The sequence below is a fragment of the Labeo rohita genome, chromosome 8 (assembly GCF_022985175.1).
Source record: "Labeo rohita strain BAU-BD-2019 chromosome 8, IGBB_LRoh.1.0, whole genome shotgun sequence".
NCBI classification, from domain to species: Eukaryota; Metazoa; Chordata; class Actinopteri; order Cypriniformes; family Cyprinidae; genus Labeo; species Labeo rohita.
In genome coordinates, this window is record NC_066876.1 from 23,357,145 (window position 1) to 23,501,323 (window position 144,179).

The 144,179-nt window shown below is 36.8% G+C and overlaps 2 protein-coding genes across 3 annotated transcripts in view; both read left to right on the plus strand.

Annotated features, from left to right (window-relative positions):
* lpxn (leupaxin) overlaps positions 1-1,243 on the plus strand; it is a 6,882-nt gene extending 5,639 nt beyond the window's left edge. The window contains exon 9 of the mRNA XM_051117224.1: positions 1-1,243. This exon is cut by the window's left edge and continues 854 nt beyond it. The gene's annotated coding sequence lies outside the window, so the exon portion shown is untranslated.
* A 23,253-nt stretch (positions 1,244-24,496) lies between these two features.
* trabd2b (TraB domain containing 2B) lies at positions 24,497-105,451 on the plus strand. Of its 2 annotated transcripts, none has more exons than XM_051117222.1 (7): positions 24,497-24,934; positions 27,787-28,353; positions 79,887-80,033; positions 83,188-83,362; positions 100,180-100,270; positions 104,107-104,355; positions 104,458-105,451. In XM_051117222.1, exons 1-7 carry the CDS (start codon positions 24,824-24,826, stop codon positions 104,681-104,683), a joined length of 1,566 nt encoding a protein of 521 aa, XP_050973179.1. In that variant the 5' UTR covers positions 24,497-24,823; the 3' UTR covers positions 104,684-105,451. The 2 variants fall into 2 exon arrangements, with proteins under 2 accessions (XP_050973179.1, XP_050973178.1); XM_051117221.1 differs by having other exon boundaries at positions 27,784-28,353; positions 104,458-105,450.
* The last annotated feature ends 38,728 nt before the right edge of the window (positions 105,452-144,179 follow it).

Genomic DNA, 144,179 nt, shown 5'->3' on the forward strand with positions numbered 1-144,179 from the left:
GAGAGAGAGAGAGAGATTACCTGAGCCTGTGCTGCAACAGCATTTCTACTAATAGCAAAACTGCAAGTTCATCATCTTCAAGAACATCGCCGTTTTTCGTGAGAAATGACATGCAGCTTTTAAGCTGCTAAACTGTTAATATCGTTAAACAACACGTTTCTGTGCGGCTGTGGGTCTACTAAGTGTGTGCGTTTGTAAGGGAGACTGCGGGAGAAATAGAGTATACTTACCGTACATAATAAAACATAACTTAGTGTCAAGAACATGAAAATAATTAGGCGTTTTTATCCTATTCTTTACTATATTTATTTGCTTGGTCAGTGTCATTGTGGGTTTTGGTTCGTTTGTTGTTGTAGGCTGTAGAGCACCTTTGAAGTAATTGAAATCAGTTGGCGAAGTGATATGGACATGTAATGTGGTCAAAACCTGCCTGGAACTACTTTTCCTGTGTGTTTCCCTGAAATTATTACACACCTTAGAATTATCATCAGCCAATCAGATTTAAGCATTCAACAGTGCCTTAATATCCGGGTTAAGGCTAGAAGGGATACAGCTCTAGCTACTGGGCATGCGCACATCAATCTAACATTATTTTTGTCACACTGTACAACAATAATACTGTTTTTGTATTATAGTAAGGGCTAAGTTTAGGGTTGGGGTAGGTGTAGACATTAAAAAAAAAAACCAATCTAATAGGTAAAACAATTCATTTCATTGTTAGTTTCCCGTCTGAGCTGTATCCCTTCTAGCCACAACCCACTATACACTTTTTCTTAACATGGAAGGCTCGCCCCACTAGAGTGGTGCTTTACATTTCTAATCAAATTAACATTTTCCAAGCCAATAATATAATGTTAAACCTGCGCACATTTTTATATTTAGTTATACTGAAAAGGTTTCAGTTCAGTCGAACTTATTTACACCGTTTTAACATGGATTTCTATGGAGACCCGAACACGAAAGCGGAAGTTAGAATTCTTCATGTCATCGCTCATCGGTTACTCAAGAAAAAGGTGAATAACATAAAATATACCAATTAATATACAAAACATATAAAATGACTTGACCAGGATCAGTTTTGTGATTTTAGAAGTGTTTAAAACTGCATTTTGTTCAATAAAAACAATATTTAGTGAGGGGGGGAGGGCGACTATATATATATATATATATATATATATACTTTTAAGTCACCTTTGGAAATTATCTGAGGCTCCCTAGTGAGCCCGGTCTCTCTGGTTGAGAACCACTGTTTTAGAAAGAAATAGCATGAAAAGAGTGATATATACTATTTTGTTTCAGAATGCAAGTCAAATGCAAGAAAATGTAAACTGCACTCAGAAACAATCTTGAAAATGTATTGTTTACTATATATTTCTTACAAAGTTAACTATAGCAATATGTTAAATGTCATCATTTAATTATATCATTATATATCATATATATATCATTATATCACTGAAGCTGTTTTAATACATGTTGAACAGAACAAAAATGATTGTTAAAGATATTAAATGTTCATAAAATAAAAAGAAAGATTCATTGTCTTTTACTCAAGTAGACTGACAAATTCATTTTAGCTCTCATAGCATAACAAAACAAACATACATCTCTGCAGGCCTTTGGGGAGATTTTTCTTGTAAATGCTATTGATGTGCTGTTATTTCATTAAGGTTTTTAACCAAGACTAAGAAGACTCAAGATCCTAATTAACTTAATACAGTGTTTTCATGGCCTATGCATTACAGTGACATCATGGGGATAGAATAAAAAGGGTTAGAATAACACTGTCATTTTCTTGTTTGAATATATTTGAACTCTGCAGAAGCCTGTTGATTTTGTTGTGGACATGGCAAGATCACATGAGGGAACATCACCATAGGCATTGCTCAAGATCCCTTGATTTGTCAGTTCACTGCACTGTTACTCAAGGTTCAGCCAGGCAGTAACTTAAGGACGTGCCTTCTCATCTTCAAAGAATGCTCTTTGATGGTAAGAGATGACAGCTGTTTTTTGGGAGGATGGGTCAGAGATCAAGATGTTTATCACGCCGTAACAGTCATGAAGTTGCAAGAACCTCCCACAGCGAGTGGACAAACACTCACTCAAAAACTCATACAGTATATGGAAGATTTCAGTGAAGTGGCTTAATCTGGTGTTTGCTTACCATAAATGACACAGTCACAATGCTTTCAGAATGACAATACTATTACACAATAACTGACCTACAAGAAAGCACTCCTTAAAGGGACAGAGAAAAAAAAATGCTGAATAAAATCGTTTTATTTGTTTTCTTTGTGCACAAAAAGTGTTCTCATAGCTCAATTCATAAAAATGAAACAAGATTATTTCAAGATTATGTCCTTACTACCTTTTTGGGCCTTGAACGTTGAATGTCTATGCCTGGTCACAAAGCTCTCAGATTTCATCAAAAACATCTTAATTTGTGTTTCAAAGATGAATGAAGGTCTTACAGGTTTGGATATAAGATTTTTTTTAGGTGAACTATCCCTTTAAATTAATGCCAGGGATCCTCAAATATTACAATCCCCTATGAGATGTGATGTTTTAAATCATATTAATAAGTTGTACAAGTTTGTATAAAGACTTTTAAAGCCAATTTAAAAATGAAATTCATACTATAGCATTTTTTTAAAGGGGTCATCGGATGCTAAGTTTTGCTAAGTCACTTTTACAATGCTATAGTATGATTACGTTGTTTGTGAGGGAATGCGGTTCCCGATCTACATACATCCGTCTATGTTCGCGCAAATCATTCATGATCCAGCTTCACTTACAGCAGAAGTGTGTATAAGGTTTTTTTTTTTTTTAATGAATCTTTGCGATCGCCTTTCCTAATTATGTGCTAGTTAGGGGTTAAAGTAAACAGGCTGGTCTCTCCACAAAGAGAAGAGAGGGGCGGGGCGAGCAGAGCTCATTTGCATTTAAAGCAGCCTCGACCAGAATCGGATGATTTTTGCAGAGCTGATTTTGGCAAGGTAAAAAGGTTGTTGCTTTACACAACCATTGAGAATTTTTAACCAAAGTATATTATAGACTTTTCATTAAGACCCTAAAGAATCATATCAACTTGTGGAAAATGGGCATCCGATGACCCCTTTAAGGATCACAAAACTACTAAATAGATTTTGTTTTTCTGTCAAATTTTGAATGCTGAGGATTTGAAAAAGCTCTGAAGTATCTTCCTCTCATAAAAAAAAATTGGGAAAGAGCGTGAGAGAGACAAAGAGAGAGAGAGAGAAGGAAAGAGGAACACAGTATGCAGTGGTTGGGAAGACATGTGTAAGCGCTGAGTTTATAAATCATGTTGTCATCACTACATTAGAACTCTCTTTTCTGGTTTATGCAGACCGGATTAAAATACGTTGCTGTCACAAAACAACAGAAGCTGCTCTCTTTCATATTGTCTTGCTCCCTCTTCTCTGTTTACTGTCCCTTTGCTCAAATAACTCCTAATGTAGCTCTAATATAGAGCTTCCTGAATGGGGTTTCTGTTTGGAACCACACTGCATACAACCTGAATTTTGCTATCTGGGTCCATGATTCTTTCCATTTGACTCTTGTGGTCCTGTGGTACACAGTTGCTGGGGTGTTCTGGGTGGTTGCTACATTATGTGGTTAATAGAGTGTATTTATTTTTCCTTGTCTGACAGATATATAATCCATCCTCCTGCTCAGAATACTTTCTTTTCAGAGATAAACCTTAAATAGGTTGGAATTTAGTATGACATTATGAGCACATATTGAGAAAGTCAAACTATGGAACCCCTAAAGGGAATAAATACAAGATGGGGAAAAAAGTATGAGATGGGAGGAAAAAAATTAGATAATTATACTGCATGTAAATTCAGACAGTTTTTTGCACTCTTCTCCTTGATTTGTTATAACTTTTGGCAGTCTAAAGTACTCAGAAAGTCCAACTGATTATAACATGACAATAATTGATCATTTTCAGCTGCATTAATCATCAAAAGATGCAAATTTTGTTTGGTTTAGTGGCATTGTTTACATTCAGTGCTGCCAATATGGCCAACTGATGACACGTTGTGAAAACACTCTATGGTTCCCATATTTTATGGACAAAAATGTAATGAAAGTCAATGAAAACCAAAACTGCTTGGTTGCTAGATTTTGGAAGAAAGTATGTCTTGAAAATTTGGAATGACAAGGGAAATTATGACAAAATTTTCATTTTTGGTTAAACTAGCTCTTATACTGCTACAATAAATTCAGTCAAATTCGTCAAAAATCTTTCAATGCAATTCCATAATCTGTTACATTGAAAATAATTGGGTCTCTATACAGATCTTAAGTTCTTTGTGAGTAAGCCATCATATTATTTATTCAAAAAAATTCAAAAACACTGATTTATTCAGGAGTGAAACAAGTGAATTTCTTTATAAGTAAGTCATTGATTTATTCACACAACCTATTTATTTAAAATGTCATTAAGAAAACATCAGTTGTTCCACACAGTTTTACTGCTGCTTTGTTTGGAAATATTTGCATTGACAAAGACAAATTTGATTAAATACCTGCCAATTTTGTATCTAAAATGTAAATTACTCAATATCAAACTCTATTTTGAACTGTTATTTAAAAGCATTAACCATCCAGCTTGCTGCAACAATATGAGAGAATTATTGGGAGCAATGGTGTTTAGCACTCATAAAGCCATAGGGAATGAAACAGGAGCGCTCAGCCTCGTTAAAACGGCAGAAATAAAAGGCCTGTCAATAAGGGTTGGTGTGGCAGGAGTCAGGTGACATTTACAGCTGTAGGGCTGAAGGAGGCCGGTGGGTGAATTGGCCCGTGGATCCTATAGCGAGAGTAAATAGAGGGGAGTTGTTCTGAAACCCTAGCCTCACCTGAACCAGACCTTGGCCTCTCTGTCACCCCTTCAATTCACAAAGCCACGACATGGGTCACAAAGCACCGTAAATACTGCCCAACCTGGCAACCCTGAGACCACACTCCCATAATAAACAATGAAGCCAATAAGTGTCCAGTATGTCACTGCCAGACAAGCCAGTGAGTGTGTAACCCCACGAACAAAACCGCATTCAGCCGTCTCAGAGTCCTTATAAAGGACTGGAAAGATGAATGTGGACCGCTGGATGCCAAAATGATTAACTGTATGCGATACTTAATAAAACCAATGAAGTCAAATGTAACTTAATCTATTTATGGAGCGAACGTGAAATGCGGGAGTGTCAGCAAAGCGGTGTTTTATTGATTGATTTGCCATGTCTTCCATCACCAACATAGAGATGTCGTAACATTTTTTCTGATCCGATCCAGATGGCTGGCAGCGCAAATTTAGATGTTAGTGAGACCAGAAAAAACTGAATTTATAAATATGTGAGGGAGTGATGTAATGCAATTTAAAAAACATTAGGAATTCAGTAGAAAAATGGAACTTAAGGGGTTAGTTTATCCAAAAAATTAAATTAAACCTGTAAGACCTTCATTCATCTTCGGAACACAAATTAAGATATTTTTGATGAAATCCAAGAGCTTTCTCATCCATAGACAGCAACACAACTGACACATTCAAGGCCTAGAAAAGTAGGACATTGTTTAAATAGGCCATGTTACATCAGTGGTTCAACTGTAATTTTACGAAGCTACGAGAATACTTTTTAAGCTCAACGCAAACAAAAATTACAACTTTATTCAACAATTTCTTCTCTTCCGTGTCTGTCTTCAACACACGTTCACGAGAGTACCATGACAATATTTAAGACAAATATTGATTAGCCAGTTATAATTTACATACTGCATACCCAGTGACCAAAGGGATAATAAAGGTCAGAACCGAACTAATTTATCATGTCAGAACTCTTCTCTAGTGATAGTGACCTCTATGGTGCTCTGAGTTTGAATTTCCAAAATGCAGTTTAAATGCAGCTTCCCATCTCATGTTCTCCTTCAACTTCAAAATTGTCCTATATGGCTGTTTTACCTTTTTTTGTTGAGGGTGTTTGACCTTTGCATGTTCACTTTGCAAAGACTGCGTCTGTACTTCTGCAGCGATGTAGGATGATTTTTATTTGATTTTTGAAGTTGCAGGATAAAATACGATTGGAGTTTTTCATCATACCCTAACTGTCTTGAGTCAGAATACACAGAGTTCAGGCAGAGCAAGACGATCGTTAGAGATTAAAAAGTATTTAAATTGTATTTTTTTTTTATGAAAATAACCAATCGTTTTGCTAGATAAGACCCTTCTTCCTCAGCTGGGATCGTTTACAACCGCATTTGGGATCATTTGAAGCCTGCATTTCGGAAGTTCAAACTCGGGGGACCATAGCAGTCCATTATATGGAGAAAAATCCTGAAAAGTTTTCCTCAAAAAACATAATTTGTTTACGACTAAAGAAAGAAAGACATTTTGGATGACATGGGGGTGAGTACATTATCTGTACACTTTTGTTCTGGAAGTGGACTTCTCCTTTAATATGTAATGAAATTTTGTATCTTAAAGGTTAAAGTGAGGTAAAGCTTTACAGTGCACAAAGTTCAAGTCATTGGTCTGTGTACTGAAGGAACTGCCCCCTAAAAAGTGGTTTTTGAATGAAGACAAGAAGTGACAACTTCAACACCTCCTAATTGCGTCCTGGTGACACAGAGCCCATATATTAATTAGACAAGCTCATTCAAAGCCAGAGGAAATGGGCTGCATTCCCTCCACCGTTACCCGTATTTGGTTAGGCCAACAGCCAACCTAGCGCAGGTATCACATCAGATTAATGACTAGCTTCTCTGTACAGAGGACTTCCTGTAGCGCTTAGCTGAGGCTCCCTGTGTCAGGTGACCTTTTTTTTCTCTTTATCATTTGATCTGTGGTTTCACGCTCTCTTTCCTTTAGCTTCTGAGTTTTGGCCTCTAATTCGTTCGCTCGGACTCATAAGGTTTGAAAGAGAAAGCAACAAACAGTTTTGACCCTCTTCTTTTACGTATTTCTTTTCTTCATGAACAACAACAGCCAGTATTGCGAAATAGTGACTCAAACTAATAATAATTGAAAATAATTTCAAACTTTTCATTAATTGGATTGGTCAATGTTGCCAGGGTTCTCAGGAATTTTTTTTACATACTTTACAATTACGATAAGTCTGAAAGATGTCATTGTACATTTGATGCTTTATATTAATATTGGGACAGCCCACCTAAAAACTTAAATTGTGCAAGTCTAAAACTGACTTTTTTTCTTTTGTGCAACACAAAAGAATGTATTTTGAAGGATGTTGGCAACCAAATGGTTTTGGGTCCCACTGACTTTTATAGTAAGGAAAAAAATACTATGGAAGTCAAAGGAGCCAAAAACATTCTTCAAAACATCTTTTGTTTGGGCAGACTATCCCACTAAAGAAATATATGTCTTTATTAATTTTAGGCCCTCTGAAATGCAACTCATGTATGCAGTAACTCACCGACAGAACTCGAAAAGAAAAACAAAAGTCTGCCTTTTAAACAGAAAAGTAACTATGGAGACAGCAGCGAACGGACGCGACCTGGGAGAGCTTCAAATCAACCTCAGACCGCAGTCCTCCCACACACTAAATCCTCCTCTCTCATCTCTCCTCTCATTTCCCTCTCATCTGATCCTCCTCCTCCTCCCCTGAACCTGAAAAGTGCAGCACCAGCTTCTTGAAGGCCTGATTTACTGTCGTTCAGAGGCTGCTGAGGGTGGCCAGCTCCACGCTCTGCTGAGCCCCTGAGAGCTGTGGAAGTGTGAAGGCAGTGACAGAGAGCTCTCTTGGGCGATACTTGCCTAAGTGCTGATGGGAAAACAAATGTTGACATTCGTCATCTACAGGGCCTGATTCCCCAAAGTCTCATGCACTATAAATTTGATGGTTTGTTGGGTAAAATTACAGTCTGCAAATGTAAACTTGCTTCCTACAGTCAAAACTTCTTACAGTCATGCATTTAAACCTAAAATACTTGATATAGCAAGATAAATAGCGTTCAAGCTGAGTTATTCTATTTGGTGTATTAAAAGTATATAATTTAAAAAAACAAATGGATTGAGGGTTTGTGGTGCAAAATCGGATTACATATACATTTTGACAAATTTCACAAGCTTGCGATTCGATTTAATATTGATTATTTTGGATATACAGTTGAGGGCAAACGTTTACATACACCATGCAGAATCTGCAAAATGTTAATTATCGTACCAAAATAAGAAGGATCATACAAAATGCATGTTATTTTTTACTGACCTGAATAAGATATTTCACATAAAAGATGTTTACATATAGTCCACAACAAAAAATAATTGTTACATTTATAAAAAATGACCCAAAAGTTTACATACACTTGATTCTTAGTACTGTGTTGTTACCTGAATGATCCACTGCTGTTTTTTTTTTTTTTTTTTTAATAGTGATAGTTGTTCTTGAGTCCCTTGTTTGTCCTGAATGTCCATCAGGACAACTGAGGGACTTACGTGCAATGCAACTATTACACTATTACAGAAGGAAAAGTGATGCATTAACAGCAAGAGGGTGAAAACTTTCTAAATTTGAAGATCATGATCAATTTAAACTTATTTTGTCTTCTGGGAAACATGTAAGTATCTTCTGTAGCTTCTGAAGTGCAGTACTAAATGAAAAAAAAATAGATTTATGCAAAATAAAAAAATCTTCATTCTGTTCAAAAGTTTACACCCCTGGCTCTTAATGCATCGTTTTTCCTTCTGGGGCATCAGTGAGCATTTGAACATTCTGTAATAGTTGCATATGAGTCTCTCAGTTGTCCTCAGTGTGAAAAGATGGATCTCTAAATCATACAGTCATGATTAGAAACAGTTCAAATACAAAAAAATACTAAAAAAAAAACAAGAATTTGTGGGACCTGAAGAATTTTTCTGAATAACAGTAGGCAGTTTAACTGTTCAGGACAAACAAGGGACTCATGAACAACTATCACTAAACAAAAACAAACAAACAACAACAACAAAAACATAGCTGTGGATCAATCAGGTAACAACACGGTATTAAGAATCAAGTGTATGTAAACTTTTGCAGGGGGTCATTTTCATAAATTCAACTATTATTTTCTCCTGTGGACTATATGAAACATCTTTTATGTGAAATATCTTATTCAGGTAAGTACTAAATAAAAAATAACATGCATTTTGTATGATCCCTCTTATTTTGGCAAAATAATTAACATTTTGTAGTTTCTGCAAGATGTAAACTTTTGACCTCAACTGTGTATCGGGTACAGTACATGCCCAATTTTCTCAGGGCAAAAAAAGCTCTCAACTAATGCTGTAAAATATACATGCGAGTCACTTGGTACTACATTATTACAATACTGAAAATTAAAATTATCTGATTTATACAAACGCTTACATTACACTCTATTTTCACTCCAATTAGTTTTAAATATAAACATTTAAATGGTGTCTGTCATAAAAAAACATAAATCAACCACTGAAGAACAGTAAAAAATTATAATGAATATATTATATGGTGCATATATTTAGCAAAATGCTGCTCTCTAGAGCTCGTTTTTCTAGCTTACTATCGAGTTTATGGTCAGCAAGTATGTTTTTTCTGAGGTAAATGTGACGTTACATGATATATTGTTTACAAGCCGTTTTACTGACGTCTTTCCGCAGTTGAAACACTGACTGAGCGATTACATGAGACAGGATACAGATTTCGGTACGTTGTACTCGTTCTTTTAACATACCTTAGGACGTTAATTCATATTTACTTCATGCTAAAACTGGTATTAAAATGGTGGAGACGATCAGTTCACGTACACAATGCTTCCACTACAGCGGTCACTCCGCCAAAACGGCATTTCTTGGTTTGAATATTGCAATAAAATGGTAAGAAATTTTAAAACTAATACTTTGTTTTATGTCAAAATTACCAAAGCACAAAGCATATTGTGATGTATTAGATGGGAGGTGCGCTGAAATGTTTCATTCAAACAGGCTCGACTAATCGATTCTTGGAATTTAAGAAACAATATTGTTTCGTAAAAATGAGAACCGATTAAAATCACGAAATCAATATATACACACACACATTACATATATATATATATAAAATAATTAACATTTTGTAGTTTCTGCAAGATGTAAACTTTTGACCTCAACTGTGTATAGGGTACAGTACATGCCCAATTTTCTCAGGGCAAAAAAAGCTCTCAACTAATGCTGTAAAATATACATGCGAGTCACTACATTACACTCTATTTTCACTCCAATTAGTTTTTTTAAATATAAACATTTAAATGGTGTCTGTCATAAAAAAACATAAATCAACCACTGAAGAACAGTAAAAAATTATAATGAATATATTATATGGTGCATATCATTTTTCTAGCTTACTATCGAGTTTATGGTCAGCAAATATGTTTTTTTCTTTTTTTTTTTTTTTTCTTTAACCCAGACCTAATGTATACTACTATTTAATAGTCTGGGGTAAGATTTTTTTTTTTTAAGTAAAGAAAGTAATAGCCTACTTTTATTCAGCAAGGATGCATTAAATTGACCAAAAGTGACAGTAATGACATTTATAGTATTACAAAAGAGATGCCCCTTCAAAAAATACCAAATAAAAATAGGTGTATGACTCTCCTACTTGCAGTAGTATTATGTTTCAGCTCAAACTGCATTTTTTGGAGGAACAGTGCCTTCTGCACTATGCAAGAGAGTTCAGACATTATTGAGAGATTTGTCTCTTTGAGGAGTGGTTAACCACATGAGAACTTAGTTGATCAGTCTGTGTGTGTATGTGTGTGTGTGTGTGTGTAGATTTGAAACAAGGGGCTTACTAGATGATAAATCACAGACTCTGTCAGGGGAGACTTAGGCCTGGGGGTCTGTCTGGCCCCTGTCATGGAAAACACTAAGAGTCCCACTCACACACACACAAACACACACACACACACACACACACATACACATATATAAACACCCACACAGACAAGCTTATTAATGTGAATAGCAGAGGAATCTGTGCTAATCTAATATAATTAACCATGTGCAGAATCCCCTGAACAAAGCCCCAGCAGACTCTGAGCACTGATTGAAGGGCAGGTCTGCTCTTTTGCTTTCATAGCTGTTTGGTGATCAGAAAAAAAAAATTGAACAGTACTGGAAAAGAACAGGAACCTCTGTGATTTCTCAGAGTTAGGCCTAATTTATCATTTATATAAACTGCGGGAGTATGCATGGATGGGATCTTTCATCTCTTCACAAGTTTCGCAAGGCAAATTAACTTTAGTGTTTTTTTTTGTCTTTTTTTTTTTTTTGCAAAATATTGATTAAAGTGCTCTGCTTTTTAGCTTTCGGTCCACAAACAAATTATAGTGCTGTTTCAAGTTAACACCACATTTCATACGTGCAAGAATACAGTTTTTCCCACTTTAATTTACAACTTCTAAGGGTCCGTCCTTTGGAAACACTTTTACTTTGCATCAAACATTGGTTTCCTTGTTTTATCAGAGTATCACATTCCATTGTACTGAGCCAGGATAAACAGGAAAGAAGGGATTATTGCAATGTTTCATCTCTTCTTTCTTTCCTCCTTTTGGATGGTATGTGGTGGTCAGGCTATGAAATTGTTTCCACTTAAAAAAAAAAAAAAAAAAAACTCAAGGGGAATTATTTCCCCAATTACCTACACCGTGGCTCATTTACTGTCTGAGTCCTGCATCTTCAAAACAGAAGTTGTGGCTCCAAGCACTATATGACGACTAAACGAGAGGCGAACAAGCTGAAGTAGTTGTCTGGGTATCTGATTAAAAAAATTAACATAATAATTATACACACACATATATACATAAGTATTTATATATTTTAGCAAAGACGACTTTCCTTTTCAGCAGCCATTTATTCATTTATTTTTACAATTAGATAACATGCTAGTAAATATCCTAGTAGCTTGTAGTTTTATGGGTAATATAAAAACATGTAATACGGTTAAATTTACTTGATCCTTTTAAATAACTGACAGAGTTTTGACAGAGTTTAGAAAAACTATTCTTAGAATTCTCGTCATTCTTTTTTTAAAAAAGAAAAATTTACTTCACCAAATGATACATGACGATTTAGGCATGATCTCATTTCTGAATAAGAGAGTCAGATTGCAGTATTGGCATGCTTCTCATCCATCCATGCATCATTTAGACCCGACACATGATGATAAGAGAACATGATGATGTTCTGATCGGCCCTGGCTTGTCCTGATAAGGAAGCTTTGCAAACAGAAACAAATAAAAGTGTTTCATAACATGTCTCCGTGTGTATGGAATCTGTGTTTGACAGTGGAAAAAGAACAAAAAAAAAACAGAAATCGAGGAAATGCATCATGCAGAATGACTGTTTTCTATTATGGCTGAGCATAAGGCACTCATCTCATTTAAATCAAATTGAGGGAAACAGTGCTATCACGTACTGCATCTGAGATATTACGTGACTCAACACCGGCAAATCTGCAACTATCTGAGATTAATTTAAGAGAAATCAGCATCTCATCTCATGATACCACGCAAATCTGGCTGGACCATGAGTGCAGCCATTAATCATGCTGCCTGTCTGCATACGGGCCTTGCTGTGTTTTTAACCCCCTGTTGAGTGGTGTGTGTTTTAGGCAAACAGAGTCCTTCACCTTTGCCCACACGCTTAAAACAAACCCCTACAGGCTTTAGTAGGGGGTCCGGCCCAGTGAAACTAGAAGCTTCAGAAATTCAAACCCTGCAAAAAAACAGGAACACTTTAGCATACTTTCATACTCTCATTATATAAATAACATACTTTAAAAGAACTTACTTATGGGCAAAACTGCAATGTTCTCAAACAAATAACTGCATGTTATTAATATTTAATGAAAATGTATTTATTAAAACGTGCAATTACTCAATTACTCAAAAGTGACGCACTTATACATCCTTTATACATCATTTCATAATTTTTGTCTTTGAAATATCATTCAAGTGCACTGCCAAATGTACTGACATATCATTTATGGTAAACTAAAACGTATGCAATTTAGTGCATTTAATGTAGTCAAATGTAGTCACTTCAAATGTAATACTGAAATACACTGTATTTCTTTAAATGTGCTCTATGTAATTTTTTGACAGTACCAAAGCATAAAAACACCATAATAAATTTAGGAAACATATACTATAAGTTCATATACTTCTGTTCCATTTCTATGAAAAACTGGCTATACAGCCAGTAATTCTACTCTGAAAGTGTGCATTCCGTGACGGAATGTCTGTTTTTGTTTTGGTCTGTGTGATTCTGGCCACTGCCAGCTTAAACAACAGTAGGCCTATTTGGACACCCGGGTTGCCAGTTTGCAGAAAACACAGCATACTGCACACATGTGAGCGAGCAGATAATCTGAGTCAGAGATCGCAGATTCTACCTGATCTAAAAAGCCCCAGCATCAATCTAAAAAGCTCTAAGACCAGAGGCATATTAAAACACAAGGGTAAATCAACTTATCAACTTACAGTGTAAGAGCCTTCCATGGTAAGTTGCGCTAATTCCCATTGCGTGTCCTCAATCTGGCAACCTAAGTGAGTGTCGCATCTGAGAAGAAAATGGGTGGGAAAAACAATATTTTGAATTTGGACTGCAGTACTTATTTCAGCTGCCAGCTGTCAATATTACACTCTAAAAAATGCTGGGCTATTTTTTTTTTTAACCCAAATGCTTTATTCAGCCCATTGAGTCATTTAATTGGGTTGCTTTTAATATTTCTACCTAGGTGCTGGGTTATTTTTTTAACCCAAATGCTGGGTTCAGCCCGTTGGGTCATTTTATTGGGTTATTTTGAATATTTTTTACCCAGGTGCTGGATGGCTTTTCTGTAACTAAGCTGCTGGGTCATTTTTAACGCTGGGTTATTTTTTTCTACCAAACCGCTGAGTTAAGCCTGTCTCTGACGAAACAAGCTGCTAAGTTAAAGTCAGAGCGTGGGCTTTTATAGGAGAGAGTGGTTCTCTCTCGTTTATGGGCAGGTTTTGGAGTCAGTTACAGCATCTTTCAGCTATGAGTGAAACACAAGGCCGCGGTTTGATTTGGTGCACTTCTTCAGCAAAATAAAGGTTTGTATACATTTTATTTCATTTATAAAGTTTTTACTGTGCTGTAAATTGTATTATTTTATAACATAAGGACCAGATGTCAGTCAGCTGTCAGCAGTGGTCACTTCTCATGATGGAAACGCCTTTTGCCTTGCATAAAATAAATGCATTTTATTCGTTATAGTACGAGAGTTTAATTTAATTTGATGTTAATATATGTTCTCTAATGTCAGTACTGTTAGTTTATGGGCAGGTTTTGGAGTCAGTTACAGCATCTTTCAGCTATGACTGAAACACGCTGCGGTTTCATACTTTCCCTGCAAACTGCAGCCCTTTCACTGGCTAAAATTTCAGCATGAGAATTAGCAATATTTCGTAAAAAAGCGGTTGAATACACTAAAATTAAAATGCTACTTTTAAATGTTAAATTTTTATGTCTAATTTATTTATTTTTATTTTTTTTGTCTTAATTTATAACCCAGCAGTGCTGGGTTAGGAACGCGGACCCGAGAGAGAGCACGCACGTCGTGTTCACCGGACGTCACCAGTGCGAGAAGCTGCCATTTTCTCAGCGTCTGCAGATGGAAGCGAGTAAAGGACGATTTTCGGTAAGTAAAGATTAAAAATGTAAAGTCATCATTCATTATATATGTCCGGGAGTATTTTGAGATTTCATGGAACGTGGAAAAAGTCGGAAAAAAGCTTTTATTGGAAAATGTGCTTAGGCGGTTTCGCCTCAGAAATAGTTTCTTCTACTGAACGGAAGAGATACCTTTAATACAATGTCTGTGAGTTTCTTATGTCATATTTACAGAAGATTTAGTTGTTAATAGAGGGTTATTAACAGATTTACATTTTTTTTTCACGATTAAACTGAAAGTAGTATCCTAAAGAAAACGGCATTGTGTAATGAAGAATAGCCTAATTATTTTGAGGCTGATGAAGTTTTAATTGTTAAAAGTAATGTTCATGTGATATTTCAGATTTGTTGAACTTAAAGTCTTCATTGTGCCCGTGCCAGGAGTTAGCGGCACGGAAGACTGCGTGTGAGAGAAGGCGATCGTCTTGGCTTCTTCAGAAAAGTGGGAAAGATGTATAAGGCAAAAGGTCATAATTCCATATTTTTTTGACTATTAGCAAAAGAATGTTTGCTTCTTTGTAGATGTTGAAAGCCAGAGACATAGGAGAGCTTCATTCTTTCAGGATTGTTATTTTTAGAAAATATATGTTTCTGTTGTCTCCTGCCTGTTTACTTAACATTTTGATGCAACAACAGTAGGATGACTCATTCACATTTTAATTCACATTCACACTGATGTCTGTGTTTTTCATTGCAGAACCTAAACCAACTTTGGAGTGAACGACACAGAAGCGACACAGGAGAGCTTCATTCTTTTAAGATTAATGGGAGTTATTTTTTAGAAAATAAATGTTACCGTTGTCTGCTATTGTAGTTTTCTAGAGCGCTGTGGTAGACAAAGACAATAAACAACCACACAATATGGTTGAAATTATAAAACAGTCTAGTTACCTATCCTTACAGAATTGGATGCACCTCTGTTTGAAAATGGTTAAATTTTAACTAAATGTTTTCTTTTTAAAATGTTTTTCTCTTTTAGGCCACTGATGAAGAACAGGTGGTGACTGGGATGACTGCTGGACAAAGAGGAGAAATGATCTTTCCCCCAAACTGATGCAACAGTGGTTTTAAATGAAGAGACCACCCTGGATACTGTAAAATGTTGCACACCTTTTCTGAGCTGACAGGGCTTCTTCATGACTACATCAATTATCTTAAAGAGATAATGAAAACTGGCATGTTGGCATGTGATGCATGTTCTGTATGTGTTCATGGACTATGAAACAAACAGTAAGTGTATAGTCTGTAAAAACAAAATGTCAAATGCTTGTTCTGTGTTTTTTAGTAGAAATGGAGTTCACACTCATTCATACACATGCTCACATTCCTTCACACATTTGCTTGTATTAAATGTTATAATATCAGTGTTAATGTTGTAGTTTATTAGTGTACTGTCATGCCAGAATAAAGAAACCCTGTTAACTAATTGTATAATTATTGTAAAATAGTGTTTTTGTAAAGTAGTTTTATACAATATACAAAGTTTACCGAAAATTTGGTCTTAAATGTTATAATCAGCAACTGTTCAGTGCTTCATTTATAAACTCTGTACTTGCATTTCTGCATTTCTTTTCACATGCATGTTACTTTTGAATGCTTTCTCTTGTAGTTTTTAATAAATATTTATCTTTTGATAGTCATTCTATGTGCGTTAAAGTGATTTTAAAATGAACAAGATTTGTAGATTTAATGCCTATAGCTCAATTTTGGGTTCATTTTAGCCTAGCAGTGTAGTAATTTTAAACCATAAAAAAGCAACCCAGCATGCTGGGTCAAATAATTCAACCCAACTCGCTGGGTCAAAACACCCCAGTGCTGGGCTGCCAAAATAACCCAAATTGGGATGTTTTTAACTCAGCGTTTTTTAGAGTGTAGTCATGAAAGTGACTCTCTTTAAAAACACTTAAATGGCCTTTTATTTCATTAATTTTATTATCTGCATTTTTGTATAGAAGTACACTACTTTTAAGTACACTACTTTCCGTTTCGACTTCGATTGACATGAATTGGAGCCAATTAAGATTAACAATCAGCATCAGGAACCAGAGACGCCGTTTTAAATGATCACGTCATCATCAAAGTTATTTATCAACATGATTTTATTCTGATTGCGATAATGATTTCAACACTACTCTTTGTGCCGGGAAAAGTGAGCTGAATGATTCATTCATGTCTCACACAGAAAATCACATACTTGCATAATTTTTTCCATACAAACTATGCGTGAAACGCGTCTGCACAAACATGTGGCACGTCAGGCCACGGCTGCTGGCAGGACAATAAACAAATCACAAAATGAAAACAGCATAACGCGTGTTTCCTTTTTCCTACGCGGACTGTAGATTACAGCAAAAGCTCAGACACATGCTCAGAATCAGCAGGAGAAGCAGAAAATGAGAGCTGAGCTTTTCCAGGAAGCGCCCACACTCGCTCTCACAATGTTTTTTTCTGGTTATGTGGCATTCGTTGAGAAGAGGGGTTGTAGAATCATTGAAGAAATGGATGGGTGGGATGTTTCCTAGGGTTTATCATGTCTCTGCTGACAGCTACTCTTTGCTTCTGGGTTGAGCCAGGGAGCAACAACTGTTTGTGAGCTGAAATTGAAAACATGCAGCAGAACAAGAAAAGACAGGATCTGATTGTGCTGTTTACTGACAGCACTGGATAAAAACAAACTGTAGAGGAAAGTAGCACGATTGTGGTGTCATGGAGTGCAGAGTCTGTCATGGAAACTAAAAGCAGACATTTTTTAACCTCCTTTTTTCCTCCTGAGAAAATGACTTACACTTACAGTATCCCTAGAGACTTTTAAGTCATTGAATTTGTTTTGGTCTCCCCTTTCAGTCATTTATGTAAGACATAACATGCTGGACAAAATATTTATTTGACTTTTATTTATCCGGTGAAGTAGCCTACTTCATGAAGGACATCATCTAAATGACAAGAAAGTGATGTAGTTTGACAGAACTTGTAATGCACTTCTGCGAGTTTTGAAAAATGGCTTTGCAATTCTGTCCACTTGACAGACCAGGGAAGCAGTCCACATCTCTCTCCCATGGCCCGCTGACCCGCTGTGATTTATCTATGATTTCCAAGACAGAAATAATCAGCACAGCCTCAAATCACAGCATGGACACACACAAACAATTAAAAATTCCAACATGAGAGAGCTAACAATCAGCTATCCATCTATTTTTGCAGGACTTCAGAGATGTCTTCTTATCAACATATCAGGCTATGTCTACATTAATCCGAATACATTTCGTGTTTTCGTTTTAAAACGCTCTCCGTCCACACTAGCGTTTTCAAGCCTTTTCCAAGATTTCTCACCCACACTGAAACGCCGGAAAACTTTACATTTGCTTTACTGCGCATGCGTAAAGCCTCAATAAAGCTCAGTGGGACGATACAGGATTATGTAGAAAAATACGTTACTATTGACTGACGCGTCCATGTCGTACTCACTCATCACTCACTCAGCACGGTTGCGAGTAAATGATGTTCACAAGTCATCTTTGCAGGACTGTGATATGAAGAGCATACAAAGTAACATCTTTAGCAACAGTGTGAAAACGAATAGCACATAACAGGCAAAATAGCGGTATCAACACAGACATCTCGTTTTCAGCATCTGCACTACAACACGAAAACTGCGTTTTCAAATTTATCAACTTTGAAGAGCATTTTGAAAAAGCTCTGTTTTTCTTGACAAAAACGCAGTCTCAGTGTGAACGGAAGGCCACAACGCAGAGAAAAAGGCCTAAAGAGGTTCTTTTGTGAAATATATCAAAAGAGATGTGGAAAAGGACAGATTTTATCCTTTGATACATTTAAGTATTTGAAACGATTCAAAGTAGATGGAACTGAATGCAAAGGGGTTTTTTTTTTTACCCCTTTCACCTTCCTTAATAAACGTACAAAAAAAGTCTGTTTTACATGAATATTTCAAATATTTCTTGTAAAACCAAGCCTGCATTTATTTGATCCAAAAAGTACAGCAAAAACAGTAACATTTTGAAATATTTTCACTATTTAAAATAACTGTTTATTATTTTAATATATTTTAAAATGTAGTTTATTCCTGTAATTTCAAAGCTGAATTTTTAGTCACACAATCCTTCAGAAATCATTGTAACATTCTGATTTGCTGCTCAAAACATTTATTGTTATTATGTTGAAAACAGCTGGGTATAATTTTTTTTTTAGGTTTCTTCTTTCTTTTTCTTCTCAAGTTCAGAAGAGCAGCATTTATCTGAAATACAAATCTTTTGTAACATTATAAATGTCTTTATCATCACTTCTGATCAATATAAAGGATCCTTGCTAAATAAACATATTATTATATTATATTATATGATTTATTTTAAATTATGAAAATGTAAAATTAAATTATTTAAAATGATGAAATGATTATTTTGATTTTGGTATAGTGTATAATGTAACAAAAGCTTTTTATTTCAGACAAATTCTTCCTATTCATCAAAAAAATTACACATCTGTTTTAAATATTGATGATAATAATAATAATAATAATAAATGTTTCTTAGACAGCAAATCAGCATATTAGAATGATTTCTGAAGGATTATGTGACACTGAAGACTGGAGTAATGATGCTGAAAATTTAGGATCGGTCACAGGAATAAATTACATTTTGAAAAATATTCAAATCGAAAGCAGAATTTTAAATAGTAAAAGTATTTCACAATATTACTGCTTTTGCTGTATTTTGGATCAAATAAATGCAGGCTTGGTGATTATTTTTAAAAAATCTAAAAAAAAATCTCACTGTCTAAAAATTTTTGACTGGTAGAGTATGTCAATAATAAAAATAATAATAAATTGTTTATTTTTATTATATGTGTATACATATTTATACATTTTTAAATGCAAATTGATTGCATAAGGTACAAAACTTGATGTCCTGTAAGTAATTGCCTAGTTTAATAATAATAACAGTCATTTTTAAATATTTCAGTATTTAAAAATTGTCCACCGTGAACCACATTCATAAAAAAATTATTAATATATAAATGTATTCATTATTGATTTAAAAAGACTAAGCTTCCTTGTTAACCAAGTACACGTCCACATCCACCCAATGCCAAAACATTTCAAAATCCGACAAGCAATCCAGGTCAAGAAACTAAGATGTTCTTTAAGAATACTGGAAAAACGCTAGATAAACATGGTTAAAATTTCACCACTCATAAAACCCCACACAGTAAGCTGCAGCCAGGAAACAGGCCTCTCTGTATTTTCTTAGGCAGCTCTCTGGCCACCCCCCACCCATTTTTGTCTCAAACACACACACACAAGTATATTTTAAACAGAAGATGATACACTACATCTAACGGTGTGTCAGTACATTGTGATCGGCAAATTTATGACAATAAATGTTTGCCTGCTTTGGTCAGATTAAGTGCTCTTGCAAACCCTATAATTACATGGTCGGAGAAAATGTGATTTACACCGGCTTCGGTATGGAGTACCTCCATCTCTGTGGGAAATTCTGGATCCCTGTTGCCAGTCTGCATTGCGTTAGCATCTCTTGGACAAAGATAAGCCGATTTGCGGTGAATGTGAATGAACTGCTGCCTAACAATGATGCCCTGGTTATTTCCATAATATTATGATTTCTTTTGTTCAAATCCAGACTTCCAGGTCTCACTATATTAAACCACCACAGTCTTTAACCAGTAGTCATTTTTAGAGCTCTTTGTACAGTTGCATCATGAATAGATGCCGTTATTCAGTCTATTCAGACTGTAACATTGAGAGACCCCAGAAACAGATGAAGCCATGGCAGGGGTCCCCCACAGATCATCATGCAATTACACATGTAATCTCTGATCTAAAAAGAAAGCAGTGCTGCATTATGGGAAGCCTTTGTTTGCAAGCTCTTTGATGTAATTGTTCAGTGTCTTCTGAGGTTACGAACACAGAAGTGCGCACAGAAACACGCTTTTTCCACTCTCTCTCCTACATACATACGCTAACAAGCCAGTTAAGCCTTTTCCAAGATCAAACAAACAAAGCTAAACAATTCCATCCACAGTTTTCCGATATTCCCTGGAAGCAGCAACACTTTCAAATTCGATCTGTAAGAAATTCCATCACAGTCTCGCAGAAAGCGAACAACCATCCGTCTGTCGCCTTCCCATCTTATCATCATCTGAATCTCTCCACCTCCCCCCCACCTCTCACTTTCACTCCTTCTCTCCATCTCTCTCATACTGATTCATGAGATAGCCTGACAGTCTTTGTCTGCGTGTGAGCACACGCCAGGAAAGCACCGCACAACAGATGCTTCAAACAGTCGTAAAAAGAGTCGTTCTCCTTTATTGTTTTTGCAGTTTGCTACACTTTGCTGTCAAAACTACACAAGTTCTTCATGTTTTGGCATGAAGATTGTGAAATCTTAAACCCATTTGCATTTTTTTTTTTCCCACCGGCTGGTTTAGTACTAGTTCATGGCCTCACATTTCTTCTACTGACCCTTAAATGACACTTGCAACCCCCTTCTGTGAAGATCTCTTTGCCCCCTACTGTCTTAGGAAATCCAGAGCACCATAAACCACAACAATACCTCAGTATTTACAACAAAGCTATATTATTTTGGGTTTGGGGGGCAATTTACCACTGACTACAGTATTGTATCATGTTCAGATACAGAACAGACAAAGTCTGTCTGTCAGGATGAGCAAACATCTGCACGGTTCGCACTAAATTGTTTAAATTTTCACTTCTTCATATCCCACTCACTGGGAACTTTCCCTTTTGTTTGACTTTGTCTTAGGTTACTGAGAGCCGCACAATGGCTGTTTCACTTTACTCTCAAGACTTCACGCAAATACTAGGAATGGGCAACAGAGGGCGCTGTTTTAAAGATAAACAAGCTAAACTGGCACAGGTATCTTAATGGACAAAGCAGGTAACGCACAAAAAAAGATCAAACTTAGCTAAAATGAACGGAAAAGACCTTCAAATAGAAATGGAGAGATTTTGTCTTGATTCAATCATGAATCATGAGCTCATTCAGGGGGTGAGCTGTGAAATGTCAAAGCGTCAGTTCTCTCAGCCTCAGAAACACAAAAATACTTGAGGAACCTTAAGGTGAAAGACATTACCCACTCCATCACAAAAACAGTTTGACAGCATATGAGAGCATATAGACCGGCCCGTCAGCGTGTTTGTTTGGCTGAACGTCTAATTGAAGGGTTTAGTCTGACGATGAGGTGAATGAATGCAGATGCGACTGGGACACTTCGCCCTTTGAGGAAAAAAAAAAACATGCAAGCATTAGGCTTATGTGTCCCAGGGCATGCATTAAAGAAACAACCAGAACATTAACTTCCAACTGTTTTATTTCCACTATCCGAGTGTACAATATGTGCTGGAGCAGATCCAGGAATATTCCGTAAGGAGCTTCGCGCGCTCACCAGCCAAGAATGTGAAAATCACCCTCAGAACCCGAACTCTTGCAAGGCGTGGTTTCAACAGGTAACTGCATCTGCAGGTGGCCACAGGTGAAACAGAAGACAAGTACGAGGGGAAAAGCCCTCAATGATAACAGAACACACACACAATGAGAGACGGCAGATGTGGGATCTCTGTGAGAGTAACAGCAAAAATCCAGGTCAATGAGCCGTAGAAAAACAATTACACGGGATTATCTATCATTTAGACTGAAAACTGATTCTAGGTGAATCTCTTACTGTAGCTACAACACGCTGGGGAAACTGAGAGGAAGGGCATTTTAGCTAGAGCCGTTCATCTGTAACCAGATATATAATTTAATCGTTCATCAACACTTGTGATTGAAACGTGCTGCTTTAAAATGTACTGATACTGCACATCATCAAGGCCTGGGTGAGCAGGCTCGCACTCACATAAACAAATATAAGTCTGTAATCAGTGTGGTGTAATCACTGAGCCGACAGAAAATATACAGTAGGTAAAAGCAAGTACGCCCGCGTTGGAGCCTCATACAGGACCTGCGGAGAGTCTGGAGAATGAGTGATGGAAACACAAAGGGGCTCTTGTGTCGACCCTTTCTGCTGTCACCAGTGGAGCTCTATATAGCACTCGGTTTGAAGGATCCCTATGATTAATTGCCCACTACTTGACACTGTCACTCGGCCATCCACTCGGACAATAACACGGGTCACGGCACCACCGCGGAAAAACGACAACTGGCTTTCAGCGCCGCCATTCATCCTCCAGTGGTACCGGGCGGAATTACACATCCTTAACGAGGCCTGGAATGAAAAACAAACTTAAAATATATTTTTGCAGGCATTACTTCCTACAATGTTTAGATTCATTAATCATAGCTGCGCCTGCGATCCAGAACACGTCAATGCAAAAATGATTAGAGTCAATGGACACAACGCATTACTGTCAAATAGACGGTGACAGTGATGAATTGAGGATAAACGATACAATATGCCAGAAACTAAACATTTAAGCGTTAAAAGACCCCGATGGCATGCCTTCTATGCAGAATGCAACACATTTTTAAACAACAACAAACGTGTTCATGCCAAGCCTCAGTTTGTGCTGTATCATGGAAAATAATCAAAGGGAAAAAGTTATCTTGTAGGAACTGCTGTTGACTGTCAGATTGTTTTGATTCCTTAAAATAGATCTAAAATGTTTTCCTTTTAATTAGAAGGAGAATGTAGCCTATAGTTATAACTGGAAGTCACCTTAGCAGAAATTTTGTTAGCTTAAATGGATAAAATGGCCATGCAGTTTTACTGTAAAATATAAAAAGTATGAAATAAAATATATTCTACAGTTAAAAACTATGTTTAACAAGATAAGAAAAGTTTAAAAGAAAGGCAGAAATTAAAAAGACGTTCCAAAAAGTCCTTGGATGACACATCACATTGTATTTACCTAAAAACTGTATTTCTTTTTTTTTTTTAAATCAGTTATGTACAGTAGGGTGCTTATGTTACAGGTCATGTTATATACTGGCCTGTTCATTACTGCTATGGTGTTTTGTGTCAATCTCTGCCTATACATTTTTTAATAATTAATTTTTTTGAAAACATTTTTTAGTTGTTGATCATCTGGTTTGATAATTTACAATAGCACCCTCAATATTATGGTGGTTGTTATAAGGCTATAGGCCTATTTTTGCGACAAAGTATCCACTTCATTTTTTCATAAGTGCGGACACGGCCATTTGTACATTGAATGTGTCTGGCTTCCAGTCTCATCTGTGTCTAGTCATTTTTAGCTGCACAAAACAGCTCATTTTGCGGCTTGATATTGCAAACCGGTTTGTCTTGCCATATTATTTTAATGCATTATCCTAAATATGAACACAATGGTTTGTAGTGCAAACAGTTTTACTGTTATTCTTCTCGTTTTTTCCCTACAGCGGCTTATGAACCGGACGTCTCACACATTACAAAAAACAGCTTGCTTTTGCATTGAAAAATAAGATGGATATGTAGTAAGGATGGTAGGCCTTTATAGTACTAAATGATATATTGCTTACCGTAAACAAGTGTGAACACAATACGTTGTAAAGCGAATTTCTGACCAACAGAGCTCTTTAACCGGGTTTTTAATGCAAAGTCTTCATACATCTAATGAAAAGTTATCATCCACCTTAAGTGTATTTTCCAGTGATTAATGTAGATCAATGCTCTGTGCCCTGACCGTCGAAATGTTAAACACTCTCGTCCTCCGAAAGAACCTGCTCTCCCCTCCTCTTCACACGCAGTGGGGGAAACATTCAAGGCGTTTCACGTTCTCCGCGCAGTTAAACTGGAAAGTTGAGGGGAGCAGCGTAGAGTTTGTGCTCTCCACAGCTGGGCAGCTGGAGAGAGTGAGAGAGAGAGCGAAAGAGAGAGAGTGAGAGAGAGACAGGAGACAACGCGAATCCCTTTGAAAGTCTGGGGCAGGAGAATGGCGGAAGGGCAGAATGCTTTCCTTTCGAGACGGCAAATGTGAGCCCACAACCATCACCGGCAGAAAACATTTCATTTGTGCTCTGAAACCAGGAGCAACTTGTAAACAACAGAGGCAACGGAGCTGAGGGAAGCGTGAGGTGTCCTGTGCCCTCTCATCTCGAAATGAACTGTCACTCGGGACTACGATGGTTGGTAACTTTATGCGCTTTCTTTCAAGTGGGCTCACTCCGGGACACGCACCAGAGCACGCGGAAATGTGACAAGCCCGTATCGGTGAGTTTGTCTAGTGCGCACTTTGTGGAGCTGCTGCACGCACCTTTGCAGAAACTCGTAAATGGCTTGTCATCGAGATCTATCGTGCATGATATTATTTTAGGAGATTGATTCGCTGTTTGATCTTCTCCGCTGCTAATGTGGGCTATTTTAAAGAGGTGCTTTTATTACCAACACCTGAAATAATTCAATTCAAAGACTGCGAGTCGAAGTTATAATGTTTGTAACGTTTAATAAAAGTTTAATTCAACGTATAAGTATTTTTATGAAAGGGAAATATTATTCTAAACACAACTGTATCTGGCGGCTAAAACACAGATCCACTTTGCAACAAATTAAATCATCAAATCGCTATTTTAACATAAAACATTAATTACTTTTGCTGTGAGGTGGGTTTTCGTTTATTATTATTTAATTATTCTGCATGATCTTGTTTCTCTTCGTGTTCTGAAATGAATATACATACGAATACAAATTATAATTTAAATGGCAAGAAACAGACATTTTATAGTGACATTATAATTGCTTTGAAACAGCTATTTTAATATAATAATTATATTTGTTGCATTCAAAGTATCAATTGAGCCATAACGGAATATCTATTTTAAAACAATAATTATTTAGTGGCGTCCAGCCAGCCGCGTGTCACTTCTTGTCATGTAATCGCAGAAATCTGGGCCAGAAAAATGAATTTTTGTGCCAAGTGAAATACTGCTAAAGTCTTGCCAGTGCAGTGCCAGTTTATGTGTCAAAGGAAAAAGGGGGAAGCCCCACGGGTGAGTAGACTTCAAATGCATTTATATGGAAAAAATCCACTGACCCCCATAAACTGATCAAGTTTCATTGAGACGAGAGCTGTTAAAGTAGTTATCGAGCATATTTTACTTCATTATGATTTGGCAAGTTTGCAGGGCTCTTTAACGCAATTAATGTCCCGCTTTCATCTGAGCCATACAGTGTGTGGAAGAGAGAATTCATAATCGGTCGAGAAGGAAATAATAAGGAAAGATACATTATATTCCATCAAACAAATGTATTATCGACCATACCAAGTTTTAGAGAGAGTGCTGGTTCTTCACTCATTCAGCACGCTACTGCGTTTGTGCCGTTTGTTTATTTAAAGGAAGAAATGCAACGTCTTTGTTAAATATAAATCGAAAATGAATGCATTATGCACGCAAACGTTCTTCCAGTCTACCTTTTTCTATTTATTTTGCCAATAATGCTTATCATTTCCTGGAGATTTATATCATTAATGGTCTTACTATCCAGGACGTGACTTGTGCATTCTTAATGTAATTCATAATACGCAAGTACTGCGAGGCCTGTTTTTGGTTAAGAAATTACTCCATAAAACAGAGCGAGGGTCTGTGAATGTGACCTGCTCTTACAGAATATATTACTTTAGTATATAAGCTGCTCTCCAGTAAAGCTGGTCAGTGTTTGAGCCATTTCCACAGGTGTTCAAGTACAATATGAAGACATGAGCAGTCGCGAACACATGTGGCTATTTCAAACGTTAAGTCCTAAAAATATGAAGGAATAAATAACTTCGAGAAAGAGAAAAAAAAAAAGCTAGTATTAAAACGTACCAAGTTCTTAGAAATGCAGTCTAATCTTTGTATGTTGCTTTCACATTCCTAAAACACATACCATTTAAAAAAATATTTTAATTTTATGACCCTAAAATTTTAAAAAGTATTAAAACACTTTGTGTACTCAGTTTGTATGTATATACATACATGCATCCTCCCTCTTTTTTCACACAACAACAAAATTCTGCATGTTACACCCTGACAAAAATATTAAAATGACACTAATTCAAAAACAGAACAGTTGTATCCAAGTAATTTCTGTATGAACTGTATTTCTTAATGCAAGCAAGCATATGTGCACCTAGATCACAAAACCAGCCTTAGGTCAATTTTTTTTCAAATTGAGATTTATGCATCATATAAAAGCTGAATATATAGCTTTCAGCTGATGTATGTATATGTTCCGATAGGACAACATTTGGTCGAGATACAACTATTTGAAATCTGGAATCTGAGGGTGCAAAAAATCTGAGGGTGTTCTTAGCTGTTTTGATATGTTTATGGTAGGAAATTTACAAAATATCTTCATGGAACATGATCTTTACTTGATATCCTAATGATTTTTGGCATAAATGAAAAATTGATCATTTTGACCCATACAATGTATTGTTGACTATTGCTACAAATATCACATATGAGGTCACATATGAAGAAAAAAAACAATAAGTATAGTCAAAAATCACTTGCAATTCCTTCTGTTCTCATTAACATCAGCTCTGACTGGTGGTTAATAAACTGTAAACTGCTCTTTCCTGATCTGAGGTGGTTGAACAATTCATTAAATTTAAAGGTTGACCGTTTAAGTGTGAGTTGTTCATTGAAGGTTACATTTTACAAGGGCACAGCTATTGACAGCCTCAGCAACCAGTAAATACTTTAAAGTTTCAGAGGGTGCAGAGCGGTAGAGGTTTGCAGCGCTGCAGAGTGTAAAGGCCCTTTTTACGAGGAGAGGCACACTGTAAACTAAGAACCCCGGTTAAACATTTCCACCACAGATTTAATACGCCAGCTCTATCAGTGCACTGGCATGAACCGAGTCCTCTGTGACACAGCTACTATACGGGGCTTTTTTCCTTCGGTTTGACTTTTAAAAAGGAAAAGTTATGCCTGTGACCCTGTGGAACTCAGTTTGAGATTGTTATATCAATGTCTAATACTAATATTTCTTATCATGTAAGAAATATGTAAGCTTTTTGAAGTCTAATGTTTGACCCTTTGACCCTAAAATCCCCTCTTCCTTTTTTCCTTATCAAGCAGAAAGACATGAACTCCTTCCTATGGACCGTTAAACGGCCTGCTCCTTACCCTCCGTCCTATCTGTTTGGGACAATCCACGTCCCGTACACTCGAGTCTGGGACTACATCCCTGAAAGCTCGAAACGGGCCTTTCAGACCAGCACCAATGTTTTCTTTGAACTGGATCTTACAGATCCTCTAACCATCTCAAAGCTCACGAGCTGCCAGCTTCTCCCCAACGGAGAAAACCTCCAGACGTTACTGCCGCGCGATCTCTACCGCCGACTCAAGCGCCACCTGGACTACGTCAAACACATGATGCCTTTCTGGATGACGGCAGACCAGCGTGGCCGGGGACTTTATGCCGACTACCTCTTTAACGCCATCGCAGGGAACTGGGAACGCAAGAGGCCAGTGTGGGTGATGCTGATGGTGAACTCGCTGACGGAAGCAGATGTGCGGTCGCGGGGAACTCCGGTGCTCGACCTGTTCTTGGCGCAGGAAGCCGAGCGTCTCGGAAAGCAGACAGGTGCCGTGGAGAGGGTGGAGGAACAGTGCCATCCCCTGAATGGACTGAACTTCTCACAGGTCAGTGAGCAGGCAACCAGACAGAGAGTCCTGTGTGTGTGTTTTGGCAAGGGTGCATTGGGGATCCGGTGGTTGAAAAAGGTGTTGTTATGGATTAAGTGATTATGAATATCCACAGACAAACCAGAGCAGGGAGGAAATGAGATAAAAGCCTGACGAAAAGTCTGGAGTTAAATCACAGGGGGAGGGAGAGTAGCTGTCAGGCTGATAGATTGGTGTGGAAATCAATGCTGAATAAAATTTATGAGGTATAGGGGGAGAAAAGAGGATGACTGTCTGCCTGTGGGGTCGCGCTGTCATCTGACACGTCTTGATTATCCTATTGCTGCCTGTCGAATGTAACATTAGAGTGAAAGATGGACAAACTAACCTAATTGCTTGATGATATGCAGGTGGAGGGTATCCAGCTTTTATTTCTGTACAGAAAAAGGAGAGATACGTATAGAGCGGAGGAGTTATATTAAAACAGGCAGGGTGTTTTTGTTCCATGCATACCACACACACACTGTACCCTATTTTATATAGAATTTATATATTACATTTAATGTATACCTTTTAAAAATGATTAACTGTATATATATATGAAGTAATACATTTCATAAATTATATTATTATTATTATAATTAATTGTGCATGTGTCAGAGAGATTTGAAAAAAATCTGACCTAACAATAAATAAATAAATAAATAAATAAATAAATAAATATAGACTATCAGTCAAAAGTTTTTGAACACTATTTTTTTATTTTATTGTTTTTTTAAAGCAGTCTCTTCTGCTCACCAAGCCTGTATTTATTTGATGTACTTCAAAAATAGTAACATATTGAAATATTTTTACTATTTAAAATAACTGTTTTCTATTTGAATATATTTTAAAATGTAATTTATTCCTATGATTTTAAAGCTAAATTTTTAGCATCATTACCGGAGTCACATGATCCTTCAGAAATCATTCTAATATTCTGATTTGCTGCTCAAAAAACATTTATTACCATTACGCTGAAAACATCTGAGTAGAATGTTTTTTTAAGTTTTTTTAGATGAATAGAAAGTTCAGAAGAACAGCATTTATCTGAAATAGAAATCTTTTGTAACATTATAAATTTCTTTATCATCACTTTTGATCAATTTAAAGCATCCTTGCTAAATAAAAAAAATAATTTCTATAATTTTTTAAATGTAAAAAATTATCCTGACTCCAAGCTATTGAATGGTACAGTATAGTGTATAATGTTACAAAAGCTTTTTATTTCAGATAAATGCTGATCTTTGGATCTTTATATTCATCAAAGAATCCTGAAATATAGACTGTTTTAAATATTGATAATAATAATAATAATAATAAAAATGTTTCTTGAACAGCAAATCAGCATATTAGAATGATTTCTGAAGGATCATGTGACACTGAAGACTGAAGTAATGATGCTGAAAATTTAGCTTTGATCACAGGAATAAATTACATTTTAAAATATACTGAAATAGAGAGCAGTCATTTTAAATAGTAAAAATATTTCACAAAAATTGCTCCTTGTTGGATTGCTGGTTGGAACAAATAAATGCATGCCTGGTGAGCAGAAGAGACTTCTTTAAAAAAACATTAAAAATCTTACTGTTCAAAAACTTTTGACTGGTAGCGAATATATATAATACTAAAAACTACAAAAACTACCTATATATTGTATTACACACACACACACACACACACACACAATACACATTAAAAAATACAGTAAAAAAGCATTTCTTTCAAACATTCAAATTTTCTTTTGATGTTTGGTGCTAACTGAAGTCCCACAAGACCTCAATTCAACCTCAATACACTGCTGACCACCACAAAACCTGCATCGGTGGCAGCAACACAGACATGAATGCTCACACTGCAACTGAATCTGTGAGCCGGGGCCCCTGTGTGACAGGCAACAGGGCTCCTGTGCTAATTTGAGAGGGTACAGGGGCAACGTAGCCTCTCCACTTTCATCAGCACCTCCTAACTATGCTGTCAAAAAAGAACATGCCTGCAGGGCCCGCCAGCCAGCGCACCCCGTGTAAGGAATCGTGGGAAATGTGGACCCCGGCGCAGGGTGACAGCTCTCTCATCTTTATCCTGGGAGAGAGAGGTCAAAATACCACTCTCATTCCCAGGCTGACAAAGTCAAAATATCTTCTTTTTTTAAACTTTCAGACAGAATTGGTTTTAGATAGAATTACAGTTTGGATATTTATTGCATTAAATATTTCTTTGAGAGTGAGTTTATTTTTCACTGAACTGTGTTCGTACGCTAAATGTCACTAGAAAGGGCAAAGCAGATGGAGTCAGGCACTGCAATATGAACTGTTACAAAGTACTCTTAATGATTCTAGAAGTCTCTGCTTTAGATTCTGGCGAAGGCTCAGCCAGCGATCCATTTTAATCACAGGGCTAATCAGCAAGCTTTTGAACATCTGAATTTCCTACAGCTTTCCACCCAAAAATAGTCCCAGAAGAAGTAAAGAGCATGAAATGAAAATGACAGGCAAATGATTATGCTGTATTAGAATCTGAGGGATAATTTAAGCGCCGTGCTCGCCTGGAACGTTCAGGCAGGAGTGAGGTCAGACGGCAAGATCATGCGTGGAGGCAAGAAGGAAGGAGTTGGATGATGTGTAGGCTGCGGTGTCGCTGCGAGGCTTAATCTGAAACATGAGCTGCGGGATTGTGGGAGATCAGAGTTGGGAACGCTTCCAAATGCCGCTAGCGGTGTATTAATCGTTCCCAATAAAAGTAACTGCCTACGATATCCTCAAACCTGCAGCGCTCTCTTTCTCGGGCTTTCGCGGCGTGAGTCATCAATTGTTGCTGGCATCTCCAGCCTTTACCCTGGCCTCTACCTTGGGTTAAAGCAGTTAGCCTGACCTTTTCCTCTCTGTTCGCTGGGAAACGTCGCCAAGAGCTCAGGAAGTGCTTTGAGCTCCGAAGGTGCTACAGAAAAACAGGTCCCCATCTCAGTGCTGATGTGGTTCCTTGGGGGATAATGGGGTGTGATGCCTGGAGGATAGAGCGGTTTGCCTGGCCTGGCACACATCCACGTCTGGCTCTCGGATGGAGTGCAGGGGGAGGTTGAAGAGCACTGGGGAGGGTTTGGCTTTCTCCTTTCAAGCAGGAGTGGTGAGTTTTAAAGGCCGCATGCAGCGCATGGTTCATCTCTTGCTCTGTGAACGTGGATGAACATAGACAGCTTGGTATGGCAGGAAGCAATGCACGCTTGCTTAAAACTTAAAGCATGCAGAATGCATCAAGCAATAGTACCGGGTATCTGTAGGAACGGAGCTCAAGCTGTTTATCTCTCCCATAATGCGTTGGTGGACTGAATACCTCATGCCTATGCTAAAGCAATGTATGCATGCACTTATTTGTTCATCCCGGTGTCTCATTGTAGCTATATAATATATGTACCACCCTCCTCTGGGCTGAGGTCAAAGGTCGCGGTCTTGCTGACGATGTAGACAACCTCACAGATACTAGAGTCTCTGTGTGATACTGGCTAGCAAAGAAGGAAAGTCACAAGGCTATTTTAGGATCTGTGTATGGAGTGAAAACCCCACTGCAAACTAGGACTAACAGAATAAAGTTGTTGGAACTCACACTTTAGCAGAAGCCACATCTGTTTTCAGCTGTGAAGAAGTGCTGAAGTGTTGATGGACCTTGGAGGGATAGAGTCTGTTATAATGGGATTAACAGAAATATATAGGTCAAATACAGCAGAAATATTTGTACACTCACTGTGAAGTTGTCATGAGCTTTTTGCCCTATTATTATACAGCAATTAGTTCCAATCCACTAATTTGTTTGTATCACTCGGCTTCTGTGTTTGCTACAGAGAATTCGAATTGTAGTAACTACAGTCTTTTTGTTGGCGGAGGAAAAATAAACCATACTGTATAGACAGGCATATTGTGAATGAAATGCCAGTTACTTATATAATTTGTTAACAGCTTGTTCATAAGTTTGGGGTCACTAAGATTTTTTATTGAGCAAGCTGTAGAGGGAAGCCTGTTTACGCAAATAAATAAAAAAAAGGGTAATTGTGACTTTTTATCTCGTAATTCAGATTTTTTTTTTCAGAATTGTGTCATACAAACTTGCAATTTAGACTTTTTTTCTTAGAACTTTGTGACACAAACTCGCAATTCTGACTTTTTTCTCAGAATTGTGTGATATAAACCCACAATTCTGGCTTTTTTTTCTCAGAATTATGTGATACAAACTTGTAGTTCTGAATCTTTTTCTCAGAATTGCTTGATACAAACTTGCAATTTTTACTTTTTTTCTCAGAACTGCGTGATACAAACTCGTAATTCTGGCTTTTTTTTTTTTCAAAATTGTGTGATACAAACTCAGTTTTGGCCTTTTTTCTTAGAATTGCATGATACAAACTCATAATTTTGGCCTTTTTTCTCAGAATTGCATGATACAAACTTGTAATTCTGGCTTTTTTTTTTCAAAACTGCATGATACAAACTTAATTTTGGCCTTTTTTTTTCAGAATTGCATGATACAAACTCATAATTTTGGCCTTTTTTCTCAGAATAGAGTGATACAAACTCACAATTCTGACTTTTTTTCTCAGAATTGCATGATACAAACTCTCAATTCTTGCTTTTATTCTCAGAATTGGATGATAAAAACTTGCAATTCTGATTTTTTTCTTGCAAATTTGAGTTTATATCCTGCAACTCTGATTTTATAGCTCACAATTGCAAGTTTATATCATGCAATTCTGAAAAGAAAGTCAAAATTGAAAGTTTATATCGCGCAATTCCGACTTTATAATTCACAATTGTGATTTTATATCACACAATTCTGAGAAAAAGTCGGAATTACTTTTTTTTTATTCAGCGACTGAAACAGGCTTCAATAACAAGGACATATTAAGTTGATTAAAAGTGACAGTGAGCACATTTACAATGTTAATAATTTCAAATAAATGAATTCTTTTGAACCGTCTATTCAAAGAATTCTGGAAAAAAAATCATGATTTCCACAAAAAAATTCAGCAACACTAGTTTCAACATTAGTCACTTCAATAATATGAAATCTTTCTTAAGCACCAAATCAGCATAATATAATATTTCACAATATTACTGTTTTTTTCTGCATTTTTAACACATGAACTCAGCCTTGGTGAGCATGAGAGACTTCTTTCAAACTAGCAACAAACGAAGAACATCACAAGCAAACGGCCTAATCACAGCCATTCTTGCCTGTATGCTCATTGCCTAATTAGAAATGTTATTAGGAATGATACCACGGTGGAAAACGTGTGGATAATTTACATCATAAATTTTGCAAATGTCTCAGCTGGCTTGTGTTCAAAAGTTCATCATCAGCATTCTGCTACAAATATTTACCAAACACTCCATGCTGTAACTATCTGATGGACCTCAGATAAATAATGCATATTTAAATGATAGAATTAAGGAGAATCTGACTTCTGCCGCATTTAAATATTTACATTCCAGGTCTCATGTGTAAGAACTGGGCGCTATGATCTGCTGGCACGAGCAACGGCGTGATGGAAAAAGCAGTCACCTTTCTGCTCCTGCTGGATAACCTCCTAGCCCAAAATATTCTCCTTACCTCTCTCTGTCTCAGTTTTTGCTGGCTTTTTGCACACCTCTGTGACACTCTACCTGCAGAGTGGAATATGAGTGTCAGCATGGAATTAGAATGACTGGAGAGTTAGAATAATACGGGAATGAGAACACACGAGCTCCAGTCTGGTGGAAGCAAAGATGTTATCATCAAATTCTTTCCTCATTGTTTCAAGATGGTATTGGAGCTTGGTGTTTTCGCGCGGCTGATTGGATGATGTTTTAAGCATGTCTTTAAATATTACCCAAGATTCTGGCACTCTCCATTTCATAAATGTTTCTGACTCAGGAACGACCTCGGTTTGTATATCCACGACTTCATTTTCTCAATTACCCATCATGCTGTTAAAGAAATGCAATTTTTATTTGGAGGATGTCCACTTGGGGACTTAAGCCTTCAATGATATCAAGAGCAAATGTGCGTAAAAGTGGCACCGGAGCCAAATCAGGCGATCTTGCGGGGCCCGTGAGCATACACGCGGCAGTCAAACCGCTGGCCTAATTACTTAATTGGCCTTTCTAATGACTAAATTGCCCCCTGCTGTCCAGAACCACTTAGACAATTATGTATTGGCCTGAAAAGGAGGCTTGCTCTGGAATTCACTGAAGTGGAAAAGCCAAGCCATGGATACCGTGAATGTTTACTTTCATCAAATGGGAGGTAGTTACCTACATCAAAGTGCCATCTTACCCAGAGCGTGGCACACACACAGTGCTCTGCAGGACCGGCTCTCGGTCTGTGCTGAGGGTGCGGCCTTCCTCGCAGAGGAAATTGTCCATGCAGTACACACTGGGTTTGTGCCCCACAAACATCCTGTTTCTGTGGCTTTCTGTCTAGTTTAAAATAGAAGTAGATACAGTTAATATGTGTAATTAATTTTGACTCAGCAGTCGGTAAAAATGTTTTTTGAAAGAAGACTCTTATGCTCACTCAAGGCACATACACAGTAAAAATTGTGAAATATTATTGCAATTTAAAATAAGCATTTTTTTAGTTTAATATATTTAAAAATGTAATTTATTCCTGCGATGGCAAAGCTGAATTTTCAGCAGACAATACTTGTGTCTTCAGTCATGTGATGCTTCAGAAATCATTGTAATATGCTGATTTGGTGCATAAGAAACATCTCTTATTAACAACATTGAAGACGGTTAATTTTTTTTTAGGATTCTTTGATTATTAATTAATTTAATACATCCTTGCTGAATAAAAGTATTAAAAAAATAATCTAACTGACCCAAACTTGTACATAATTCATATATAAATGAATAAAAATATCTATATTATTCATATCTGAAGTCTGGCAGTGATTGTCTTAAAATTTATTTTGAAAAGGGAATGGATTTGTAACAAAACTGGCAGTGCTTTAAAGGAATAGTTCACCCAAAAATGAAAATTCTGACTTTAATAACTCATCTTCATTTCGTTCCAAACCCATAAGACCTTCATTCATCTTTGGAACACAAATGAACATATTTGTGATGAAATCTGAGAGCTTTCTGACCCTGCATAGACAGCAATGCAACTAAAACTTTTTATGGCCCAGAAAGGTAGTATGCGCCATGGTACTTTTGTGAATGCATGTCGAAGTGAGGAAATTGTTGAATAAAGTTGTTATTTTTGTTTTCTTTGTGCACAAAACATTCTCGTAGCTTCATAAAAATGAAGGTTGAACCACTGATGTCACATTGATTATTTTATTGATGTCCTTACTACCTTTCTGGGCCTTTAACGTTGTAGTTGCATTGCTGTCTATGCAGGGTTAGAAAGCTCTCAGATTTCATCAAATGTTTTCATGTTTTAATTTGTGTTCCGAAGATGAATGAAGGTCTTAACGATTTGGAATGACATGAGGGTGAGAAATTAATGACACATTAATGAACAGTGATGAATGTAGAGTTTTAGCATCTTGCTGACAGTTGGTATTAGGACTTTAGCTCGTTAAAATATAGCTTACGGTCCATGTGCTAAAGACCTTTAATGAATGGCCACTAAAAATCAAGTAGTGAGTTAATCTAAATCACATTACTCAACTAACCCAATCCTAACCGTGTTCTAATTTATATACACTTAAGCTTTGGTTGACAGAGTTAGATGAACATGCTCCTCTCAAACGTTTATTTAAAGCACTATATAAATGTCTCTTAACGTACAGAAATTGAGGGTTATTTTGAACTTGCAAGTTGCTGTTAACAGTGAGTTGTCCCTGGTGCTTCCTATTGTTAGGGATTCATGAAACATCTCAATGACTGATGGAATGGCCTGTCTTGCTAAGTCTGTTGTGCTACGGTATTCCAGCCGTAATGAATTCTGCACATTGGGGATAGATCGTGCTCGAGCAGCAGAACTATGAGCTCCCAGCAGCTGGGAATGCACAAGACAGAGTGCTATTCCACACAGCTGGGATCCCAGGGCCAAAATCCACCTTTCTTTTCCTTTCGCTTCATCTTTTTCACTGCATTCCTTCTTTCAGAATGGAACAGTCATTTCATCTTTGCTTTAATGGCCTCACGTCACGCGAGAGGTCGCCCACCGGCTGTCATACCTATCAGTAGGAACAAGGTCTATTTTACAGAAAACACACAATGCAAGCAATGGGTGTAACAGAGTCGAATCAGATAATGCACTACAAACAATCTTCAAATAGTCAACAGATAAAGAGGTTTTAGAGTGTTCCTCATAGGAAAGATTCTGAGGCAACTGACCACAAACATGGCACGCTTTCAAAAATATGAGACTTTCCAGCATTGCTTGTGTTAAAGAGACAGTTCACCCAAAAATGAAGATTCTGTCATTAATTACTCTCATGTCGTTCCAAACCCGTAAGACCTTTGTTCATCTTAAGAACACAAATGAAGACATTTTGATGAAATCCGAGAGCTTTCTGACCCTGCACAGACAGCAACTCAACTGAAATGTTGTAAGGACATAGTTAAGATAGTTCTTGTGACATCAGTGGTTCAACCGTAATTTTATGAAGCTACAAAAATACTTTTTGTGTGCAAAAAAAAAAAAAAAAAAAAAGACTTTATTCAACAATTTCTTCTCTTCCGTGTCAGTCTTTGACACGCGGTCACAAGAGTACTATGCTTGTGGTGCTGCTGACGCAGGAACTGGCGTTCTGACGTAAACCTCTATATTTTGTAGTTCATCATCTGTATATTCTGGTTCAAATAAGTAAGTCTGGGCAAAAAACTGCAAGTCATCCTCTCTGAAATCTTCAGACATGTTCAACAAAGTGCAGCCTCTTCTACGTCAGAAGGCCGGTGTGTTGTGGTATTCTTGTGAGGTTGTAGCGGAGACTGACATGGAAGAAAAGTTGTTGAATAAGTAGTGAAGTTTTTATTTTTGTTTTCTCTGAGCAGAAAAAGTTAATTTGTGTTCTGAAGATGATTGAAGTAGGGGTTGACCGATATGTGTTTTTCAGGGCCGATGCCGATACCGATTATTACGGATCAAGCAGTCCGATAACCGATATGTCTGGTCTAAAAAAGAAAATTAATGTCAAAATTAAGAATAACAAACAGCTTTGACAAAAACTCTCTTTAAATGCTTTTAAATTATTTTATCAGCAAATCGGTTTTGAAAATGATTTTGAAAAAAGCTTAATATCTGTGCCGATAATCGGCCATGCTGATAATCAGTCGACCTCGATGCCGGACTAACTAAATGTAGTGAATATGCGTCTGAAATTAGCATAATTCAATACTATAATTATAATCGGTACAGATGCTGATACCGATTATTACAGATCAAGTACACTAAAAACCATTATTTGAACCAATATATATATATATATCTGGTGTAAAAATTAAAATTAATGTCGAAATTAAGAATAACAAGAACTTTGACAAAAACTTTCTTTAAATGCTTTTAAATTATTTTATCTGCAAATTTTGAAAATGGCAGATACCGATAACCATAAAAATGCTTAATATTGGCCAGGCCAATAATTGGTTGACCCATAGAATGAATGTCTTACAGGTTTGGAATGACATGAGGGTAAGTAATTAATGAAATAATTTTCATTTTTGGGTGAACTATCCCTTTAATGGAACAAAGAACAGAGATTTTGGGCTCAGTTTTTTTTCCTTTAAGAAATTAATATTTGTATTCAGAAAGAAAAATTATTGTGATCAATGTGATAAGAAATGTTTCTTACGCACAAAATCAGCATATTAAGAAGTTCTGATTTCTGAAGGATCACGTGACACAGAAACTAGAGTAATGGCTGCTGAAAATTCAGATCACATTTTAAAATATATCACAATAGAATTTAATAAAATTGTTATAATATTTTACAATATTACTGCTTTTCTGTATTTTAATCAACCTTGCTGATTGCCATAAGAAGAAAAAAAAAACCCTATCCTTCCCAAAACTTTCAAATGGTAGTGTGTGTGTATGTATGTCTATGCAGTATATGTCTATATTTGAAGAGTTCAGATGCAAAAGCCTCTTAATCCATCTGACGTATTTCTTTAAAATGAGCATTTCTTTCTGGCTACTTTGTATAGGTTTCTATGTAAGTACTGGTACTTCTGATTGGGCTGAGGGTGAAATTTAACGAGTTTGAAGTAAAAGTATTTGATGTGTCAGAAGCATTCACTCAGTATCATTATCTTATTTTTGACCAAGATGGCTTTTAGCTGGTTTTGCATCTGAACTCTTCATTTATTTTACGTAATTTAACTAAGGATACACAAGCAGGGAAAGCAGAGTGCCAACATCATATCTTAACAAATTTCAACCTCTTTCAATCTCCGCTGATAAAATCAAGCCTTGCTTTACATTATTCCCTACTGAACACTTAGTCTCAGAAATCTGGAGCATTACAGAAGTTAAATGCATTGCAAATACTGTTTCATGATAATCCAGAAACCCTCAATGCTAGGTTACAGTGGATCCAGGGGTCTTTTTCTTCATCCTATCAGGTCCACAGCACACATGGGCAGCCTCTCGGTGACCTCTGCTCTAATACGATCCATACTCTCCCTAAACACTCCTGTGGGTCCTGCCCGCACATGTCCACACAAACCCCACGAGATGCGTAAAGATGGGAATATGGCTACTTTTGTGACCCCTGGACAAGCAGGCACGTGCACGAGAGTAAGAATCACTACCCTAATCGCAACATTCACGATCCTAATGGACAGTTTTGCACCATAAAGCTTCAGTCAGGCTTCTATTGTTTGAACAGATGCTGCTATCCACAGACTAAAACGCACCTCTCTTCATCTTTTATCATTTCTACCTCCGCCCCAGACAAAGTTTTCATAGCTCGCCCCCGCTGGGTTAGGACTGATGTGAAAAACGCCCGCTGGATCGCTTGAAATGCGGCTCCTCTTGTAAAGTTTTACAGGCGTGCACATAAATCCTCGGATTCCCTGTCAACCTCTACGCTTCAAAACCAGTTTCCTTTCACTTTGTCACTGTAACCTCTGTGGTCTCGGAGTCCGAACAACCCCTGATCATCAGCGCCTGAGGGATAAAGACAAGCTTCAGTGATATTAACAAGGTCTCATACTCAGTTACACAGTTATTGCCATTCTGCTCTGAGAAAGGCATCATGGGAAAGATTGTACATTTCGCCATCCATTTTTTTAATGAGAACAGAATGAGATCAGACAATTTCAGTCCCACTTTATCAATAAATGAGCGATGTAAAACAGTGCTCACTGTTCGTGGCTGTTAGAGAGTGGATTATATAGCAACATGTGGAACCAAGTACATCTAGAGCACTTGTTTATGGAATTTGGAGGGCTCTTTTTCCCAGTTCGTCTAAGACGACAGCAGATAGGTCCAGATTAGCACACGATTAGGTTTCTGCACTGCGCTAATACTGGTTTAGTGCCAGTGACATCACAGGCGAGACGGTGACACGTATCTATTACTAACAGTTCATCACCAAGTCTTGTTTTATCCTTGCTCGTTTATTAAATATTCTTGACCCATCTCTGCTCTCACTCCCAACCCTTCACAGCCTTTATTCAATGTCTTTAATGCTCTTTACATAGCATAAAAATGATAGTTTACCAAAAAAAGAAAAAGAGAGAATTCTGTCTTTTTTTACGTGTAGTTTTAAACCATACGATTGACTGTCTGCGTGGAACATAGAAGCAGTTATCAAGCAGAATGTACTCTTTTCCCTATGATGAAAATGAGCACAATAAATAATTTATTAAAAATGTCAATAAATGCTAACACTAAAATACAAAATGAAATGGGACAATTAACAAAAATGACATTAAAATAAATTTTTTGGACATTGATGTATTTATTAGTTGAAGTATCATTTACAGTTGAAGTCAAAAGTTTACATACACCTTGCAGAATCTGCAAAATGTTAATTATTTTACCAAAATAAGAGGGATCATATAAAATGCATGTTATTTTTTTTATTTAGAATTGTCCTGAATAAGATATTTCACAAGGTCCAAATGCTCACTGATGCTCCAGAAGAAAACACAATGCATTAAGATAAGAAGGTCAGGGTAAATTTAACTTATTTTGTCTTCTGGGAAACATACAAACATCTTCTGAAGCTTCTGAAGGGCAGTACTAAATAAAATAAAATAAATGAATTAATTAAAAAAAAAAAAAAAAAAAAAAAAAAAAGATTTTTAGGCAAAATAAGAGAAATGTACACATCTTCATTCTGTTCAAAAGTTTACACCCCTGGGTCTTAATGCATAATTTTTCCTTCTGGAGCATCAGTGAAAGTTTGAACCTTCTGTAATAGTTGCATATGAGTCCCTCAGTTGTCCTTAATGTGAAAAGATGGATCTCAAAATCATACAGTCATTGTTGGAAAGGGTTTAAATACACAAAAATGCAGAGAAACCAAAGAGTTTGTGGGACCTAAAGGATTTTTCTGAAGAACAGCGGGCAGTTGAACTGTTCAGGACAAACAAGGGACTCGTGAACAACTATCACTAAACAAAAAAACACAGCTGTGGATTATTCGGGTAAAAACACAGTATTAAGAATAAACTTTTGAACGGTCATTTTTATAAATTCAACTACTAGTGTCTCTTGTGGACTATACGTCAATGTCTATTATGTGAAATATCTTATTCAGGTCAGTACTAAATAAAAAATAACATGCATTTTATACAACCCCTCTTATTTTGATAAAATAATTAACATTTTGCAGATTCTGCAAGGTGTATGTAAATTTTTGACTTCCAATTTCACTGTGTGTACAAAAGGTTTTGACATACTTCTAAAATTGTAGAATGACAGTAATATGAGTTTAGAATGACATGAGGGTAAATAAATGGTAGCAGAATTTTCATTTTTGGGTAAACTCACCCCTTAATGTTTAGTTCTGTCTTTGGTTGATAAATTTCCTTTGCTTACATTCCATACAGTGCACAAAACCATCCAACCTTCAGGCTGTCCCTGAGTTAAATACTTCTACCCCCCTGTTTTTATAATATTTTTTTTCCAGAAACCATATACTGTTGATTCACCCTGCAGAGAGATTCTGGTTAGCCACTCAGCACTGCATTGTTGTAGAGTTGGGACATGGTGTTGTCTGCTACCCCGGTTGTCTGCTGGTTGAACTTTCAACATTTGGATGTTCTTGTTTTACGTATGTAAAAACAGATTGATTGAAAGAGGAGATCTTTTGCCTTTTTCCCTATTTGTGGCCAAGAAAAAAGATGTTTTGGCATATCGTTCCTCTCATCTGCCCTGTTTTTCCTGCGCCTCAGATCTCGCTCAATTTCACCTGCCATTTAATGTTCCGATTCCTGTTCTCCACCTCTCTCCTTTCTCAGCTTTCCCCCCGCACCCACTGGAACAGCTTATATGTAATATCAAACATATGGCAACGTTTATAGAAGGCAAATGAGTTGAGAAATCAAATTTGCTTAACGATTCCAGCTCTGGTTCCTCAGGAACCGGTTACCATGGGAGATGATGATGGGCATCTGAAATTACACCCTCCAGACAGAAAGACAGGAAGAGAGAAGGAAACAAACGAGAGAAATTTCAGGTTTTCAGGTTCAAAGTAGGAGAGAGCACACGTCTGAAAGTTTTTTTTTGGCCTGATGTGCTCTGTAACCATTAACTAAGGCGAAACCAGAGCTGAACAAACCAGTGGTTATTCTTAACTAAAATTATTTAAAAATGCCTGATTGAAATAAAATAATTAGATGAAAAACATATTAGAAATGTTACATTGGCACCTATACTAACTCAAGTAAATTTAAGCTTTAAAGGGATAGTTCACCCAAAAATGAAAATTCTGTCATTAATTTCTCACCCTTATGTCGTTCTAAACCCATAAGACTTTTGTTCATCTTCAGAAACAAATTAAGGTATTTTCGACAAAATCTGAAAGCTTTCTGAGCCTGCATAGACAGCGATGCAACTACCACATTCAAGGCCCAGAAAGGTAGTAAGAACATCATTAAAATAGTCCATGTGACATCAGTGGTTCAACCATAATGTTATAAAGCTACAAGAATACTTTTTGCACACAAAGAGAACAAAAATAATGACTTTATACGACAATTACTTCTGTTCCGTGTCAGTCTTGATGCACGTTCACAAGAGTACTACAACACAATGAAGAGAAGAAACTGTTAAAAAATATATATATATATTTTTAATATTTTTGTTTTCTTTGTACTCAAAAAGTATAGACCAATTTGGTGTTTGCAAACAGTGATGACGTTTTTGTGGGCGGAGCTTATCTGATGGCAAAAAAATGACAGCTTTCAAGTAGCAGTCCATGGAAGCCATGGAATAAAAGAATAAATTTGAGTTTATATTTTAAAATTCTGACTTTATTCTCACAATTATGAGTTTATACCTCAATTCTGATAAGAAAAATCAACTCATCTTTCCCATTCTTGAGTTTATATTCCACACTTCTGGGTTTTTTTCCCCTCAGAATTGACAAACTTGCTATTGTTGAATTAAATTGAATTACAGAGTCAGAACTATGAGATATAAACTTGCATTTGTGGAGGAAAAAAGTCAGAATTGTTAGATAAAATAGGTAAACGTGTACATACACTGCCCTCCAAAAGTTTGGAAATGCCCTAGAAAAGTGGGGTTTTGGACAATATTGGCATGAACCCTTTTTAATTTGTGATAATTTTGCACTGATAAGGGACAACACAAACTACGAAAACATATTTTATTACATAAACAGTTTATAGAGAAAACTTTTCGATTCATCAAAATATCCAGCATTAGCAGCTATTCCAGCTCTGCATAATCTGGACCTAAATTCATTGTATTCTAAACTTAATTGGCAATCAATTGTTGAAGCTATTAAGGTGTGTTGACCCAAAAATCTTTTAAAAACCTGGGCTAAGTTTAAACAGTAACCAGGCATCACAGCTGGCAAAAGGGCATGTCTGACTTTGACATGTATATATTGCCATTATTATGTAATTAAAATGAAAATTATTATTGCTGGTCTTCAATGATAATGTCAAGTTGCTTTAATGTATTTGCACCAAAAAAGATAAGCATTTATGCTGATATTGTCCAAAACCATACCTTGCCAGGGGTGTTTCCAAACTTTTGGAGGGCAGTGTATGTTAGATGTTATAGGTTTAAAAAGTATTTCATGCTGTAACTTTAACATAATGTCTCCTATGAACTGCATATGTAAATACTGTGTAAACAAATTGTTTAAATCGAATTATTCTGCTTTAAATGTAGAATGATCATAGCAGGTTTCATTCATAATGTCTGGGTGTAGCTTCTAATGGTGTTTTTGACAACAACATTCTATAAACATGATTTGCATTCCAATTCTGACATTCAAAGGCACAACAAAGCACTCGGATTTAATCAAAAATATCTTATTTTGTGTTCTGAAGATGAACAAAGGTCTTACAGGTTTGGAATGACATGAGGGTGAGTAATTAATGACAGAATTTTCATTTTTGGGTGAACTATCCCTTTAAAACTAAAACTGAAATAAAAAATTAAAGCTAAAAATATATAGAAAAAATATAAATAAAAAAAAACAAAAACAAAAAAATTATGACCAAACAAAATAAAAACAAAAAATCACAAAATAAAAGTAAACTCAATATTTAAAAAATACTGTAATAGTGCAGAAATAATACTAAAACAGCACTGGTAGAAACAGATGAGTGAGCAGCTGTAGAAAGAAAGAAAGAAAGAAAGAAAGATAAAACTCATTAGAAGCCTCAGAGGAAAAGCTCCTAATACGCCATCATTTTATAAATACAGTTTAATTGTGTTTATAACTTTTAAATGGGCATATGACACAACATAAGCAATGGACAAAAATGAGGAAAAACAAAGAATGGGAAAACCAGGATATAATACGGTACCATCTCACATTCTTTCAGCTGCAAGCTTGACACAGAGAAAGCGAGAGAGAGGCGGGGGTTTGGGTGGGAGTGAACACGCAGGCCTATTCAGATAGCATAGTTTGGCTTGGCAGCGAAAAGCCTGTGTGTAAGCAGTCTGGGTAATTGGTTTCTGATGCCCCTGTCAGTTTTCAGCCAGACCACCTGCCCAAGGGAGGAGGTAGAGAGAGAGAAAAAGAGACTTGCAATACAGCATCTCTATCCCACCCATCAAGCTCTTAACCCTCCCTGACTTTCCAAAATGCCCCCAATTGAGCCCTCATCGCAACACTGGATCATTCACGGGACCCATGTACAGTGTATTGGATTTTGATGACGGTCAGATGGGAGTCACAGCTACGGCGAGGCTCAGTCGTCCCCTTGAGCAGGGTGCCAGCGGATATGTGCACCACAAGGCAACTTTACAGAACCTCTAATGTGAAAAATATGGCTTTAGGCACTCGAACGTGCCAGAGAGCGCTTTTCCGTGGCTAGCCGTGATATTCGATCGACATGCATTAGCAAATCCTTTAGTTTTCAAGCGTATAAATCACGCTTCGCTGTTCCGCTCTCGCAGGTAACAGCCATTTCTAAATGTTTTACTCAAAAAAAGATGCTTGTGGGACTTTATCTGTGGCAAAGGAGCTTAAAGTGCCGGTCCAGAGAGACCGATTGCTGTTGGCGTGCCAAAAGCTAAGGGAGATGGAGAAAATAGATGAGCGAGAGACAGATTGTGTGTATATCGGACACCTTCCAGACGAAGCTCAGCTATTATGGCGGCCAAGTCAAGCACATGGCTGCGGTGTGAATGGCTTTTTAATGCCTGCTAACAGGAGTGGTATTTAGCACGGTGGCGAACTGGAGATGGGAAGAGAGTGTCGACAGAGGGGACGGGTCTTTCCAACCATCCCTGACTGAGCCGAACGCGTCAGCTTTCCTTGGTGTCCACTAATCCTGAACCTTACTGCCATTTATGCTTGCTGGATTCGGTTAGATCTACACGTAAAGGCGGCCAAAAATGACTTGAAAGGCTCAAAAAACATCTTGGAGTGGTTCAATTAACGGTATAATGTGTTTTTGCTGGAATAATGCGGAGTGGAATTAGCTGAGCGTTTAAAAACACGGGTGTGGAGATGTATTAGACATTGTTGTGATTCCAGGGAGTCTGTTATTACAACGCCACGTTTGGCCCACCAGCTGAAGCAGTTACGAATTTTATGGCTCTTCAGTCCAAGATTTACATATTTCAGCACCTTTGACTCCAGCCCTGAGATGACCTCAGTGTCTCTATAACTTTGAAAGGCAGTTATACCACTCAGCACACACAAATGTTTACTGTGTTTGTATATCTTGGTGTCAGCTGGTCTGTATACAGCTACGACCTGTAGCTAAAGCTGTAAATTACCCAACAAATTCCTAAAAACAGGTCAGAGGAGGGTGAAGCAGGTCACTTTAGAGAAGATGCAGTATAAGACTATATATACACTTCGGAGAGGAGATGTTAAAGAATGTGCTAAGCTCAAGCTCTTTCAACAGCATATGTGTCTTGCTGTCCATAAGAGAAAATAATTTGGACTTGTCTCTCATTTTAGTGATGCTCTCACAATGGAAGTCTAAAATGCAAGGCTTTGCGCCATGATAAATGTTAAAAATACACTATTTCAAAAGTAGAGCCAGAAGACAAACATTATATGTGTCAATGTTTAAAATTAATACCTTAAAGAGATAGTTCACCCAAAATTCTGTCATATTTACTCATTCCAAACCTGTATGCATTTCTTTCCCCAAACAGTATTGGTTCCCATTGATTTCCATTGTATTCTTGTGAAAATATCTTTTTAAAGTTTAAATGTCATACAGGTTTGGAATGACATTTGGATTAGTAAATGATAGAATTTTGTTGCCACAGTGAGTTGATTCTTCTAATGACATTTTTTCACCAACGAAAACGAGACAATAACGAAACAAAAACTTGTTTTGAATGCAGTGTTAATTTTGACAGCAAATTATGATTTAATCTTTGTCATAGTTTTTTGATCAAAATGCCATTTAGTTTTAGTCATATTTTATTAATCTGAATTGTTTTAGTCAACTAAATATCATAACATTTAAGTTAACTAAATCTACAGTAGATTCAGTTGGCTAAAATCTAATGGGTTTAGTTACAGTGTAATGCATTTATTAAGCATTTCTCTCAAATTACCAGACTCATTGTATCAGGATACACAGATTTAACTGCTGTGACATGCAATAAGCCTTTATATTAAAATGAAATAAAACCACTTATAAAGAAAAAAGAACATGGTCTTCTTTTCAATGAAATACCAATGGTTATATAGGCTAATTATGCATTTTTTATAACAAACTGTTTACCATTCTTCATTCTTTCAAGCAGACATATTTATTTATGTAAATAAATTTAGATTAATCTTTATTAGGGCTACTAAAGTGATTCAGTCAAGAGTGATTTTCTGTCTTTCTTTTGTTGCTTGATTAACATCAATGCCACAGACCATAGCAACTAAATTAGGCTGCTGTCCCTTTAAAACCAGATACACGGATGCAATGTACTAAACACGTCCGATATTCTCCCTACTGTTTACGTTCACATAAGACGTAACCAAGTGTTTACGTGAACAAAACAGACAGTTCACCATCATTTTGTATGCATTTATCCCTTAATGAGATGCGAAAGAGTACTCGTGTGCTGTTTGAGAGACGCTGCTTCAGAAAACTAGACCGAACTGAGTTCTTTTTTTGCGTCTTCAAATTGATCCATATATCTCTTACTCCCAGATATGATGTTTTTGAACATTTTATGAGACGTGCAGCAAATGTATGCTAGCTTATGTCCCGCTTGATAGATCAATAGGCTATGAAACAGTTCAAATGTATGCATCTAACCTCCTAACCACATCCAGATCGTCCCTCCCTAACATTTTCACCTCGTTTTCTCGTTTCGTTATCGTCTCGTTTTTGTCTGTTAAAAAACGTTTTATGACGAAAATTATTCTGCAACGAAATTAACACTGTTTGAATGACAAAAATCTATTGACATTTTCGTCAACGAATAAAAACGAAATGAAAATGTTAGGGAGGGACGATTTGGGAAGAGATTTATTCAAAACGAATCTGCTGTGTGGTTAGGAAGTTAGATGCATACATATGAAATGTATCATAGCCTACTGATCTATCCGGCGGGACATAAGCTAGCATTAATTTGCTGCATGTCTCATAAAACATTCAAAAATGTCAATATCTGGGAGTAAGAGAAGGGCCTTTTCTTTGGATAAATTTGACAATGCAAAAGAGAACTTAATTCGGTCCGGTTTTGTGAGTGCACACACCGAAGCAGCGCCTCGCACACAGTGAACGAGCACTCTTTTGCATCTCATAAATGGAGAAATACACACAAAATTATGTTGAATTGTCCATTTAAAAAGTATTCACGTAAACACTAGGTTATGTCTTGGGTGAACGTAAACAGTTGGGGGAATATCGGACGTGTACCAGTACAATCCATCCGTGTATCTGGTATTAAAGTGACAAGCCTAATTCAGTTGCTATGGTCTGTGGCATTGATGTTAATCAAGAAGCAACAGAAGACAGACAGAAAATCACTCACTTCTTTTGATTAATCACTTTATCTGTTAATCACTTTACAGATTAATGTAAATTTATTTATATAAATAAATAAGTCTGCTTAAAAAAATAAAGAATGTGGTAAACAAGTTGTTACAAATATTGTTTGTTACATATAAAGACATGTTGCATGTCACAGCAGTTAAACCTGTCTCTATTATGATAAAACCTTAATATCAAACCTATACAATGAATTTAGATAATAATAAATGCATTACACTGTAACTAACTAAACCCACTGGATTTTAGCCAACTAAATCTACTGAAGATTTACTAATCATAAACCTTATGATTAGTCAACTAAAACTGGACTAAAAACAATTCAGATGACTAAAATATGAGTAAAACTAAATGGAATTTTAGTCAAAAGACTATGACTAAGACTTAATCAAAATTTGCTGTCAAAAATAACACTGCTTTAAAGAGCTCTACATGATCCCAGCAGAGGAATAAGGGTCTTATCTAGTGAAACGATCAGCCATTTCTAAAAATAAATATATAAATAAATAAAAAAATACATTTTAAAAATTAAAAATAAAAATGTATATATTTTTTAACCACAAATGCTCGTATTGCACTAGCTCTGTGCCCACGACTTCATGTAGTCACATTGAAAAGGTCACGCATGACATAGGCGTAAGTACCAACCCAGTGTTTACAAAGCTAACGTGCAAAGAAAATTGAACGCCCTTTACAAAAAAAAAAAAGGTAAAACAAAAAGGCGTTACCTTTCCAACGTGATTACGTAATGCCTAAGCCATAGATATGCATCACATTTTTCTAAAAAATGACTGATCTTTTCGCTAGGTAAGATGCTTATTCATTGGCTGGGATCATGTAGAGCCCTTTGAAGCTGCATTGAAACATTGAAAAATTTGGACCTTCAACCTGCTGATCCCCATTGAAGTCCACTATATGGAGAAAAATCATAGAATGTTTTCCTCAAAAACCTTAATTTTAATTCAGTAGTGAACTAATCCTTTAACTGTATTCGTTACAGCACAACATTTCTCTTTTCAGTGGGCACAGGTAAGAAAGAAAGGGGTTAAAATGTAAAAAAAGTTTTAAAAAGAGATCTATCTACCAGGGGGGCTTCTGTGCACATGTGTGCATTCTCTCCCATAATGTATTTACCGGCCAAATGCGGACCCCCTCCCAGCTTGTGTTCTTCAGGAGCCGTGACCCCTCTGTGTAGAGGTCGAGTGTGACAGCGCTCCGTATATTGCGAGAAAAGCACACAGGAGCTTGTTAACTTACTAAGCCACATGGCCCCCTGCCGCTTACTCCGTTTGGAGTGCCATCTGTCTCGGGGGTGAACGAGCCCCGTTACGGCGTTACAGAGCAGAAACTTTCCCCCCACCCTTTGAGCTGTCCACGGTAAAACAGCCATCCATCAACCTGTAGAACACAGGCCTGCAGGGGCCCCTCTCGAACCTGCCACGGGTCCAGGCCAAACTCAGGAGGAAACATCCCTCTCCAAACAAGCCCTTCAAGAGGCACCCTGCCCCTCAGGAGAGAGACAAAGAGGCATGAAAGAGATGCAAGGAGTCATTTGAAACACATTATCCATAGAGGAAAAGTAGGAGCTAATGGTTTTCCTCTGAGGGGGAATGGGAAAGGGAGATGGTTAGAGAAAGAGAGAAAGAGCACCTTTAGTGGACTGGTCTCTGTAGGACACTTTGCATCCAAAGAAAACAGTCTTGCCTTTTTGTTTATTGTGGTAATAACACATTTAATGTGGTGATAGACAACATCAGTACATTTGATTCTCTCTGCACTGAGACTGTCATTATTGGCTGTGTGTGAGATCTGGGTCTCTTTTAAGGCTGATGTTACTGTGGATTTAATGACTCACAGGGATCTTGTCTTTAGTCTTAAATCTCAGAACTCTTAAACACAAATAAATACTCATTATCAGCTCCATTCCCTTAGGTTTTTGTTTCAAAGAGTGAGAATGAAAGTAGGAATGCCCTGATATCAAACCTCTTGCTGATACAATAAGTCAGTACTTATTTTAATGTCATTTGGCTGACAACAGATAAACAGCCAATAAGAGATTAAAGAATAAATTTAAGTAAATTGCATGAGATTACAGAATACATTTACATTTAGTGTTTTAAATACATTTAAGTAAGTGTTAGATGATGGCGAAGTTAATGTAAAAAATAGGGTAAATGAGCATGCACAATTAAAACAGCAGATAGCAGATAATGTGTACTGCGAAATAAAACTCTGATATATGAATTATTGCTTTGTTGCATTTGATTTTTTATATTCTACAGACATACATATGTATGAGTCAAAAGTTTTTGAACAGTAAGATTTTAGTGTTCTTTAAAATTCTAAAGAATTCTCATCTGCTCCCCAATCCTGCATTTATTTGATTGAAAATACAGCAAAAACAGTAATATTGTGAAATATTTTTATTATTTAAAATGACTGCTTTCTATTTGAATATATTTTAAAATGTATTGTAATCATTCTAATATTCTGATTTGCTGTTAAGAAACATTTTTTATTATTATTAATATTTAAAACAGTTGAGTAATTTTTTTCAGGATTGTTTGATGAATAGAAAGATCCAAATATCAGCATTTATCTAAAATAAAAAGCTTTTGTAACATTATACATTACACCATTCAAAAGCTTGAAGTCAGTTTTATTTTTGTTTTTGGGGGGAAAGAAATTATAGAAATTAATACTTTTATTTAGCAAGGATGCTTTAAACTGATCAAAAGTGATGATAAGATAATTCTAATGTTACAAAAGATTTCTATTTCAGATAAATGCTGTACTTCTGAACTTTCTATTCATCAAAGAAACCTGAAAAAATTCTACCTAGCTGTTTGCAACATAATAATAATAATAGTTTTTTTGAGCAGCAAATCAGAATATTCAAATGATTTCTGAAGTATCATGTGACTGCAGTAATGATATAAAAAATTCAGCTTTGAAATCACAGGAATAAATTATATTTTAAAATATATTCAAATAAAAACAGTTATTTTAAATAGTAAAACATATTGCAAAATCGCTCTACTTTGGATCAAATAAATGCAGGCTTGGTGAGCCAAAAGAGATGCTTTTGTGAAATAATGATATGAACTCTTTCAGACTTTCCCATAATCCTCTTCTCTTTTTCTCTGTCTGTGTATGGGAGTGGAGTTTAGGGAAAAAGGTCTTCTGAAAGTGGATCCAAACCGCCTGCTAATCAGGATGCCAAGCCTAACAGGCACTGACAGCCTTACAGAATGTCTGTATATGTGTGTTTTGAAATGGCAGGCTGCCCCGTCAAATCTCCATTTGTTTTTTTTGTTTTTTCCACAAAGGCAAGCAGCCCACACATTTACACTGACAAACCACTGTTTGGACTGGTGATCCGCGTGTATCTATTGGCTCATTATGTGCAGCGGATACTTCAAGCTGTATCGTATTGTGGGAATAGATAACCTCCACTTCTACATGGGAAAACGGTTTCGAGTCCAGCACTGACATACATCACACATGCTCTGATTCCAAACCCCCGATTCACTTTCACTCAAGGATGAGAAGCAGATGAGAGCGGGTGAATATGGAAAGAGAAAGGAAGAGAGAGAGACAGGGAGAGATAAAGGTAGGGAGGTCAGAGCGAGGTTTAGGAAACAGACAGTCACCCCCAGATGAAAAGAATCCACAATCCCTTTCAATGATAACCATGTGTCCCAGTCCCTGCTCTGGTCAGAGAAAGAAACATAAGGGCTGACCAAAACCAAAACCAAGTAAGCCTAACTAGACAGCATTTGCAGACATCATAGGCAGTTGTTGCTGTACAAGCACGCTACTTTCTGCTTTAGTATCTGCTTATTACAAATTTATATTTCATTTATAGATGTTATATGCCCTATTCTACAGAATTGGTCCAAAGCCAGAGTTGTAAACGTATAGAAAAAAAATTGTATGTGCGCAAACAGTATAATATCCAAGGTACACATTTCTAGTAATCGTGCAGTTCATTCTCACATTGTATTTTCAGAAAGTTTTGGAATATTTATCCTCTCCCCAAATTTGAAACAATGATGACATGTTCCGGTCTTGACTGTTTCGGTAGTGAAGTTTTATGGCACAGTTTTGAAGTGTGCTACACATATTATAAAAAATAAATGTTATGGACTAACTCCCAAAAAAGTGTGCTTAATTGCAGAAAAAAGGTGTTGGGTAGTGACGTTCCTTAAAGTTACGCACAGATTTTTTAGACTTTTGAATGCATTTACCTCAAAATGATGGGGCCTATGGGGTTTTGGTAGTGAAAATGCGGGACATAAGTTTCATGATTTACAAAAAAAAAAATACATTTAAAAAAAAAAAAATTATATATATATATATATATATATATATATATATATATATAGAAATTATTTCTTTTGAACTTCACTTTAAAAAAATAAAATAAAATAAAAAAGATATTTTTAAAAACAACAATGAAATAAAAAACTAACCCACCTCCCAACTGAAAGTACCAAATAAATGATGATGATTTTATATATATTAAGCTTACTGCTATTTTAAATATTATTGTGGGTTTCAAAAGACAATAGAAGGATCTTAGTAAACAGTTTGTATCATCTATAAAATTTGAATTATTAAATGCTTTTTAAATGTGTTTTTTGCTTGTGGGACAACAGTTTGCAGCAATTCTGTAGAATGGCTCATATACGTTTGTTACATTTGTGTTTTAGACAGTGTTTTGTTCTATGATAAGTCTACCTTGTCATGGTCCTGCGATGTGAACCTTGTCACAAGCATTTTAATACCCAGTAAACCCTAAGCTGTGCAAACGCTAAATGTAATAATGTGACTCGATACGAAGGCTGTTGCAAGAGGCAAGCAGCCTAACTACATTGCCTTTTAAAATATTTTCTTTTACCAAATTCAGGCAGCATGGCATGTATTCTTCGAAGAAATAGCAATCCCAGAATGCAGTGCATTGAGCTCAAAGAAAATAAAATGATCCAAATGGAGGATGACTTGAGAGTAAAGTGACATTTAATTAATTCTATTCCAAAACTTATAAATAAAATAGTTAAATAGTTCACGTGTGAATTTTGGGGGGAAAAGTGGCTAAGCAATGCCATCAACTGAGAGGGTATCACTATTATTAACCGTATACACTTCTTACTAAATGGATGGAGAACTTCTATTGCTATTAATAACACACAACTAATTATTTAACTGGGCAAATCACCAAACTGTAAACGTCTGTTAACAGAAGCCAGAGACGCTAAAGACGAAAACAAAGAGAAGAAAATACTGTAGCAGACAAACTGAAACTCACTGTTCAAGATGCTTGCAATATTAAAAGACAATCTGAAATGGGGGTGTGGGTTTATAAGAATGTATCTCTGAGAGGAACTGTCTTCAGAAAAGTTTGGTAATTTGAGTTTTTGTGCTAACTAGCTGTGACAACGACACACTGAATTTCTATTTTAGAAACGGTTTCTATTTTCACAACGCTGTGACTGGAAAAACAGCATAGAAACTATATGACAGTGATAATCTCAGGTAATGATTATGTGCTTTATTCAATGTTAAAAGTGTCTAAGTTTAAATATCAGTTTGCGTGACCTTATAGCCATAACGAAAACAACAACAGTTTACCTCAGATCTTGAAAATAAATTAAAGATGTGCGTTAAACGGCGAATTCTATGTGAACCAACAAGCATATTCCATAACAAAGATGGTATCAGTCACTCAGTATGTACATTTAATAATGTTAAAAGGTTTAATATTTATGAATTAGACTATAAATGTATCCATTCGTTGCGAGTACAGTGCGCTTCCAGAAAGAGCCCGCCCACACACACTTTTGATTGGCTGTGATATTTGATTCTATGGCATTGCGGTGTGAAGAAAATCTTGCCTCTGTAAAATGTATATTAATATAGTATTTAATAGCTAGCACTGCTTTGTTTACAGCTCTAGCCATGGAAATGCTATATTGCTGCTGTTCCATAAGCGCCACCTGCTGTCAGAGAGTGAATTTGCGTCTCATTCAGCCTGTCTGCAGTTGTTATGTAGTACAATTTCACAAGGCTAAGTTCACATTACTCTTTTTTTGCTTTAAATGTTAAAATTATACAGTCCAATAAACTGTTAATGCTACATGTAACATGCATCATGATTAAAATGCAGTTGTTCTGCAACCGTTCTATCCATTCTGATTCAAATAAGGCACAGTCAGGGAAAAATCGTGATACAGATTTTTGGTCAAACTGCCCAGCACTACGTCAACCAAACCAGCATCATATCTCAGCTAAGCTTTACTGTTTATTGTACATCCCAGCCGTTTGATCCAGTTCTGTGTCCTGGATGTGTGGGTTCTGTTACCACACTGGGCAAAGCTGTTTCGAGTTTGTTTAAATGAATAGAGATGTAATGTTTAAATGTTCTCTGAAAATGGTGTTCAAGGCTACCTTTGAAGCTGTGCTTTGACTCATGGGTCTTGTCAGACTGCCCACAAACCGGACTTAATTATGTGTGTGTTCTGTCTGTCTAATTGACACCCTTAATATCCCTTGTAGGCGTCAGTGGTGTTTGAGTCTGGTGTGACCTGAAATAACCCAAAGAGCTCATCTTCCCTACTCAGGGATTCTGGTTGCACACAGTTTATGGGCCGAACAATTCCCTGTCTGTAATCTATGTGGAAAGACCTTGACAATGAAGCATTTCCACATACAGCCAAGAGTATGAGTATGTCTGTGTTTGCCGTCAACTGAGTGCTTATTTTTGCTGAAATAGTACTTCTTCGTCTTGCCGTTCCCATTATGTATAAAGTCACCGACCGATGTATGCGCACACAGCGATAAAAATGTGGTTAGTCTGTGTCTAGGAGGCACAGCGCACCACGCATTCACACACACACTTGCCAAAAGATACCAAAACCACAACCACTCACCCGGCGCATCTGTTACTAAATGAAACAAGAGCAGTGGCTCAATTGAAAGATGGGAGCTGCTATCGTTCTCTTCTGAAACACATAAACAAAAACACATTCTTCCTAACTGAAGTGCTTCTGACAGATACAGTTTTATTGTTGAGATGTCTGTCAGATATTTTGATGGAAAAGGCCGAACACATCCAGTCCGAGTCCAATGTCTTTTTTAATTTTAATATTAATTCTGAAAACCAGGCGTTTCGTGAGAAGCAACTGGGTCCTGAGGTTCGGGTGAAACTGAGCTTTGTGTCAGATATATGCACTGACAAAAACATTCAGAGGTTTAGGCTTTGCCATTGTCAAAGTCATTTAAATTCACCATTCATATGGGTCTCATTTACTAATAATTGCGTTCGAGTGTTCTTGCTTGTATCTGCAAAAGTCAGTGCTCATGCAAAAAAACATACTGTACACACATGGATTTCTTCACAATGCTAAAGATGCATTCTTGGTAGTTGTAGCACCATTAATATTGCAGTTGAATGTTTATTCAGAGCCCATCCCAGATAAATCTACAGAAAAGATACATTTATTTACAAGATACCAATATAAATTTCATGTTAAGTATACTACAAATACATTTACATATTTATGTACTTAATACAAATACCCTGCATACTTTTGGTATACTACAAAGGTAAACTTAAAGTGCTCAATTGGAACAACTAATTTTGTACTTAATGCACTGTAATTGTGCAGAAGTAGTGCAGAAGTCCAACTAAAGATATAATGAAGTATATTTGATTGTGCTAAAAAAGATCATACAATCCTCATCAATAGTGACATTAAAACACATTTTAAGCTTTATATAAAGAAATGTGCATTGTGCACAAGTAGTACTCCAAAAAATGCTTAGATAATTTTTTTTTATATTAGTAAGTCTCCAGCGATGTGTCAGTAAATATATTAATAGATTTGAACTATACCTAGTGTGAAATAGATGTATTTTAAATTTATTACTTTTTACAAGGCTATTAAAGCATCATGCAGTATCATGCAAACATTTGGGGTTGGTAAATGGTCTTTAATGTCTATGAAAGAAATCCCTTTTCCTCACAAAGGCTATATTTCAGCATTGGAAATGCTGTTATTTTAAAATAAAATAATTTTTCCCAATTTTACTCCCAATTAAAAGTTTTTTTTTCCGTAATTTGTAAGTTATTCTAGTCATGGCAACGCTGATATATATATGAACTTTTACAAAATGATTTTTTTCAGGGCTATTTAATGAATAGAAAGTTTAAAAAAAGTTGAAATCACAGTTATTTTAAATTAAAATAACATTTCCCAATTTTACAATTAAAACATTTTGCTTTTTTTATTGTAATTAATTCTTGTGATGGCAAAGCTAATTTTTTTTTTAATAAAATAAAATAAATTAAAATTTAAAATTTAAATTAAAAATTAGTTCTGTGTGAAAATGTTTGCACACAATTTTATGCATGAACACCTCTATATACATTGTTAATGGGTGAAAGAAAACCTCTGTGATTAAACATGAGTGACAAAGATACAGAAAGACTGGGTGAGAAAGGTTAAATGACCTGGGGCATTGCCAAAACAGACAGTAGCTTAAGTCCCATAGAGATCTGAAAAACAGATAGCTGTAGGGTCACAGAACGGCCAGTTTGAAGCAGTGTGTGTGTGTACTGATATTCACTATGATATGGAGTCCAAATGTCCCCAGTATAATAATACAAGTAAATTTAGGTCCTCATAAGGGAACGAGCTTGTAAATCATACAGAATAAAATGTTTTGAAAATAAAATCTGAAAATGCAGAAAGTTTTCTGTGAGGGGTAGGGTTAGGGGTTTGCACAGTAGAAAACACATTTGGCCTATGGAATGTCCCCATAAAGAGAGAAATACTAGTGTGTGTGTGTGTACGTCAGATATGGCATTTGAAAACTGGACTACAATAAACTACTGAAAAACAGATTTGCTATTTGGCCCATGCTAATATTATAATCCAGGACATTTTATAAACTTCATCAGCCTGGCTCATGTACATTGATGAGATATTTTTTTCTTTTCTATCTTTTCTTTTCCATGGCACTGCAGCAAAGCACACATAGAAACATAAAGAAAATTTCTGATTTCTGTTCCCTCCATTTATAAAGTTTGCTACATCTTTGGCTGTGCCTCACAATGCCTTGCATCCATAATTTGCTACAAAATATCCTCTTACACACCTCCCACAGCTGCAAAAGAGTCCCCTAAAGACTTAATCAGCACCATCTATTACAGAAATAGGAGACTTTAGACCAGCTTTACCCAAGTTCTCTGCTCTCAAACAGAGCGGCCCCGCTCAAATTTATGAACAAAATCAGAGAGGTAAAGAAAGAGAGTGAGAGTGAGAGAACAGTAGTTGAGAGGCCAATAAAAGAGCTCCATTGTATGCAGTCCCATGAGGCCTCAGTACGGCCCGTAATGTGATGGGAGTCAGTGTTGTCCAGAGCAGGAAAGGGACGACTCGTCAAATTAAATCAGCTGAGATCAGCCTGGCGGCACCGCCGGATTTACTGCTTACAGCTGGTCCAGCAGAAGTAACGTTAAGCGCTACCACAAAATGTCCCACTTACTCACCTGCTCCAAGTTACCAAATTTTATAAACAGGACTTACACATTAATGGCACTATTTCCCACAGGGATGAATAAATCTGTGACAGTTTACATTTTTTTAACATGTTTAAAACTTACAAATAGTGGTGCTTGGTAAGACAATCATCATTAGTATTATTTAAGGTTTGGGATTTGGATAAATCCGTAAGGTTTAGTATTAAACTTTGGCTCGTGCTGCTTGAGCAACAGATGATACCTCAAATCATGTGGTTTGTCGAGGAGAGATGTGCCATTACTTTTTCTAAGCAATCAGGATTTACGATTTTAGCTGACAGATTATTCAATAAGTGGAAAAATCTATTAGACTTTCTCTGATGGAGGGACCCAAGCCATATTTGAGGTCTATTATATCACAGAGAAATGGAAGTGAACTCATTATTTCACCAGAAAATTTTAGATACTTCCACCACCAGTCAAAAGTTTTTGAACATTAAGATTTTTAATGTTTTTAAAGAAGTCTCTTTTGCTCACCAAGCCTGCGTTTATTTGATCCACAATACAGCAAAAGCAGTAATATTGCAAAATAGTTTGAAATTATTTAAAATAACTGCTTTCTATTTATCAAAAGTGATGATAAAGACATTTATAAATGTTACAAAAGATTTCTATTTCAGATAAATGCTGTTCATCTGGACTTTCTATTCATTAAAGAAACCTGAGCTGTTTTCAACGTGATATATTTTAAAATGTAATTTATTCCTGTGATCAAACCTAACATTTTAGCATCATTACTCCAGTCACATGATCCTTCAGAAATCATTCTAATATGCTGATTTGCTGTTCAAGAAAAATGTATTATTATTATTATTATTATTGTTATTATCAATATTTAAAACAGTTGAGTACCTTGGTGAATAGAAAGATTCAAAGTTCTTTTTTTGGGGGGGGGGAGAAATTATGGAAATTAATACTTTTATTTAGCAAGGATGCTTGGTCACAAAAAATAGGTCAAAAGTGATGATAAAGACATGTATAATGTTACAAAAGATTTCTATTTCAGATAAATAATGTATTTCTGTACTTTCTATTCATCAAAAAAATTCTACTCAGCTGTTTTCAACATGATAATAAATGTTTTTTTTTAGCAGCAAATCAAAATATTAGAATGATTTCTGAAGGAACATGTGACTGGAGTAATTATGCTAAAAATTCAGCTTTGAAATCGCAGAAATAAATTATATTTTAAAATATTCAAACAGAACACAGTTATTATAAATAGTAAAAATAATTTTACTTTTTTCTGTACTTTGGATAAAAAAAAATGCAGGCTTGGTGAGCAGAAGAGACTTCTTTAAAAAAAAGAATAAAAATCTTACTGTTCAAAAACTTTTGACTGGTATAGAATTTTAAAGGAATAATTAACTCAAAAATGAAAATTTTCAATGTTGGTTTAAACCGTTTTAAACTATTCAGTTCTTTTTTGTTCAACATATATAAAAAAAAACTATACAATTTTGGAACAACATGAGGGTGAATAAATGACGACAAAATTTTCATTTTTGGTTGAACTATTCCTTTAATCAAGATTCATTCTCGATTTTTTTTTTCTTGCATGAAAGTCATTTGTAGAATTTCCATAGCACTAGTAGCATTTTACGATTTTTCATTAAAAATAAATAAATGAATACATTTACTTTTGAAGTTCAACGTTTTTTTCTGTGTATCATACTAGAATGAAAAAAAGGGTTTTTATTACCAACCACAGTTATTTGAAAAAGTTCAAATCATCATTTTAATAAAATGTCACGACTTTAATAAAGGCTCTAGTTTCCAGAACAGAGTTGTGAGTGTGTGTGTGTGTGTGCGTTGCCATGGATTCTTTGGTTTCATTGGTTGAAATACAGTGCAAAACTTTCCTTCTTCCCTGCTGTTCTGTCAACATCAGCAACGCTCTGTACTTTTCTAAAGGTTTCTCAAGAAAAAACACACTTTATTTTAGGGGTTTGGCAATAAAATCCATGCCACCGAAGTGTGTGGGCACAGGTGTGTGCAGTGTTTCTGTATGCTCTGTGTAGTGCAAGTGATTACCAATCAATAATAATAGTTTATATCTATCAGGATTTTATAAAAAGCAACTATTTAAAAAAAAAAATAGCTTTTGATTTCCAAGGATTTAGTTAGCTGTCTCTGTTAGGCCAGAGATTGGTTTGTGATTGGTTGCTGGCAGACACTGGAAGACAGGATTGCTTCTGATTGGTTGCTGGCCCATCATGTCCTCAAGTGAAAAAAAAATCTAAATTCTTATTTTTAGTGAATTCTTGGAAACCAAATCCCAGATCTCTGTTTTTCCTAATGGTTCACATTATTAAAGGTTCTAATGAAATAATAAAATGTTTGTTTTTCAAAACACAGAGCCACAAATGAAACAAACACACACACACAAACAGATATGGAATGAAGTAAACCAAATGCTGTTGCAATTCCAGCAAAAGACTTAATGTTGCCAAATGCACGCTACTACTGGGAGGCAAACAAACAGACACACACATGTACGCAAACCACCATAAAAAAATACACACACGACACAACAATAAAACACTGAGGGAAAACAACTACAGCTGTAAATATACAAGAGAAATGAAATCAGCTTTGAGCTTTTAGACTGCCCAGAACTAAAGACATCATATGAATGATGTGAAAGCTGTTAATTATGCTGGAAAACACCTATAAACTTAGAATTACAGACATGCACGAAACAGTGTGCAGTTTACAGGACCACCACACCTAACGCTTCTGTGTTAAAAACAGTTAATCCAAAATATAAACTGTAACATACAAAAGTTTCAAAAGAAAGTTTATGAAAGAAGTCTTTTCTGCTCAACAAGGCTACATTTATTTGACCAAAACAAGTAATAACAGTACTATTTTGAAATATTATTAGAATTTAAAACAACTTTTTTTCTACTTGGATATTCCTACTAAAAAAAAACTATAGAAACATCACAGAAAATTCTAATGGTTTCCACTACACACTTCTACTACTATTACAAACATTACAAGCCATCATATTTTAACTATTAAAACCATTAAAGAAGTCCACTTCCAAAACAAAGATTTACATATAATGTACTCACCCTCTTGTCATCCAAGATGTTCATGTCTTTCTTTCTTCAGTCGTAAAGAAATTATGTTTTTTGAGGAAAACATTTCTGCATTTTTTCTCCATATAATGTACTGCAATGGTGCCCCGATTTCGAACTTCCAAAATGCAGTTTAAATGCGGCTTCAAACGACCCCAAAAGTGGCTGTAAATGATCCCAGCTGAGGAAGAAGGGTCTTATCTAGCGAAACGATTGGTTATTTTCTTTAAAAAGACTTTTTAATCTCAAATGCTCGTCTTGCCTTTCTCTCTATGAACTCTGTGTATTCTGGCTCAGGACAGTTAGGGTATGTCGAAAAACTCCAATCGTATTTTCTCCCTCAACTTCAAAAATCATTTCAAAATCATCCTACATCGCTGCAGAAGTACCGATCCAGTCTTTGCAACACGAACATGCAAAGAAGACCAAACACCCTTAACAATAAATGTAAAACAGTGATAAAGGACGATTTCGAAGTTGAGGGAGAACATGAGATGGGAGTTTTTCGACATACCCTAACTGTCATGAACCGGAACAAAAACAGTCCAAGCAGAGTAAGACAAGACGAGCGTTTGGCATTAAAAAGTATATAAATTGTATTATTTTTATTAAAATAACCGATCATTATGCTACATAAGACCCCTCTTTCTCGGTTGGGATTGTTTGCAACCGCATTTGGGATCATTTGAAGTCGCATTTAAACTGCATTTTGGAAGTTCAAAATCGGGGCATCATAGAAGTCCACTATATGGAGAAAAATGCAGAAATGTTTTCCTCAAAAAACATTTCTTTATGACTGAAGAAAGAAAGACATGAACATCTTGGATGACAAGGAGGTGAGTAAATTATTTGTAAATTGTTGTTCTGGAAGTGAACTTATCCTTTAAAAAGTGTGTTTTGGGACATATTCCGTTAGGATTTATTGGTTTTACCAAGCCACAAATAGAAGGTGACTAATTACCAGTAGAGACCAACAGGGTCCCTTACAGCTTCAATTAAAACCAATACATGTCCCATTGTAACCAGTAAAACCATTATAAATTTTATGACGGTGTCTATTGTTTTTTTCAGCAGGGTAATAAAACGTAATTTATTCCTGTGATGGCAAAGCTGAGTTTTCAGCAGTCATCAGTGTCACATGATCCCTCAGAAACCATTCTAATATGATGGTTTGATGCTCAAGAGAAACTGTGGAAACTTTTTGTGAAAACCGATACGTTTTTCGGGATTCTTTAATAAATGAAAACAGAATAGAACATCATTTATTTGAATGTTAAATTTTTTACTGTCAATTTTGATCAATGCATTTTGCTGACAGTATGAACTTATATTAAAAGTTTAGAAAAACTTACCAACCCCAAACATTTGGACGGTAACGTATGTCACATTTACTCATCCTCATGTTGTCGGACACTGCATGCTTTCACTATATGGAAAATGGCACTTCTTTTGTTTTCCAGTGAAGGGAAAAAAGTAATACTGGTTTGGAACCACCTGAGGGTGTCTAAATGACAGAATATTTTGATATTCCATTTCTTTAAATGAACATAAATTCATACAGTGTTCAATTTAACTTTTTCTAAAGCCCAATGAGGAGCCATAACAGTAACTAAACCCTATGACACTGCATCAATGTAACATTTAATGATTAAAGTACTCTAAAATACACATAAATATACAAATAAATAATATTGTGACAGGCTAATGAAGACTAAAATGAAACGAGACATAAATGAATGCAAATCTAGCTGTGATTCCTGCAGTTTGGCATGTTTTGCCTTGCAAGTTGCCCAGTGGCTCATTTACAAATTGGCCTTGCCCTCACCTGTGGAACATTCTTGTAAAGTAATAAACGTCTCTTTGGTTTGGAGACTTGGGCATGGCCAAGAGAGAAAGTCAAAAGTGAGAGACACTAAGAGAGGGAGAAAGAGCAAGAAGTTCCCACTTTCTAATTAAGAACAGCACATAGTCAAAGAGGCGCTGTGTTTGTGTGTGTAGGTCTGTCTGCCTGGCTTTATCCTTTGGCTCTCTCAGTCTCTTTTCCTTGAGTTCATCCTGTCGTCTGTCTGTCTATGTTGGTCTTATCCCTCTTCCCATTTTCCCCTCTCTCTGTGTCATCACGCACAGGCTATGATAAGGATTCAGCCAGCTGCAGAAACGGAAGCACTGTCTGTCTCTGTGTGTGTGTGTGTCTGTTTCTGTATGTGTGTGCATAGTGGATGTGTTCTGGGATGCGGGTCTCTGAGAGAGTAAAAATGCTCTTGTTCCTGCCGAAACACTGGCTGTGACTCCCCGTCTTCATCTGCTTCTAATTCACACTCTCCTCTGCCAAGCTACCCGCTCCCTCGCTCTGTGTAGTGATGGGTGTGGAGGAGAGGGAAAGAGCTGACATGATGTATTCTGATGATCTGAAAGAGAGCTGGGCTTTGTCTGAGAGGGCGGACCAAGCCAGCATGCACCTCACTCACACACACACACACACACACCTTTGAAGTTTTTTTAGTAAGGACTTGTCACAGACCAAGTAGTTCTCCTGCTAAAAAATGATTTACTACACACCTAAACCTCACAACTGACATTAACAGATTTAAAGCAAAATATTATTTGGCAGATTTATTAACATCCTAAATAGTGAAGTTGGCGTTCTACAGGTTTCAACATATCGGTCATGTCTGGGACCTATGAAAATCTGTTTCCGCCACTGAATAAAGAATAAAGAAAGGTAATTGAGACTTTTTATCTCGCAATTCTGACTTCTTTCTCAGAATTGCGAGATACGAACTCGCATTTGTGAGAAAAGAGTCAGAATTGCAAGTTTATATCACGCAATTCTGAGAAAACAGTCGGAATTGTGAGTTTGTCTCTCACCATTATGACTTTATAACTCACAGTTGTGAGTTTATATCAATTCTGAGAAAAAAGTCAAAATTGTGAGTTTATATCATGCAATTCTGAGAAAGAAGTCAGAATTGTGAAAAAAAAAAATAAATCTTAGAATTGTGAAATAAAAAGTAGCAATAACCATTTTAAAAAAATTTTATTCAGTTGCGGAAACGGGCTTCCATACAGATCACACTATTTGGTAACAAAATAAATTAAAAATAAGAAAGAAACCCTTTCTTGGTGAAATATTCTGTTCACAAAATAAAATAAAATGTACATTTTAATTATCTAATTATTTAATTATCCGGGCAAACTAAAAAAATAAATAAATTAAAACATATGTGCAAAATATTCCTTATAAAATAAAATAAAATAAAAAATAAAATGTTCATTTTAATTTCTGGGCAAACTATACCCTTTACTATAAAAAATTAACTTAAAAATATGTGCAAAATAAAATAAAATAAAATAAATAATAATTTTTAAAATGTACAAACTTATTTTCAAACAAAACAAAACAAAAAATAAAATAAATTAAAATAAAATAAAATATTTTTGAAAAAGTACAAACTTAATTTTCTTTTCAGGGCAAACTATTGCTCTCTATAATAAATTATATATAAAAAACGTTAACACTTTACAGTATGGTTCCATTTGTTAACTATATTAAATGCATTAACTAATAATGAGCAATACTTTGTTACAGTATTTACAGTACAGTACAGTATTTTATCTTTGTTGACGTTAGTTCTTTAAAATACAGTTGTTCATTGTTAATCCATGTTAGCTAAGGTCCAATAAATAGCATAACTGATAAAGTTGTAAAGTATTAGCAAAAAAAAAAAAATAATAATAAAATAAAAAACATTTCTGGGAAAAATACTCCTTTTAAAATAAAATAAAATAAAAAATAAAAAAATTCTGCTAAAACTATTCTCTCTCTCTTGAAAGGTAAAGTTCACCCAAAAATGTAGTCATTAATTACTTACCCTTATGTCGTGAGTGACACGGAAGAAGAAAAATTGTTAATAAAACTGTTGTTTTTGTTTTCTTTGTGCACAAAAAGTATTCTCCTAACTTTATAACATTACGGTTAAACGACTGATGTCAAATGGACCTTTTTAACGATGCCCTTTTCTGGGCCTTGAACTTGACCATTTCCATTGCTCTCAAGGTCAGAAAGCTCTCGGATTTCATCAAAAATATCTTAATTTGTGTTCCAAAGATGAACAAAGGTCTCACAGGATTAGAACGACATGAGGGTGAGTAATTAATGACAGAATTTTCATTTTTGGGTGAACTATCCCTTTAAACTATTCTCACAAATACATTTATATATAAAGAATTTTATTGGTGTTCATGCATCTGTATAAATACACACAAGTGTACGTTACACAGAGCTTGTGGGCCTTGGGATGGTTAGAGCCAAAAATAGAGAGTGAAAGCACGAGAGATGGATGACATAAGTTAGCTCAAGCCCTCTGTACATATTTTCCATCAGGAAAAAAGTGTCACTTCGTTCTGCTTTCAGACTCTGACTGCACTCCAGCCAGCACTGAGAGAGTGCTGGCTCCTCCACAGAATCATACGGTGCGTCTATGCGCCAGTCTGTGAAAGCTCCATCAATATCTGCTGAGGCTCAGACAGCTTGTTCTTGTTGCAGTGTGTACGCACGTGCTGACAGGAACCTTTTCGTGCTGTAACGGAATACATTGAAATTGACGGGGGAGGCTGACCTCTTCGGATGAGTGCAGTTGCCTTTGTACACACAAACTCACATGCGTTCAACACAAGTTAACGCTCCTGATATGACAGCACACACACTTCCTTGTTTTCTGTCATCAGGTCACATGTACCGTACACACAGGACACAGTCAAGACAACATATGCCTGCCATTAGTGAAACACACACACTCGCACATTTACTCTGGTTCTAGTCTGCGAGACAGAGGCCTGCTGGCAGTGCTGGCGCAGTCCATGTGTGAAATTGGACTTTTCTGCAAAGATTTGCCGTGAAATGCTATGTTTGTTTGGGCTTAGGCTGCATTAGTGCGTCATTTCTGCACATAGTATCACATAAAGTCACATTCAGACTATTCAGTCCTGCACTGTGTCCTAACCGAGTGATAAACTCAGATAAATCTGAGTTTATCCTTACCAGCTGCAACTGTGATATGCGACAAAATCTTCTTGTGGTCACCTGGTTTCTATTTTTGTAATACTAAGGAGCTCCGACCCACAGTTAAATCTCATTGGTCCATAATCATGCTCTAAATAAATGTACTATAAATATCAAATATGTTCTGATTGGTCGTTATTAGAGCTTTAACAAATGATTATTTCAGTAATCGAGTATCCGGTCGATTATTCTGACAATTAATCGAGTAATTGGATAATTATAATGATTTTTTTTTGTGGTAATAAAAATAGACCTAAGTGACCAATAGCCTTTAAAATTATTTAATATACATATATTATAGCAATGAGGCAATAATAATTAGTTCAAATAAAGTATCAAAATCAAGTAACAGGGTTCGTACAGATATTGTAAAATGAAAATCCAGGACTTTCAAGGACTTTTCAAGCACTATTTTTTCTTTTCAAGGACTTCAATCAGAGATCTCACTTTTCAGACAATGTCTTCCATTTTAAATTCTCAAAAAAGAGAAATAGATAATAAAAATAAATGAATAAAGTGAAGCACATGTGAAGTATTACAACTAAAGTATTACACAGTATACCACACATTTAATATAGTAAAACCACTGTTAATTTTCTTAAACAAGAAGTTCACTTCCAGAACAACAATTTACAAATAATTTATTCACCCCCTTGTCATCCAAAATGTCCATGTCTTTCTTTCTTCAGTCGTAAAGAAATTATGTTTTTTGAGGAAAACATTTCAGCATTTTTCCCCATATAATGGACTGATATTGTGTCCCGATTTTGAACTTCCATAATGCAGTTTAAATGCGGCTTCAAATGATCCCAAATGCGGTTATAAACGATCCCAGCTGAGAAAGAAGGGTCTTATCTAGCGTAACAACCGGTTATTTTCATAAAAATAATACAATTTATATACTTTTTAATGCCAAACACTCGTCTTGTCATACTCTGCCTGGACTATTTTTGTTCCTGTTCATGACAAAAACTCCCATCTCATGTTCACCCTCAACTTCAAAATCATCTTATATCGCTGTTTTACCTTTTTTTGTTAAGGGTGTTTGATCTTCTTTCCATGTTCACTTTGCAAAGACTGTGTCAGTACTTCTGCAGTGATGTAGGATGATTTTGAAATTATTTTTGACGTTGAGGGAGAAAATATGGACTGAGTTTTTCGACATACCCTAACTGTCTTGAGTCAGAATACACAGAGTTCAAGGACTGCAAGGCAAGACAAGCGTTTGAGAATAAAAAGTATTTAAATTGTATTTTTATAATGTAAATAACCGATCATTTCGAAAAAAAAATTCTTCTTTACGACTGAAAAAGAAAGAAAGACGTGAACATCTTGGATGACAAGGAGGTGAGTACATTATATGTGAATCTTTATTTTGGAAGTGGACTTCTCCTTTAAGGGATTTGTATTTGTGTATACTTTTATTTTTTTTTAAATAACTGTAGTGCATGTAGTTTTAACAAATGCCTGCAGAGGGCACCAACGGTTTTAACACTTTGCAGCGCGATCTAATCCTTGTTTAATATTAACTAAACAACATTTAATTCAGAAGTCCACCTAATCTGTAATATTTACTCATATCTTTATGACAGAAATGCTGCAGCCACTGTAATTTCTTGAATATGTAGACATTAAAATGTGTGAACTCAGTGAGGGTTTGAAATCGTGATGAACAGTTAGCATATTAAGATAGATAATGAGGTATTGTCCTGTGTTTGCGTAGATTTATAAATGATTTACTTTATAAATCTGATGAAATGGCTCACATTGCGTTCCCAGATGAATGTTATAATAAACGTAAACCCACAGCAATATACAGAGATGGAGTTTGAGAGGCTCCACACATACTAGTTTCTATTCAAAAAGTTTATAAAAACAGAAAAAGAATTGCATGAATTGATGAAAAATTTTAATTAATTTTACAATGGTTTATGAATGTTTTGAATCATCAAACTATGGGGTGAATGGACTTTCAATGGAGGGACAGAAATTTCTCAGGTTTCCTTAAAAAAGCTTTGGGTTTTGAAGATGAATGAAAGTCTTACGGGTTTGGAACGACATGATGGTTAGTAATTGATAACAGAATTTTCATTTTTGGATGAACTAACACTTTAATGACTGTGTTACTGAATGAAGTAATGGTTTCTGGTTTCACTATTCTGCCTATTTTCTCTTTTAGCCAAAAATGGAAGTGGCATTTTATGGCATTTTTGCTGTTTTTTGCATCCTAAAGTAATGTAAACACCAAATGGAGCACATGAAATACACCTACATGTTGACTATACAATCACACTCAGATTCGGACAACATTAGTGGACACACACGCACGCACATGAAAGGAAAATGGCACAGGAAGGGCAGGGAGCAGATGAAAGGAGAATAAACATTATGATGAGGATGAATCGTAGAGAGAAGAGAGAGAGAAAGAGGATGTGATGTTGATAAGACTGCAGGTTTGGGTGGGGAGCGCGCCGAGCGGCCCAGCTGTGCTCCAGATCTCATCTGTGACCCTGAGCAGGAGAACCTGACACAGTGTCACTGTCTGCTTTTCATTTAGCCTCTCTCAAACACACACACAGGTCTGTCTGCATGAATGAACAGCAGCGGTAGGAGTCTTTGTTCCGGTTTCCATAGCGCATTTATCTTCATATTAAAACTCATGGGTTACGCTCATGTTTCAGCACACCCTCCAGCAAGAGTTTGTGAAAACTACAAATCACTCGAGGAGAATTACTCTGTCCGAGGGCATTAAATGGACGAAAACCTGTCCTGTAGATAAGAGAGAAGTTGGAAGGACTCTCAATCTTTCTCTGTCTTATTCTTTCGCTCTGCCCAGGAATGAGCATCATATGGTTTAGATGCTATCAGACGCCCCAGGGTCTGATAAAGAGCAGTGGGAGTCACTTATCTCTCCCAGTGGGAGGGGTCGCTATCCTTAGAATGTGAAAGGATCAATGCAAGAGTGCAGTACACACACACACAGACACAGATGTTTGTTTATCTATCATAGTTAGGAATTCCCATTGCCTTCTATTGTGTATATACTGAGACTTTCTATCCCCTAACCCTGCCTTATCACTCACAAAATCTTATTTTCTTTTTCACATTTCAGTTATAACAAATATTTAGTATTTCATCTAGTCTTTCCTGAGGAGGTTAGGCTAATTTGGGCTTCAAAGATGTACCTGGTGATTTTAACACTCAATCAAACATGTATGTTTTTCTTGAACAGGTTTGATCAAAATTACATAGCAAATTACTTACCTACCATTTTGTGTGTGTCCTTTCTTTCACTTCTCATTATGCAGCCTGATGTGCTTTTATGTGCCAACTGTCTGAGTAAAATTAAAGTACTTAAATCAGTAGACCTTAGTCTGGATAGACGACATCAAATTTAATATGGATGAGAATGAGGCAGTAAGTGACTTTTAAAGGCTGTGGAGCATCTAATTTTCACAATTCACCACTTAAAAACAGTTTTAAGGAGTTTTTCCTACTTAAAGCTGTTTTGTCAGCTGAACAATTGTGTTGGTAAACAACAGTACAATCCACTGAACACTTTGCTTTTTTCTCGCACAGCTTTGTTTTCATTCCTGTCAAAAATTAAAGATAGTGTTACCCTATAGGGAAAGTTCACTAAACTAATCATTCAAAAGTTTGTGGCCAGTTTATTTTGTTGTTGTTGTTGTTTAAGGATAACTCCATTTTGAACTTCCAAGATGTAGTTTAAATGCAGCTTCAAAGGGCTATAAATGATCCCAGCCAAGGAAGAAGGGTCTTATCTAGTGAAATGATCTGTCATTTTTTTCGAAAAATAAAAATGATATACTTTTTAAGCACAAAAGCTTGTGTAGCACAGGCTCTGGGCTGCGTGTCCACGATGCTACGAGTTAGTGATGGGTCGTTCTTGAACGATTCTTTAATTTTGAATGAATCTTCAATGTGACTCGGGAAGAAGGAGTCGTCTCGGGGAGTGATTCGTTCAGTCTCGCATGCGCAACATCCTATTACGTTCTGTATTGGAATTAGTTCACCTGTTTCGAGTCTTTGGGTTTTTCAAGTCGTTCGTTCATCTTATGGGGCTGTCACATGATGAACGAACAACTGAAAATTTTTGCTAAAATGAACAAAATGATTCACAAAAAGATTTGTTCATTTTGCTGAACGAGACTCAGAGGTCCGAGTCAGTAAAATGATCCGAACTTCCCATCACTACTACGAATCACGTGTAAGTTCATCGTCTGTGTACTGAGTATGACGAAAAACTCCATCTTATTTTCTCCTACAACTTGAGAGTACCTTTTTTGTACCTTTGTTGTACCTTTACTTGCACTTTCTTAGTCTTTGTGCATTCGCTTTGTAAACACTGGGTCTGTAGTTCCGCCTACATTCCGCGTGACCTGTTGACGTGATTCAATAGAATAACAAAAATAGCAACAAAAATAACGACTTTATTTAACAATTTCTTCTTTTCCGTGTCAGTCTTCGACACACATTCACGAGAGTACCACGACACATGCATGTGGTGCTGCTGATGCAGAAACCAGCATCCTGATGTGGAATGTCCATCTCTCTTAGTTCATCATCTGTATATTCTAGTTATTAATAAGGCTAGGCAAAAATTGCAAGTCATCTTTGCTGAAATCTTCAGACATGTTTACGAAGTTTTATAGTGTGCACCTTCCTCTGCTCATCCTGGTTCTACATTGTGGTACTCTCGTGTACAAGTGGCAAAGACTGATATTGAAGAGAAGTAATTGTTTGAATCAAGTCATTATTTTTGTTTTATTTGCGAACAAGAAGTATTAGCACAGCTTCATAATATTACGGTTAAACCACTGTCACATACACTATTTTACTGCGTTGTGTTGCTGTCTATGCAGGGTCAGAACGCTCTTGGAATTTTAATCAAAAATATCTTAATTTGTGTTGCAAAGATGAATGAAGTTCTTAGTGGTTTGGAACAACATGAAGGTGAGAAAATAATAACAGAACTTTCATTTTAGGAGAGCTATCCCTTTAAATGAATTAAAAATTTGTAACGTTCCAAAATATTTTGATTCCAAATAAATGCTATTTTGAACTTTAAATTCATCAAAGAATTATATATATATATTCATACTATCCAGTTTCCACAGAAATATTAAGATGTCTTTAACATCTTAGATATTAGATGTCTTTAGATGTCTTCAAGTCAGGCCAGGACTCTTATCGAATGTGTGAAGTTTGGGGCAGATTGGATATAACCATAATATGCCATAACTGAATGACAGCCCTGGAGACTTGTCAATACATAGAAAAGATGGCATCGATTTTACCTTACTAATTCGAGCCAGAATCTAACGATGAAACGTTTGAAGTGACTGATCAACAAGTTAGCACGGACTACCGTGGAAAGTGCTCGCAAATTGCAAATTGCGAACCGGGCACACCTCTATGTTGTAAACTTTAACACTGTATAATGCATTACACGGTGTAATGTCGTATGCCATCCTTTATCATGACTTCAACTAATGAAACAGACAGACAGTCAAGCTGCATCAAGCTCAAATTTTTCGACTACAGTGGGCCCACAGCTGAACAACAGAACTACAGAAGCGTGAGTTAGCCGGTTAGCAAGACATGATATTAATAATAATCAATTATTAATCATACTTACAGGTAGAGGGTTAGACGAGCAAGCCGGTCCAAATAAACTGGGCACTGATTCATCTTTTAAAAGCAAGCGTTTGGTGAATCCCACATTGTACTCCCCGAGAATGGAAAAGCAGTCATTGACGGGAGCACAACACAAGACTAAAACTGTACTGCTAAGGTGTTGTTGAAAAATGAATCTTAACCACTGATTCTTTGTAGATTCATCTTTTGGAAGTGAATATAAAACAAATTTACTCTCACAGCGTAGGATACAGCGTCTTCTCGACATGACGTAAACCACATGGAAATTTTACTAGTTTTTGAGCATGTTTAGGCCCTCAAAAATGCGATTCATTTTGGAGAAGAAGAAGAATCTGAGCAATTCCAATAGGGTCCTCGCATCACCGGTCATACCTGTAAACATCTCTATTTATTTCAAAGGGCTCACATACCCTTCCATAACACCCACATTCAGAGATACATAGATCCCAGCCTTGTTCATCACATGAAAACACAGATGTTGTAAGTTAAAAATTGTAACGTCATTTAGAAAACAAATCCTGTCCTAACAGATCACCCCTCTGCAAAACCTGACCCTCCTCACACACACAGGGTTTAATAAATGCCATGAAGCCCCATGCAGCTCAACTCATCTCTACTGGCATGTTTGCTCAGAGTGGTGGGCTTTCAGACGGCTGAGTTTTATTTGACCTCTGACCCCTTCCAACAATGCTCCTATCCCTCTCTGTTTATTCATCCCTCCATTCCATCTTTCCCTCAGCTCCTAGAGACCAGCCTGAGCATTCTCCCGTTTCTCTGTGGTGTACCCTTTAATTTTTTCTGTACGCTTCATGCTGTCTAGTAATTTCCCACTTTCTTCTCCTCACAGCACATACGTAGTTAGAGCACTGAGCAATAACTGATTATTTTCCTGCTCTTTTGTCTAAAGGGAAAGAATTCCTGAAGACTCCTCTACTGGCGCTGCCAAGTCAAATGGCAGAGTTTGTTTTTGGACAAGTGCAAAAAGAGAGAGAGGGTGTGTGAGAGAAAATAAGAGACAGGAAAAGAGAAACTCTCTCCATGATCTTATTAAACAGACACAGATGGTCACTGTGGGCTGACAGCGGGTTCAAGACATAGAGGCTGACAGGATGGAGACGACGGCACGGAGAGATTAGACAGAGAGATGAAGAGATTTGTCTAGCAAACCAGAAAGGAGAGGAAAACCCAAGTGCATCGATGTGCTACCAGACTTCTCTTGGCAGTAAGAAAAGACGAGACAAGGAAAGCATGTAAAATTAGTATGCAAGCAACTAAGAAACCTTGGTCCAGAAAGTGCTCCACAAGCATATGCTGCAAATGGTCTACTCTGTTCTGCATGAACTGCTTACCTCTAAATACTCACAAATAAAATAGTTTTCAATCAGCTAAAGATGGATATCATATAACTTTTTGATGCACTTTTGCATCTGATGTAATGTATCCAAATGCAGGAAGAAAATGCAGAATTTACACAAAATGGTTTAGAAAAATGTCAAACAATATTAAAATGCCTCAATATTTCCAGTATCTCACCCTCTCTAATTTGGACTGAGTGTCATCCAAAATTGAATTAAGAATGCCCTTTAACCGCAATTACGTTGGAAGGTGAATTTTAATTCCAATTTATTTCATATGTAAGTTTTTGTAATACAACTAAAATTAAATAAATGCACAAAATAAATAAATAAATAAGTTCATATAAAAGTGTATTTTTAATGGACTTGAAACAATGTGGTGATAATTGTGGATGGTAGTTATTATTAATAATATACTATTTTTTTTTTAATTTAAATTCTTGCTCAAGAATGAAAATAATCTTTTTTTTTTCATTCTGAATTCTGGCCAACACTGCTGTGAAAAACATGTCCTGCTAAAAGATTGCTGGAAGCTAAAAAAACCCTATGCCATGTATTATGTTTTGAGTTATCCAAAGCTAATCCACAAAATCTCCGTGGCATGTAGGGGGCAGTCAAGTGTGAGAACAAAGAGCAGAGAAAAAGATGGCAAGAAAGAGAAGACAACCTCTAATTAATGCCCAATAAGAGCAAGCGTCATTCACGGGATGTTGTTTTGAAGTGGTCAGCTGTGCTTGACTGCTGTTTTTACTTCTCCGTTTGAATTCTCCGAGCTGATTTTGGCTCACACTGCCCACCAACTGCACCTGTGCCCATCTGGACTTTTCCCATAATGCCTCTGACCACTCTAAAAGAGACGAAATCACTTCCAGCTGCGGTGCACATGCGTTTGCAGCCAGCTATTATTTATTTTGCCATCCTCTCTCTCCCTCCATCCCTCTGCTCTACCTCAGAACTTTCCATAAACAACAATGAAAAAAATCGAGTGAATGCTGGAGAGCTGAATGAAAAAAGAAACAAAGAAATTAAGGTGCGAGAGTGATAATGTCATCTGCTGTACATCAGTTGGGTAGAAGATCTGCACCAGCTGAAGTCTGTGAATTAGCAAGTCAACTGTTTCCATACTCACACATGTCAATGAAAAAGCATGTTTCTTTTTCCTCCTCTCATTTGGGAACATTACATGGGAATTAACATTCTCTTCTTTTGTGTTTCCCTCCCTCTCTATTTATTCTCTCCAAACCGCTAATGAAATTTTGGAATGCAATGCTTGGGTGAAGGTTAGACGTTCCAGAAGCAGGCTGGGTTCTCCAAACTTTGTTGTTTGCAAAGGGGTTTCTGTGTTTAATCAGACCATGAGACTTTGGCCCTGGTTACACCTGGTATTAAGATCCGTCTCTGGGGATCCGATCACAAAAAGGAGGAAAATGTCACTACTGTTTCTCCCAAATATATTGCATCGGATGCAAAATTCACTTTTACATGGTGTTTCCATATAAATCTGTCTTAGCAGTGTGTAGACAGAACCACTCTACAAATTATAAAAATCCATTCACTCTTGAATTCACACTTTTTCAATACCCAAAAAGCCATGACATCATATTGCTCCAGCCCTGCCCACAACCGCTGACGGACTGTCCCGTATTAGCATATATTTTCACCCTCAGCCAGTTGTACACTGTCCGCCATTTTCTCCACACTCAAGCAGCCGTAGCCACAACGTCTCGTAAGCAATACAGGTGTTTTGTAGTTGGATGTAAAAGTGAACATAAGTGTCTTCATTTTCTCCTGACATCAGAGTCACTGGGACGCAGCAGATTAGTTTTGTTTTGGATGGTAATGCACCACCGAATACACAAATAACGGAAGAGAGGGGTGGGGTGAGCAGTAGCTCATTGTCATTTAAAGAGACATGCACCGAAATGAGTCGCTGTGAACAGAGCTGTTTTTGATGAGGTAAAAAGGGTGTTGTAGAAGTACCGACCCAGTGTTTACAAAGTGAACATGCAAGGAGGGTCAAACACCTTTTAGAAAAAAAGATAAAACAGCGATGCAGGACGATTTTGCAGTTGGAGGAGAAAATGAGATGAGAGTTTTTCGAGCTATAGACAAGACAAGCATTCGTGGATAAGTATATAAATTGTCATTTTTAGAAAATAACCAATTGTTTCGCTAGATAAGACACTTCTTCCTCGGCTGGGATTGTTTAGAGCCCTCTGAGGCGGCATTTAAACTGCATTTTGGAACTGCAACTCATGGGCACTACTGAGTGTGTTTACATCAGGGGTGTCAAACTCAGTTCCTGGAGGGCCACAGCCCTGCAGAAATTTTGTTCCAACCCTGCTCCAACACACATACTATGCAGTTTTCAATTAAGCCTGAAGGACTTGATTAGTTGGATCAGGAGTTTTTTTATTAGGGTTAAATCTAAGCTCTACAAGCCTGTGGCCCTCCAGGACCAGCGTTTGACACCCATGGTTTACATGCACGTTCTTAAGCCGGTTATGCTTAATAAGCTAAAAACGCATGTGGTCATGTTAACGCGGTAACCTGTATTCTTTTATCGGAGTAAGGTCATAAACAGCGTAAGTGTAAACCAGTCGACACAGGTAGTTTTTTGCCTCTTACCCCGATTTGGCGCTGCATGTAAATGCAATATCCTGCTTTCTGTCAGCTTGTTAAAGGGGTCATCGGATGCCCATTTTCCACAATTTTGATATGATTCTTTAGGGTCTTAATGAAAAGTCTATAATATACTTTGGTTAAAAATTCTCAATGGTTGTGTAAAACAACACCCTTTTTACCTTGCCAAAATCAGCTCTGCAAAAATCATCTCATTCTGGTCGAGGCTGCTTTAAATGCAAATGAGCTCTGCTCGCCCCGCCCCTCTCTTCTCTCTGTGGAAAGACGAGCCTGTTTACTTTAGCCGCTAAACTTGCTAACAAGCACTTTATTAGGAAAGGTGATCGCAAAGATTCATAAAAAATCCTTATACTCACTTCTGCTGTAAGTGAAGCTGGATCATGAATGATTTGTACGAACATAGACAGATATATGTAGATCGGGAGGCGCATTCCCTTCACAAACAAACGTAATCCACTGCATCTTCAGCGGCTCAGATGTCAGGAGTCAATGACGACCACTATGTTCATTATTACATCCAGCGACACAACACCTCAATCGCTCAGAGATATTCTTGTCTAACTTACATCCCTGCTCCGGCATCGAAACAAAGAGGTTGGACTGTTACAGCTGATCTGTGGTAAGAAGCTCATGTCAATCAACTATCGCGGGAGCGGCCTCTGTCGGTGTGACGCCACAACGACAGGCATCTGAGAATGGCTCGATTTAAAAAAGGGGATATTATTTTTACAGATTAATTAAAAACCACTGCATGGATTTTTATCATTATAGGGTAGATTTGTACATACACTGCCAACACACATTAATGTTCAAACAACATGAAAAAGTGAACTTAGCATCCGATGACCCCTTTAAAGTGCGCATGTGTGATAGGAACGCATTGTTGATGCAGATTTAAGCGCATCTAGACAGAGCAAAAGTTTTGCAGTAAAGAAAGAAGGAAATATAAAACGTTGAAAGAGGAAATTAAACGTGGAAAGAAGGAAATTAAAACGTTGCATTTATAACTGCATGAGAGGATAATATGTGCTGTAAGTTTCGTGCTGATATGCTGATGTGCTGATATGCTGCAAGCTTTAACATCACAACTGACAAACATATGGAATACTCAGAGTCAGACATGCAAATGATTATATTTTGACATCACTAAATGGAAATATAACCTGGCTTATTAACAAAGTCATGTAAACGTAGATTACTTGCGTTGGTAGGTTACTGAAGTGCAAGTAAACAGGGATATTAAGCTTAATAAGCTGATACTGTATGGAGAAAAATCCTGAAATGTTTGCCTCAAAAAACAATTTCTTTACGACTGAAGAAAGAAAGACATGAACATCTTGGATGACAAGGGAGTGAGTAAATTATCTGTAAATGTTTGTTCTGGAAGTGAACTTCTCCTTCAAAGAATTTTAACTGAAGTGTGTTGCGGATATTTCATGAAGACCTTGAAGAATCAAACCAACTTGTGGAAAATGGGCATCTGATGTTTCCTTTAACACTTGTATTTGGCATCATCCTGATTTAAATTGACCTCTAAAATGAATGTTAATACCAGATGTAAACGGAGCCTCTCAAGAAATACACAGAAGAGTCCTTCTGGGTAGATCGCACACCTACCGCCCTGTGAAATCTCCATTACCAGAGAGAAAGCGCCGTGGAAATATGCTTTTGCTTAGCACAATGGATGCTAAAGGGTGTTCACACTTCAACAAATGGAACATTCTCACACACTTTAGCCATCCTTCATCCCACACACAAATACACACACACAGGCCTTAAAGTCTGTGCTTTCTCACACTCTGTCTATCAAGTGAATGGCAAAGGAGCACAGAATGATCCAATTCTCTTTCCTGGCTCGCTCTCGTCCTTGCCGTCCCATCCTTTAATCCCTCTATCTATCACATCCCAGTCGTTCTTTCATCTCTCTATTTCTCACATGGAATGTGCTTAAGGTTAAGGGAAACTCCTCATTTTTTGGCACCAGCACAGAAGCGAGGCAGATGGGTCAGACACCCGTCTCCTAATCTGAGCGTGCCATGGCCGCTGTAGCAGCTGGCATCACTATAAAGCTCAAGATCATGTGTGGGTACATACCGTGGCACACGGAGCCAGAGCACATCTGCACAGGAGGGCAACACCCCGACATGACATGGCAACGTAAAAAATGAAGACAATAAAACAACACACGCAATATTGAAATAAATGGCTGGCGATTACAAGGCCGGCAGGGGGTCGGCTCAGAGCACAGAGCGCTGGCTGGATGTGAAGTGCGATAGATGGAGTGCATTCATGCTGATCTGGTGCTGGTTTGATCGTGGTCCATTTTGGGATTACCGCACTGGAAGCGTGACAAAGATCTGCAGAGCACTAGGCTGAAAATAGGTTGTTTAAAAAGCGTTTAATAGATTAAAAAGTATCCCCAAACCCCTACTAACATCACGCTCGGGTAGTGCTGGGCAAGCTACTACAACTAAAAATAAATAGTTTTCTGCAATTCAGCTACAATAAAGTAAAATGAAAATATTAGATGAAAATCTTGTATAAAAACAAATGTATAAATACAATTGGAAATGTTGACTTTGCAACTAACTGAGATAAGCTAAAGTACTAAAATGCTCCCAAATGTTAATGAAAACTGAAAATATAAAATAAAAGCAAGTTAAAACATTATTAAATGCTAAAATAGTTTGTGCCACCAAACAATTAATCGCGATTAATCACATTCAAAATAAGTTGTTTACATAATATGTGTGTGTTCTGTGTATATTTATTATGTGTATATATATATATATGTATATATAAAATATGCACAGTACACATAAGTTTTAAAAAAAATCTCCAAAAGAGGCATACAAATGTTGCCATGTATTATATGTGCATAAATATCTGTTGACAAAAGTAAAATCAAATAAAATCAAATAAAATCAAATAAAATCAAATAAAATCAAATAAAATAAAAACAGGTTGACAGATATGTTTTAATAAAATAACATAATAAAACAAAACAAAACGGGTTGACAGATATGCTTTAATAAAATAAAATAAAATAACAGGTTGACATATGTTTTAATAAAATAAAATAAAATAAAATAAAACAGGTTGACAGATATGTTTTAATAAAATAAAAAGTTGACAGATATGTTTTAATAAAATAATAAAATAAAATAAAATAAAACAAAACAGGTTGACAGATGTTTTAATAAAATAAAATAATAAAACAAAACAAACCAAAACAAAACAGGTTGACAGATATGCTTTAATAAAACAAAACAAAATAAAATAAAATAAAATAACAGGTTGACAGATATGTTTTAATAAAATAAAATAAAAAAAATAAAATAAAATGTAGTTTTTGGCCATAGTATTTTTACTTGTCCTAGCATAATCCACAGATTTATGGAGAAAGGACATGATGAGAGAAAAAAAAGTTGTACTCCAGGGGAGGCTATTATTCTAAAATTTTTAAACACACTGTAAAGTGATGTTAATCTTAGTTTGCTGTTGGCGATGCTCACAATGTAGGCAAAGCACACCGGACTAGTGAGCAAAGCAGAAATCTGTATTTCATTTCCAGTGCCAAATAGCACAGCACAGACTCTTATTTCCAACCTTTCTGCATGAAGCAGGGACTAAATCTTCTGTAGCCTTTAAGCCATTATATAAATCAATCAGCATCACTGCTTTCATAGACGATTTTCATTACTGTATTTCTGTCACACACGCTCACAAACACACCCTCCCTGTAAATCTCCAAGGCAATTAGCGTGACGGGTCCCAGCCAGAATAGAGAGGTGTAATCAAGTACACAAATCAACTGACCACACATGATCGGGGACGAACGTGTTAGCCAGCAGAATGCACGACTGCGTGAAATTCAATCTACCTTTCCATGCAAAATAACAGAAGAAACTCCCCCCTCCCATCTCCAACAGGCTCTGCTGTCAAAACGCTTAACTTTGATTGACAGCCGGAGACAAGCAAGTCAGCCAGTCAGGCGTGGCGTGAGAGCGGAGTGGGCGGGAGTGTGAAGTTTAACCCCAGGAGTTTGGGACAGCTGCAGTGTCGCTGTGGTCTGTGGCTGTTGCACACCATAAATTCTCTCTAAAGAGGGTTTACTTTTTATTTTAATGGGGGCTGTAAATTTACGACCCTTGGACCCTGGAGATAGAGCTGGTTTTAAAGGAGCACTCCCTGTCTTTTTTGTTTCTCTCTCGCTCTTGCTCTCGCTCTCTCGTACCTGTTTCTTTACAAACTGGCTGGCGTACAAAACATAGTTGTACCTGGCCGTACGCTGGCGTAATATTTGGGAGGCCCTTAAAAGGAAAAACGTTCAACACGACTATGTTTATAGTGTGCGAATAAATGACGAGTGTGTTTATGAACACATTATGTCCGACGTGACATCATGTTGTGTGTGGAAGAGTGAGAATGGCTAAACTTGTGTATTTTATGTGTTCAAAATGACAAACTGACCCTCTCTCCGTGTGTGTGTGTCTGCAGGTGTTGTTTGCTCTAAACCAGACTCTACTGCAGCATGAGAGTTTGCGTGCAGGCGTTCTGCAGGACGCCTTCACTACTGAGGACCTCATCATACACTACAACTGTGGAGACCTCAACTCCATCATCTTCAATCATGACACGTCCCAGGTATACGCACACAATAACACAGCCTGGTCCTGTTCCATGCATCATGTGAGTAATGTATGTGTGTGGAGGTATGTGATGTATTGGAGTCATTATGAGCTTAAGGTTTGAGCAGCAGCAGGTTCCTTCTGATGGATGGCCTATAATTCCCTACATCACCCTGCAACATGCTAAAAGATTAAAGCAACGGCACACACACACACACACATAGTGCGAGAGAGCACGAACATTTGGGGAAAAATGTGAGGGAGCGGTAAGACGAGGAAGGGAGGAAATATCTTTGTGTTGTTCCATATTTCCTGCAAAGGTCAGACGCAGGGCAGCTAATGGCTCTACGGTTTGATAAGGCATCTGTGTTCTCTCTTTCATTGGTTTATGCCTGTCTTCCTCGTACTCTCGCTGTTTCTCCTTCTATACTTCATTCGGAAATTATGTAGTACTTGACTTGAGTGTGAGTCGAGTCAATTAAATGTCAAGTTTCCTCTTTTTCTTTTCTGGTAATGAATTGTGTCAGACTTTGCAAGCGAGTTTAGCTCTACTCAAGATCAATATCTAGCTAATTAGTTATTTTAGAGCAGACCATTACTAAACAAAAGGTATATTACTGTGTATATTGTATACTCTCCATCTAGATATTGTTGTGATAGTACAAGATTGTTGTGATATAACTTGTTTTATTTGTGTCCGTTGTCAACTAAGTTACCCACTCGAAAACCCACCCTCAGAAAGGAATAGTTTGTCTCATTCTGGCATAGTTTGCACAGTGTGATGATATTTCCTTTAGAAGCACATGGATAAAACACTAGAAGTTCTCTCTCTTTTCCTAATATTGGTTAAACTAGCAAACCTGTGTCAAGAGTGGATTAATTGACTGTCAACAGTCAGGGGTTCCTTGAGTAAAATTCCCATTCCAGTGGCTAAATATCACGTTATTGGCGTCGCTTCAACCCGTGGCAAGAGTGTTAAAGTAGCCCAATTCCATGGGAAAACAGCAGATTTGGCAACACTGCCAAAATAAAATCCGACAAAATAGAAGTTTGTTGATTTTATGTTTGAAAATGTTGAATATTCATATAAACAAACAAATAAAGAAACAAAATATCAAAAAATAAAAATGTAAATATTAACACTATTTTTAAGTGTACTATAAAATAATTGCTTTCCATTTACTACGTTTTTTTTTTTAAATATAAGTGGTATCACACTTATTAATTTATTTTAAAAATAACCTCTTTAAATAAATTTTTACAACCTGATCTCATGACGAAAAAATATGTGTGGGAACTTTTTCGCAAGACGTGAAATACATAACGTCATGTACATACGCCATACATTTCGTAACGCATCTGATGTAAAATGTTCACTGAGTGGCGCTAAAAGAGTGTTCGTTTAATGCGTTTTATGTGACGTTGGTTTTGTAGATGTCACCGCAGTTCTGAAATGTCCATTGAGTGACGCTATAACTCTAATCCTCTGTGACGTTTTAAAATAACGTACCGTCTGCACTACACCTAAACCTACTCGATCGTATGAACAAAAGCAAACCTGTGGCGAGAGTGTAAAAGAAACGCAAGCATGCCGTTTTAGCTTGTTTTTAGATCTCTCACCTTTCAGCTTTTTCATCGTGAGTCATGTTTTTCACGGGATTCGTACCCAAGGATTCCACATTCCAAGTCCAATTCTGTGCCGGCTGAGCTGTAATCATAACTATGTGCGAACATGATTACAATGCTCACTGTTTTACCCCCTCTAGTGTTCATTTCTGTTGGAAACTGCAGTGATATGTAGTTATTAGTATGCATTTCGCATCTTGTGAAAAAGTTCCCACAGGTACATTTTTGTCATGAGATCAGGTTATATTTTTACTATTTACTCTTTTTTTAATAGTTATATTGAATTGATCACACTATGTGCAGTGTGAGCACCGAAACCTATTTTCTAGGTGCTCTCAGATCGAAAATAGTATGTGTATCCGTGCTAATATTGTATAATTATTTCATATTCCGTATTTATTTCAGTTTTAATCATCCATACTCCACTTTCTGTACAGACCTCATTCAAATCTTTAACACACTGAAGGCTCTCTATACTGTGTGTTATAGGAGGGGGTGTTGGGGGGAGAGAGTGGCATTACGGGAAAAGCCTTCTGTAAAAAGTGGTTTGGATGCTTACAGGGGTACAGCAGTTCATCTATCAGTGTCTAAACTCACACACACAGTGGAGCCAAACGTATGGCTTTCTGCTTCACTGCACTTCAGTTCTTTAGTGCACAGCTCACGCAGGAATCTCTCAGATAAACACACGTGTACAGCCATATTTACCCCCTCTGCCTCTCCATTTCCAAACCGTTCTCTCATTAGCCGGGCGTATGGATAAATACACACACACATACATAGTATTTACACGTTCCAGAGCTCTGGATTCTAACAAGAGGCCACCTCACAGTTTCCCTTTTAAGTCTCTCTCGCTTCCTCCGTCCTTGCACCATTATCCATTACCCCCCTCCCCATCTCTGGTGTATGTATAGCCGGTCAAGACATGGGAAGCGCTGTGTTTCCGACCATCAATTAGAGCGAAAGGTCCAGAATTGAGCTCCATAACCATATATATTCCCCTAATGTCCTGCTCTCTTTCAAAGATCTATACACACTTTTCCAATTCCAAAGATGGATTCCAAACATATGGAAGCCCAAGTAAAAAAAAATAAAAAGGTGACTGGACCTATATATCTTAGAATTGCAACTTTATGCATGACATTTTTGACTTTTGACTTATAATTGCGCCTCTTTGTCTCAAAATTGTGATTTCTTATATGCAGCTGAGACTTTAAAATGTCATCTTCATTGTCTTTGCCTTTCTTTTCCCCTTTCTTTTTTAAGCTTTTCTACTTCCATCTATTACGTCCATCCCTCTTTATTCATAGCAGACTGCGTAGACAGATCCATCCAGCTGTAGAAAGCTTCCCATACACTTTACCCTGCATCAGTTCAATCAGTTCATGCAGAGTCCAAGATAGTAAAAACAGTCTTTGCCTGTGTGGCTGTCACGTTCCACAAAGTGGCATAAATGTCTCAGCTGCCCAGTTTCTCACTCATTCACAGACTCAGATTCAAGCCAGGCCTTTAGTAACGCTTCTCTCTCTCTTATTCTGTCTCAGCTTCCGCATTTCATCAACAGTTCCCTGCCAGCTCACGAGCGCTTGACGGCACAGCAGATCGACAGTTACCTGCGCCAGGAGCTCATTTACAAACGCAACGAGCGAATGGCCCGCCGCGTCTCCGCCCTGCTTCAGAGAAACCCCACCCAGAGCTTCTTTTTTGCTTTCGGAGCTGGTGAGTCACAAAACTTATAACCATCACACACTTACACACTCGTAACAAGAAGATGAGGTCAGCTGACACTGACTAGGAATAGGTCCAGCTCCACATACAAAACAAACGCACACACAAACTTCCCCAGATGGCAGTAAAACGAAATGGTCCTAAGAACTTTTCCCACGACTGAGAACACATCACTTTCATTACTGATCAGTGTGCACCTGTGTGTGTGCGTGTGTGACAAACAGTACAAAGCATTAATTTAATTAAATTATGAATCATTAGGTTGAGATTAGATTTATTTAGTGTTTTATAGGGTTCATTTAGGAAAAAACTTCAAACCACATGTATTCAAAATCTCCTGTTCAGTAACTAGATCAGTCATATAACATTCATCAAACAAGTTGAATGAATACACTACCAGACAAAAGTTTTTAAACATTTCTAATGCTTTTAAAGAATTCTCTTTTGCTCACCAAAACTGCATTTATTTGATCCAAAGCAAAAACAGTAACGTTGAGAAATATTTATACTATTTATAATAACTTTCTATCTGAATATATCTTAAAATGTAATTTATTCCTGTGATCAAACCTAAATTTTCAGCATCATTACTCCAGTCTTTAGTGTCACATGATCCTTCAGAAATCATTCTAATATGCTTATTTGCTGTTCAAAAAACATTGTATTATTATTATTATTATTATTATTTTATAATAATTATTATTCATTTTTTTCAGGATTTTTATGAATATAAAAAAAACAAAGATCAGCATTTATCTGAAATAAAAAGCTTTTGTAACATTGTACATTATACAGTGTTAGTGTCAAAAGCTTGGAGTCAGTATTATTTATTTATTTATTTTTTGGGGAAAGAAATCATAGAAATTAATACTTTTATAATCAAAAGTGATGATAAAGACATTTATAATGTTACAAAAGATTTCTATTTAAGATAAATGCAGAACTGCTATTTTTCTGAACTTTCTATTCATCAAAGAAACCTGAAAAAAAATCTACTCAGCTGTTTTCAACATAATAATAATAATAATAATAATAATAAAAAAAGCTTTTTTTTTCCACAGCAAATCAGAATACTAGAATGATTTCTGAAGGATCATGTGACTGGAGTAATGATGCTAAAAATTCAGCTTGAATTTTTTTAAATCACAGCAATAAATTGATTAATAAATTAAATAATTTTAAAAATACACTAATTAGTAATTAGATGTTTTTGTACTTTAGATCAAATAAATACAGGCTTGGTAAGCAGAAGAGACTTCTTTAAAAAACATTAATAATTTTACTTTTCAAAACTTTTGACTGGTAGTGTTCTGAAATGAGGAGGCTAAGTCTTCAGAAGTTTTTTTTTTAATAAATCAAAGTAAATTCATATCTCAGTCAAATTTTGGGGTTAAACAAATATTACTTACACTATCAGAAAAACGATATTTTTACGATATAAAAAATATATATATTTTTTACATATATTATACATATTTTACATTTATACATATATATTATTTATATATACATACATTATATATTTTAACAGTGTAATCGATATTCTATTTATTAAAGCCAAGTATGAATCTCATCAAGTTAGTTTTTACAACCATTATACTTTATTCCAAAATAATAACTCAAGGCAACAACAATTTAAACAATACATTTTATTTGTGAACTTACATTCAGCTGTTCTTTTAATAGTTAACTTTTAAATATGTTTGAATTTTTCGAATCATCACTCATTAAAGCTTGGTAAATATTGGTCACAGACACTGAGATTTGCTTTAATTTCACCAAGCTGATTACTCGCTAAAAACCACAACAGATCATGTTTTCATGCCATTTTAAGTCTTATTTTGATGTAACAAAGTGGTTATATCTAAGCGTGAGTTGTTTACTGACTTTTTAAAATTAGTCTTCCTATTAACACCATTATATTGTTCATTCAGACTGATTCGTGAACATGGAACGTGCACAAACACAAGAGGCGGGATTTATCGCATGAACCAATCACAGCCGTTCATAACCAGTCATTTCCAATCATATCACGTGACTTTCATTCATTCTCAATTACGCTCTCCCAAACTCACCGCATGCTTTAGGAGTTCTGTTAAAACTTAATGGGCTCAGGGGAGGCAAAAGTGACACAGACTTCTGTTGTTACTTTACCTGCTGGTGATGCTGTTGGACAATGTTTCTTTAGAAAAGCGAATGATTTATACACTTTTTAATGTTATATTTTGTGATATTGGATTTGTTTAGTTTTGCAATTTTTTTTTATTGAATATTTTGAGGAGGCGCTGCCTTCCTTGCCTCTTCGGAAGAAACGCCCCTGATAAATAGTCCTGTATTATGCTAAAAACTAACACTGGCCATATGTTTTAGAATAATCTGGATTCATTAGAACGAGAATAGAAATGTTGTGCGTGTACGCACCTGTTCTGAATCTGGTGAAAATTTTGCACAATAACCTTTGGTACATGTGTAACTAAAAACACTTGAACGCATTTAATAGTGAATGAGACCCAGTTAGAGGACTGACAGCTACTTTCATCTGCGAGAGTGTGAGCTGTTTGTTTTAATTTGCATTCCAAGCTAATGCTGCTAATGTTTCCTGAGTGCTGCATCCAGGTCCTGAGGGAAAGCTATGGTGAATGTATGAGCGCATGTTTATGTTTGTGCGTCGCTCATTAGCACTGATGGGGTGAGTCTGAGGTTTTCTACGGGACATGTGTGTGTGTTAGAAACTGTGTCGATTTATGTGTTAATGGAGTCGAATTTAACATGATGCTGTCCTTTCAGTTTTTTCACAGTGAGTTTAAAAATCATAAAAAGATAATGACTGTGACAAATATGTGTGATAGGCCTCTCCCTAACCATTGTTACTTGGAGATCTTGTTTGAGTTACTCACAGTTCCACTTCATTTCATCCAGAAGCTAGTCAGAACTACTGACAGAAAGCAAAATGAACAAATGTAAACCTGGGGTCGGAGGGTTCTACAGTTACCAGAGTGCTCTACGTGTCTTTGCAGGGGTGATTAAACTACACGCTGTACTGGTAAAGTGGTTTCAACAGGCCATCCATCTTTGCTTCACAGCAAACCTGCCACCATTGCTTTTTAGACTTTGCAATAGCATGTTCTGATTCTACAGGAAGCCCCATGGCACAGGCTACAAGGCTCTTTTGGGAAATCACACACATGTGCACTCGCACATACCCTCAACCCTGACTCTCATAATACATAATGTATAGCTGGAAAAAACACAGTTTGTGGAAACCGAATGCCTAGCTATTAAAGGGATAGTTTACTCGAAGAAAAAATACATTCTGTCATCATGTATGTCATTTATATCATCATGTTGTACCAAAGCCGTACGACTTTCTTTTGTGGCACACAAAAGAAGAAACTTTTTTTTTCAGTGCAGTTACAAAAAATGGACTGATGCAAAAAGGCACTTTTTCTATACATTTTCCAATGTGCTCTCCCTTTACTTTTCTTAATGAATCATTCATTTGAATTTAATGTTTAATCATAAACTGACACAGTTTACAAAGAACTAAATGTTTTGATGCTTCACTCATCTCAAGTGACAGTAACAATTATTAGTAACCAATGGTTTAGGTGTGAAAAACAACTTTTCTGAAACTTTTATAGTGCTTTTAAAACTTAAACTTCTATTAAAAAAATAAATAAATAAAAAATTCACTGGAACCGCATGAAAACAATGTAATGGAAGTAGCGTCAGATCTTGTTTTCTGCATTGTGATGTGCATCCAAGTGAAACAGATTTTTAGAAAAGTGTCTAAGAAATCAAAATGTAGGCTGGGGACTTGGTTCTATCCATTAGTTATGGACTGGATGGAGGCAGATCTGAATGCAAGCTCAGGTATCAAATTATCTCAGTCAGAGTTTCCCAGTTCTAAATATGACTTAAGAAAACATTCATGTCCAATTTCCAAATGGGAATGGGAAATTCATATTAACAATAATTCTAATAGCACATGAAGGAGACATAAGTCCAGCATATGTCGCCAGAAGGAAATCTGTTGTTTCACTGGAAAACACAGTGATGACATTTAAATGAAACATATGCACAGTTTAAAAGTGAAACATGAATAGATGATTAATTTACAATAAAATCAACTAGATGACTAAAGTTAGTAAAAAAAAAAAAAAAAAAAAAAAACTTTGAAGTTAGCTTGAAAAAGCCTCTACTGAAAGTTTAAAGCAGTTGTAAAAGTTTAAAGTTTAGATAGAGAGATTGTGGCTAGCATTTTTCTAGCATGATTAGCATGTTGCTGGCATGTTTTAACATGATTACCATGTTGTTAGCAACGTTCTGGCATGTCCAGCCATGATTAACAAGTTGTTAGCATGATTACCATGTTGCTAGAATGTTTTTAATGTGATTAGCATGTCGTTAACATGTTTCTAGCATGATTAATATGTTACTAGCATGTTGTTTACATGTTTTTAGCATAATTAGCATGTTTCTGGCATGTTTCTAACATGATTATTATGTTGCTATGAATAGCATGTTAAAAACATGTTGCTACCATTACAGTTTTTAGCATGATTTAGCATGATTTAACCAAGACCCTGCTGGAAAAAAACAGCTAAAACCAGCCTAGTTTTAGCTGATCATCCAGCCTGGTCTTAGTTGGTCAGCAGGCTGGTTTTAGAGGGGTTTTGGCCACTTCCTTAGCTGGCCAGGCTGGGAGACCAACTGGAACAACCAGCTAAAACCAGCTTGAACAGTCTAGCCAGGTTGGGAGACCAGTTAAAACCAGGTACTTTCATCTTAAACCAGCTAAGACCAGCCAACCAGCTTAGGCTAGTTTTAGCTGTTTCTTTTTTCAGCAGGGATTGAAAAAAAATCTAGCTAAAAGCATCTGATTCAGTAAAAAAAAAAAAAAAACAACACAAAACAAAACAGGTAAAGGTCATTTAAAACCAGCTGGTTGTCTATTCTTAGCTGGTATAAGCTATAAATAGACAAGACAGCAAGGCCTGGTTTCACAGACAGGGCTTCAACTAAGCCAGGATTAGGCCATAGTTCAATTAAGACATTTAAGTAATTTTTATAAATGTGCCTTAGAAAAAAAACCATTTCTGGTGTCTATCTTAAGACAAAACAATGACACTGATATATTTTAAGATCAGTCAGTGCAAGTTTCATTCAGTTGAAACAGCTCAGACTTACATTTTGGTCTGGGACTATGCTTAAACCTTTCCTGTGAAACCGGGGGTAAGTCTTTTAGCAAGTCTCATAGCTTGACCAGCTAAGGCCAGCCTGATCAGCTAAAAAGCCACTTTAAAACCAGCCTGGGATACCAGTCAAAGCAGCCAGCCAGCTTAGCTTTTGGGTGGTTTTGATAGGTTTTCGAAACTCGGATCAGCTGGAAAAGATATAGCAACCAGAGTCAGACCAGTCTGAATTTAAAGGTTGTAGCTTGAAAGCTCTAGGAGAAGACAGTTTTAAAATTTAGTCTCAGAAGAAGCAGCAGCTAAAATAGCAGATCAGCAAGTTGGCTTTTTCAAACCAACTTAATAACATGCACAGAAAATAGATAGGGTGCATTACTATTTTTATACCTTTTTTGAGTGAACTACTCTTTTAAACTGCTGTAGTAGAAACACAAGTAGAAGTTACTGCTCTCTGCTGGTTTGGAGTAGTAAAGCAAATACTTCGTTTTAGTCAGTTTTGTGAAAATTTCTGTTTTTCATAAGAAAATTCTCTTTCATCTGTTTTGCTTTGTTCTTTTGTGAGTGTGACCTTATGAGAGAGCCTGCACAGTTGCATAAGAGGTCAGATGATAAGTGGGAACACGCCACCATGGCACATCTGTTTACGGTACAGATCACACAACACAAACTGTGGTATCAGTATTTCACATCCGCTAGTAATCCATTAACAAACCTCCGACAATCACATATAAATTTTACACAAAACAACACAACATATATACCATTACGTCATATGATTCTAAACTTTCATGTAGACTAATGCAAATCATTGTGCCTTATAAACATATTCACTTGCATATAATTAGCTGTTTGCTGAGCAAGGAGAGTGTGTGTGTGGCGTTTCAGCAGGTTCTCATTTGTCTGGTTCCTCTGTGCTGCGTAGAGTTTTGTGCTCTTATTGAAAACATCCCTAGGAATTTCCTGCGATGGCCACAGCCCAGGCACCATTCTCTTCTTTAATACACAATCTGCATGATAGGGAGCATTTGTCTTCCCATTAATAGCCTCAAATTTGTTTAGCTATTGACTTGACATGCATATGACACTAATAAACGACAAAGCTAATATCACAGGCGCTAAAGCACTAATGCAGTCAGTTCCAGTAAGCACACGGGCCAGTGTTTATGTCTTACTGTGTTTGTATGAATGTGATCACTCACCCGTGTGTTTGTGTGTGGTGAGGAACTCTCAGCACATGTGTTTTGCAGTTGTTTGTGGTGGTCGTTGTAGTGTCATTCCTAACAGAAGTACTCAAAAATAATAGCTTCAAAGGACCATGAACATTTTTCTGGTGCATAAACGGCGTACACTTCACTCCCAAGGTTCTTTACGCCACATTAGAAGCATCAGTTACTTAAGACAGTATCAGAAGCCCCTGCGGTTTGAGATGATGTTAAAATACCTTATACCATGTAAACTATGCAAAGTCAGTGAAATAAGACATTGGCATGGTTTGCTGTGGATGACGGATTCGCGAAATAGTGCTTGTTCAGTTTAGTGCATCAGTTCATTCTGATGGTTTGTTTAAGACCTTTGTGGATTTTTATCAGTTAAACTGGGATGCAAAAAACAGCCTGACTGCAGAATTCCTTGTAGCTTGACAATCAGTTTAAAAAATGACTTCCAGCAATTCAACATGACACAATATCCACTGCCATTGGTCCTCTTATTGTTAAGAAATGTTATATAATATAAGGTATAAATGGAAATCAGATTAACATTTGTCAAACTCAAAAGGCAAGCAGGAAGTGTTTTATCTCAATGGCAAAGTCATTAAATGACTAATCCAAATGGTTACACAATAAAAAAAGCTCAACTATTAAATGGCAATCAAATCTAATGGCTTTCGGGACGCTGGAGAAAGCAGTCAGTTTGTCTTGAGCTGCGGTGTTGTGTTGGTCTGCATCTCTGAGGACATTTGTGCAGATGCTAAAGTGACTCTTAGCACTAATTAGATCAGCAGAGCTCATTATCAGACTCTGCCATTACACGGCTCATTAGCTACTAAAACAACTGATCTGAGTGCTAATGGAATTTAAGCTCGCATTACACACATAACACATGCTCTCTCTCTCTCTCTCCACCCACACACAGTTTTACTGTAATGCACTTTCACAGACGCATTTACCTGCGCATGTGATTTCAGCCAACACATACACATTCAAAGAGTATGTGGATGCACTCCAAGACAGAGTCTGTGATTTATTAGGCGAATTATTTAAGCAACCTTGTGTCCCTTTACAATAGAGAAAAGAACTGTGGGAATTATTACAGAGTCAACAAAGTCAGGGAGTCTTGGGAGTGACAACCACATTGATATTTAAAAATGTGAAAATATAACAACGTATATATGTGCATACGTACATAAATGTTTTTTTTTTTTTTTTTTTTTTACATTTTTAAGTTTTTTTTTATTATTAAATACATTCATTTCCCATTTACATTTTCTTGGTTAAATAAACATACAGCACCAGAATAAAAATCTATATTGTATTTTTACATTAAGAATGTAATTAATATAGGTGTTAAGCATTTTTAAGCATTTTACATTTATCCCAAAATAACCTACCTGATCTCATGACGAAAATGTACTTGTGGGAACTTTTTCACAAGATGCGAAATACGTACTAATAACTACATATCACTGCCGTTTCCAAAAGGAATGAACACTTGAGGCAGTAAAACAGTGAGCACTTGGGTTAGGATTAGGCAATCATGTAGCAATTTCAATGACAGTGGGTAATAATTGGCAGGGGGGGGGGCGAAAATGGGCACAACACCAGACATAACAAGTTTGCTCGGTAGCTCAGCCGGCACAGAATTTGACTTAGGATGCGGAATCCTTGGGTACGAATCTCATGAAAAATGACTCACGATGAAAGAGCTGAAAGATGAGAGATTGAAAAATAGACATTAAAGTGAGAACTGCGGTGACAAGTACAAAACCAATGTCACATAAAACGTACCAAATGTACGTTCAACTGTTCATCAAAAAATCCGAACACTCTTTTAGCACCACTCAGTGGACATTTAACATCGAAAATGTCACAAAACGTACATGGCGCTATGTATTTTGTGTTTTGCGAAAAAGTTCCCACTGGTACTCATGAGGTTGTCATGAGATCAAGTTGAAAATAATAACTCAAGGCACAATTTAAAAATATATATATTTTTTAAACAATTGATATTTTATTTATGAACTGATGTTCAGCTGTTCTTTTTTCAGAAACTTATTTTCAGATCATCAGTCATCAAAGCTCGGTAAACACTAGGGATGTAACGATATTATCAATATCGTGATATCACGATAGCAAAACTTTCTTCATATTATCGTGGTCACATGACGATATGAAACGATAGGTCTTCCGGGCACTTCTACACTTATTCTTATTCTAAGAAGGTCAACTAACATAAGAAGATGTGTTTTGGGCATTATGATTTGACATGGACTAAAACCAAAAACGCAATGGCTAAATCCCTTCTGTTTTCACTGCACATTACAAAGCGAAGCGAGCACTTCGATCAGGCTATCAGTTCGTGAACTAATGTTTTTCGCATCTCAGAACGGCTCTCTTCTGGTTTAGTGCATGTGCTGTGAGTTAAGCACATATTTTGGAACACAACGGCCACCAGTTATGCTTTATTTTCATGGCAGATGATAACAGCATTTCACTAGATTTGTAGTGAGACGCATTTTTGTAAGCCTGTTTTCACTGAAGCTGGATTTTTTTTCACCAAAATAAAAGCTCTACTGTCGTTTCCTCCAAAATAAAAGCTTAAAAGTGCAGTATGAATTGCTGACAGCTAGCGGTTTAAATAGGTAATGTTACTAAAAGTCCAAAATGTAAAATATCTCTTTAAAGTGTAGAAATTAGGAAATTTCCATACTGTAGTGTAAAGCAAAAATAATATACTCATGAAATATTCATTTTCATTTATATTGCAGTGCAACTGTTTTACAGTATATGGCTATTACTGTCAGTGCTATTATTATTATTATATCCTAATTTGTTTAGCTTCCTAAAGCACCAGTGTGAACGTAATTTAGACTGAGACAGTATATCACAAATAAAAAGAGGAATTGAATCCCCTCCAAAGTTCAGGTACAAGACAAATCACTGGCTTTTTTCTGACTTAAGTTTTCTTAGTTAAGAACATGGGTTGGAGCTCTTAATTTTGAACTCTCAAAGTACATTAGATAAAAGAATTTAACTTTAAAATGTACAAAATTTCCGTTTTCTTTCCAATTCCTCTTTTGTCTTTTTTTGAAACGCAATAAATATTGTATAATGGACTTCATAACGAGATATCATCGTATGGTGAGATTTTAATATCGTTACAGCCCACTGGTCACTGATTGCTCACAGATAATGTTTTCAGGCCATTTGTAGTTTTATTTTGACATTACAAAGTGGTGATATCTAAGTGTGTGAGTTGTTTACTTACTCTTATATTAGTCTTCCCATTAACGCCATTACATTGCGAACACGGAACGAGCACACCTAAGGTGGGATTTATCATATGAACCGATCACAGCTGAACATAACCAGTCATATCCAATCATATCGCGATGGAGGCATTGCCTCCTCTCACGTGCCTTTCCCCACTCATTCTTAATTACCTCCCAGCAAACTCACTGCACGCTGTAACTTTCCCCATAGTGTCACTGCTGGATAGTTTTATATTTGCAGTTTTATTATTATAATATGATTTTTTTTTTCTCATCCAACTTTGTTAGGAGACACTGCCTCCTCAAAGTAAATGCCCCTATATAGAGAGAGAGAAAGAGAGAGAGATACACACACACACACAAGTTCTGCACCACCTTGTCAATACTAATGTACGTTTTTGCTCTGGAAGTATGTGTACACGCACCATTACATGTGTGTTTATGTGCAAGAAAGGCTTCTTTTTCCTCAGTCATCCCCGCTTTTTCTCAAAGCCACTTTAGCATTTCAAGAACAGAAGTAGAGACCCCATCTGTCAGAAACTAAAACAAACTGTAGGGGCAATTTCCCCTAAATGCTTTAACCCCCATGAACTTTGACTGTTAATGCGCTCCTTCTCCCCCTTTTTTGTTACTTTCCTCAATTTCCCCAACTGCGAAAATGTCCCCAATCATTGTACTGACTCTCTCTCTTTCTCTCTCGCTCTCTCTTTGGTAAATCTGCTTGCCTGCCACCCCACATTCACTGTAAGAGAAATGTAAATATTTAAAACCATAAAGGAAACAGTCTTAATGTTTCTGCATCAAACCCTTGAACCCCAAATAGACCTTAAAACAGTCCAGTCCAGTTCCCCGAACCCTTACACCACAGAGAGCGAAAGTCCCCTCATTATGGAGTCTGCTGAACTACCACCAGAGGAGTCCCTTTGGACAGGTAAAAGAGAGAAGCACCCCCTTAATTCTCACTAATCTCCCAGCTCAGCTCAGATCCCGGGGATGGCCCGAGGGCTGGAATTTCCTGATTTTGCTCTGAGATTTATAGGAGGTGTGAGAGCTGCTCTCCTCGCTGATCTGTGGGTCATATACTCTCGCGTACACCCGGGGCGGCACGGAGGGTTTGTTGACTCAGAGACCATGTTGAGATTTATAGATTTCCTGCTGCTTTAAAAACTTGCAGAAGGTAGTATGTATGTGTGGATTAGACAGAGCTGTGCTGCATTAGAGGTCAGTCGTTTGTAGGGTAATCACGGGGGATTGAGCGTTGGAAAGCAAAAATGAATGAGTCAGAGGGTAGAGGCTTCCCTCGAGCATCCCGTGGCACACACACAGCCACAAATGCACACATGCTCATAATAATGGACAGCAAGCAGAGGGAAAACAACACAAAAGTAGTACTATGATCAAAGACAGAGGCAGCCTGGTGGCCTACAATACTTTTCAATTTCATAACATAAGTCTGACTATATGTGCTTTCTCCTCTCTTTCAACTGTTCCCTCTCGCTGAGGAATAATTTGTTTGTTGGCAGACTAGCAATAAGGCCCATTGTGTGTGAACTGTTTATCAGTCAATTTGCATGTTTGATTTCTCATCGTGTTACACAAACATACACCAACAGTGCTCAGCTACTGACGAAAATGTTACAGTACGACAAAGGGTTTTTGTTTTGCATTTTTTAAAAAAAAGATAAAAAAAATATGATAAAATGATAATTAAACTATTTTTATTATGATTATTAATTAAAACAATTATTCAAAAATACTGTATGACCAAAAAAAAAAATACTGCAATGTATTGATGCACTAACAATGCTTTTAGAAGAACTACGCAGAGTATGTTTAGTCCATTTAAAAAAAAAAAAAAAGGTTAATTTATGTCACAGTTAACTTTTTTTTTTATCGGTTTAATAAACTTTACTTATCTATATCTATAAAATCTATTGTTTTTTTATATTAACAATCTAATTAATAGGCCATTCTGTTTATTAAAACCAAGTATAAATCTAAACAGTTTAGTATTTTTAAGCATTTTACATTTATTACTCAAGGCAATAACAATTTAAACAATATGTTTTATTTAAACAATTATATATTTTCTGAACTGATATTTAACTGTTCTTTTTCATAATAAACATAAGTTTAAAACAAACAAACAAAAAACAGGTCATGTTTTCAGGCCATTTGAAGTTTGATTTTGACACAGTGGTTACAATTAAGTGTGTGAGTTTTTTTTACTTACTTTTTAAATTAGTCTTCCCATTAATGCCATTATATTGTTCATTCAGACTGATTTGCGAACACGCACAAGCACAAGAGGTGGGATTTATCACATGAACCAATCACAGCCGATCATTACTAGCCATATCCGATCATATCGCGATGGAGGCATTGCCTCCTCTCACATGACTTTCCCTCATTCATTCTCAATAACCCCCCACCAAACTCCCAGCATGCTTTAGGGGGTCTGTTACAACTCAGTGGGCTCAGGGAAGGTGAGAGAGACACAGACTCCCGCTGTAACAAATAATACATATTTTAAAAATTCACAAAATTTAAACGGACAATAACTATGACTAAAACTAAAAAAAAATCTGCTGTGTAAAACACTGCTCACAAGCCTAAAATGTTGGCTCTATGTGTATGTATGCTCGTGTGTGTCATGTATCATGTATCATGAAGGTGCTGACATATTTGGACACAACCCAAAATACTCAAACCAACCCCTGAACCATTCACAGTACATCTTCTGAGTACGATGAAGGGGCGAGAGGAGAGGGGGGTTTGGAAAAAGTATAAATGCACCAAAGAAGTCCTGCTATAAAATGATTGAGAGCCCTAATTACCCCAAGAGAAAAAAAGGGAAACAAGTCTGATGAAAGTGAGAGAGAGAGAGCACATAGTTTAAGCTGTAGATTTGCACATTACAGTAAAAGCTGGGCTATAAGGACATTAGTCAAACATTCACATTTATCAATATGGCAGACGCTGTTATTTAAAGCCACTTACACTGAATTCAAGGTATGCATGTTCCCTAGGAACCAAACCTGTAGCCACTGGATTTGTTAATGTCATGCTCTACCAACAGTGCTTTGGGTTGAAAAACAAATACTCAGATTCCAGTGATGGAAACACCACATGTGCTGTATTCTCACTGATTGAGAGGGAATGAACTGACAGTCACTGCACCTGTCTCAGTCTCTGTGATTTGGATGGAAGGCTTTGGGCATAACTAGCAAAAACCCAGGAGCTTTTGCTAAGCCTCAAATGGATTTGTTTAAGGCCTGCGCGTACTGGCTGTGTTCTCAGGATTTCTTAACAGCAGTTTGTTCTTGGTAATCGGAATATGCTAACTGCGGTTACAAAATAAACATCACAAATGTACATAATGAACTGTATCAGCCTTCGCTGAGCTGCGAGTCTGTGTACGGAGCATGTGTTTGTTTGTTTCTGGGCGTGTATATTTATTTATCATGTGCCAGTGTTTTGGGTGTGGGTGCCTACAGAGAAAGAGAGCAAGAGATTAGTTCAGACTGATTTGTTTCGAAGTATGCGCCTGCCTCACTGCATTAGCAGAGTGCTTCAGTAATGGTGCATTCAAGTTCTGCTGGGTAGTTCATATTTATGAGTCGGAGTCGTAATTATGACGTCAGATAGGGCTGCATAATCAATCATATGTGACCCAGGACCACAAAAGCAGTCAACTGTTTGAAATTGAGATTAATACATCACATTGAAGCTGAATAAATAAGCTTTCCATTGATGTGTGGTTAGTTAGGATATGACAATATTTGTTCAAGATACAACTACTTGAAAATCTGGAATCTGAGGGTGCAAAAAAAAAAAAAATTGAGAAAAATCCCCTTTAATGTTGCCCAAAACAAGTTCTTAGCAATGCATAATCCTAATCAAAAATTAAGTTTTGATGTATTTACGGTAGGAAATTTACAAAATATCTTCATGGAACATGATCTTATGATTTTTGGCATAAAAGAAAAATAAAAAATTGACTATTTTTGGCTATTTCTACAAATATACCTGTGCTTCTTATGACTGGTTTTGTAGTCCAGGGTCACATATTTTAATCGTGATCACGATTTTTGCTTTCAGTTTATTAAACAATTGTCTGCAATATTTCTTTCTGGTTATTTATCCTAAAACATTTAATTTTGCATTTGGGTTGCCAATATGCCTCCACAAGGTTTACTTAAGGTAACCTTTTGTTCCTTTGACTTCCATTCATATGCATGTAAATGCATCAGACTGGTGCGAAAAGTTTCAGATTTCACTGGAATTCATATCCCGTAAAACCATGTGACCAACAGTAGATCGATTATGTCACAGCATGACCCCGTAACTGAAAAAAACATAAATTTAACACTGCGGTGCTGCAGGGAAGTAGATTTGATGTTTTTATATTTTAGATGTATTATTATTTGTTACGTGTTGGATAAATTTTTTTCAAAAAGGATGCTGCTGATATATCGTCATATTATGACCATTGCAGTGTACAAAGAAATTTTGAATACTCAGTCCTGTGTGACAGTGACTTCAGTCTTCCCAACCTGGCAACTATGCATGTGCTTTCTCTGCTGAACATTACATTCAGTACATTACTGAAAAAGCGGCGATAAGCTGAAAACACAGGCTAACATGTAAATTAGAGTTTAGTAGGGCTGCAACTAATGATTATTTTGATAATCGATTAGTTGACCGATCATTTTTTTGATTAATTGGACAGAAAAAAGCTACATTTTCTTTTTTTTTATTGACAAAAAACACGTCCACGTTCTGCCCAATGTCCTTTAAACAAACATGTCAAATGAATGCTATGAAAACAGTGTTTAACAGTTTGTTAGACCACCTGTCATAATAAAGAGAACACACAAATATTTTAGGAATCTAAAAATGTTATTGTCATTTATTGGGCAAATAAACTAAGTAGGCTAGTATTTATTCACATAATAACAAAAATGTCCTCCTATGCCTTTCATAACAGCTTGCATTCTTGCTGGCATTGTTTATGTACTTCCTGACTGTAATTGTGTATCTGGGAAAAAAACATAAAGTGCTTGACTACTTTTTCTGCCTTTTTTCACAGATAACAGCAAATGTTACAGTTCCTACTTTCATAAAATACATGTACTACATGTTGACTTTTAAACATTAATTTAATTAGTTTTTGCACTGAGGACGAACATGCATCTTGTCAAAGCGCCTGACAGGGCAAGTCATAACGCTAATGTAGTAGCTTAAAGCTTATATTAAAGATTTCTCATGTTTTGGGCAGCTTGGATCACATACTTCTCCCACAGCATCTCATTCAGTTTCCTCTATTTTTAGATGCATTTTGTCCATAGAAGTTGGACGTGCACTGTGGGCAGACCCGCCTAATCGATAATGAGAATCATTGTCAATTATTTTCATTATCAATAATAATTGATTAGTTGTTGCAGCCCTAAAGTTTAGTGTTCTTTATTGAGATAGTCTGCTCAAATAAAAGTGTAATAAAGCCTGTCTGTCCTTTTGAGATTATTTATGCTGTTTGCTGCAATTAAATTGTTTGTTTTCTTGATTTGTGCTTATATGAAAATGCAATAAGTCTGACAAAATGTTAAAAGATTTGAAATGACAGTAATTGTTTTCAATAATAGTGGTTTTATTTTTGAGAAAAATAATCGTGATTACCTATTTAACCATTATTTTTAACTTTAAAAAATAATGAATAAAGAATGTGCATCAGGTGTGTTTTTGCTTTTTAATGCTTTTCATTTTATGAAAGTGCTGTATAGTGAACCATTATATATTCTATAGAAATTACGCATTACTATTGTATTTTGTACATGCATTTTTGCGTTTTTTTTAATTAAAAAAAAAATCTTTCTAATTTATCATCAACGTTGCATCTAATGCCCTCACTATATTTTCTCCAGTAGCCAAACACCTATGAGCTTCCCACATGTAATTACTACTTGATTGTAGCACCCATATGCATTTAACTGGTAAATGCCATCTTTCCAATGCACCAAAGGACCTCCGCATGCTGCCTAAAAAAGTCGCAAACAAGAAAAACCTCACCAATTTGGTAGCCAGGTGACCACCCGCTCCTCACCGCAGGCTGAAACCTAAGATAACTACTTCCTCTAGTAACTGAATGCTTTTCGAGTAACTACTTCCTTCAGTAGCCAAACGTCTGTGAGAGTGCTCTGTCCGGCGGTCGGTTATTTATGTGGCTGGAACCCTGCAAATAAATACAGCACATAAATCGAACCGCTCGACCTCACACGCAGAATACAGAAGCATGGCTGTTTTACTCAAAATTTCCATAAAAGTACATTCTAACAGAGTTTAATATGAACATTAATCAGAGGATGTGGGTGTGAAATCCTGCTGATCGTGCCGCCGTGTCATTGAAGCTGTCTGAGTCTGGCACTGGGATGGGAGACGAGGTGAGGAACACAACGGAACCGCCTCAATGGGCCGCCTGTTTCTTCCCACCATGCCGAAGGGCGTAGCTGCGTAATCTGGCCGTCTGATCTGACCGACGCTCAGCGGTAGCCTCTTCACGCTCTGTGCCAGTCGCCCCAGCAGCCTTTGAACTTGGCGGCCAAGAAAGCGCCGCGGGCCCCTCGCTCCCCCTCCCCTGCTCTGTCTTCACGACTGATCAGCAAAATAATGATGATAAAGAAGCATGAAAAGAGACAGCCTTGAAGATTTTCAGCGTGCCGTTAATAAGCTCGCAGAGCATGCTGAGGCGATGAGGTCAGGCTGTATTAGCGCTTATTGCTGGGTTGAGTGACACACGGGATTATCGGCTGTGCGGAGAAGTGAAACAGCTTTCATCAGCGTGGCGCTGGAGCGCGTGCGTTTGATGTCTCAAGAGTGAAGGAATTATGAGTGTATTATATGTGAGAGCCAAGGCGGAGAGACAGTAGCACGGGGGCATTTTATATGGCCTCATTCTTGAAGGAACAAGTGCACCTCGAGATCAAGAACAAGAGAAAAGGAGGGTTCTCGAGACAGCATCACCCCCATGACTACATGCACTTATCTGCTTTCTCTTAATATTTGCACACACCCACCTGAAACCTATCGTCTTAACACGGCTGCCACTTGTTTCTTGTGTGCTGCAGGTCATTTCCTGGGGAATCACAGTGTGCTGGACATCCTGCGCCAGGAGGGCTATGAGGTGGAGCACACACCAGCGCATGAGCCCATCACACAGTGAGTGCACACACACTTCACACCAGGGTTGTGCAAAATTCAGAACTGAACAATTGTCTCCTAATGCTAATGTTTTCTCCATATAGTGGACGTCAGTGGGGATCAACAGGCTGAAGGTCCAAACTGCATTTTCAAAGGGCTCTACATCTAGCAAAACGATTGGTCATTTTCTAAAAAAAAAAAAATTATATACACACATGTAATATATATCTTTAACCATAAATGTTCATCTTGCACTAGTTCTGCAATGTACGTCTACTACTTTACGCATTATATAATCATGTTGGAAAGGTCACGTGTGGTTAGTTCTTCGTTTGTGTACTCAAAAGGTAGGGTAGGGCGAAAAACTCCATCTCATTTTCTCCTCCAACTTTAAAATCGTCCGTCATCGTTGTTTCACCTTTTTTTGTACAGGGCATTTAACTTTCTTTGCACGTTCCCTTTGTTAACACTGGGTCGTTACTTGCGCCTACGTCACGTGTGACCTTTCCAACATGATTAGGTAATGCGTGAAGTCATGGGCACAGAGCGAGTGCAAGACAAGCATTTGTTGTTAAAAAGTATATGAATTGTTTTTTGGACTCTTATAAGACTCTTATTCCTCAGCTGGGATCGTGTAGAGCCCTTTGAAGCTGCACTGAAACTGCAATTAGGACCTTCAACCCATTGATGCTCACTGAAGTCCACCATATGAAGAGAAATCCTGGAATGTTTTTCTCCAAACCCTTAATTTCTATCTATCTACTTGTAAGGCCTATAAACCTGCAACCTTTAAGGCTTTTTCAAATTTGAATTGCAATTCTGGATCCTGTTTGCTACCTCAGTCAAATTCAGAAACTACATTTTACAGTTCTGCTACACACTCTTTGGCTTCATGGATCTTACAAAGGACAGTTCTCTTCACCTTTTCCTCCCTATTGAAATTCTGTCTTCCTCTAATTCCTTTTCTTCCCACGCCAATACCTTGCCCACACACATAATAATTATGAAGTTATTTAAACAACAAACTTTCCCAAAATCTCTGCGGCACAGAATATAATGACGCGTACTACATACACAGACTCAGCAATGCATCGTATTTCACCACATAGAAACCCCAAGCACATTGTAATTCACTGAGAGGATATTCCACTTACTGCGCTAAACTGCAAACAGAGTTAAACTATGCCTTTGATCTCCCCCTGCTAACCATGATGAAGTGGGCCAGACCAGCACTCGCCACTCCTCACCCATTTGTCTTGTAGAGAGGGGTGCTATGCCTGCTCGAACAAAGACAACCCACCTTCATCTTTGGCATACTCATACCATTACTCTACAGGCCTTTAGGGGAGATGGAAAGAGGTGATCCAAAGGCTGTGTAGGTTGTGCTCATTAAATAGCTGTTGTATTGGCTCCAACACCCAACAAAGGCGCAAATGGAAAAATGAGAATGCCGAGCAATTGAATGGTCCCAGAAAGGTAGTTCGAACTCGCAAAGCGCCCAGCCGCCACCACAACATCCAGCCAGTGTCATTTGAAAAACCTCCTGTTGCAAATTTTAGTGCAAACATTTTCCTTTGGCACACTGTGGTGGTGGAAGTAATAGAGGCAGAGAAAGTGAGCGTGAAGGGGGGTTCTCTGATTGCTGGAGATGATGACAGTGGCTGTGGTAACAAGCTGACAGCTGGATGGACCGGCTGAATGACGGACTGACTGTGGTTTAGAAACACGAACCCTTTCAGGTATCCTAGGCTCGCTCCCTTCTGCTTACTTTCTCTCCATGGTAAAGCAAACAAAAAAAATGAGGTGATATGATGTGCAAGTAAAACAACGTGCATTGGCAGCCGGACATGTGTTTACTAAAAGCTCATGAACCACAAACTCGAGGCCCAAGAACAGTCCTGTAGTGTGTTTGTGGTGCACATATGGGTGATTACGAGATTCAAACCAAACAAAACACTTTGTGGACATACTAAACACGGTGGGTTGGCCTAACCACAATGAGGCAGTTCGGAATGAAGGATGGTTTACCAAATGTCGTCATGGTTACCCAGTGTGCACGGCTTTGGCTGATGTTTACTGCAATAATATGCCCTAGTGGGCACTCACCAGCTGGAGGTGACAAGTATAGAGTGGCATAATCTTGGGCAATACTACGCCCTACTGGTACACTATGGTAAAATCTGTATCCAGATGTCTTTAACATTTAATTAACATTTAATTTAAAAATTGATGAAAGAAAAGTTGTGATTATTTAATACTATCATTTAGCAGTAGTATGGGTTGGTATGTAAGCCTAAACATGGATGTCAGTAAGGGAGCTCAAGACTTTGAGGTTGTGGTTTTGACCTCACTGGCTCTTCGTAAATTCTTAGCAAGCCGAAAGGCTGATATCACACTGTTTGAAGTCCAAAGAAGTCCACACACACTCACACTAAGCCAGAGCTTTTTGAAACACTGCTAGGATGTTATCTCCAGTACTTCAAAGGTGTCTCCTGACACTGCCCAGTTCTCACATAACCTTTATATGAATAAATTCATTATTTTAAATATTAGAAATTCATTTATTTGTTATAAATGGCTGATGCTAAATACATTTGAATTAAAATAAGTTTAAATAAATTACAAATTTTACAATAAAGACTACATGTAATCCCTTTAAGTGATACAACTGAATTTATATTCAATTTCATCAATATTACAATTCTGGCCCACATTGATAACTTAAGATATATGTTATGTTATGGTATAAATGGTTAATTGTAAAATTCTTAATTTACCTAATAATACATAATCATTTTAATAAAAATTATCTTAACTAAATTAACTAAAAAATACTCTGAAAAAATGTGGTGTGGGATTACTTTGAAACCATTTTCACTCAGAAACTGCTAGTTAATTCCAAATAAATGCAAAGACAGCAAATAACACATTGATTTAAACATAAAATTCTGAACCAAAAAGACTGATATAGGTTTTTTTTTTACTGCTGCAACTAAATTTAGACATCACAACATTATAATGTACAGGATAAAAGACTGATATTTTGGGATTTGCTAAAATATTTACATTATTAAAAGTTTTTAAATATTTGTGTGAGCGTTAGATAAAAGCTAAAAAAAAAAGTGTTTGCACCTAAGTCACGGTTTGATCAGTTACCCAGATACGCGGCCATATTGGCGATACTCAAATGTATACAACAGCATGGATTGCATGTTTAATGTACTACAAAATACGTTGTTCTGCTAATTTATGCTGTCTGAACCATGGAAAAAACACGTGGAAGCTGCTAAATAAAATAGAGAAGGACCTAAAGTTTGTCAAAGATATGTGCGAGCAGTATTAATTAAGATATTAAGCTAATATTTCACCTACCTGACCAGAAATTATAAAAAATATAATATAAATACAAATACAAATGTTGTCAAAATTCTTGCCCTGGAAATCCTGGTTTAGTTTAGCCAACCACAAAAGCCTTTTGTTCCTTAGATAGTTTTTTGTACTCTTCTCCTTGATTTGTTATAACTTTTGGCAGTCTATAGTACTCCAAATGTTTTTCTCGGTCCAACCGATTAGTACAGCCCAAAACGTGACAATAATTGACCATTTTCAACAGCAATAATTAGCAAAATATGCTAGTTTTATTCTGTTCAGTGGCATTGTTTACTTTCCATTCTGCCAATGTGGCCGATTGATGATGCGTTATTGAAAACGCAGACTCTATTGTCTGATATGGTGCTCATATATAATGCATCCTTATTTTTAAGCATGTGTATTGATACACTACTTGTGTTTTGACCATTTCAATTTTAACTTTTGCATACCTCAAGTTTTATAACTTCCACGTGTTCTCACAGAAGGAGCTGGTCTGAGGTGGAGGAGACTACTGTGAATCCCACTGAAGGCAGCTCTGAGTCAGTGACGGAATGGACATCAGAACCCCCTGAGCTGGAGGAGATCAGCCAGGAAGACCTCTCCCACATGCTGCTGCCAGACAGTCTCAGCCAGCTAGAGGAGTTTGGCCGCTACAAGCGTCCCCGTAAAACCCATCACGCACACAGTCGACCACGGCTGTTCAGTGACCTATGGGTGCGCATAGGAGACAGGTGAGGACACAACGCATGCCAGAAACCACATTTCAACAACAGGGAGTTCAAAGCTGCTTTTAACTAACAAAAGCCACATTTTTGTTTTCATGTTGACCGCAGCACAACTCCAAACTCAAATATAAGGATAACCAATGGCTATGTGACGGTGGAACCTCCTCAAACACGACAGGAACAACAGCAAAGAAGAACGCCGCTCAGAGACAGAGTGAAACCCCACAGCCAGCCCACAAATCCCAGTGCACTTGACTCCGCTGCTCCAAACACAACATATGCGCTGACTTTCCTTTTGGTCTGTCTCATTTCACAACTGCTTTTCACTTCCTGAAGAGGGAAATGGGTCTCTTGGAAGCTCACAAACCAACTCAATCAGAATTTTATCTGAGTGACTTTGCCTGTGGTAAAAAATAAATGGCAGTGAAGTACATTTAGGTACTGCTTAGATCAATGTTGGGTGTCTGCCTACAGTAAATTAGTTACCGCAGTATGTAGCAGTAGACATATGTGAGTAATTTCTAATTGTTACATCTGGCAGAATGGTAGTCTGTAAGAATAACAGTAAGAGAAAAACAAGAACATTTTGTTATACTTATGCAATGACTCTGCCCAGAGGTGATTCATAAGAATCAGCTAAGATTGTACCTTTTTTATGTGAATACCCACATGACTGTTCCCTATTGCCCCATCAAAGCAGACAGCAAAATATGAATGTGCATTTTTCGGGTAAATTAAATGGGGCAACTGAAACTACACCAAAACTATCAATGATATAAAGGTTAAACACCTAAATTATATAATAGAAACTTATTATGTGATATGGTCACTGACAGATAACTTAAATAGTTCACAGAGATGACACTTATATTTTGTAAATTGTGCATTTGTTCATACAGAAATTTTATATTTATTATTTCATGAAGAGTATATTTTCATGCATTTCTCAAGTATTAAAGTTATAGTTATGTAAACAAACTTGTCTTGTTCTGTCCATTGATATTTAACAGCGGAGCTGAGAAATCAACGCATACTGCCCTCTACTGGCACTCAAAACCATATAATTTGATTGTTATTATTTGTTACATAGTACGTGAAATTGTAAAAACAAATGAAATAATAAAATAATAATAAAAATGAAAAAATAAATAATAAAAAGTTTTTATTAAACAGGGGCAGAAATGTTATGGTCTGTATGGTATTTAGTTCTGTTCTAACACATCAATGAAAGGAACATTTTACCCAAAAATGAAAATATTATCATTTTGTCATTACTCACCCTCACGCAGTTCCAAAGCAATATTACTTTCTTTCTTCCGTGAAACATGAATGAAGACGTCAGGTAGAATATCTGCAGGCAGATTTTCTGTACAATAAAAGCGGGTAGTTATATTAAATGCCAAGCTAAAAGCATTATAAAAGTAATCTATATGACAGGTGAGTGATATTCTTCTATATGCAATACCAATCGCGGTCGCGCTCAACTCAAAAATGGCGCCTTTAGACGTGACGCCATAAGCCGTTTGTTGTCATGTGACTGATCTCAACAGACGCTTTTCGAAACGCAACTGTGGTGCACAGGACAAATCACCGGTCAAGAGGGACTTGAATTCAATATATTTCTCACACAAAAGGTATCGTATGGCTTCAGAAGACTTTGAATATGGATCACAAATCATATGGACATTCAGTTTTATTGTACTTTTTATCTTTCTGGTTGTAGCTTGGCATTTACATTAGTAATATGCTTTATTGAAAGGCTATCCTTTCTGTTGAAATGGGGGAAAAAATGCTGCGTTAGAATGCTGTAAGTTAAAAAGTGACAACATTTTCATTGTTGGATAAACTTTCCCTTTACACCCATTTAATGCAATCAATCTAGCCTGTTTGAGCCACTAGGTGGCAGACAACACCTTTGTAACTGAATGAAACGGGTTGCAGTATAATCTACAACATTAAGAAATACGTTTCAAAAGTGGCTTGTCTACGCTCAGTAATCCTGGGTTTAAAAAATAATTATATAACAATATAATTTTAAGTTGTTATAATAAACAATTCTGATATAAATAATAGCCTAAAAGCTTATAGTACTCTGTAAGAAAATGCAGTAACACTAACCTTCTGTGTCATGCATTTACCTTTGGAAGTTCTTTTTCTATTGCACTTTAAAAAAAACTGAAAGCACCGACAAATGTTTAATATTACAGTATTTTGAAAGCCATGTTTCATTACAGTAAAAATAAATATAATGGAAACAAAATCAACAAATTGTTTCCTATCAACTGATTTCAACTGTCTCATTTATCTAAAATGCATTTTTATGTGATTATTAATTCTGCACAGTTGTAAATATGTTTGTCCTTCTGATAAATACTGCAACTGGCGAAGTACAAACATTTACAACTTCACATCTCAAGTAGCTTAGGCTATTAAAAAAATCAATAAGCAAAGCTAAATTCAATTTTATGCATTTCTTTTATACTGTATATACATGTCCTGTGGCTCTTCTTCAAAGTATGTCACGGATTCAGGCAGAGTGGAACAAGTTTTAAAATAAACAGCTATTTCGCCCCTTAAGCCAAGACAGGACAATGTTTGCCTTTGCTAAAATACCATTTTCCCTGGGCTTTGGGGTGTTATTTGAGGGAGTAGGGGTCCTGACAGGCTGTGACCCCTCCCTGGGCTTGGGGACAGAACACCCACTGCATATTAATAAAAGATTACTGGGGAAAATCAATGTCTGAGCAAACTCATTAAAAATGCCTCTTCATCTTAAATGATTTCTGTTCTTTACCTCCACTCCGTGTCTCTCTCTCTCTCTCCCTCTGTTGCTTTTCCCTAGCGGTAATTACTTTCACAAGTCGTTTTCTGCCCTTTGAGTTGCACCGTTTCACAAATGAAGGTTAAGTTTGTTTAACCGTGCTGGATTTGCTATCCATGTTAAAGCATATAATGTGGAAGGCATGACTTTGCCCACACACCTTCAGGACCCCCTCGGCTTTAAAGCCCCCCTTTTCATGGTCATATGGTCCAAGGTTAAGGCCCACCAGGGCCAGACCAAGATGGAGTAGTTTCAGCATCGTGTCTGGGCTACACACTCCAGACAGGCTGAGGTTAGCTAACAATTAATATTATATTGTATTTATATAAAACTTATCTTTTGTCTGTGTAGTGTTGTTTGGGGCCCTCAAATGCTTTCTGGAAATATATCTAGAGCAGCTCTAATTGAGTAGAGTGAAAGATAAAGCATGCACACAATGGTTATCAACTCAAGGTCTTTCATATATAACACACCAAATTCAGGCAATATTATGTTCTATTTGATCAATAAAGATTTCAGGGACATGTTTCTAAAACACACATAACAAGAGGGGGCTTTGTTGCTTACAGGAGGGACTGCAATTGGAAAGACTTCCTTAAGAGATCACCAGGTATAAAGGACAATTTATTATTGCAAATAAGTGCTATTATTTCAGTTCCTTCAAAGGAACATCTGGGAAAACGCATTAGTGCATCAATATTCACCTTGAAAAAAATACTGCTCTCCCCTTTGTACAAAACATCGATAATCTTGTTCTATTACAAAATACATCATTGTTCTATAATGTGACTATGCTACAGTGTTTCCGCTGAGGTTAGTTTGCCTTTGTGTGGGTGACAATAAAGCAGGAGCCATGCAAGGATAAACCACCATCCACTTAATATCCTTTGCAATGCTTAAAAGTGTATATGGAGTAATATGATAAACTACATGTTCGCGACATATGCAAATACAGAATTTACATAACTGCTTGTAGTAAAGTTCTTACTTTTAAAGGTATTAATAATGTTTACATATGTAAGAAAGTTTAACCATTTAGAAATGGGATCACTATTATTCACAACCTCCTCCACCCTGAGGTGACAGTAAAGTGTCTGCGTAAAAATATAAACATAGCCTATATATTTTGAAGAAAAGTGTTTTTTTCGAGGTAAGACAGTGTCATATTTCGCTTATAATTTTAGTTATGAATAGTAGACGAAAAAAATGTGTTATTTAAATCGCAGGTTCTGTTATTTAATTTTATATATAACACCCACATAGACTTTTCATCTACATTTCTACATTCAAACAAACAAATATGCTGTATTACGGCTGACCGGTCGTATCTACATCAGCAACCACTGGATTCACACAAAAAAAAATTAGTACGTTTTATGCTTTACATATGTTTGCGATTTAATTCGCTTTGTTTAAATTAAATGCTCACCGTGTTCAATTAAAAATTTAAATGAAATGGAGTTGATGGAAGATACCGTAATAATTCTTTTAAACATGTTTAAATTTGATTATCACGGTAAATTAGTGTACAAATTTAAAAAGACCATATTTTAGTGTTTCAACACAGCCCAAGTTGTAGGTTTCTAAAGTATTTTAATTACTAGCAGGCAACTACGTGGATATCAGCGTTTGAAATACAAAAATACAAAAGCATTACGAGTTACAGACGTTCAGACAAAATGTGTTAAAATAGACACTGAAATATACGAGCTCAGTTTATTTTAAATACAGTAGGCATGGCGCGCTACGGAATAAATATTTTGCTACCCAGGTAGAAATGTTTCAATAGGGAAAGAGAATGAGAGCGAATTAAGAAAGGGGTGAGTATGTCGTGGTTCACAGGTTTTCTCGACGTTTCAACCGATTCATTATCCGTGAACAAGGGGCACTTCACTCGTTCCCTTTGATACCGACTGCAGCTCGAGAGAGTGCACTCAAAAACAGACGCTAACAAATTTATTCAAAATAAATAAATTAATAAATAAATAATTGGAAATATCGAGAGAGAGAGAGAGAGAGAGGGGGGGAAAGTAGTGGTAAGCTTCACTGACACGCACGCGGGATCCCGAGCTTTGATGCTCCAGCGATGACAATCACCACATAATGATGTCTGATAATTACATACACATGAAAGCTCGTCTACTGAGGCAGCGAGATGGTAAAAAGAGAGAAACAAATATGATTTTATCCAAAGATGCTTTCCCCGTAATGAATACTAATTCTAATAAACACATTTGATTCTTTTTATTGACTACAAAGCAAAAGAAGGCATCATTTGACCCCAAAATGGTCTGGAGTAAAAGGGTTTACAGATCAACAAGCATTGTTCACACTAACTAATAGGCAGATACATAATAGAGTGTTTTGTAAAAAGGAAAACCAGGAAAAGAAATCAGTTTTTTTGCTGACCATCCACTGTTGACAGATCAAATAAAAACAATGTTCTGAATTGTCCTGGAGATTTATGTTCGGGAGATTTACATCACTGTCTGCCTTTATTTCATCATCTGTGAGCAGATTTGAGAAAACTGTTTAAAGGTGCAGGGCGTCATCAAACTGAGCGTAATTATTTACATCAGTGTAATTTTCCAGATATTCAACAGATCCTTAAGCTAATAAATCCCCACTTTGGCTTTTGAGCCATAAAACAATTATTTTCCTGTTTTTCATTGTGGGTGGAGGAGAGGAATAGATTGGAGTGGATTTGGATGCGAGTAGACAGAGACTGAAAGAAAAAAAGGGATGTGTGTTTGACCATCAGCGTTTACTCCTTAGTCAGACATCAAAGCATACAAACACACACCTTAGCCTTCATCTCCCTGAGGAGTTTGCTAGAGGTCATAGGGAAGGTGGAGGTCAAATGGGCCTGGATTAAATTTGATCAAACAGGGTGTGTTTGTGAGGCTGTTGTCTACTAACGGATGCTAAATGCTCACTGTGCAAACACACACACACACAGGCACACACAGATATTCACACGCATACATATGCAAAAGTTTAAGTGATGAGAAGCATGCATAAGTGCTCAAATATTTTCCCATCAGTCAGAATCCAAACACCTGTTTGAAATGTCACAGTTTTGCAAAGTGCAGTTCATGCTATGGAAACAGCATTTAGCTTCATGTGAAGATGGAGAAATACATAAAGCATTTGTCCTTAACTGAGACCCTGTAGAGAAAACAAGGTAATAGGCCTCACACGCACTGTGATGGAGAACCAGGAGACTAACTTGGAATGGGTTTAATTTGAACTCACTGGCTCCATTAACTTAAGACCTTTATCACCTCCCCCAGGTGTATCCAGGTAACCCCAAGGCCAACGTGCTCTTAAACCCCAGACAGTCAAGGTAACAGGTAATTGCAGTGCTGCCTCGTAAAAACATCCTGTTTGCCAAAGACTGACTAGCCTCCATTTACAACTAGAGGACAGATGAAGAACTGCAGCATGATTCATTTTCTCCCTACCTCAAGATGTTTCCCTTCTATTTTCGCATTATTTTCACTTTATTATTGCATTCTTTCATTCTCTTTCGATTCACCTTCGATTCCTTTAGGTAAACATGTACACGTCTCTCTTTAAATGTTTAATTGTACATGATAAGAGCAGCCATAATAACGCGAACTTAATGTGGTCAAAGGCCACCAGCCAGGTGTAAAATGAGCAAACAGCCCTGACAAACGTACACACATACACACCATATTCAAATAGTAGGAGTATTGTTACATATATAAAGTGTTGAGAAAACACAGCCGCTTCTTGAAATAAACCTTCGTAAGCAGCTACCTGACAATAACACATTAACGCTGTTGGCACACGTACGTACATGCACGCACACACACACACACACACACACACACAATGACAACAGGTCCCTGTTTACTGCTGGCTTTGCTCACAGTCTATTTTCTCACCTTCAACAATCACTTGTTTATTTCCATCTGTAAACAAGCAACCGCACAAGCAAAATAGGAGCCATTGACACCGATAGCATAATACTCTATTTCTCAGTGTGTGTGTGTGTGTGTGTGTGTGTGTGTGTAATGCTTTTCACCTCCCACACACTCTCCATCTCTCTCTCCCCGTTTCCCTCTCCCTTGCTCTTCTGGTGTGATTTTGCTCCTCTGCTCTTGGCATTATAAATTCATTGTGCACAGCTTGTGCTTGTAAGCTTGATTGAAGTGACGGGCTCTGATTCCTCCGGCTTGCTGGCTGGAGGGTGCTATAGCAAATGGCCCGATGGCACTGTTTGGATAACACTGACCTCTCTCCCGCTGCCGCCGCGCACGCCTAAGTGAGCGGTTTTATAGGACTCTGGCGCTCGTAAGTGGAAGGGCAAAAAAGAAAAAAAGGAGGCAAATTGATCAATTCAGAACTGGAGAGAGGAAAAAGATCTGGGCGATGGTTTCGGAGCACATTGTAATTTCCACCTGCCCCCTTTTCCTGTGAACAAAAGTGACAGCTATCAAACTCGATTGCTGAGAAGAACACAAGAGCCAAGCGCCTGATCTGCATTCTAGAGGCGCCGTTACCAGGGCGACGTACTGTATGTGGCGGGAAAAACACTCGCGCCACTCCTTAGAAATGGATATTCAGGTCTTTTGTGCCATGTCATAATTGTATTTATCAAACCCATCGTGGTCGCACGGCCACTCACGCAGCGTGCCACACAGGGGTAAGCCGAGTGCCAATGGGTTTAAATTTAGCGATGAGTGTTGATCAAAGACAATGAGATTAATTGAGGGGCGAGCCTAGGTTTGCATAAAGAGATGCGTGGGTCGTTAGGAGGAGTAGTTTCCCCGACAGATTTTCACTTTGACTCGCCTTAAGCGAGGCCTCGAATTCACCTGTTTCATTCGTCTGGCGGCAAACCTTTCTGTTAGTCTAAATACTAGTTCATTTTAAGGAACAGATGTGAAAACGGCTTGCCATAATCTCAGTGTCTTTTTCCTTAAGTGTAGTTTCTGACCGAAATCGAGATCAGTCTTTTTAAAATAATCACCCTTGCTGTTATGCAACATCGTACACACAAAAAGTCCGTTAAAAAGTTATGAGGATCGCAATTATGGCCTGTCCCTAGAAGCGGCCGGTTGTAAAATATCATTGGAACTCTCACATGACAGGTGCTTTTAGCGCAGCGCCATTAAACCTGTTAACTGGGAGGAGCCTGGCGTCTCCAGAGAATTCTCCGAGAGCAGACTTTCAAACTAGAACGCTGTTGTTGTGTTTTAATTAAAACGGCGGATCCCTCCCATTGATCAAGAGGTAGGGAGGTAAAGGAGAGGGAATTCAAGTAGGTTTAGCGATTTGACAATGTGCTGGAGTCAGCTGAATTTCCAGCAACTCCTCCACGCACGCACACACAAGGATGGATGAGTAGATAGATTTCATTTACATTTTTTGTAATTTAGTAGGCTGGGTTATTGTTTCTAAGCCAGATAATGAAAATCTCTGCTTTTAACACTCGCACTGACATTGACTAATGGCTCTAAATAGCTTTTATCAAATACAATATAATGGGTTGATTTTGTATAAAATCGCCGATATTTTCTGTTATAATAAAATGACTTATGTAGTATAACTAACGGTAGACTATAAATTTATACCTGATAAAATATGAGGGGCACATATGTGGCACATAGCCTATTCATAGATCATGTGGTTCTATTTCCTCGCTGCAAGAATCGAAAAACCTCACAAGGATTCGAGACGCGTTGTAATGTAGGCCTATTCAGTGGTCACTAGGAGGCGTTGTTGAACACAGCTTTGTCCCACTCATTCTTCACCACCGAAACTGAAATAATCTACAGGACAGGCGATTTATCCACCGCGATTACAGAACAACCAAGATGGATGAAATGCTTTACAGTGGCTTAAATATAATATTACAAATTAGACATCCAACGTACTTTAAACCTGAAAAATTATTTACAGAGAGACATTTAATTGTGCTTATAATACACAAAGGCCTACAAGTGACTGATCTACAAGCTCCACCACACTCTGCTGAAATACCAAGTGCTGAAATTACTTACTTGATCCGCTTTAGCACTGAATAAAGCCGCTTTTTGCAGTCAATCACAGACCTGGGAATCCACCGCAGGCTGTTATTTTGTATCACATTACCGGACCACGAATAATTAAAAAAGGTAATTAAAAAAACGGGGGAAAAGGGCAGTAATAAAATAACGTTGTATTTAAAATATGTAACGAAAGAAAATTATTTGATTTATATTGTCTTTTTGTAAAGAAGTATACCCACAGCATTTTTTCATCTAAACACATAATAAATATAATATCCTACCATATTGTAAATCCATCGACTAGTATTTTTAGCAACCAGTGAAATGCTACTGCTATGCAAAATATGGCAGGTGAATAAAGTTTAAGTCAATATTTTGGATTTAGTGTGCCGCTTGACTAAAATTAAACTCGGCAGACTGACGTGAAATAATTATACGGGGAGGCTCAGAGGAGATCGAAGAGGGTGAAGAAAACCGAGTGATTCAAGACTTTTCACGCGGCTCCCTATAGAAATGTCCTAACACCAGTGAAGGACATTGTCCTCCTGGTCACCTCTTAGCGTCAATATTTCAATGGAATGCAAATCTAGGGGTCTGCAGGGCTTGCTATGGGTGATCCATTGATTTGGGATGAATACAGTGACTACTTTCAACCCCTTCACAGTTATTAGGCCTAATAGAAAAACATAAAATAAAGGGAAGAAAAAGAAGAAGGGATCCGCACAAATGGTGCGAATTGCTCGCCTCCTCCAAGCCCTCTCCAACAGTTTGGCCAGCAATTTGCATTCCTTTGTACGACAACTTGTAATCCTCCCCTCAGCATGCCAAGAAACACACAACAGATTTATTGTCCCAGTCAACAAATCGTTTAGGTCATCCCAAACCTATTACAGCCTAATGCAGCGAGAGAGAGCCTCCAGACCCAGATCTCCCCTCGGTCTCATCACACGAACCAGTGGTTTCCAAACACCGATGAGAAGCCCAGAGCTCGGCCGCTTTGTTGGGACCCCAATCTATTCATGCCAAATACACTTCTGAGGACTAAACCACTTCTCGAGGTGGGCTGGAAGGGCAATGAACACGGCGGATTCTCAGGCCTGGCTGTCCTTATTGCTGTGGAGAGACAGCTCAATATGCAACCTGAACCTTTATTTTACTACTTTAAAATGTTTGATATTCAGTAGGCTACGTATTGAACACATATATATAGATAGATAGATAGATAGATAGATAGATAGATAGTCAGACAAAACAGTGCTTAACAGTCCAAATATAGGAAAGAAATCATGTTATTGTTCAGCCAAAATGTCTAATTGACCCGTGTCTGTTCAGGGCGGTAATGGTGGCAAGAGCACGTCCTCAAGAAACGGCGCTGAGACGTGTGTTAGTTTTGCGTGCAAGGCTGTTAGTGAAGAGAGAGAAAGAGAAAAAGAGGAGACTAGAGCCCATCTGCTCGCCTTTGTGTCGCACAATCCAAGACTCCAATGAGGGGTCATCTGAAGAAGAGAGGGATCGCCCGCGGAGAGAACCACAGAAAAACCAAACACGTCTTTGATTCCATTCGTTTTGTTTGGAAACACACATTGATTTAATTCTCTTTTTCCCTGTTCCTTTCTCCAGGTAAAAAAAGGGCACTACTCCGTTCTTTCTACAAAGACAAATAGACTGCTTAATAAATGCTCACACAAAAACACAAAACAGTCGAGTACAGAGGTCACAATAAACAGCCTATGTAAATAAACAGGCATCATTATATCATTACAAATATGAAACACAATCAGTTAAATAACACAGATATAATAGTCCTAAATAATATTATCAGCATTTTTAAATCTCTGATTACTTCATTGTGAAATCCCAGTTTGATCTCAGTCAGGTTACGTCTTAGTTTGGCAAGGAAGCAGCAATTATGTGGTGATTACTATATATTCCAGTAATGAAGCGTTAGGCTTGTAAAATAAATTGCGGGGATTAGATTCCGTTCAAACGCTATCTCGTTGCCAAGCTTCGGTCCACTGGTCCTCTGTCCTACTGCTGTTTTACGGATAGGCGTGATTTATTTTTATTTAGATGTTTTTGAATCACGCGACAGAACCCAAAACAACACACACCCACAAGTTTGCTGCTTGTGAAATAAGACACACTGTACACGGAGGCTATAGTGCGGGCCTGTGCAGCAGCCAGAATCCAGATTTGTGTAATGCCGATTCACTCTGATTTTAATTGTGCGTTTCCTTCCTCACACTGAAATGTCATCTTCTCCAGTGATTCCATTACATGACATCATTCAGGGAGCATGAAACAAATGAAACGTCGGCGGCATCTCCAGCTCAGTTCGGTGCGTTAGTCGGCTTGGAACCAAAGTTAAAACATATGTTCGTTTGTGGGTTTTCTTCCTCAGAGTCGCTTATGGATCGTTCTGACGTTTTTGTGAGCAGCAAACTGATGGTTGACTATGACGTTTATTAAATTAATTTCTAGAACGATTTAGACTTAGAAAGGATATTTATATTTTTATGTTCTAAAATTTAAATTAGAATAATGGAAAAGCAGGGCTGACGAAAAAATGAAATATAATACCCAAGATATCCAGTTACGACATACAATTCCAACCTGTAACAGCATGTTTAAAAAGAACATGTACATCATTACCACAGTTATGCTATTATTGTTGTTGTTGTTGTGGTTATTGTTACATTTGTATAGGAATTATCGCCGGCTTTTTTTTTCAGTAAATATCCACAGACAAGTTGGTGGTCTATTGCTATAAATATACAGAAGTATACATAAATATACTTTTAAAATACAGGCATTTATGGCAATTGGCCAGAACTTTATTGTTACACATTACAAATTTTATTAGTAAATAATAATTTTATTATTATTATTATTATTATTATTATTACCGAAAGTAGCAACAGTAAGTGCCAAAATATCTCATGGGTTAAGGAAATTAAATTGTCTTTACCCAGCCAAAATCTGCCAGTACGCCTTCTGTTATTAATTTATCTTTGTCAAATTTAATTTTCCGTCTTTATCCGTCAACTCTAATAAACCGTGGGTTTTCAGGAGCATGTTTGTAAGTTGTGCTTGGCAAAGGATTGTGGCGCTTTTCACGATTTTTTTGGCTTTCTTGAGTTTCAAAGGCTTTATTTATTAATTTATTTTATTCCTAATTAATTTTTTCTTCCCCGGATAGTCTGTAAAATATTGATACAAGCTGAGAACTATTACATTTCTGTCCAAACGGACAATTCACAGCTGCTTTATTGAAAATAAATCAGGTTTGGACACACACACATAAAACACAGACTCTTTGAAGAAAGCTATTCTGGATGTGTTTTGTGTTAAGCGTAGCTAACGTTTCACGCGTGTCAAAATTGAAGGAAATCCTGAAAACGAAATAAATACATATTCTCAGCAGTCCCGATTATATTCCAATACGTTTGCGTGATAGCCAGACAAATATTAAAATCGCACGTTTTCAAAAAATGTGTTAGAATAAGAACGACTGGGTTTGGTTAACTTGTATTGGCAAATTAGGAAAATGCCCCTTTTCACAGAAGCAGGGGAATATGAGCTGTGCTGCTCTGAGTTTAAACATAAACCTGCATCAGCGGGCAGAATATATAAATTTCATCGCCACACGCACACCTGCGCTTCGTTACTCTTTCTTTTTTGAAGAAACCATTCACATACTCATCCTAGCACAACATGTGCTTAATAAGCAAGCCACAGCCCCGAGTCAGTCGAGTTAATATATGATTTAATTATTGAAAATTCTGGGCTATTCTTTGTTCTCCCGCTTTATTCAGCGCGCGAATTATTCAATGACTTTCATGTGGCCGAATTTTGAAAAGACGTTTCTGTTAATAATTTTCAGTCGCTCCAGGTTTGTCTAGTGTCCGCCCAAACACTAACACTTAAAAAAATAAGACTTCCTTCTTTATTGACATCCATAGAACTTTTCCAATACACAAAACGTTCTTTATAGTAGAAAATGGTTCTTTAAATTTAAAAAACGTTCTTCACTGAAAGATTCAGTTTGGACAGAAAACAGTGGCATCGTTGTGAAAACCCGGAAACTTTATTGTTTTAAGAGTTTAGGTAAGTATTTAGAGAAAATACAAAACTAAAGATGTTTTTAATTATGTGTGTCATGACTCGTGTAAATCTATAATAAAGTGATATAATAACCATACTTAAGTTTTGTCGACGTACTTGCTCCATACGACTGTCATCCACAGCAGTCTACGTTCTGTTGCTATGGTTACTCCTCAGGCAAACGCAGCTTCCGTTCGCTAGCGTCTATTTAGCCCACGAATAACTTGTAATCTTACTTTTGTGGTTGCTGAAACATTGTTTACAATGGTTGTTGAAACGTATATAGGCTTTTAGGTAAAAAAAAATGCATACTGAAAAGACCCCCCTCAACCTTGTTTTGACCTCCTTTGGATGGGTTCAAGCCTTAATTAGGGAGGTCACACCCCTCAGTTCCTCCATAATTTGCACCTTGATTTTACTCAATAAGGAGCCCTGGAAATGTGCAGATAAGAGCAAACCTGGTCGAAAAAGGCAAAATAAAAGGCCATTTTATTTTTCGCTAATATTTTTCAGCTACTACTACAGTTTACGCTATTGTGAGCATTATTAGCCAAGCCCCTATTCCTGGATGTCTCAGTGAGTCCATAGCCAGGCAGCAGGCAGTGGTTTGGAGATGGAGGAGGTGGTGAGGAGATAAGCAGGTGTTTGTTCTTTGCAGTGCTAGTGTGTCTCTCAGTAGTGAGGCCCCCCCAATCCCACCCTTTCCTCAATGATCACAGCCCGCATTCTGCAGCCACCTCCACTTGGCTGTTCCCCCCTGGCTTTGATCAAAGCCCTCCCACGCACACACAGCTGCCCATGTGTGAGCTTCTGCCTCACTCCCCCAAAACCCTTTAGATCACCCCCAGAGAGTCCTCTGGGTGGGATAGCTGTGTTTGTGCAGTAGGGTGCAATGGATTGAAAGAGAGAGAGAAAGATTGCCAAAAAGCTTGTGTGTGCAAGAGTGTGTTAGTGCTGGTAGCAACAACAGACTGAAAGCAAAGGAGTCCTTATGAAAGAGAGAGAGGGAGAGAGAGAGGCTGAGAGAGAGAGTTTACTGTTGTTTTGTGTACATGATTAAGCACACAGACTTTCAGATGTTTAGGCAGACCTTTTTAACACACAAACAGACAAGACCACAAATGAAAGCCTACAAACATGCTGTCAGTAAACATATGTGAAATGTACAGACATATGGCAACACCTGCGTGCGCTTATTGTTCCCCGGCCAAAACTGGAATAGCACTCTGATATTTCACTTGAACTGACACTGTAAGTACGTTTCACAGATATACTGAATTAAGCACGTTTGTAGGAAGAGAGCTGTCACAGCCAGCTGAATTGCTAACATTAAATTTCAACATTTAGCATTAGGCATTTAAATACACTTATGTTTAAAGATGAACATGTGTTAATATATCCAATATTTAATTAATATCTTTAAAAACAGAAAATATTTATTAATAAATAACAAAATAAATAATAAAATCTCTTTTAAATTCTTATAGTGTGTCTAAGGCATTTTAAAAAAATGAAGTTAAAGGGTTAGTTTACCCAAAAGTAAAAATTCTGTCATTAATTACTAACCCTCATGTCGTTCCAAACCCATAAGACCCTCGTTCATCTTCGAAACACAAATTAAGCTATTTTTGATTAAAATGTGCGTTGACTGACACGGAAGACATTGTTAAATAAAGTCGTTATTTTTGTTTTCTTTGCACACAAAGTATTCTCGTAGCTTCATAAATGTCACATAGACTAACAATGTCTTTACTACCTTCCTGGACCCAGAAAGCTCTTGGATTCCATCAAAAAAAAATCTTAATTTGTGTTCTGAAGATGAACGAAGGTCTTACGGGTTTGGAACAACATGAGAATGAATAATTAATGACAGATTTTCATTTATGGGTGAACTATCCTTTTAAGACGTGCTGAACAGATGCTCTTCTCTCTTCGCCTTGAGCTTTTCCCCTCCTCACCCTGTGGAAACTAATTAAATGACAATTATATTATGAAATACTTCCTATAGGCCTCATAGCCATGGTCTGTAAGATACAACGCAAGTGGGCTATGTTAAAATTATCCTCATTTTCCTTCAGATAATAAAACAATATCTGCATAAGAACGATGTTCGAGATGATTCAAAGATCTGATGTTCAAAATTATCCAGTGATTCATCAATCACAAATATCACTAAATTGGATAAAAAGTTGGACATGATAATTAGGATACATCATGCATTATTCACAAAGCCATGAAAAACCTTCAGTGGGCCATACAGTAACACAAAACACAGCACGCACCTCTCATAAGCCTGTCATGAAAACATCAACCGGCTATTTTCTTTACATCTCAAGGTTGTTGTCACAGCTCACTTATGGTTGAGATCAAAGCAGGGCATCCAGAAAACTGCCCAAAGGCAGACAAAGCTGAAAGACAATCATCAGAGAGACAGACAAGAGAGGTATGACACACGGACAGTCATGTCTGTACCATCCCGACTATGCAATGCGCCTTATGCCAATGAGATTCCTCACAAAGGCCCGATTTCCACAAACACCATGTGTTTTGCCACAACAGTGGTCGCGTGGGATATAAGCATTTCACATGAACACAAACTGCTGTGTTGGTTTTTAGGCATCGTCTTTGTGCTTCTCAGAAGCGATCAGATGTTTTTAATGCAACAAGGCTCACATGAAATAGCCTTCAGCTGTTCTGCCTCTACGAGTGGATCATCACAAACTCTGTGCATTATTCTATACTCTCCCTTTAACTGTAAAGCATTTAATGTGGACAATTACAGGGTCTTAAATTCAGTCTAAACGTCTGCTGCACAACTAAAATAAGCTATGTTAATTCTCACACTTTGAAAATTATTGCATCAATAAATCTGACACAGAGAGTTTACCTAATCATATTTCTATTCTTAGCTTTTAGTCAACGCAATAAAATGTGCAAAGCACATTATTTTAATTGAGTGCCAAGCATTTACATATAAACAATAACACAAAGAACAGTAAAAAGCGAGCCTTTTCCACGAAGATGGAAAGCGCATTCATCCATAATGCATGATGTGACGTTAGCTGGTTGCTCATTCCTTCCAAATGTTTCATCTGGTTCTCCTGACTCTCTTCAAGTGCTGATACCAGACAGAGAGACAGAAACTCATGAAACTCTAATCCCCTGCCTGTTTATGTAAGCTCCTGCCAGTGCTGTTAAACAGCCTCTTATTTTTGGTTCAACCTGTGGAGAGGCCAAAAACCTAAACTATTCAGCTGGTCTAAGAAAGAGTGTGTGTTTGTGTGGCCATGTGTTTATATGAGAGGGATGGAGAAGGAAAAGAAGCTAACAAACACTACGACATTTTATTCTGCGTTTTGCTCTCTTGCCATCTGCTACAACCTTGAAATGCTCCTCATTTTGTAACGTCTGACGACACTGTAAAACCATAAGAATTGTATTTATTTTGCTAGGCTAGTTAACACACACGAAAGCAGCTGCATGATCGTCTGTGGTCATTATTCGCACCACAAATTGTATATGAGATAGAGTTTGTTTTTCGAGTTTTATAGTTTTTATATAGAGACATTTGCTACGTGTTTGGCTGACTTGCTCGCAGTACATTTACTCAGGACCGTTTCCACATCAGTTTTGCATTGATTTTTGGGAGCAAAGACATCACATCACAACATGGCGGAAGTTAATACTACTTCTCTCATATGAATGGAGCGTTGTAAAGTCTGATTTATTCAAGTGAATCGGTTCATTCGGACGGTTCTTGTAAATGAAGATTTACAAAGATGATTCATCGATTCGAGTCCCTGTCGAAGTTGTTCATTTATTTAGTATAAATTTACCTGGTTAAATTGATACTGTAGCTTTAACTCAGATTATTTATTCACTCAAAACTCTTATTTTGTTTCTGCCAGCAATAATATGGCTATGATTATATTTTAATATTAAGTCTATCGATAAACATACAGTTGAAGTCAAAAGTTTATCTTTTGTAGCGTCTGAAGGGCAGTACCAAATGGAAAAATATGTTATTTGGGCAAAATAAGAAAAATCTTCACATGTTCAAAAGTTTTCACCCCCTGGACTAATGCACCATGTTTCCTTCTGAGCATAAGTGAGGGTTTGAACCTTCTCTAATAGTTGTGTATGAGTCCCTCAGTTGTCCTCAGTGTGAAAAGATGGATCTCAAAATCATACAGTCATTGTTGGAAAGGGTTCAAATACACAAGAATGCTGAAAAACCAAAGAATTTGTGGGACATGAAGGATATTTCTGAAGGACAGCAGGCAGTTTAACTGTTCAGGACAAACAAGGCACTCATGAATAACTATCACTTAACAAAAAAAAGTGTATGTAAACTTTTTAACGGGGTCAAATTCAACTATTATGTTCTCTTGTGGACTATAAACGTCTTTTATGTGAAATATCATATTCAGGTCAGTACTAAAAAAAAATAACATGCATTTTGTATGATCCCTCTTATTTTGGTAAAATAATAACATTTTGCAGATTCTGCAAGGTGTATGTAAACTTTGGACTTCAACTGTATAAAGACAAATTGACCCCTTAAATAAGTTAAGTTTAGTTAGTACAATTTCAGAGTAGCGTCCCCTACACTGGATATGACCACAAACACTTCCATTGTCTCATTAAATCTCCTGATGCGAGTGATGAGACATTACAGATAACAAAACAAAGCAGTACTGTGGAGCACAGTCACTGAACTTTTACACTTCGTATGCGAGGGCTGTTTAGGCTGGCTGAATTTTACGCAGTGATGTGATTTCAAGGTATTCAAAAGCTATAATGCAGTCAGCACTCAACAAGCTTCATGGCTGAAAGGAGACCAGAAGCCGGCGTTTGGATTGGATCACATGACATCTGCAACCTCTGAGTCCTGTAAATCGAGCAGACAGCATCGGGACAATCAGTTGACTGCAAATACACCAGTAAAACAGTGTAAAACTGTGAGATATACTGCTAATGGGAGAAAGGGAGATAGATGGAAAAAATGGAGATGGAAAGTGAGAGATGAAATGTGAGGCCTGTGATGCGGAAGAATGTAAGGCTTTCCCTGAGCACAGGGAATGGTAACAGCATCTATAAATTTACGAACATTTCTCATGGGTAGAAATATCAGATGTTCAAAACAATCTCGACACAAAAACACACACATAGACATAGTCCATTGGCGTTTACTGCACATTCTACAGTGCTGATGAAACACCTTGGAATGGAAAAGTACAGTATGCATTTCTAGAAATTTTTTTGAACAAAAACCTCCACAGCAAGGAGAAGTATGTTGTGGAAGATGGAACGGTAGAAATTCACTACTGTGGCAAGTTGGCAACACCACCAACTTATCCGCCTTTTTCAATGCAGAAGCGTTTTTCCTGTGAATGTGTGAGACTTCCACTTCATTAGGAACAGTAGGGAAATAACAAAAAAACAAACAAACAAACAAATAAATAGTGCAACAAATGGTAAAATTGTTTGTGCTATCCACCCTGTGTGTTTTCAAAATCATCCTACATCGTTGCAGAAGTACCGACCCAGTCTTTGCAAAGTGAACATGCAAAGAAGATCAAACACCCTTAACAAAAAAAGGTAAAACAGCGATATAGGACAATTTTGAAGTTGAGGAAAAACATGAGATGGGAGTTTTTCGACATACCCTAATTGTCATGAACCAGAAAAAAACAGAGCAGAGTAAGACAAGATGAGCATTTGACATTAAAAAGTATATAAATTGTATTGTTTTTATTAAAATAACTGATCGTTTCGATAGATAAGACCCTTCTTCCTCAGCTGGGATCATCTACAACCGCATTTGGGATCGTTTGAAGCCGCATTTAAACAGCATTTTGGAAGGTCAAACTCGGGGCACCATAGAAGTCCAGTGTATGGAGAAAAATGCTGAAATGTTTTCCTCAAAAAAAAAAAAAAAATTATTTACAACTGAAGAAAGAAAGACATGAACATCATGGATGACAAGAGGATGAGTACATTATCTGTAAATCTTTGCTGTGGAAGTGGAGTTCTCCTTTAAGCTACGTTAAGTTGTTTTTTCATAATGGTTTTCTATCAGAGGACATACATGCACTTTGCGTTCATATCCTGGGCTGCTCGCTGCATATAGTTTGCATCATCAGTATACTGAGTTGGCCTTTTAATATTATTTTCTTAGAAAAGTTCTAAAGAAAAGAAAAAACATAACATGGCTTAATGCATTTACTGGCCCTGTATTTAGTTGGTATCGGATCGATACCAAAATTTGCAGTATCACACACCCCTACTGAAGTACATTGGTGATTATCCGACGTAATGTGTGAGCACTACACCAATCCAATAAAAAAAGCTTCGAAGTTAATTAACTAAGAGGTTAGTTCACCCAAAAATGAAAACTCTGTCATTAATTACTCAGCCTTATGTCATTCCAAACCCGTAAGACCTTCATTCATCTTTGGAACACAAATTAAGATTTTTTTGTTGAAATCCGAGAGCTTTCTGACTGCATAAACGGCAATGCAACTGACACATTCAAGGCACAAAAAGTTAGTGAGGACATCGTTAAAATGGTCCATGTGACATCAGTGGTTCAACCATAATTTTAATGAAGCTATGAGAATACTTTTTTATTGTTTTTCTCCTCTGTGTCAGTCTTCGATGCACATACTCTCGTGGCTTCATAAAATTAAGCTGATGTCACATATTTTAACGACATCCTTACTATCTTTCTGGGCCTTCAACATGTCAATACCGTTGCTGTCTATGCAGGGTCAGAAAGCTCTCAAATTTCATTACAATTATTTTCATTTGTGTTCTGAAGATGAATGATGGTCTCATTTTTGGGTGAACTATCCCTTTAAGCTCAAAATTAACAATAATGTAACAAAGTGCAAAAAATCTTACTGGTATAAAGTATATTTAGTGGCTAAAAATATGTTTAGTGCCCAGAATATGCTTGCTATGAACAATGTCAGTAAACAGACAAAATCTGAGAAACTGGTTATGTCAAGTGTAAGTTCAAGGCCACCTGCATAGGACCATACATCTAACACACCTTTATTATAGTACACTAATCCCCAAATATACAAGAAAATGTTGAATAGGATAGAGCTGGATAAAAATAACTAGAATAAAATAAATAAATGTTATAAATGTATTTTTATTTAGTTTTAATTCATTTTTAATCTTTTTATATTAAATAATCCAATAATATAAATTAAATGAGAACTCAGTTCATTTAAATATTTTAATTTTATTATAAATATTCATATATAATATTCAAATTTGACATGGTGTATTTTATTAAACACACACACACACATTTTTTTTCATTGCTTTGCAGGTACTTTTTCCAACCATTGTGACATTTTGTATTCCATAGGGCTAATGAGTCACCCTATTGACAGACATGCAATATCCTCACTGTGTGTGGTCATTTGTGCTGTTATTAATCACTACAACAGATGAGAAGTTTTCCCTCTTTTTTTTTTACATTTTGAGCATAAACGGTTTGACTGGGAAATGCATCAAACAATGAACACATAGGAGAGGGACTGATAAGTAGTTCAAATGAAATGTAATCTATAAAATAAATATTACTCTTAAATCTCAAGACATTATACCCTGTTCGTTCACCTCATCATCAGTCCTTCTCCTTTCCTTCCTATATGTTTCTTCTGGCATTCTTACATGCTTGTCTTTGCATCAGAAAAAAATCCTGCAAGAAACAAGCAACTGTATTAACAGATGGACAGAGTCAATAAAACACACACAAATCGTGTCTCTGACGCATCTGTTCCCCAGCATTAGAGTAATTTCCTCGCTGAAGAGACCTGGGACAGCAGTGATGGAATGGAGGGGGACTTTGGGCTCGCCCCTGAGACCTCTCATCTTTCAGTGGGAGTAAGTAACTCGGCTAATCCCTCTTGGACGTTCTTGATGAACGAGCATCATTTGCATGATCACAACCGGCCCTCCATTGTTGAAGGGGGTTCTTCTTATAGTTTTTATGACACATTTGGCACAGTGCTTTGTTTATTTAATTAAGGTCTTATTTCACAGCATGTCGTTCCAGACACTCTGTGTCCATTTTAAGCTAAAACAACACAATAAATAATAAGCCTCAAACTCTGGACTGTAGAACACATGTATTGTTCCCTTTCACTACACTCGCTCTGACAGTAAAGCCATTAATGTGACACAGACCCCACACCACCAGCTGAACTGGAACTATGGCTGACCTCAGCAACACAGTTAGCACACAATCCATACTGGAACCCTGCATGGCAGAGCGGCTCGAAGCAAGGAATTTCCCATGATTCAAACGCTCCCATCAAATTACTGCAGCTCTTTTTATTCCTGTGAGTCATAACTGGCTTTTCTACTGAAAACTTTTGTGCTATTAAATATATATTAATAAACCTCATTGGGATGTGATCTCAAAGCACTGGTGGTACCATGCTGATAGAAGCTGATGCTGTCTTTGGAAAAGGGACAAAACAAACAAGTTGAATTTGTACACCACATTGTTTTGACCCATGTACTAGGAAAATGTCACTATTTTACCCTAACATTCTAATGTTTATGACAGTATTGAACAAGATAATGCTGTTTTAGATGTTTATATCCCAAATAGTCAGAGCTGGATAGTAAATGATTACATGTAATATGGATTACATAATCAGATTCCATTAATTAAGTTAAATTACATTTTAAAATACTCTTAATCAGACTACTACTTTTTTATTGATTATATGATCATATATTATTCACACAATAGAATACTTTATTTATAACTTATTGATTCTCCCTAATTACTCTTTTTTTATCTTTTACATGTTCCTTTATAAAGTCACTACACTGTAAAAAACAATTTGTTGAGTCAGCTTAAAATAATTTGTAACCTGGCTGCCTTAAAATTTTAAGTTTAGTCAACTCAAAAAAAGTTTATTCACCTTTAAATGTTAAATTATACTAAGTGAGAACTTAGATATTTGAGTTGAATCAACTCAAAATTTTAAGGCAGCTGGGTTACTTTGCCATCTGTTAAGTTAGCAAACACAAATATCTAAGTTGTTACTTAGTACAACTTAACATTTCAAGTTGACTAAACTTATTTTAGTTGACTGAACTTAAAATTTTAAGGCAGCAGGGTAACAAATTATTTTCAGCTGACTCAACAAATTGTTTTTTTTTATTTTTTACAGTGTAGTCAGATCGCAACACAGAATTTGACTACTGGATTTACAAAAGTCATTTCAGATTTCAGAGGGTTTCAACACTGCATTAACTACTACTGATGAATTTTTATTTCAGCATGTTTTACTATGTCATTGGAAGCCTTTCAAATACATTAAATGCACAAATTCACATTATATATTATTTACATGTAATGCAGGCATTCCCTAACTTTTTTGTCATCTGAACATATTTTACCTAATATGTTTATTTGAAGTACTCCCGATTTTAAAATGAATATTGTAATAATTATCACATTTGCATATTCATGGTTTTTGACGTTAGTTAATGGTCACATGACATGCAGGTAAACAAAGTCATCCTTTATGAACTCCAGTTTGGAAAAACTTCATGCAATAGAATGTTTAATGCATTTGTGTTGTCAATAACAACAAATGGAAAATATTTTCTTTCTCTTTGTATTTTTATATCAGTATGGTACAAATCAGTGTGGTAATTTAATAACAATAATTGCAATATATTTTCTCTTTTTTTTTTTGTATTTTTATATCAATATAGTACAATATTATCCTATATAAATCAATGTGATAAATGAGTTAGGTCAAAAGTAATCTAAAAGTAATCAAAAAGTAGTCCATTTATATTACTTAAAATGTGTAACGTGTTAGATTACATTGCTAACTACAATTTTTGTCATGTAATTTAATAACAATGAATGCAATATATTTTCTTTCTTCTTGTATTTTTATATCAATATGGTACAAGATTATTCTATATAAATCAATGTGATAAATGAGTTAGGCCAAAAGTATTCTAAAAGTAATCAAAAGTCAAATTATTTTACCTAAAATGCCATGGATTACATTACTAACTACAATTTTTGTTATGTAATTTTATAACTAACAATGGAATATATTCTTTTTCTCTTTGTATTTTTAAATCAATACAGTACAAGATTATCCTATGTAAATCAATGTGATAAATGAGTTAGGTCAAAAGTAATCTAAAAGTAATCTGATTATATTATCAAAAATGTGTAATGTAATGGATTACATTACTAAAATTTTTGTCGTGTAATTTAGATCAGTAACAAACTAACAATTTGTAAGTAATTTACCCAGTTCTGAAAATAGTAAGTACATGTATTAAGTACATGAAAGGACAAACAAGTAAATTAATCTATTTCATTTAGAATTTTTCTATTTCTTATACAAAAGGAACACACTTGGTATAGGTAGTCAAATAACATAAAATCTAATATTAATATAATATCTAATCTAATATTATATATTACAAATACAAATAGATTAGAAATAACAAAAAAAGTATTTTTATTATCTTATGTATTTAATTTATATTATTATATAATATTCTGTAATATTTTATTTTATTGTTTAGCACATAGACACACACCTGGTGTGTTTTTCAGCCTAAATCAAATGTACTGATTCCCTCATTTGTCCGTGCATTCCTTTATTCATAACTGCATCTGCTGTGCATATGTGATGCTTTCACTTGATAATCTATTGATTCTGCTCCCGTCATAGTAAACAACCACAATTGTAATACCCAAATGGTGAATGACAACAGAACTATTACTGGAGTAAGAGGGATTTAATCATTCTCTGGTCCTTCACTGTGCAGTCTGCAGGAGTGGCCTTTAGACAAACAGTCACCACATGCTTAACTTTCAAATAAGCCATTATAGATCAAAGGCCATGAATGTGATTAGAGCGTGGACGCTCTCTCTCTGTCTGTGTGTTTAAAGGGGCCATTCCAGTACAATAATCCCAGCTTTCACCTGTTTTTTTCCCACAAAGTTATTAGAACAAAATATATCATGCAAGATACAAGCTGACAGAGCGACAAAAAAATCTTTGCGAAGCGAAATAGCAAAACATCAAACAGATTTAATCAGAAGAGGTCGATAAGCATCCAGCCTCGGTTAATTCTCAACAAATTATCTAATCCAGATGTTGCACTTTGAGTGTAAACACAGTACCCTGCAGAATCATAAAACAAATAAGCATGAAAAGGGTTTAGAGTTTCAAACAGAGCCTAACCCGGCTCGAGACCTTTCCACTGCAAACCCCACCGCCCTCCCTCCTGGCTTGGCCTTTTTCAAACAGGAAAATGTAAATATGGTAATATTTAGCACGTGTTCTAAAACAGATCGGTTTTCTCAAGCAGGGAGGAAAAAAAGGAAAAACAGGCCCACACACGATCCCAGGCCTCCCCACATTTACTGTGTGTTCCTGTTTGGTTCTGCAGGGATGTGCTTTGTGGCTTGATTCTGTTTGCAAACCGTCCCACCCAGATCTTCCGCACTCCGAAACCTCATCTGGGCCAGTGAAAGTGTCTGATGCCACAACAAACTTAACAATAGAAAAACAGCACACCAACAGGTCTACTAATCTACTCATGCAAAAGGATAATGTTTCCAAAGTCTAGGGAGGGGAGAGAGAGCAAGAGAAGCGAGAGCAAGAAAGAGAGAGGGAGGAGTGAAAAGGGAAACACTCAAGACATATGGATGTGTTTAAGGACCACCAAGGAAGGGAAACTTGTGCATTTTCGCATAAACCCAGATAAACTCCAAATATGTAATTACACGGGGTTTAGGGCTTGTCTGTTGACAATTCATTCAGGAATCTTATGGCTTTTAGTGTACTATGCTCCGTGATGGAGTCGGAGCCTGATCTACGTTCTATGCTCGGTCGCTTACAGCCAAGGAGCGAGCGAGAAAGGCAGAGAGAGAGAGAGAGGGAGAGAGAGAGAGAGAGAGAGAAGGTCCACTCCTGTTTGGCAGAGCAAGAAGAAAGGAGTGAGAGGAATGGCTGAAAGTACATAAAAAGAAAGGAGGAAAAACGAGGACCCTCATAAAATACCTGCAGCACGTTTTAAAACTTTCATCGCGTCTAGTATTTATAGTGCTTCGATTCCATGTCAGTGTTTGTAGCCAATTTGTTGTGTTCCAATAAATAGACTGGCCTATTTATCAGCAGACCACATGGCAGCCATTTATGGCGGCTAACGAGAGGCAGATGTGCCGTGTGTATATTTTCACATGCAGGTTTGACGCGCTGACAGCCCCGGACAGATAGCTGAGATGTACGGCCTCGGCCCTGACTTCCGTATCAGCTGCACACAGCCACCGTGATTTCCACCTCGTCCCTTCCGCAATGACTGATGATCGTATTAATACGTTCATTCCAGACCATTTGGTCGGCGGACACTGGAAAGATTTTCTTTGGCAGGCGTGACGAGCGTACGCAGCCTAAACAACTTCAAAGCGTCCCTGGTCTCGGAGAGGGAGGATCGTGTAATCTCATACACATCTGTGCTATCAAACTGTGATGTAACATGAATCATAATTTGGAGGGACTTGGCCTGGCTCTCCCTCACACGTCTTGAGAAAAGCGCATTCATGCGCCACAATCTGTGTGTATGTGTGTGTGTGTTGCCAATTACCCCGGCTATAAATACAAGAGCCCCATCCGTCACCGAGTCTTTGGGTGGCTGTTGCACCACCCTAATTGGTTTCAGATGGTCCCCTAGATTTCTCCGCTCACAACAGCACCGTCACACAGCCTGTGTGTGAGAGAAAAGCCGCAGGGCAGAGCGAACAAGGCAGGAAAAAAAGATGAGTGACAGTTCAGAAGTAAATATGGGGAGAGGACAGGAATAAACAAGAAGAATTTCGAAGTTCCTCTTCCTTTCTTCAAATCCGCGTGCTCCGTATCCTCTCTAGCTGCGCGCCAGATCCGCAAGGGTGGGACAAACATAGGATTAAACATGTTTTAGTTCAACTATAAATTTTCTGTTTCCTATTTTGCGAAAGTTGTTTTATGTGATTATGTTTATAAATGGTAAATTCCTTCCTTGAAGAGAAGGCCTTGTTGAATGTTACGCATCAGCCAATACAAATTGTCTCTAGGGCAAGCTTAGCATCACAGGGACCTTTTATGAGGACCAGAGAAGTAACAGGGTTATGGAGACGTTCGACATACTTCCCTTTTCGTTTCACAAGCGTGAATTTGAATCGAATTGGAACACAATATAAGACATCTGAACTGGGATGACAGGAAGTGGAATTTAATCTGGCTAAAAAGAACGCCAAATAAATAAACACAGGAACGCATTCTGGAAAGTAAAGTCTACAAAAGGTAATTTATTAAATATGATTAAAAAACTAGATAATATAAACTCTATAAGAGGTCTGTCCGACTGTCCATCTATCTATCTACAGGCCTACAAAACTTCACTTTTTTTTTTTTTTAATACTTTCAAATATATCGCTTTTTAATTAAAATTGCAGTTATATTAATTTCTTCGAATTTTAATTCATTTTAAATCAATTTGTACATTTAAGAATTTACAGTTATAAATGTTGTCCAATTCTAATTCAATACAAATTCATAAAGAGAAATTTGAAAGGCATTTTCAGTTTTGAATAGTGTCTTCTGAGACATTATAATTTATAACAAAGACCATAATCTAAAATACTGTTATAATAACAATACTTAGAACCCATTTATAATCAAAACATTCCATCTATCATTATAGCAAATAATTCTTTAAATTATTTTTCTTTGACTTGGAGCATTACTCTATATGAAAAAGGTACAAAAACTGTGACTGGGGCGGTACCTTTTCAAAAATTACATTTTTGCACCTTTTAGGTACTAATATGTGACCAAGGCCTACAAAACCAGTCATAAGGTTCAACTTTTTGAAAATGTATGCATCATCTGAACACAGAATAAATAAGCTTTCCACTGATGTATGGTTTGTTAGGAGGTTCATTATTTGGCCGAGACAGTTATTCGAAAATCTGGAATCTGAGGGTGCAAAAAATCTAATCTTAATTTGTTCAAATTAAGTTATTAGCAATGCATATTACTAATCAAAAATATACTTTTGATATATTTATGGTAATTTACAAAATATCTTTATAGAACATGATCTTTACTTAATATCCTAATGATTTTGTCATAAAAGTAAACTTGATCATTTTGACCCATACAATGTATTGTTGGCTATTGCTACAAATATACCCGTCTTATGACTGTTTTGTGGTCCAGGGTAACATATGAAGAGTTCAGATGCCAAAGCCTCTAAATCCATCTGACATTTTTCTTTAAAATTAGCATTTCTTTCTGGCTACTTTGTATAGGTTTCTATGTAAGTATTGGCACTTCTGATTGGGCTGAGGCTGGAATTTAGCCAGTTTGAAGTAAAAATATCTGATGGACATATACTATGTGTCAGGAGCATTCACTCAGTATCATTATCTCATTTTTGACCGAGATGGCTTTTAGCTGGTTTTGCATCTGAGCTTTTCATATGTACCCTTAAGGTACCAATATTGACCATTTAGGTAAAAATTTGTTCCTTTTGAAAAGGTACTGCCCCACTAACAGCTTTTTTACCTTCTTTCTATCTTCTTACGAAGATAGTGTTGCAATGCATCTCAGCAGCAATCTGTGTGGCTCCCAATTCCCTGGATTACCACCTTCTTTACAGGCTAGATGTCAAACTCCGCGTGTGGTCGTGCCACGCACCCTGGGGAGAGCTGATCAATTGACATCTATTAACACTAAATTAGTATTGATCTCAGAGCTAGAGGACGCAGCTCCTCTGACAGCTGGCCAGAGCAAACACTCAAAGTACCCAAATGACTTTCAACTGATGTGGAATACAGAAAGCATGTGAGACAGATTGAACAGAGAAGGAGCTGAAATAACTGAGGATCCATCCAGATATAAACTCAAATATCAAACGTTGTTCATATGATTTACAGATAATACAGCAATTTACTTATCTTTTAAAAGAGTGACAATTCATTATAAATAAATAAATATTTGTGTAATGTATAAATTAATTAATCCTGGCCTGGGGTCTGTCCACAGAACATGCCTATAGAGAAAGTAGCACCCGTCCGGTTATACTTGATTGCACATTAGCGTCAGGCGAGCGACTAGATGACAATAGAATGGACTTTTCGCCGAACTCCACACGCCAATTAAAGCCATTTGACATCAGGGAGCCTCGTACCTCAGAGGCCTAAACGGCAATAAATCCATTAAATCCCGCTCATTAGAGCACTAGGCTCATTAAGTCCGAGCGAGAGAGGGAGGAGCAGCGTGTGAGTAACTCTCTGCATGCCCACCGACACAGTCATTAACGCAAGATGAGATAATTATGGCCGCCTGTTGTTAGCTAATCAAACTATGAACATTAACACCGACGCTTTTTGGTTGCGCTACTGTGGCTACTAAAACCGAGCAAAACAAACCGATTTATACAGGCTACGCCAATCATTGTGACTTTCTTAAAAGGAAAACACTTAGTTAGGATTTAGACAAAGATGGATTCACTAAGCATCGTTAAAGGAGTAGTTCACCCCAAAATAATAATTTAGTCGTCCTGTTGTCGTTGGAAACCGGCATGACTGACTGATAATAATGGAAAGATAATTTGAACTTTGGACCCCATTGGCTTTTAAAAGTTTGGGATCAGTAAAATGTTTACTGTGTAAAAAAAATAAGTGTCTTATGCTTATCAATGCTGCATTCATATTGTGAAATATTATTATAATTTAAAACAACAGTTTTCTATTTTAATCAGTGTTGTACCTTTAAAAAAGTAATTAGTTATAGTTACTAGTTACTTCTCACAAATAGTAACTGAGTTACATCATTATAAAAGTAACTAATTACCAGACAAAGTAACTATTGCGTTACTTTTTTTAAAAAAAATCTAATTTAATATAACTATAAAATAAATATAAAACATTGTACACTAATCTACACTATTTTAATGTTGTTGTGGGCAGTGTTGGGAATGTTACTTTGAAAAGTAATTAGTCATAGTTACTAGTTACTTCTCACAAATAGTAACTGAGTTAGTAACAGAGTTACATCATTATAAAAGTAACTAATTACCAGGGAAAGTAACTATTGTGTTGCTTTTTAAAAAAAATAAAATAAATAAATATATTAAATAACTTGGATGACCCCAATATTAAATATGTTAAATGAATGAAATTTTAATGAAATAATTACATTTTTAGTTTACTCACCAGACTAATATTAAATATCTGATATAATATTATAATTATAATTAGCATTCAACTTTAGCCATTAGAACTTTAGTAATTAGAATAACCATGTATGAATGCATGTTTGTCATGTTGACTGAACTTAGGACTGGTGGTGATATTGTTTGTAATTTAGTGTTTCTATGAACGTCTTGTTACTACCACGAATTCTACTATTAATAACAATATTAAACACACTAAGGTTTAATGAGCTGCTGGGTTCATGAATATTAATCACGTTGTCTGCGTTCGCACTAACTGATTTGCTGTAATCAAAACAGGGACGATAATAGGTGAGCGCCAGCCAATGAGATTGCTGTTTGCACATTAGTTCCGCCTACTACCGGAGAAACCAGCAGTTCTTAAAAGCTGAAATATTCCAAAGGAGCTCCGTTGTTTTGAGAGGAAAATACTACAAAGAATATCGTTTACACGTAGCGCGTCAATTCTGCATAGTATAAGACTCTGTCGCTCTGTATCTTTCTAGAGTTTACAGCTCGTCAAATACAGGTACGCTGCGCATCCATTCAGATGAACTGAAAAAATAAAATTATAATAATATTATAATAAATGATAGTAACGCCGTATTTTATTGGCAGTAATGGTAACGGCGTTGTAACGTAGAAAACAGTAATTCGTTTAATTACTCGTTACTGAAAAAATAACGCCGTTAGTAACGCCGTTTATTTATAACGCCGTTATTCCCATCACTGATTTTAATATAGGTCTGCTTTGAAATATAATTTATTTCTGTAATGGCAAATTACTTCAGTCTTAAGTGTCAGATGATTCTTCAGAAATCATTCTAATATGCTGATTTATTATCAGTGTTGGAACTAGCTGTATTTTTTTGGAAGCTTTGATACTTTTTTCAGCAACTCTTTGATTAATAAAAAGTGGAAAAGAGCAGCATTCATTCAAAACAGTTTTATATTATAACAATACAAGTCTTTACTTTTACTTTTTGTTTAAATCAGTTTTACATATCCTTGCTGAATAAAAGCATTTATTTCTTGCAATAAAGAAAAAGAAAAAAAGTACTGACTTCAGCTTTTGAATGGTTGTGTATATTGTTACAAAAGATTTCTTTAAAGATGGAAATGTCATTGTGAAGCTGTGAAGTAATGGATGCAATTACATTTAATCCCATAATGCTGCTAATACAAGCCTTCAAGAAACTAACATTTAGGAGTCAGTCAGACTGTAACTCTAACTCCCAATTATAGAGTCCAATAAAATTTATAGCAATATTCATAAAGCATTGTGACATTTTGAATAGTACCAGCTGAATCTTATTAAGCACGCTTCACACTATATTCTTTATGAGGGTTAATGCTTTTTCTCAGCCATTCACATTAAACAGGCTTGATGCTGCTGCAGCTTTAGGAATGGGGAATCATTCTGCAGAGCAACAAAAAAAAAAAGATGAGCGATGCATAGAGAGAGGGATTGGGATGGAAAGGAGAGAAAGGAAAGAAAGAGAGAGGGATGGAAGGAAGAGAGAGGGCTGCAGGTTAAGGAGAGTCGTGCGTTTGAAGTGTGAGCTCTTGTCTGGATGAGCATGTGCTAAACCTTCGCAAACCCAAGATCAAATATTTATATATGCTATTGTCTAATGGAGAGCAAGCGGAGAGTGCCTTAATTTGTTTTCCTCCACCACAAATTAATTCCGTCCCCATCATCAGTGTCCTGCGAGGTGACTGCGATTATCTCAGCTCTATCTTTGGACGGCTGATCAAGCATGCTCTCCAGACATTTTAATGGTTAAACTCCACTTTACAATTACTTCTCATCTGCTACACACATTTCCATAGATTAAAGGTGAGGCAGAAACACTTGAGGGAGATGCACGGATGCACCTAACTAGCTCTCATTTCTCTCTCCTCTACATTTCTCTACTCGCTTTTCCTTTTTTCTCTCATCCATCACCTCCCCCTCTCCCTTCTTAACATTGCTATAATGAAGAGGCAGATTAAAGGAACATCTACATAAGAGCTTATCAACCCAAGAGCTTCACAATTGAAACCATAAGCACATATATTTTCCCTATACTATGTAATGTACAGTTACAAAGCCAGTCATCAGAGAGAGTGAGGGATAGAAAGGAAGCGAGCAGCGTACACGGCATCAGGGACGTCACTTAGTGTAAACAGCATGTAAAGCAGAAATATGCTGGCGCACACTGAGGTAAATGTTTGGCCCCTCCGCAGCAATACAGACTGAGTGTTAGAGCCTGATTGTGCTGCTATTACAGGCAAATGACAGCACTTCCATTCTATCACCGAGCCCATAATAATCAAAGTCATTGATGACACTGAGAAAGAGAGGGGCCAGAGTCAGGGGCTCTCAGACACTTCTGCTGTCACCTCTATCATGTTGTCATGAGTGGATCAGAGGTTGACCGTGATGAACCTGAACGCGCAGAAGTCACTGGAACTCACTGATCAAATGCAATAGAAAGACAGATTGGTCTTTCATCTTGATTCAAGAAAATCAAGTCAACAACTGCCTCGCCTCAAACCAACAAACCCCCCCCACCCCCCAGTTTCAGGCCAGGGGACACAAACATCAAAGTACAAGACATTATCTGAGCAAGCTGTAGAAGCAGACAGAGTGGGAGGGTCAGTGATTTTGATTGATGGAAACTGAAACAAATTAAACTGAAAAGTCCACATCCAAAAGTTTGGTCTATTAAGTTTAATGAGGATGATGCATGAGGCGTTGTGAGGCAGGAATGAGCCATTCAGAATTCAACGCAAAATGCATTTGAATGGCAATTTAACAGTCTATCTCTATCTCCATCTCTATAATCTATCTATGATTAGGGCACTCACCGCCGAGGTCTCCATTAGACAATAGCATATATAAATATTTGATCTTGGGTTTGCAAAGGAATCTATGTGTCTATCTATCTATCTATCTATCTAGACAGATAGATAGATAGAACGACAGATAGATAGATAGATAGATAGACAGATAGACAGACAGACAGACAGACAGGTAGTTTTGATACGATAGATAGATAGATAGATAGATAGATAGATAGATAGATAGATAGACAGGTAGTTTTGATACAATAGATAGACAGACAGACAGACAGACAGGTAGTTTTGATACAATAGATAGATAGACAGATAGATAGACAGGTAGTTCTGATATGGTAGAACGATAGAACATAGATAGATAGATAGATAGATAGATAGATAGATAGATAGATAGGTAGTTTTGATACGATAGATAGATAGATATATAGATAGATAGATAGATAGATAGATAGATAGACAGGTAGTTTTGATACAATAGATAGATAGACAGATAGATAGACAGGTAGTTCTGATATGGTAGAACGATAGATAGATAGATAGATAGATAGATAGATAGATAGATAGATAGATAGATAGATAGGTAGTTTTGATACGATAGATAGATATATAGATAGATAGATAGATAGACAGGTAGTTTTGATACAATAGATGATAGATAGATAGATAGATAGATAGATAGACAGACAGGTAGTTTTGATACAGTAGATAGATAGATAGATAGGCAGATAGATAGACAGGTAGTTCTGATATGATAGAACGATAGAACGATAGATAGATAGATAGACAGATAGACAGACAGACAGACAGACAGACAGGTAGTTTTGATACGATAGATAGATAGATAGATAGATAGATAGATAGATAGATAGATAGATAGATAGATAGATAGATAGACAGATAGACAAGTAGTTTTGATACAATAGATAGATAGACAGACAGACAGACAGACAGGTAGTTTTGATACAATAGATAGATAGACAGATAGATAGACAGGTAGTTCTGATATGGTAGAACGATAGATAGATAGATAGATAGATAGATAGATAGATAGATAGATAGATAGATAGACATGTAGTTTTGATACAATAGATGATAGATAGATAGACAGACAGACAGACAGGTAGTTTTGATACAATAGATAGATAGATAGATAGATAGATAGATAGATAGATAGATAGATAGGCAGATAGATAGACAGGTAGTTCTGATATGATAGAATGATAGATAGATAGATAGATAGATAGATAGATAGATAGATAGATAGATAGGTAGGTAGTTTTGATACAATAGATAGATAGATAGACAGACAGGTAGTTTTGATACAGTAGATAGATAGATAGATAGATAGATAGATAGATAGATAGATAGATAGATAGATAGATAGATAGGTAGATCTAGATATCTATCTATCTTACAGAGAGATCAGTCTATCTCTATCTCCATCTCTGTAATCTATCTATGATTAGGGCACTCACCGCCAAGCTCTCCATTAGACAATAGCATATATAAATATTTGATCTTGAGTTTGCAAAGGAATCTATCTATCTATCTATCTATCTATCTATCTATCTTCATATCTATCTTTGATACTGTAGAAAAACAGGTAGACAGTTTTGATACAATAGATAGATAGATAGATAGATAGATAGATAGAATGATAGAATGATTTCAACTCACTCATTAAAAATGAGCCATTTCTTCAGTTCTTCATTGTCCAACCCTGTCATGAGAGTTTGCCACACTGAATCATTTTTAAACATTTTCAAATATCTGCAGCTCTTAACAATTGTTATTTTTCTCTGCAAAATGAGGGAAAGACAGGGAAAAGAAACAGTCTGTAACTAAGCTCTTTAAAACATTAACTTAACATATGATGTAAGTGAACGTAATCTAATTTTCTTTAACTCAATTTTCATGTATCTGCACCAAATCTGCAACAGAGTGAAACTCAATTTGTTCCGAAAATTCGGAGGGCGAGATATCTTGGAATAATGTTTACAAAGTCACTCCAAACTGAAAGGCTAAAAGCCTGACAAAGACGGAGTGTGTTGTCCTTGACCGTTACAGCGGGAGGGTGTGGCTCAGTTTCCAGGAGAGTTTATTTGAGCTGACTGACAGACGTGAGGCCAGATTACACAGCTGCCATTGCGGCTCAAGCATCTTCATCAGTGTGAAGCAGGTTAGCGGTCTGAGACTTACAGTACAGGAAACTGTGCTGTGATGCAGGATGGTTTAGTCACCCTCAACGGTCTGGGAAAACTCCTGAGTCATTTCCAGACGGTTTAGTCTGACTGTGCAAGGCATGGCAGAACACTGATCTCTGATAAATTCTAAATTTTGCAAACCGATGTGAAAAGTTCAACATTAGAACCAAAAAGTGTTTTTTTTTTTTTTTTTTTCCACAAGTCTAACTTAGACGTCTGCATATTAACCGATACATGCAAATCTCAATTCATCCCTGAAGTTAGTGCTATCCATTTCTGTAATCTGTCAGTTGTTGTTCCGTCGGTTTTTCTACATGTTTTCATAAGGAAAAGAAAGATTTGGTGTTGATGGGGTTTGATTAAGTTCCAGGCCGAGGACGGATGACCTTTTAAATTCGTCTTGACAGAGGAGCAGCGGTAAATGCTTTCCGACACGGGCAGCAGTGAAGTTTTTCTTCATTTTCCCTAACAACCCCTTTCAACTCTCCATTACCATCCACCTATCATACGTTGTTTAGCCCACTCAACCCACTTCCTTAATCCTGCGTCCTTTAGAGTCCTTAATGACCCAGCCAAGTGGCATCAGGCATTATTTAGGAAATAGAACGTGAACGCTCGAAATGTTTATGAAATTTCAGAGGCCCGTTCCTATGGACTGTGTAATCGTTCCACTATCAGGTTAGGCGGCTTAAGTGCAACAGCTTGCAAACCGTGTAAAGATTAAACACACAAACACAGTCTTGCATCAAAGACAGATAAAGAGGAAAACAACAAATTAGCAGGACAGAGATTAGCAGATAGAAAGTGTAAGAAACAAAGTTTGAGATCTAAAGATACTGTTATGGAAGCGAGCGAGTGAGTGTGTGTGTTGTTCTCTGGCAGGCTGGAAAGGAAGCTGAAGTCAGTAATGGGAACAGTGTGTTTTTCCCCTCCAAGTTCTTTGCCCCAGCTGCCTATCAAAAACTAATATCCTCAAATTTGACGCTTATGTTGTCCTTTGAAATTAGAAAGAATCTGTGTCTAATGCTATAAGCCAAACCTGGCTCCCCTGAACTTCGCTCCACTTCCAGATCAGTCTCTCTCTCTCTTTTGCTCACTCTCTTTGTGCCACTGAGACTCCAGGATTTAAAGACCTACAGCGTTCTCCTTCCAGTCCCGCGCCCCTGCTCCCCCAGGCCCCTTGGCCTCTATCTCTCTCTCTCCTTCCTCCCTCTCGCTCGCTTTCTCCCCGTACGGTCGGTTCTTTTTTAAATACAGTAACACAATCTGCGGGAAACTGATATAATCTTTTCTAAACTATAAAAGTCAGTCACCCAGAGAAACATCTGCATGGTCAAATTTAAAACAAACTGTCAGGGAATCGGGTAACCCATAAAGAGAACGGCGGAGAGGGAGCGAGGTGCCACGAGGGGCTCCCTGATCTTTTTAACTTCACCTCGCCACAGACGCTCCTCTCTCTGTTTCGTTCTGTTTGTTCCTCCTTCAGCCTATCACTCCATTCCAGTAAATTCTATCACATTTCGCTTTTTCATCTCAGCAGAGCCCACCCAGGGAACGCTATTCTTGGAGGTTGGTTTTATTAACCGTTAAAGACCCGCTAAGCGTTGGGTTTTGACTTTTCCCTCATGGTAGCCATCAGACTTTCCTGTTTTGTGTCACAGGTACACGTTCACATAGACTTCTGGGAATGACAAACGCATGAAGGCTAGCTGGTTCTTTCGGAAATGTGGCCTACAGGTTAGCACACTTGACTGACACATTGAGTTGTGGTGCTATATGAGATGTTTGCAACATTCTGTCATTCTGTACCCCTTTCCCCAGCATTTCCTGGCAGCTAGCTCTTAAAGATAAATGTAGGGCTGTGTGATAATTGCGATAATATCGCAATTGATATTAGGAAAAGCTGTGATATTCATGTGTGCATCTTGTCAGTGAAGCACGGTTCTGTGATCAGTAGTACATCGCCATCCGAAGGCCAGAGGGCGCTCTCGCGCGGAAACACCAAACACACGCAGAAGAAATCCAGGAAATAACAGAAGATTAACTGCTTTCATTGATTCAACGTGACTAATAAACACACGACTACGACAGTATATGGTTTATTTTCATTATAATGAGGTATATAATAATGCAATGCTAATCGACATTTAACACTGCTTAGAATACTATGAAATATGTTGCGTGCCTTATTCTGTGTAAGAAGCCACATCGTCTCACATTTATTTCAAACACTCAACTGACGTTATGAAGTGAGTTTGGAGTAAAAGCGTTATTAAATTTGGTATTTTTATGTGCTTTCAGATGTAGCAGCATTTACTACACAGAGCCATAATTCACTGAGAAACTACACAAGCAACTTTATTATAGCAGCACAATTTGATAATATCAATATATAATATCGATGATATCGTCTGCTTGGATTTGCGCAGCTTGTCAGTGAACTACGGCTCTGTGTAGTAAACTCTAAAAGCATGCATAATGTATATATAGGCGTTTTTCCTGAATGCGGAAGTCACGCCTAACTTGGATGCTCTGCATTTCCAGTCTCCAGTGTTTCTAGTCAAATTATCGTATATTCCGAGCTGATAATATAATGTTAAACCTATTAAAATGTTTTTTTGTTTTTTTTTAAAAAAAAAACTTTTTGCAATGTCACAATTACTGTCATTTGTCAGTGCCTCACTCCTCATAGTTTAATGAATGTGTAGATGACACAAAGCTGCGGACGTATATTAAAAACTGATTGCTAAGTTCCTATGGAGACCGGAATAGAAGAGCGTTCAATCAGAAGTTAGAATTCGTAATGGCGCCGCTCATTGTTTACTCAGGAAAAAGGTCTATATTATATATGGGCCATTTTACCGAATTGGTGCAAACTGCTGTCCCACAACCAAAAAACATATTTAAAAAGTATTCAAATCTTAGATGTTTACTAAGATCCTTCTATTATCTATTGAAACCCACAATAACACTTCAAATATTAATAAGCTTAATATATAAAATCATAATTTATTGGGTACTTTCAAGGTGGTAGCTGTCCCGAAACCTAAACCCTAATTTTCAGCTTATGGAAATGATATTGAAATAATTTCTGTATTTTGCATTGTTGTTTTTAAAAGTATCTTTTTGATTCTTTTAAAAAGTGGAGTTCAAAAAAATATTTATTTTATATTTTCTTTGTAAATTCTGAAATTTAAAAAAAAAAAACACATATATATTTTTAAAAAATCTGAAGATGTAACAAACCCAAATGTATATAACTGATAACAAAAAATATTATGAGACATGATTATTTAAACAAGATACTTTCAAATGTGTCATGCAGGGAATTCTGGGAATATCAGTTTAAATTATAAATTGATTTGTCCAACTGACAGAATTTTACTGTAAAATTACATGAAATGTCTTGTTAGATCTTTTACAGTTTTTTTCTGTATATAGTACGGGAACGTTTTGTCCCAAAACGTTTTTACAATATTTTACAGTTAAAATTACACTTATTTTTATAGCATATATATATATATAATCGTTTAGTGTAATAATATACATTAATATGTAATTTATTCCTGTGAGCAATACTCTAGTCTTTACATGATCCTTCATGCTAATATACTGATTTGGTGCTCAAGAAACATTATAATTATTAAACACTGTTTAAAACCAAAAGATCCTCATTTATATGAAAAAGAAATTTTGCAACGTTACCCGCCAAGTGTTAAAGTGTCCTTACTGTCATGTTGATCAATTTAATTTAATGCATCATTAAAGTCTTACTGACTCCAAAAATTTGAATGTATTTGAATGTATATGCAAATATATACATAGTAAATATATATATAAAATGTAAAACAAACAATAAAACAAAAGTAATTGGAAAAGTATGACTGCTTTATGTGTAAATCTGTGAATGTGTGCGTGTCCTCTTGGCTGTTGAGTCACACATTGGATGGGTTTAATTGCCACACTGACCCACCGCTGTTAGAGAATGAACCCAACGAAACGCACAGACAAACAGCCCTTACTCACACACTAAATACTTCAGCCCGTCAAGTGTACTGCTTCTGTCTGAGGACATACAGTGATCTCGGTATTTAAACACATCAATGCACACCCTGCTCAGAGAGAGAAAACATATTAAGAAACACATACCAATGAGAGCACACACACACACACGCACTTGTCCACTCACTTACTCTCTCTGTCACACCGGGCGACTAATCTCAGCACAAATAGCTTGAATAACACCCACAGCGTGGTGTTAAATTGGTAGTAAAGAGTGTGTGCGCATGTGTGTCCTTTGTGCGAGTCAATAACAGTGGATCTGGCTAATGCCAGTCCTAAATGGTGTCTCTAATTACTTGGCCTGGAGATGGCTTTTAGCTAAATCACATGCTTTCTGAAGAGCCTGTATCAACAGAGACAAGGGCCTGAACAATTACACTAGTCCTCTCCCATCGGCAGCGCCGTGTGGCTTTACCCATCAGCCCCTGGCTCGCTGACGCTCCCTCATTAGCTGCTCTCCTGGACTAGGATGTTTTCCCCTGTGTCTCTGCAGCCATACACGGCTACACAGAGGCCTGTCATGGAGAGAGCTTACTTATGTTAATGTTTTCACTGGCTGGGGAAGAGAGAGAGAAAGAGAGAGAGAGAGATATGGATAAACAGAAGCAGAAGATGAGTACCGAGTGGACTGTTGGTTTTAATTGATACTGGAGAGGTATAACATGATTGTTCTGTAGAGGACACTGGAGCACTGCTGCGCTCACAAACGCACACACGCATACTCAAACTGAGTGCTGTGGGTACAGCTCTCATGTTTAATGTAACGTGATAATACAGAACACTTTGACTTGGATTCATAACCTCCCTGCAATATTTGATCAGCTGTTTTTATTGAACGGTGGTTGAGCGATGAAAAATCTCAATATGCCCAAGTCTCTGGAATATTTAGTGGTTTTCCGCATTTTCTTTCCAGTATTTCTGTTCGCGTGTGCTGTATAGTGTGTCTTCAGGGAATATCTACAGTAAGCGTGTAATTTCTACGCCATTAGTGGCACTGAACCACTGCAAATATTAATGACTGTTGTCAAACAGGTTTCTTAATAGCTGGCTCACCAAGTTGTCTCTGCACACTAAGCAGACGTAGGAAAACAAAAAATCTGAATTGATTTTATTTTATTATAAATTATTATCAGTTTTGTTATTGTAAACTAAATTAAAAGCCGTTTTCGTTACTTTTTTTTAAGCAAATAAAATTAAATAAAAATGTATAGTTACATTGGCAACTAACTGAAATGTGTTTATGTTGAAGTACTACAAATACTAAAACTAAAAATCAAATTTATAAAATCATTAAAGCTATGTATATATGTATGCATATGAGTAACAACAAACTAACAAAAATATGAAAAGCACATAAAATTACTAAAATTAAAACAAAAATAAAATAAAGCATTAAAGCTATATAAAATTGTGTGCTTTTGTCATTTTTGTTAGTTTTTATTGTTTTATATACAGAAAGCATATTAAGAAACAAACACACACATCACAAAAACT

What these genes read in the sequence shown, in the direction of transcription:
- trabd2b (XM_051117221.1), top strand. Translation starts at nt 24,824, where the DNA reads ATGAACTGTCACTCGGGACTACGATGGTTGGTAACTTTATGCGCTTTC. An exon ending in GCGCATGAGCCCATCACACA is followed by an intron (nt 100,271 to 104,106) that starts GTGAGTGCACAC and finishes GTGTTCTCACAG; the next exon opens with AAGGAGCTGGTCTGAGGTGG. An exon ending in TGGGTGCGCATAGGAGACAG is followed by an intron (nt 104,356 to 104,457) that starts GTGAGGACACAA and finishes TGTTGACCGCAG; the next exon opens with CACAACTCCAAACTCAAATA.